Consider the following 134,128-nt stretch of genomic DNA (forward strand, 5'->3'; position numbering starts at 1 on the left):
ACATATTTAATAATTATGAAGCAATTTGATATTTTTTTTAAAATGTATAGTAGGTAGGTAATACTTTAAGACAATTTTTGAAACCTGAGATAAATAATTTGAATAAAATGGAGTCAGATTATATAAATATGATACAAATTCGATATCATTGAAAGGAAATTGTTATATGATTTTAACACAGTTATTCATGCCTTAGTAGATTGCCCTTCAATACACATACTCTGTCAATCTATCCAGTGTCCAAGCCTTGTGAGATTTTCGGTGTTCATTTAAATTAAGTTGAAGGCTCCACTTCCGGACTGTAGAGTACGAACACCCCTGAAGTCTGTAAAAAGGAGTTACCATTTCTATTAATAAAAAAATATTATGAAAAATTGGCAAATAGTCATGGAGTATTTTTAGAACCAGTGATATGCCGCTAGCTGAATTTTGCTGCATAAGTATATTCGAGTTTCTAAAAAAAACAAAAAAACGCGAGGAATTACGAGCTTTACTCGTTACTCCCTTGAATACTCGTTACTCGCTTGAATACCGTTATTCGTCTGAATACTCGTTACTCATCCTAACACTTTTGATCGCTAAAAAACTCATCAGACAAAAAAAAACATATTTTTTAAAGAATTATTGAAAATTGTACTTTAAAAATTGTTTTCGTAATTTATTTCCCAAAATTAACTTCAAAATTAGTTTAACTTATTTAAATTGTCGTCATAGGCGTAATTTAAGAGCTTATATAGTCTACACATAAATATTCTTCAATAGTCTGGATATAATTTATAAAGAAATATGTTCTTAGTAGTACTGCTGATGCTTATTAATATAAATGCAAATGATAATATGTAGAAAAATAAAAGTTTTTAGACGGCTAATATTTCTTATTTACATATTCCTCACGAAAAAGGGAAAATTGATTTTAAAAAAAATGATATGTACATGATTAGTACATTTTAATATTAATTTATTTAGCAATTTTATTTTTTTCGTGGCTATACAGGTATGCACGTCTAAAACTGAACACTCCTTTAAATTTTACGCCATGCACATGATTTTTTTTAGTTGAAACCGGTTTATACCTCGAGGCAAGGGTATTGACTAGTTATAAATGGTTGCTCTGAAAAGTCTGTCGAGGACAAGAGAGGCAAGGTCACCGTCAACGGCCTCTCCAGGGAGTTCAACGTCAGCAGAAGGACCATGGACCGGCTAGTTAAGAAAGATCTTGGCCTTAAGTTCTACAAGAGAACCCCTCACCAAGCCTTCGAGCTTGTAGACAAGTAAAAACCCCTAAAATTTAAAGGAGTGTTCAGTTTTAGACGCGCACACATGTATTAAATCATTTCTCTATAAAAATCTACTATTTCAAGGAAGATAAATTTTTCACGAATTAAAAATGATTTTAATAAATAAACCTAATAATCTCATTAATGTACAATTTAAAAGTGTATTTAACTTAAAAATAAAAAAATATATTAGTATATTTACTTATAATTTTTTTTAACAAAATCTAAGAGGGATTAATGCAGATTAGCATTAAGCTGAATTAATTGCTCGGTATGGGAGTCCGTTAGTCGATTTCTCCTCTCAGACAGAGTCTGTTCAGCTGTAGAAAAAAAGACGTTCTGATGGTACATATGTCCCCTGTACAATTAGATATTTCAATGCTACACTTGCAAGAGTAGGCATATGTCGTTTGCAGATGGTCACCACTCAATAATATCTTCATCTTCATTAACTTAAGGCTCGTTGATGTAGTTTTGCCACTCTTTATTTACTTTGATGGTTGTTTTATTTTGAGGAAGGTTTTTTTTTTTTTAAATCGTACCAAATGTTAATATAAAAACAGAAGGCATTACATCCTTATTATGAACCATGCTATCATTGATTTTCTGCTATGTGGTAACTGAGGGTATGACAGATTTAATCATTTTTTTGCATTCAGCAAAAATTACAATTTTGTTTGTTTCCACATGATTCATGTTACATGTTCAAAACCACGGAATCTCAGATCAAGCATCGTAGCTCTACAAAGAGTAACATTGCTTTCCGTGGTTAAAAACCTCTTTTCCATATTGATAAGCATATCACGGACAAGCTTTCCGACATGATCCCTCAGAAAAACGGTTATCGACACTGAGAGTTCTGTACCGAATTAATAGCAACCTTGAGAGTGGGACAATTTTAGATGCAGTGAACTTTTTTTCGGAGCTTAATTCTACTATAATAGAATAGATAGCTCCTTACACTTCAGAAGGCCCTCAATAACTTTCCAATAATCGAAATCGATCTTTATAATTTCTTTTTTAGATTTGTTTCACATAGTTACAAAGAGACAGATGGCGGATCTAATGGATATAATGATACATTTAACTTTGTACAAAATTTAAACATCCGACGTTCTGACACTTAATGCTTAGGTCTAGCAATTGGAGGTGGTATATCAGCATAAAAAAAACGAACTCCTGAGTAGATTTTTAATTAGTTAAAAATTAATTTAATTTAATAATTCCCTTTATATTTACAGATATAGTTTATTAAAATGAGCCAACCTGTGAATAAAAAATCTCTCCAGCATAAGATATAAAGAGACCCATCCTGAAGGAGCATGTACTTTGCCATGTTAGGTCGCCGACTGACCTTTTCTTGAGTTTCAAAGAACTGTTCTTTAGCATAAGGATACTTTATGATCTGGGTTACAAATTTTGCTATCTTTTTTCTAAAATACTTCAACTCTTTGTTACTCTAGATTGCATTGTACACAATCAAATTCAAACTATGTGCAAAACAACCGATCCATGTCTAATTCAAACCTGATTCGCGTACCCCGGAAGACATATTTGGGGCATGATCAGTAGTAAAAATCACAACTTTGTTGAATAGACCAAACTCCATACCCTTGTTATTCAAAAGCTCACTAATATTGGCATCACTATGAAATCCAATAAAGGACTTACAAGAAATACACGTTTGTACCAGATTACTGGAGTTGTCTGGAAAATAAACCATGATAGAGATGAATACCGTAGTATTAATGCTAGACCAAATATATATCGTCAATGCAACAAAAGAGGCATTATGCAATCGATCCTTAACCCCCTTTTTATCCTCTTCATATATCTTAGGGAAAATATATTCAGTCACCCTTTTACGAGACGGATGATCATAATTTGGGTGAAGTGCATAGCTGTATTCTCTAAATCCTTTTCCTTCTAGAAAGGATAATTTTTTTAGATCCGTTATCGGAATCATAGCTGCCTTTCGATCAAGTATTTCTTTTAGAGGGCCAGACAACTTATTTTTTTCTGGACATAATCATAAACTGATGGTTGTAAGGTATTATTTTTGATAAAATAATTCAAAGCGACTTAATGGATGTTTTCCAAATGGTGTTTCATTGGGGTTGTGCTGTTGCCACCAGTAACTTATATTTTTGGTGCATAGACTGTCCAATATTTTTATACTTCTTAGATCTGGTAAAAAAATTCTATACATTGCTATTTTTACCCTCTCTCATTTTCTTAATGGATAGAGTATGGGTTGATCGAGAGGAATGATTTCCAGAATTTGAGTTAAAACTTGGCATCACTGGTATAAGAGATGCAAGATTGACTATTCACAATCTTCAGGTTCAATGAGGAGATTCGTAACGATTAACATGTCTGTTAGACTCACATAGGTAACCAACTTGACCATTAAAATTCTTAATGACCAATTTTTAATTATTCACGGCCTCAACACAAGACATTAATTCTTCGTCTTCAGAAAAATAATTTATCGAATATGAATACATATTCAAATTTCAACGAATAAATTCACTTCAATATGTAATTACTATTTAAACAAAGATTATGATAATTACTAAGATCATATCTAGTACTGAAATGCTACAAGTGCTAGAGGAATGGGGATTATGTTGAAGCTTGAATCTCAAGGGATATGCAAAACAAATTTATAGCTAGTAGGTTGAAAATCAAATTTGAGCATTCAAATTTAAGTTTAATAGCGGTTTCTCCCTCATGCATTTAGAAATTATCATATATCTATATTGATGCAGCCAGTTTTGTGTTATGTCTACTGGTGTGAGGAGGACTTTTGAGGGTGTGCTTAATCAATTGCGTAATTTCAAGCAATGTCGATCACTCCGGCTAGTCTAAAAGAATAAAAAAAAAAAATATGTTTCCAATGAGCTGGGATTAAGAGTACTCATTTCACAAAAGTCAACATGTTTCTAGATACTGTTACCGGTGGGAAAAATAAATTATAAATTTAGGAAGTCCGTCTTGAAAGATTTACATGTTATATTGGGCTTGAAAAATAAAAACAGAGAATCCAAAGACTTGACGAGTAACGAGCTTTTGTGGAGTTCCGAGCAATACTCGGCTTTTTATGCCTACGAGCCAAGTTTCATGTGTTGTTTTTTATTTACTTCATAAAACTCGAATAGCAATTTAATCACTATTTAAAACGCTCTTGAATAGTCTGTAGGAGGGAGTGAGAGATGGAATAGGTGAAATATTTGATATCAAGGTTATGTCTGTACGCCTTCTCCCCCTCCTGTTTCTCTTTTTTTTCTCCCATTTTCTTCCTTTTACTTATATTAAATAAGAATGTATAAAATATGTATGTTCATTGTTATATGTACATTAAAAAAAAATATTTTTACGACTTTAAATTAATTACTGGGAATTATTTTCTTATTATAAAAATTATAAAATATTACAATTAGATCTATTTAATGTGAATGTATGTATATGAAATAAGTAAATTAATAAATATATATATAAAAAGAAAAAACAAGTGTTCAAGGTGTTCTTCGAGAAGACTGTGGAGTACAAACTGCCCTGAAGTCTGTAAACAGGTCAAACACAAAAAAGAGTGCGTTCCATATTTATTTTATTGTTCGATATACACTATACAATCGGCCAAGTTATAAAAACGGAGCCAAAAATCGAGATGGCAATTTGAATAGTGATTTGAAGGATAGTCGTCATGACGTTTAATTAGATCAACTACAATTAAATATTTTAGACGATGGGGAAGAGGAGAAGAAAATGAACGACCTAGGCAAGAATTACTCGGATGTCGATCCTCAATTTTACTCTGATTTCAACAAGAACTTACAATTATCAATCTGCAACAAGTCTCAAGAGTACTCTTCGTCCTTTATGAGCACACACAAATGTTCAATCTGGTTTTATATATAACCATTAAGTAGTGGAAGAGAAAGTTCACAGTTTACTCCTCGGGAATAAAATAATAATGACAATAGCTTAGGAAAATAAAATTCACTTTTTAGTTTGTCAACTTAAAAAAAAAAAAAAAATTGGTGAGCTAAAAAATGCACCCAATTTTCATCAATATCCAAGGCTAATACAAATACAAGGTAATACAATGACGGGTGTACCACTGATGTACGTCATAGAATATAATTAGTTGCGTATTTTATCAAAATCGGTTTGTCTTGACCAGCAGTCAGTACAATATAAAATACAGTATAAAAATTCTAGCAAGTCCGATTACATGATGGTTTAGCCTTGTTCAATATTAACCTTCATCAATATCCATACATCTAATTATAAATTTTTCTTTTAGTCACGCAAGGTTGGGGATTTTTCAGTCTTTTATATATTTGTTTAATTTCATGTTGAATCATATATGGACGTTTTTTTTTCAAGAGTCCTTTACCCTTTGACTTTAGAAATTTGAGGTTTTTAATCTACAAAAAAGCTTGACTGTTCTTTCAAGAAAAAAAGTATCAAAAATAATAAATAGAGGATAATAAAACAAAGATTATTTTACTGGAAGTAATCTTTAAATAATGCGTTTGTGTCCTATTCGATGGCATATATATTGAAAAACTTTATATCAACTTGTGTTAATATTATTTTGGGAAACGCAAAGTTTTATTTCTATTACTTTAAAAAAAAAAAAAGTTTTTCTGAAACTCCTATTAAACATAATGATATATGTTAAAAGGCCTATTTGTGAAAAATATATTTGTTTAAAAATAAATTAAAAATGAATAAAACTATTTGTTGTTCAAGAAAAGTGTGAGTAAGTATATTTATTTATTTATGTACAAAACAATACACTTTCTAAAATTTAGTGTCATAAAAAAATTGTTTTAATTTTAAAAATGCATTACTTTCACAAACTTTTAAATGAAGGGTAAAAGAAGGGAAAGACAAATTCTATTAACTATTAATTATTATTTTTTATCATTTGTAGACAACTATTTAAATTCTGCATTCGATATTTCTTAATTTTTTTTTTGCATACATCAAAAATGTTCATTCATGGCTTTTTTTTCTTCGAAAATTGTACCCTTTCCATTTTTTCGATGTATCCTATAACATTAATGGCATAAATATTTTTTTTCTATGATTTAATTGGTAATTACATTTTTTCATGCAAAAAATGCACAAAAACAGTAATCTCCGGTGATTATCTGATTGGGCCACAAATAAATGTTTCAGTAGGGTATTTATTGGCCGTTTAAATCGCAAGTCATCCATTGTTACTCCAATCAAGCTCCATGACACCTTTGTCCTTTAATAAACTTTTTTCTAGCTTCACTACGCATTTAATTACAGCACGAATGATGTGCTAAATATCTTTAAAGCGAAGGAAGCATGGAATAGAAAAAAACGATTAAATTTGATCTATAAATCTCTAGGAAATTCCGATCACAAGGAACAACACTTTGCTCCACCAAATCTCAACCCCAAAAAACTTCAGCCCCCTACATATAATACGCACTGACGAGGGATATTAGAGACAAAAATTACCCAAATGTGGCTGCACTAACTCGTGCCCTTCAAACAGCATAGAGTGATTTGTCAGCAAACTATGTTTAAAGACTCCTACTTTGAATAAACCATTAATTTGAATTGTAGTATAATTTTCAATAATTATGAAATGTGAAGCGATAATTCGTATCAAATTCTTTCTTTTTTACTGTTAATGAATGGAAACCCATAAATATTGGTATAATCCACCCCGGTGGCTAGTTTTTTCATCACATAAATATATTTGTGAGATGATTTATCTATGAGGAATATATAAAATATTACTCTTGTTATTTGAAAGATCTCTGATTAAATCTAAAAAAAATAGATGTTTGGCTTAATATAGAGCTTTACGGTATAGTTCAAAATTCAATCGTGATAAAAATCGAACTATTTGCACATATTTTTATTTATTTTTTAAGAAACCCTGTTTTATAGCAGTTACTTAGCAAGTGTTATACAACCTATAAATAGTATAATCTTATTTATATCCATTAATGCTATAATTGACAGAAAGATATTTAGCACAAATTTCTGCCATGAATGATTGTATACCACTTATTATATCAATAATGTCTAACCCTAGTTGAACATTAACAAAACTATCCCAATTACCCTCCCTCTCATCCCTTGGACAACCATTTCCGATATTATTAAAGCCCATGCATGCATTATTGTGATATTAGTATATTTATGTACCTTCATAGTGCATCCATGAATATTGGAAAATATCTTCCCATATATGTAAACTTGTACAGCTTAGAATTTCTTCATCCATGATTAGCTTTTCCATCTTTCTTTATACTACATACCTAGTCTATTTTTTTGATATCTTGAATAATTATTATAATTTGTACTTTTCTTTCTTGTAGTCCCTATGGAATGATAACAAACATCATGAAATAATTTCTGAAGTATTATCTGGAGTACTTATTATTTGGATAGATTACAAGATTGAGCATAAATAATAGTTATAGCTCAACAATTTGTTTTCATTCATTTAACTATATAGTATATATATATATATGTATCAGTAAATGTTGGGATAGTTTTGGCAAACATCTTGATCTGCAATAGTGAGAAATACGACTTTGAATTCATAGGTGAATTCCTTTCAAACCAAGACATAATTTATATTCATCATTTCAAGTCTAAGACCAAGAGTAGGGGGTAGGAATAATATTCCGATAATTGTTTATTTAATGGGAGTCTAAGTGTCACACACATAATAATTAATAAGGAATAAACAGCAAGGGGGATAAATGTCATAGAGCAGAGATATTCAACTGGTACGTAGCAAAAATGTAGATAAAATAAATTAATAAATAATAATTGTATCTTTAAATAATTAAATTGATTTATTTAGCTACCTAAAATTTAGGCACAAAAAATATTTTATAAATATTTTCTGCCGTTCTTTGCCACTACTTTCCTTATGGATTCCAATGTAAAAACGACAATTCAGGGTTACACATATTATAGTAAATTCAGTTATTTTATAAAACCAGTTTAACATATGCATGAGATACATAAATAGGTTCTAAAATGCCTCATGTTTCTAGAGTCCCTCAGCTTCGACGTTGTCGATATTTATAAATATCTGTATCCCAAATTAAAAAAAGATCGATTAATATTTTTTTAGATTTGTATGTATTGTCGTCCAGTTGTAATTATCTATAATTTATTTCTTACTAGCAGAGAGTGCCCGGGTTGCCGGGCTGAATAGAAGGGAATAGAAACAAAGATAGAAGAAAAGAGACAGATTTCAGATAGAAATAGAAAAAAAGCCAGAAATCATGTGGTCGTTAGCCAAATAAGTCAATCATACCAACTTCTATACATCTCTTATGTACTCCCAGACTATCACCATCATATTACTTCTTTACCATTTTCAAAATGAACTTCATAAATATTTCGGAATATTAAAATCTATATAGTATTTTATTCATTTCTGTATTATAATATTACTTAATAGTAATATTCTATTGAAAGTTTAGCTATAAATTTGTATTTGTATATGAAAATTTATTCTTATAAATAATAAAATGGCCAATATATATATAAACGACAAGAGATCAACTAGAAATTGTATTCCTGTTCTTTTGGAAACGGAGCATAAGTATAGAATAACTTATTACATTTTTTATATATCAAAAAGAATAAAGGATGATATAGCAATAGCTTATTAAGCGAGGTGAGGGAATCGACAGCTGACAACAAAACATTAATGTTATTTTTTTGTGTTAGCGTAGTACATCCTTCACGGGGTGTGAAGCATGTAAAAAAAAAAGATAGAGGGAGAAGAGAAGAGGGAAGAGACAGAGAGAAGAAGAGAGATGAGAAATGAGGCTCGTATCCTTTCACTTTCGGTCAAAACCAAATCTTTATTAACATAGAGGCCCAAAAGAATTTGAAACAATGTGGTTGGTTATTTTATTCGTCTACTTGCTAAATTTTAGACTGATTTGTCCGACCGTTTTAGATTCCATGAAGGAACCGAAAAAACAGGCTTATATGTAAATAGAAGAATACTAGAAATTCATAATTTATACCTAAAAATAAACTAAACATTCTGGAGGCTTTAGTTTGATTAAATAAAGGCATCACTCAAATTATTTAAAATTTTTGACACTTTTATGGACATAACAAAAAAAAAAAAAAATAATTGATAATATATCCAGAATCGACCGCAGGAGTTTTTTTATAGGTGGCAAATTTGTCGATTTTTTTATTTTTTAGAAGAGTTTAAAAACTTTTGGAAATATTTGAGACCAAAATTTTTTTGTAAGAGACTAAATTTGAATAAATAATCTTTTTTTAGAAAAGACAAATTCAATGTTTTTTTTTTTAATTTTGATTATTAGTTTTTTGAAACCCTTCCAGACGTCCCCACCCCTGCGGACGACCCTGGTTTCCCGTGATGAATAGTACACATGTTTCTTTTAAAACTCAAAACATGTACATGTCTTACCTTTAGAGCTGAAATAAATTATTATTATATTCTTTCTATGTAGGTACTTGGTCAAATATTTTATTTTAAATATGTTATTTTTTCATTCAATTATGTAGGTAAGCATTGTTGTAAAAAAAAAGCATGACATTCCTTGTTTCCCATTTTTTTTCTCCTTTTGTAGCCGTAAACTCCTTTGACAGGTTGAAAAGGATGAATAAATAATATTATTTTTTGCAACAAAGCATTACTAAGTTGCTGGAATATAAATATATTTAAAAAAAAAAAAGTAAATGTTGGTAACCTACAAAATATTTGTACTCTTATGAATGATACCTGCTTATTTTGAAAATCCAAACGCTATTAGCAGATATGGAGCACAATAATGATTTATGTCAGCAGATATGTCGTCTTTTGGATTTATCTCATTTGGTATGACAATATCTCGGTCATGTTCCTCAGAATTTAAGCAATTCTTTCATTTCTAATAAAGTGTAATTACATTTAGCTATACTTATATATCACAAATGAGTGAATAACAAGCCCATTAAGGGAGAAAGAGCTTATTTTTTAGACGGTGAGGATATAATTGTACAATATGTGTCTACATATAATACTAAAAACCTGTAAGCAAAGTTTCAAGCGTGTCCGTTACAAATAGAATAAAAGAACTGAGAAATTGCTACAATGGCATAACTTAAGTTCATAAGACTATTTGTCATATTTTTATGAAAAAAAATCCAATAGTCGAATGTATACTTATATATAAAGTGGCTTGTGTTAGCCTTGATATTGGAATTAAAAAAATTCATAAAACTGTGATTTATGATTTTACAAGTCTTATTTTTTTATACAGATATATATTATTAGACTATTTAAATCTTATAAATACTTTTATTCCATAAAGATATGACAAATGGTCGACTTATACCTTTTTGAACTTATGTTATGTCATTATAGTAATTTTTCAGTACTTCTATCCCATTTGTAGGAGGGACACTTGAGCCTTCGCTTACACGTTTCTAGTATTATTTGGCTTGCACAAGATAATAAGGAGTTAATTTTAGTATGACTAATATTAACTCATTGCCCCCATCTCTATTTGTTATAGATACATTATTCAAAGCATCACGTAAATTTGATGTACTCAACTTTTTTCCACATACATTGGCATTCCCCATATATATATGACGACATATTTTAATAATTAATTTTCTTTATACAGGGCGCGGATAATTTTTTCTCATTTTTATAATACGTGTCAATCGGCAATCAGGCTGTAGAACTAGTAGCGGAATGGGCGTGATTTCATTCTAGAGATGAGATTCTAAAATTTTCTGAATTATACTGATAGATGATATTATGTGTAGTATGTGGAGTAGTGAGGAACGCACTTGCCGTCGAAAAATAAATATTGCCAAAGAATGGGTTGAAACAAAACATTCATAATACTAAAATAATTAAAATTTAGCTCCTGAGTTTTATTGGTGCGATTGATGAACATCAGTTAATTACTTCGATTTCTAATACATAAAAGACAATTTTTTCAATTCATTTTCATAATTTGAAATTTGCAAAATTCTTTTAACTTATTTAACTCCCCAGAATATGATGAAAGATAACTTAAATTGATGACATGAGATCTGGTGTTATGCGAGAAATTTAAACTATGTTCGATTTGCAAGAATCGGATTTATTCGGGAAGCCCATTATATTTAAAAATATTTTCGGAATCCGTTGATAACTTACTATATAATCAACTAGCTATCCACATATAAAAACTGCTATATTCCCAATTAAATAATGCATCTTTTTGTATAAACTAGCTATCCCTTTAAAACCTTTAAATGAAAAGTTCTTTGAAAGAAAAAAAAATGAAGAAAATATCTAAGTTCGGTTTATTTTGTGTATTGACAATAGGGGACGTCATCTATCTTTCAACGTGCATGGAAAGTTCACCTCGCTCTTTTCAACCCAAGATAAGTTCATTCCGAAGCAAGTTTATCCCGAGGAAAATTCATCCCCAAAATATATTCATTCAATAATATACTCATTATCCTTGTAAAGAAGTTCCTAATTTATATAAGAACTTATCCTTAACAAAACACTGTAATTAATATTTAAACCACCGATTGCAATATATATAATATATTTTTATTTCCTAAAATTAAATATAGTTGTATAATATTACTTATTTAATTATCATTCCTTATGGCGATTGTCTCAAATTATTTAGACTTTTATTCTTTAAGAAAAAATTGAACTTGTTCAAGCAAATGATTTTTTCTCTAATACTTATATTATATTATATAAAAATATGTTTTTTTCCTGGGGATAAACTTGTTTAGGAATGAACTAGTTTTGAGCTAAACTTTCCAGCAGTGAGAAGAGTCCTGTAACCGATTTTCAAAAATTTAACTTGAATTTTTACTATAATTATGAAACAAAAATTTAACTTTTCGGATAGATAAAACTTGTTTTATAGACTTTTCAAAAAGGGAATTTATGTTGTTGCAGGACAGTATATATACACTTAGGCATTTGGAGTAAAGAAGTGTGGGGGGTGATTTTCGAAATAATTTTATTGTTAAAATTATTAACCTGCACTGAATTGGACAAAATGATTTTTTTTTTTAAATAAATCCTTTAAAAAATATGTTCTTTCCGTTTTAGCATTTGAATTTCTTTCCACAAAACAATAATTTTCCCTGAAAAATACAAAAATTAATGCAGCTTCGCCAGACCACCCTTGCGGATGCCCCTGGAGTAACACGTATTTCTACGTAGTAGACTGTTGCATTTCCAACTTTTTTTTGGAAATTATGAGCTTTCATAAGCTTCAAAAATGCAGTAGGGTAAAGAACGATGACAGTCAAATTTGGAACAATTTTACAAATGTTTTAAAGGTCTCCCAACGCCCTTAAAGTTTTAAAAATTGACATTTAAATTAGAAATTTCGTCTTTTTATTTTAATATCTTTTAACCACAGGCAGATATGATTAAATCTATTTATAATTTTTTAGTAAGTAAGTTATATGTAAAAATATTAATATTACTTTGTTCTTTAATTACTTTTTTTAAATTTTAAATGAAATAGGAGTGAGGAAACATTTTTTTAACCTATTACTCAAATTGGACATTAGCTATCTTTATTTTTTTAATCAAACAACAACATTTCCAAATCTTTATGTTAATAAATACTCAATACATCAGTGGGACTTTGATCTTTCATTAAATGTTTTTTTCATTAGCTCCTTTTGTTACTGTAAGTCATCTAATTTACAGTAAAAATTTAAAAATGTATTTAAGAAATTTTTATTTTTATGAAAAATTAAAAATTATTTAAACAAAAGGAGTGTTATTCATATTGAAAAAATTCTAATAGTCTTTTCTAATTAATGTACTCTTTTTAAAATCCGACCATATCTTTTGATGGTCCTGGGCTACATGTAATTAATACTATTTGTAATTAGGAGTTGAATTCTTTTATGAGAGCAACACCCCTTTCAGCCGAAACATTGACACATGTTAAGTTATTGATGTTTGATCCTCCTCCCTTATAGTCATTTCTTGAATTCCAAGTTTCAGTGTGAGGAAATTATTCGTTATCCTTAAAAGTTCATGGTTTTTTTGAAAAAAAAATTGCAAATGATAGTTTCCAATATTTTCTAAAATAACTTTTTTTCGTTTTGCAATATTTTATGGATTAATGGGCCCTTCCGAATTTATAATGTCTTTGGCCAATGTTAGTTTTTCTTAATAATACTTTTGGGTCAAAAACTTTTGAGGCTATGTTTTGTTCGTTTGAATACCAAATATGGCTGGAAAAAAGCTTATGAAATTGCTAGATGTGTATTTAAAAAAAAAATTACTTTAAAGACATTCATGATCTTGGCGAAGAGAAGATATAATATCAAAATTTGTGAAAAAAACTCTGATATATATTTTAACAATGAAAATAGAATATTAGGAATTCCTCTTATTTCATTAGCATGAGTTTGAATTGGCCTCGAAACATATTAATCTTGCAATCGTAAAATTCCTTACTCATCCAACGTGTGTGGTGGATAGCTCTTGTTCCATAAAGTGTATAAACTTTATATACTACTTTGTATACATACTTTGTGGAGGAATACCTATAGGAAAAATGATAACAAGTTCCAACAACTCTCTATAATCATTTCTGACTTGAACACAGGAAGTTTATCTTAACCAAGTAAATTATGGTATCTTTCATATCAGAAAGGACTTTTAAAACATTAGTCATGACCTACTTAAAGTCTTTTTTGTAGATCTTTCAGAACTCCTTCTGAAATATTTTAAAAACTTGAATATCAAGTCCATCACTTTTGAGGCACTATCACGAATAAATTTTTTCCAAGTTACATGGTAATAAAAAAACAACCGCCCTGCTTTCTTCTTGTTAAATTTGCACCAATTGTTTGGTATTCTTGCTATCCAAGCCATCGAAAATCTTTGGTTGGACTCATTGTTGATTTTGCCAATACTTCAGTGTTTTTGTTTATGTCAAAAAAAAAAAAAAAAAATAGTTGCATGATCAACAGAATAATATGCAAAAGTACTCTTACTATCAATGTCATAGTTTTTTAATCATCCAATACCAACCGTAAATAAAGAATTAATTTCCTTCTCTTAATATTGTGTAGTTTTACTCTAAAGATTTGGCTGTTTGAATATTTAAAAAAAGATAGATAATGTGTACTATGAGTAATCAGTTAAAAATGTTCTTCACTCATTTCGTTTAAAATCTAAGAAACTAATTTAAGAACAAAGTAATTTCAATATTTTTAAGAGATAATTTACTAATTCAAAAAAAGTTATAAAATACATTTAATCATATCTACTTGTAGTTCGAAGATCATAAAAAGAAAAACGTATTAGAGCTCAATATTTCCAAAAAAAAGTTAGAAAAAGACCAATCTACTATTTACAAATAAATGTCGATTAATACTTGCATCCATTTATTATCTGTTAAATTCAATGCATGTATCAAAGATAGATTAAAGATGATACGATTATATAAAATAGACTCAAAGAAAAACTCAATGTATCCAATAAAAACTTTTTAACAACCATCATTTACAAAGGATGATACTTAGTTATGAAAATCCAGTGTAGAATGGGCGGGCATTTAAAAAAAAAAAAACTGGAAATTAACATTGACAATTTGTAGAATGTTTTAGAGAGAAGGTATAATGCTTAGGACGTTTCATTAGACCAGCTACAATCAGCTATGATAAGGGACAAAGGAGAGAAGGAACAAATAATGACATTTGCTAGAATTACTCAGATGTCGATCCTCAATTCTACTCTGAGTCTAACAAGGACTTACAATTATAACTCCGCAATAAACCCTCAGGGTTACGCTTAGTCTTTTATGAGCACACATAAATTTCCAATCAGATTTTGAATATAATAGGACAAATTTAGGAAAGGATGTTAACTGCTCAGGAATTAAATAATTATGACAACTGCTTAGGAAAAGAAAATTCATTCTTCAGATTACCAATTCCAAAAAAACGGCCCAGCTAAAAAAGACACCGGATTTTCATCACTCATGATGCTCTTGAAGTATCGATAATTTTTTAGTATCTGGCATTGCTCAGAGTTTAAACTATAACTCTTCTTATAGGTATTAGCATCTTCCTTGATTGTTCATTGAAATCCTTCGAAGATCTGGCAATCAAAAAACGCTTTTGCAGATATCTTTCGAATGGACTTTCCATTAGACATTTAAGGATTTCTGATTGATATTTTGAATGTGAAGTTCCATTTTAACTTTAATTTTGAATAAATAATTTCTAAGATCTACTTTGCTCCTTTAATTAAAAACAGTAGGGATGTAACTTATACCATAAATTAGTATACATACAGGGTGTCCACTATAAATTGGAACTACTTTAAACTTCATCCAGATCCATTATGTGGATATTCGGGGTTAAATCATACTAGTATAAAAGGTTGCGTGAACAATACACTATAACTTCCACCACAATTGTTTTGACAACAAACAATAGTCATCATGGAACAAGCAAGGAGAGACGCCATCCTCAAATTGGCTCGCGTGGGACACAAGCCCTCTGCTATCTACAAGCTTCTTAATTACCTCAAGACCACGGTGTACCGGGGCTTCAATGACTGGGAGGTTGAAAAGAAGGTCTGCCGCAAGGCCCCCAACATGAAAAGTGACCGAATCCGCACTCCCCGTTTCCTTGAAGGGCTCCAGAAGTCCATCAAGGCTTCGCCGGGGACTTCCTTGTCCAGGTTGGCCAAGAACCGTGGAGTGAGCAAGCAGCTGGTCTACAAGGCTGTGAATGAGGACCTCGGGTACAGGTCATACCGAATGGCCAAACAACACATCCTCACGGTATCCATGAAGGCCACCAGGCTCACCAACGGTAAGCGTCTTCTCAATTACCTGAAGAGCCATAGAGGAAGAATCATCTTCTTCTCCGACGAGAAGAACTGACTGTCGACAGAAGCTACAAAGGTCAGAATGACAGGTGGCTTGCCAAGGAGAGAGAAAAGGTCCATGCAGTCTTCACCACAAAGTTCCCAGCCTCCGTGATGGCCCTGGGTGTCATCTGCAGCACCGGTGAGGTGATGCCTCCTTTCTTCTTCAATCCCAAGGAAAAGGTTAATGCAATAAGGTACTGCGAAGTCATGGAGGAGTTCGTCATCCCCTGGATGTAGGATACGGCCGCTGGGAGGGAGTTCATATTCCAACAAGACTCAGCGCCCGCACACATCACCATGAGGACCACTAACCTCTTCAACTCCCACAACATCACATTTTGGGATCGAAACACCTGGCCCTCCAACTCACCCGACCTCAATCCGTGTGAATACTAATGGTAGGGGAAGTTGGAGAGGGAGGTGTGCAAGGTCAGCCACAAGAACATCGCGGCCCTGAAGGGTTCTATTACGAGGGAGTGGAATGCTGTCGATTCCGCGGAAGTCATCAGGGCATGCAAATCCTATAGGGGCAGGATAGAGAAGATTGTGGCTGCCGAGGGAGGACATGTTGAACAAATTTATTGTTTAATATCATGTCTAACTTTTTCATATTAACAAATACAATCCAAATTCCATTTTTATCAAGCAGGTTGAATTTTAAGATAGTTCCAATTTATCGTGGACACCCTATATACCAATAAGCAATCTAATTACTTTTATCTTATCTTATCTAATATATAATTTAAAGCTAAAAATATTTATTAATATCTTAATAGATGATAAACACGTGGAAATTCATATTTTACCTCTCCACCAGTTGAAGCTCCCTTTGCAGTATATACTCACTTAGATTAAATAAAGTAAACTATTTCTCCTATTATTGACCAAAAAAAGAATGAGCTATATTATTCAAGTCATTTTTACATAAATGTTATCTATCAAAACTAATCAGTTTACAAAACTTAATGGAGTGTCGTCAGGGAACAAACAATACCTCATCTAAAGTCACATTCATAACAAAAAAAATGTACTGCCATTTCTTTTTTAATGTGATGAAGTAAGTTTAGGCTAAAAATGCTCGTTGCTACATTGTCATTTGTTAAGTACATTATTCAAGTACTTCTAAGATATTTAGCACATACTAAAAAATGAGTCCTCTGCAGAAAAAAAACAGACAGGTACAACTATATTTCCACTTATTATTTTATAGAAACATTAGTTTTGATTTTCAACATATTAAATACTTCAATATTACCCTAAAATCCTTAAGTAATGGTGTTCTTGTGTATCTAAATTTATATAAAACAACTTGTACTTTTATAGTTATGTAATTAATTTTCCCTTGATATGGTCCGATAAAAAATTAAGACAAATCCGTATGCAGAAAAGGAAACTTGAAATGGAAAAAAAACACTCAATAACTTGGTACATTATATTGACTATATGTGTACACTCGAATAAAAAATAATTGGATGTATCAAGTGATTGCTAACAGAAGAAACTCCAATTTTCTACCATATAAACTACCCAAGGGTAATAGACCAACTTTTCTTTATTAATATACATATAATAATTTAAGGAACGTAATGAAATACTGTTCTTGAATTAAAATATATTCTTATAGCTTAGCCGTTGATTTTCTTTTTTTTTAAAGATGGGAATGTAGACATGCTTGAATAATTTGGGGCATGTCCTTTAGACACACGTAAAATATATTATAAAAAAATAAAGGTTGGACGTGTTATATTTCCTCGAGCTGTATTTTCAAGTGAATTTTGTTTGGAACGAAAATGATAAATTTGTAATTTGTCGAATCATCTTCTTTTATTGGGGCAGCTCATAGACTTATGTGGATAAGCAATGTGGTTTGTGCCTCGAACTCGATAATTGAAATAACAAATCAGAACAGGGGAAGGAGGTATTTCTTTAAAAAACATGAAAATTCGATAAGGGAAGCATCGGTTAATAACATAATTTCGCAAACAAAATGTGAAAATGTTTTTAACAAAACTTCTTGGCATATGAAGATGGTTTCATTTATAAATATATCTACTGAAGCTAGCATCATTCGTTGAAATATCTACGTATACTAAGTTTTAAGGACGAATGGTTAAGCCATATAATGAATTCCACAAAAAGGATTGCCGATAGGAAGAAATTCAAAGCCCAATTTCAAGTGGCTACCGGTTCCATAATATTTAATGCAAAGACTATGGCAAGGTGTTCAATTCAGTTGTTTGTGCTTTTGCCAAATGTTCAGTTTTACTGTTACTGAGGAAATTTGTTGCATGGAACTTAGAATGACATATAAGCACCTCGCCATCCACATCTCAGCAATTATTACTTCTCGGCTGTCCAAAAATAACCTAATTCATTTGAAGAAGACTAAAGGAATTGGGTTTAGCATACTTAACTTTACTGTCCAGTATATTAAGATCTGCTTCAAATTTTGTAAGGCTTCTCACTGAGACAGTTTCCTCAGTCTCAATCAAATTTACTACATTTTGGCTGACGTTAAGGCTAACAAGGACATCTCAGACAAACGCTTGAAAGTTAAAAGAGCATCAAAATAGAAGAGGTCATGATCAAGTCTGTGAGAAACTTTGATGAAAGTGTGTAGGAGATAATGTTGGAGGTTTGAAATATCCTATCAGACAGCTAAAATGATTCTGAAAGATGATCTTGGCTTCGTAAAATAAGCTTCAATATGGGTGGCTATATATTTAAGGGTTAAAATAAAATATGCCAAAAGAGCCCTATTATGTTTAAGGTGCAGAAAAATCGAAAAAAAATTGACAATAGGACAAAATGAGGCTTAGCTACCAGCCATTTACCCCATTTGATACCAAGAAAAATAATTTTTAAGGTGACCACTTTTATGAAAAATGTCAAGCCAAACTGACATACCATAGCCAAGTAGGAGTAGTTCTTGAACATGGAAAATTGCAGAAATAACAATGCAAGAAATACAAAAAAGTTAATTGCTGCCAGGTCCATCAGATTGATTTATTCTCCAACCTAAAATTAACTGACTTCTTCCTCTTCTATTAGGCTCAGATTGAGATTAGAGGGTGTGTGCAATATATCAATTCATTTTCATTAACTTTATTTAAGAAATTATATGGAGTGATTAATTTAGTTATTTTTTATGTTGCTTAATGAAACATCTAATAAATGTATTATATCTAATTTGTTTTTCGGTTTTTTTTTTGTTTCATAGAATATATATTTGGAGAACTTTTACTCATGAAAAGTATATGTAGACACATTTCCCTTTCAGTTTTTTGTATATTATTATAATACTGAATACTATGTAGTAAATATTTGATAGAATCTCTTTTTTCTCTTCTTAATGCGCGAAAAAGGGAGCGTAGAAGGGAGACTTTGGCAGGGAAAGTTATACCCCTTACAAAGTTAGTTGTTAGCTCTGATCGGACCTATCACTATGTATAAAATAATTAAATATTTATTTCAATGTTCTTTTGATCTCTCTAAAGTGGTGTAGTTTTGAATCATCCAAAATTCCTTTTTTGGTTTTTCTTTTCGTTATATTCATTGTTGTTATAATTTGATTATTTTTTGGGGGAGAAAATCCTTTTTTAGAGCAACTCAGAATGATCCCTGAAATCCATATCCTCTCCCTATTCCTCTTTCTTCTCCTTCCCCCCTGCAGTTGGGCTAACTCGAACAAAAAGACTCAGAGTCCAGAAACCGTCTATTCAACTCATGAGGAATCACGGAAAAAGCCCGAAGTGCAGCATTGTACCATGGATAGACTCTTTTGTATCCCAGCAAATTACTCAAAGTAAGACTTTCTCTTTTATTTCTATAAAATATCCAAACTCAAAAATACTATGTATCTAAAAGAATAAGATAGGCGTTGATGTCTTTTGCCTAATAATTTTTAGTTATTGGGATAAGGATATTCGATATAAAGTAAGTACATAATATATTTCACTAAATGGAATATCAGTAAAATAAGGGAAATTATGAGATGTTTATGAAGTGTACAAATATAAGATTTTACTCCTCTAAGTAAGGAATATAACAAATAAAGAAACCTTTTTCTAGGAAAAGTTTTCTTCAAGTCAATCTTATAGTTTGTATAATATCTATGTATATAATTGTAGCTAGATATAAATTCGTATAGTCTATAATAGATTATTTAAATAATACTTTTGAAAAATAAATTTATTGAAAGCAAATCTTTTTGTTACAATGTTAAAATCTTATTGAATCCATATTCTTTTTGTAGATGAAAATTAGGAAATATTATTTAATAAAATATGGGATTTTTATGGAAAAAATCTACTTTAGCGTAACTCTAAATGACCGTCCATACCAAATGGTATAATACATTCCCTGGACTTAAGACGGATGGCCACATATATCGTGCATATAGGATACATATCCAGTATTTAAGAATGATATTTTCTTGTGAAATATGGAACAAGATTGACCTTTTTCTCTAGCATGTTATACAAGTCAAAGTTCCTGAGGTTGATAGCAGTAAAAAAAAGTAGGGTGAAAAAGCTCAAAATTGGATGCACACTACACTTAAATAACTTTGACAGTGTACACGCAGGCAGAGTTTGCGGTAGGTCTAGAGGCAGCTCAGCATGACCTCAATATTTATTATATGGATTTATATGTTTTAAACTTAGTATAGTTTATTTCCTTCTCCCTTGTCAAAACTGATTCCAGATAAGCTAATGAAACGCCATGAAACGCTGTTCTCTTCCAAAGCATTCTTCAAATTATTAGGGTTACCGTGTTGATTTTTGGTTTCTTTTTTTTAACGTGTCTAAAATACACACGATTTTCATCATTAGTAGTTGGATCTTGGATCCATTGTAGTATGTTAGCCTTCAGAAGTTCAAATAAAGGTTCTTGAGGATCTTAACTCCATTAGAAATATGGAAAAGGGGCTATTTTTGCAGATTTACACCGCTGTACCCAATATTTTAATGAAGTTTTTGAGCTAATTACCGAAATCTCAAAAATACATAGGAAATTATATAAAAGATCGGAAAATTGATGAGACGATAATTTAAAAAAATGCCTAAATGAATATCTAGAAACAATACATGGAAAATATGCCAATTTTTTCAACCAAATTTTAATTAACATTTGTATTTATAATATAATATTAATATGATGTATAATTTGGAAATATCTCAAAATTTGATACATGTAAATAATGTTTTTGTGAAAAACATGCTATTTTTACACCCTATTTATCACGAAATATTTGTCAGTGAAATTTATATCATAGATTTATTGCCTTATCATTAATTTATGTAAATTTTGTAAAACTTTATTGCTGTAATACTTTTTCTTCATTTTTGTTTCTAACAAATGAGGTTCATCAAATTTTATAAATTTTTTTTTTTCTTAAACGAATAGAGTGGCATTGCAATGGAGGGCAGAAAAATAGCACCATCGTGCAATTTGTAAGTATCGAATCCATCAAATTTATAGGCTTTTTAACTCATTGTTTTATATTTTTGATTTGAGATACAATCATTAGGGAAAAAATTCTGCTTTTAAAGATAACATGATTAATGATACAATTTTTCTAGAAATAGTATTTTGTTTCATAAGTTTGACAAAAAATATATATATATTCATACATAAATTGTGTGAAATAATGGCCCATGTAACATTTTTTCTAGCCCATCATCAATACAAACTCTTTGAAAAATAAAATGATTATTTTGGAAGAAAATCCACTTTGTTATAAATGATAAACGACTGAAGATGTATATGAATATGTTTCAATACATAAAGGATATCTTTTATACATTCATTGAGTCATTAATTACCATAGATTACTATTAAATGACTTTATTTTCCATAAATATTGAGTTTCAAATAGTAACCATAAAAGCATGTTCTTATCTTTAAACTAGACCTGTGTTTTGAAATAAAAACCAAAACAACAAATAAATTACAAACTTTTAGAAGGATTCACATTCTTTACTGCTTATTCTAAAAATGAGCTAATTTCACTAATCTATCAAAAAGAAAATATCTATGATTCTTTACCACAAATCCAAACCTTACACATTAAGATACAGTTCTAAATTTGATATCATTTTTTGTCAATTATTTTTATATTTATCAGAGATTCCTCTTATATATTCAAAAGTTATTAAATTGGTATTTAGGAATAAAATACAATTTGCTTTGTATTTCTCAAGTCTACATGTCCAAATGACAATACTAAAATAATCATTGAATATTTATATATAATGAATGTACTGGGGTATAACATCATGAAAAAGCAACGGTACAGATCTTTGTCTGATTCAGAAAAGTTTCTTCTCCGTGTTAGATTACTAATATTTAGTTGCTTACTAAAAATGTGTTACAAAAAGTAAATACAGTCCATTCTTGTTATTTATGATGTTACGCTCCGCTTGTCCATCATTGGCTGCAGGTGATTAGACCACCTTGCTATGGTTTGATATCTGTGCTACATAAGTGCACTCAGAAGTCAACTTTTGGATATAGTGATTTTATGTCATATGTTATTTTCTTTTAATCTTTCAATATCTTTTCTAACTATGTCGAGCAAAAAAAGAAAGTAGTCTGACAAATGTTTACAGTATGGATTCACGTTTATAAAGGAATTTGGTGGGGGTCAGCGTCTTCAATACATTATTTGCTCTGCCAGGTTCTGTAATTCTATTTTAGCAGAGGGAAATCTGAAGGAACCCTTCCTAAAGGTGCCTGAAGATGGGAAATACAAGAAATAGCTGAATTAAAAGTGAAAAGAGGTAGCCTCAACAGCATCTCTTCAGAACAACAACGTTATCAACATTTTGATGTCAACAAATCGTATCATATTCTCTTATTGCAAAGAAAGCCCTGGAGATTCTCCTACTTTTTGAAACAACATATCTTTGAGAAATCCTTTTCGAGGATGGTCGGTATGAAAACGAAGAAAAGGAAAATACTCTTTTGCTAAAACGATATGAGAGTGGCATTTTCCAAGGTGAACACATGCATTTCTGAACTTGTGTTCGAAAGGCAACAGAAAAAGACACATTGATGTGCAGTAAATATTCATTAAATTATGTTTTTGTGTGAAATTAATGTGTTTTTTTTTAACACAGTGGTTTTTTGATGCAACTGCTGCATGGTTCATTTTGTGGACTAATAAAATATATACCTCTGTTGTGAATAAATCATATTTATTTTTCCAATCATGAAGGGGTTCGGTAAATGTACTGATGAAGCTTGCAGGGTTCATTACCTCCAATAAGGTTAAGAACCACTGGTTTAGAGAATGGTATCCAGAAGTATTGGTCTTTTACAAACTTCAGCAGTTTTATTGAACCTAAATATTGTAAAAAATATAAAATAAAATGAAAAATTCTTAATTTTGTGTAAATGCAAAAAAAAAAAAAAAAGAAGAAATTGTCAAGAAGAAGAATAGGTTGATAAATTTGAAACAGTTTTCTGTTGAAAACATTGGTAAAATGATATTATGTTGAACAGTATAAGAGTTATTGAAGCTGAAACTATCCAAATTCTGTGTTGGTTCCGAAAAATAACCATAAATTCGTTTGACCAATTACAAAACCGATTGGATGAGATATCAAGGGAATTAAAAATATATATAAATAAAAGATAAAACATATAAGTCGTACCAAATTATCCATAGAAGTTGTGCAACAAAGAAGAAATAATTTATATTATGTTAGTAATTCTTCCAAACAATCTTGAAATTTGACGTCTCAAAAATAAGAAGGTGTCAACGATTCAGAAGACTACATTTAGTAGCATTTAGATTTAAAAAGAAATCCACCCTTCATTAATATGTTAATACATGTGTTTTATGTATTAATATATTAATTAAATTATTAGATTCAAACTTGAAAAATATATGACTTATCAAGATAGGTTTATTTGTGCTTACATGAACAACTTTCTAGAAAAATATTTAATAATTACTAGTATGTAAAATAAATTTGCAAATCACAGACTATAAAATGGTCGTATATAAAATAAGTAGTTTACGTAAATAAGGTGAGAGCGTAATTTTCTAAATCAGTTCGTATTTTTATTGCTAAATATTTCATTAAATTCTGGATTTAAGACAACAACGAAAGGTATAATTTCTAACACGTTAAATGTTACGTCATTATTTAGATTTTTTAAAATGTTCATTTAATTGGTCAGATGAAATTGGACTGATTAAGTATAAATAAACATTATAGTATTACATTTACTCCATCTAACCTAGTCCATATATATAAAATATATTTCCTTCTATAGGAACGACTGGGTCGATAACCTACGTACACTGAGTTCAAGAGAATAATAAAATCCAAAACTATATATAGATAAAAATAAATTATTCGTGGCAAATTCTATTAGTAATAACAATTATCACTATGATTGCTGCCGAAAAAAAAATTTAATGCTTTATAAACTACATCTACATTTATGAATGTAGGCATCATACTTTTTCATGTGCTACCATATTTCATGCCATAAAAAAGCCTTAAACATATGTGTAATTAAATATCTTGGTGTTAAGCATTAATAATTTTAATATTTTTTCCTTATTTTTAAAGAGGTTTTTATGTTGGTACACAACTCCTTTGTGATAGTTACATTCATGTATTTGATTAAACACAACAATTACCGATTAAAGAGATACAAAATACACACTTTAAATATGAAAAAACAAGAAGTTATTCAAAAGTATACGTAATATGTAGTTTGACTTAATATTGATGAAATGATTTTTTTATAAGATGAAATAACAAACTTCACTAATATTTATTCTCTTAAGTTTTTTTAAAAATAAATGAATAAATAACTGTTCCAAAAAGAAAAAGAAAATAACGCTTTTGGCATATGGTGATATATTTGACATATAAAATAGAAAAGACACACATACATCTTTTTGTATAATTTTCGATTAATTTTGTTCGAAGTCCATGTGTGAGACTATTTCTTTCATTTTTTTTAAAACTTATTATGTATAATATTATCTTTTATTTTTTACATATTTTGTACTATATATGTAGTTTAGAGGTTTTTGACTCTTTTTTCCACTGAAACTGAGTCATGATTAATGTGAATATATAATATACATTTGTATAGCCATTAATAAATTTATATTTATTTATAGCTGATTTGTCAGACTAATAACGTGTAAAAAATGAGATGATTATGACATACAATATTCTTAATTATTTAGTGTAATGTTAATACTAATCACATATAGATCCCAAAGGATTAAAAAATCTGTCCTTCATAACTTGAAATTTTTTTCCTCTTCATCATAAACTAATGATTATTATTTAACTAAATCTCAATCATTTTTACATTATTGTATCTGTATTTTTGTATTATAGTTAATTTAGGAATACCTAGTTTCGAAGAAATGGACCTAAGGCTCTGTAGAACTAATTAGGGAGTATAGAATTGCAATTGGTTTAAGGTAGTAGAGTCTTAAGCCTTGTGAGTTTTGCTCGTTAGTAAATTATACTTATCAAAAAGGTAAATGATTATTCATTAAATTTGGATCATATAAAGAAAAGTTTTAGTAGGGAATACTTTAAATCAGTTTTTGTGGTTGCATCCCTCCACATCACAGGAAACCTCACATTCAGCAGGGAAATTCCCTATATTTTGTAAGCCCGATTTTGAAATATTTATGAGTAGCTCCCTTTTTTTATTCTCATTGTAGCATCCCTCCATCTAGTTTTGAGGTGTCCTAAGCTTGTGTCTATCCCTCAAACTGGCCTTGAGTTCCAGTTCTTGGGATCAATTGTAAAAATGACGGATAGAAATAGTCTTTTATTTTTCTGAACTGAACATGATTTGATCAAAAACTATAGGGACTGTCACAAGCCAATTCTAAAATTGGTGGCTTATATGTATTGAGTACATTTAAGGATTTTTGTACATGGTAGGTTGATTGGTTTTTATCACAAAAACATTAAGTCTAAGTGAACTATTAGGTAATATTAATCAATTACGTTATTTCATTTTGACTTCTAAATTTACCTTGCTTATTAATGAATTATCTTCGAATGATTGATAACATATAATCCTGTCATAGATATTTCAATGAACACGTTTTATACTACAAATTTTATTTATTTATATTACATAGTTATTCTTATAATACAAATTTAGTCGAACTTCTATTAAACAGTCAGGCAGGGTCAACTGAAAAAGTTACGGCTTAGTACAGGCAACCTCTTAAACCAGGATTGATATTTTGGAACCATTCAAAAGTTGAAAACAATAGATAAAAGAATATAATAAATAATGAAATTTTAGACAGGGCAGTACAGGGATGAAATTTATTCTCAAATAGGGAGGGAGGGAAATACAGAAATGTGTGGGAAACATCCATGTATGCGGGTTGCTCTTGCAAACGTACCTTATTTATTAACTCGTCAATGGAAGACCTATAACTCTATTGCCTCCTTTCTTTTATACTCAAACAGTCAATGGTATTTTTTAAAAGTGCACACATATATCATGTACGTACGTACATGTAATAAGTTAAACATAGGTTCATCTATTAATCTATACAATAATTTGTATGACTACTGGCAGGGAATTGCGTGGAAACGCTTTATACAGTTTTTATGTCATTAAATTCTTGCGTAGGGACTGAATATGAGTACTTAGTGCGGTGGCACACTTAAATTAGGTTTACCGTTAGACCAAATTTGACTGTAAATACATATAATCAGAGCTACTTCTTTACAAATCCTGGTCTTGTAAAATGAATGTGTGAATACCCCAATTCTTCAAAAAGTTGTTAAAATATTTAATCCTATACTATGGAATAATCAAACATTTAAATATCTTCCTCCCAAGGATCATAACTCCCTATAAAGTTTTTTTTTTTTTTTTTTTTTTTTTGTAGTTATAGATGTTTTTATATACGGTGTATATATTTACAGTCAAGGGAGTTGATTCTAAATTGACGAACCTTTAGTTTCTACATATGTCACTTGGTATTGAGTTTGAAGGTTCAAGTAGTAAATTACATAGATATTTGTATCCATAAAGTAGCTTTATTCCTATTTGATTGTAATAATTCTATACATATCTCCTGAATCGATTAATTAAATTCTTCATCCATCACTTTAGAATAAATTTAATTCAAATATTCTTAAATGCAAGATTTTTAACTTTCTTTGTCATCAAATTGCATTAGTTTGCAATGGATTACGTCAAATTGACTAAAAGAAATGGGGATCTGTAGTATTTGTAACTAAATTTAATTTAAATTGTCTTTATGTGTTTCGATTTTTTGATTTTCTCGACAATAATAATACTCTTTTTCAGAGTGTTATAGTATACACTCAAAAATTTGTTGAAGGAGTCTATAAGTCACTTGTTATGGTACTCATAACTTGGCTTGAGATCCATTGGAGTTATGAATTCTCAGTTCTATACATATAACTCTGGTGATTGAAGTCCCTTGAGGGACTACGTAGTGCAGCCTGCGTCCTACTCTTCAAATAAAAAAGAAGATTAATGAAGAGACGAAGAACATCGTTATAAGCTATACATTCTTCCTCCCTTACATCTCACATTTCCTCGTGCTCTCCTACGATCCGACCTTTTGAGAGCCTCCTCAAATCCTCTCAGTGATTTGCCTCACCATATTCAACCACTTCTTTTACTGATATATCCTAGCTAAACAAAGAGGAAATCACTGCTCTTGTCTAATCTGATGTTATGTTCATTCGTCCATCTATGAGTCTCTTCCAATATGAATAATCCTTCATGTCTAAAGTCTAATGGTAATTGATAACAGATTATTAAGTGATCAGCACTTCTTCCATTCGAATTACTGTTGTGTTTGTTCATTTTTCTTTAATCGTAAATTTATTAATACTATTTTTGTCTCTGGTTGGAACACATTAGTCATTACATGAGTGAGATTATTATTTACATTAAATGAAAGAAGGTAAGTCTTCTCCCCGGGCGAGCTTAATCCTATACGAATTTTCCCAGTGCGAGTTCTCCTAGATCCTTTTTGTCATCTAGAGTCACATATGCTCAGTTTAGTAGTCTACCTTTTTTTCATACGTCTGTTTTAGGTATTTGTATTTTATTAAGTCATATTTAGATTAATATACCTATTAAACCTGCAAATTCTCAATGAATACCTAGCTTCGTTATGTATTTATTTTAGCCATACCTAAATATATATATGCACATGTTATTTACATGGAATGGCAAATTTTCCATCTTAATAACAAATGCATTTCTCCATTTCTTATAAAAACTTTACTTAAATTCAATTGTAAAATTTTTTTTCCGCTCAATGAATATTAAAAGTTGATTTCATTTTCAATACCTTTTACAGATGCAACAATATGTTAAATCAGATGGATGAAATTTAATATGATCAAGAATGTGTGAGATAAATAAATATCTAGGTTCATAGAATCTATTATAATCAGTAACTTAAAGAAATTATTTATAATTACAGTGATATAAGTAATGTTAAGACATTACTCTAATTTGATCATAATTCCCTTCAAACTACACTCAAAATTTATAAGTAGTACATAAATTAGTTTTATTCATTCTTAATGTAATTTTCCATGACTTGAGGAGAAATTACATTGTTGTTGAAAAAAAATAAAAAAATGACAAGATTCTGGATAAATTTTCAATTGGGTTCAATCTTGAAGACATAGCAGACCAATTCAGTACATTATTATTTTGGGGTTGCATTCACTCTTTGTTTTTTTAATTTTTTTTAAATATAAATAGTTACATTGTTCGCCTGAAAAAGAGTATTATTATTGTCAAGACAATCCAAAAATGGAAACAGATCAAGAACATTTAAATTAAATTTAGTTACAAATACTACAGATCCCCATTTCTTTTTAGTCAATTTGACGTAATCCATTGCAAACTTTTGTCGTATCATCTTATGAAGTGAAGTTCCTATGTGCAGGGATAGTCTTTCCTTTCAAGAGAAATATGTTGAGAATATGAAGAACTCTCCTACGAGTGACGGGTACATTAAGACATTTTTGCAGGTCACTTGATCATGATTACGTATAACTTCCCTAACTAAGGCAATTTGATGACAAAGAAAGTTAAAAATCTTGTACTTAAGAATATTTGAATGAAATTTATCCTAAAGTGATGGATGAAGAATTAATTAATCGATTCAAGAAATATGTATAGAAGTATTACAATCAAATAGGAATAAAGCTACTTTATGGATACAAATATCTATGTAATTTACTACTTGAACCTTCAAACTCAATACCAAGTGACATATGTAGAAACTAAAGGTTCGTCAATTTAGAATCAGCTCCCTTGACTGTAAATATATACAAGGTAAATAAAAACAAATATAACTACAAAATAAAAGTAAAATTCTTGGAGTTGTTGATTAAGAGAGATACTCCTGAACAAATATTTTTAAGATTAAACTCTCATCTAAAATATTTTTATAATTGTAGGAGCTATAACATTAGGTATTTTGTATATTTAAAAAAAAATACAACAACTTTATCCAAAAATCATTAAATAAGTAAGCTTTGACGTTGTAAACTTCTTAACATTTATTGATCATACTCAAATTTTATACTAAATTATGGGCTTTTTATTCAAATTTGTGCAATCAGTTTAGATATCCTCAGACTTTAGCTATGGTTTAGAACTTTCATATTGTCCTCGATATGACTTTTCAAATAAAATCTATCAAAATACAAAAGTTTTGAAACTTAATAATGAGCATATACTACAACAATTTTATTATTTCCTCTTAAATTTAGTACATTATTGGTTGTTATTATGCCGCAGCAAAAAAAAGGCGATGGTTGCAACCTTACTTACCGACGAAATTACCCCAAGAGCTGTTATGGCGGCCAAATATGGCTCAAAAATAATCGTTTACTTTATCAAAGAGCGCCTGGATAGGAGTGATGATCTTGGAGAAGCCCCTTAGAGTGGTCGTTCAAGAAAATTGGCTAATGAAGCGGTGGTCAAAGACTTTAAAGAGTGGCCGGATCTCTCCATGACGGAGATGGCCCTCGACGTCCATATTTCAAGGTTCAACTCATAAATTATCAATTCCAAAGAGAGAAAATATGTTAAATTAAATCAAAAGAAAAAAAACATTATAATCAATGCTCTTCAATAATTTATATATATTAATATTGTAAATTAAACAATAATCAAAGTTTCTAAACTTTTTAAAATGGTATTTTAAATTAGTTAATCTTTATTGTTCTCATATTTATGAAAGACAGAATTATAAAAATCATTTTACGAATGGATATTAAAATATAATAGTCATTTAATAAAAGTAATCACGAAAGGTTCCTCATAAACTACATGCTATTGGGAAAAAAAAATTATATATATTGTTAAATATATCAAACAAATTAGTATATAGATAATAAAATTGAAGCAGATAGGTGAAAATATTTTTAATCTAGTCTGTTAGTTTACTTACATTAATATAGTACAAAGTAATAGACATAGGGTGAAAATGTATCACGTGTATATTGATAAGAAGGATAATTTATATTAGAGCTCAAGATCTAAAACAGTTCTCAGTTTTTCTCTTGTGCGTCTAGCTTCAGATATATCTTGCCGCAAGGTCTACTTACTAATATCGTTCCAAGTTATTATTAACACCTAAGACAATCAGAAAATTAAATATATAATCAATACAATTTTTGTAAAGTGTTTAATGAATTCAAAATTTCTATAACTTGTTTTATTTCTTAAACCTACGTTATTTTTAAACAGAAATAAGTTTGAAAAAAAATATCCCGAAAAATGTTTGTATTCATGAAATTTTTATAGTTTCGGAGTTTGAGACTTAAAAAAAATGTCACTATTATTTATTTTAAATTATGTGTATTTTTTCATTAAATTCATTATTGTTTTTCTCCAAGATTCATGAGCAAGCGCCCTCGTGATTAATTTATACTTACTTTGTAGTTCTCTCCTCAGTAATTTAAGGATAACAGCTTTTGAAAAATAAAATCATTCTTCAGATTTTTCAAATTTTTATTCATATAGGTATATTGCCATTTGTATATTTCTTATCTTTTATCAAGTCTTCAAAATAAGATGGCTTTTTATAACACCTTTGGAAAATTTAAATAGCACTGTTCATATTGCAAAGTACAAGGTTAACTTGTTCGCCATAAAATGTTAAGAATTTAAAATTTTACTCCTTTTCAAAATGAGAGATTTTCTCACTGCTATTAATTTTAGATATTTTTAAAGCACTTCTGGCGTGTCACTAAAATAAGCATAAAATCTGACGTATTTTAAAGGATAATGAACAATAGTGTTTATCATAAGATAACGTTGTCTGTTTGCTATTACAGTCCATCAAAAATAAGAAAGTTCAGTCTCAAGTAAAAACCTTGATTTAATAAGTATTTTTAAAATAAGAGATGGGATATTTTTAAATAGTAAAATTATGCAATAGATCCAAAGTATTTTCAAATGTATACTACTTTTTTTAAATATTAGACAAAGCAGGGATTATAGGAAAAGCTCTATAATCTACTAATGTTATTTTGAAAAAATATTATTAAGTTGTTAGATGAAGCGTGGGTTGTCACATGGACGAATAGACAGACTTTTGAATACACGTATATACAATTAAATCTACATATCATCGATCAAAATATATTTTTTGCAAATATTTAAGGAACTTCAACCATATATTTAATTATAAATCTTCTTGAAATGTCATTTAGCAACTTTGCACAACAATATCACAAATAATTTTTCAGTATTTATACCTTTTAGGAGTTGAGAGTATTACTTCACATTTTGGTAAGAAATTTGCTGAACAAGATATATCTCCTAGTTTATATACAATTATTGTTGAGAGAAAAGTTCAAAATACGGGGTGGGGATTTGAAATCCAGTACATTTAAGGATAATGTATATTAATTCAGGAATTCACAAATCTTTTGCTCTCAACTGTAGAGGTTCATAGTGAAGTCAATCACTCAAACCAAATGCATCCAGCTTGACCTAGAACCTCAAACCTGGCCCTGAACCTAGCACAGGCCTTGAAGTATTGTGCCTGTTGGGCACTGCCTTAATAATGAAAGCACACAGGGAGTCAATAGTTGTATGTGGACTTTTATTGGACTCTCTATCCAAGGCGACCCACTCACAGTTGTCTAAAGTTGTCTAATTACTTGATCCAGTAATCTAGGAGGCCACATTTCCTTGGCCCAAAAATAATTGTCTTAAAAATGTTGGTTTGTGTCCTTGGAATTGTGCCCAATACAGAGGCTTACAATAATAGCCGCCTTGTATTCGTATTCGGAGGGTATCTCAAGGATTTGTATTTTTTCTGTTACACCTTTTTTCAGCTAAATTTGATTAGCACACTTTCATAAACTTAAATATCAGGGTTTGCCAAGATATGGAAGTATAAACTTGTTTTAAAATTCCTACCCTGGTTAGTCAAAGCTTGCCCGAAACCCAAAATGTTTCAGACAAGCCAGGTAAAATGCAATCTGATTATCTATCTTGTACATCTTTTTAATAAAATTTTTATTGATTACTGAGCTATTAACAAAATCTTAAGTTAATTATTGAGGTTTCAATTAATGTTTTTTATGGGTTGTTTTAATTATCTACTCGAATGATTCCCTATGTAAAAGGAAATAGAAGGGGAGTGAAAGATGTATCATTCTGTATAAGACATGTCTTATTTGATAATCATTTATAAATTATATATCATCTACAGTTTATAAATTTTTATAGTTGAATACTATTTTAAATTATAAATTAATCATATTATATATCTTACAACTCAAGTAATTAATGTTGATCTTTTTGATTTATTTGAATTTTTTTTTTCGATCTATGTTAAAAGTTGAAGGGAAATTGTTAATTTCTAACAACAACTAATTTTAATTTCAAGAATACTTGTCTGATTAATTTGTTTAATAAAATATTTAGTTTGAACAAAATCTTGTATTTCGTTAATAATTTTAATAATCAGTTAGCACTAAAAGGAAATATTAAAATACTACCGTTTTGCTACTTCAGAAGCCTTTGTAGTTAGCAAGTTTTAATTAGGGTTAAAAAAATATGAAATATTTTCTATTTATGTTTGTGTTCTAATGTAGTATGTACATACATATGATTATTTACATTGTTACATTACAACACATAGATAAACAAAATAAAACAATGATTATTAGATTAAAAAACTCCCTCACAAAAATTTAATATAATGAATTAATCATAGCACGGCGTTACCTCACTAACAGAAAATTCTACAGAGTATTTTGTTATCCGCTGTCGATATGTCTGCTTCTTTTCCCCAATGTTAATCTGATAATTGATTGTTTCCTATTAGAATTAGCTCTTATTAAGCAGTTAACAATTATTGAATAATAATTTTATAGTTTGCTAACTACCAATTGATTTTGGGCCTTTTTTATGCTTATTTCCGTATAAAGAGTTTCATATTGCAATACAAATAACAACTTGATTATCTTTCAAGATCATACCCTAATAAATAAATAGAAAGAGTATGCGGAGTACACATTTTAAAATCTTTAATTTTCTATAAAAATGAGAGTCCTTCATGATTTGACTTATGAATAGGTTCCTTTTATGTACATTAATGTTCTTTGATGTAACTCAATGCATTGTTAAATTTTCATCTTTTTAACACTTTTTTAAGTTATGGGTTAATAAGAAGAAAAAAAATCAAAAAGTTTTTTATACTTTGAAAGTTGCTGGAGGTAAAAATAAGTTTTGAACAACCGTCTATTTATCAGAGAATAAAAAAATTTTTATTTTCCCCACAATTATCATATTGCTTTGATTAAATTTGTCGTTCTAATGCTGAATTTGATTATATGTATGTATATTCCAAAAAGTTTTGCAGAAAAATTATATGTATGTATATCAAAAAGAATAATATTTTACCATACTTAATCGTATCATGAGACTAAATGATTATTGAGAGTACTAATAATAACGTTGAAGAAAACATATCTATCCAGAACGGATTCTAAAAAGATTATAGCTTTTAAATGTATGCAAGAACCAATAATTGGGAAAACCTATTCGAAGTTCAAGTAGAGTCACATGTTTTATTTTGAGCTCATTTCAAGTCTATAATTATTTTTGGTTGATTTCAGTCTTTAGTCTTTTCACAAATCCATTATAAATTAGTAATACTAAATCCAAAATAATAGAAACAACTAATTTTTAATTATTAGGTAGAATATTGTAAATATTTTCCTACTTATTCTGATTCAAATGAAATTTTCCCTTATAGGAGGTACAAAGAGTTAAAATCAAATCAAGGCATTTTTCAAAAATCTTTAAATTGTTACTAAGGATAACTTTTTTTGTGGATTTACTTGAAAGTTGGCTTGGATTGTACATATGAATGTTGAAAAAGAGCTCATTTGATGTTTCTGCCTCCAGCATCAAACATGGCCTAGATCCTGGCCAGAAAGAGGAGCCGGCGTTAACGATGTAGTTCCTTGGCATTTTTGTCATTGTCTTCTTGATGGAGCCAATCAGAGTGTCCTTGGTGGCGTGACATCTACGATTTGCTATAGATTCAAAGTAGACTAGTCCAAATTTTCCATTGAATTAAGATTTGGACAGCTGGGGGCCATATTTCATTCCCAATGAATGGATATCAGTACTCACTCAGGCACTTCAGCGGTCTGGGATCATCAGTCTCCAGAAGAGCTTTACAAATCTTTTGCACGGTATAGATTGGGACGTTAGTGACATTTGAGACCAACATAGAGTGAATAATTCTATGTCGTTGTTGACTAAAATCATCGTCACGGTGCAACACCGTTCCTCATCTGTAAATTCGATCTTCTTCATATCTGGAGCAGCTGTCGCCATGATGCCCAAAACTTCACCAAAACTTGTCGATACATCAACGTTTCTCTTGGCATAAAAAGATGCCATCAGACAGTTGTATCATAACAAAATCACCGGCGCACGAAGGCGTGGATTAACACCCAGTACTTTGAAAAGTCTGTTACATCGAGTAAAAATATAAATTTATTGTTTATTGAGTCCAAGTCAAGTATCGAGTCGTTGATTTGAAAGTTAAATCTTGTCTCAAGTGTTCAAAGTACCCCACCTATACCAAAAAAATATTTAACTATTTTGATTATCAGAAGCTGAACCCATTCTAAAATAGGTTATTGAATTCTTTCCAACCCAACAATCATAATTTTTTTAGCCATGGGAAAATATATCAAGGATTTTTATGAAGAAAAGTTGAGAATAGTTTCAAATAATTTCTAAATAGACTCTTAACTTTTAGTACAAATTCTTCAAATTGAGGGATCTTTGAATTATGGACAATCCTAAGAAAGATTTCTACTTGGGATACATTTTAGGCATGATTTATTTGATTTAATCATATGACGATAACAGTTTTTGCATTCCAAAATAATTTATTAATTATGGCACAACGAGTATTACTTTAGACATTCACATACAGATTAAGAAATAACTTCAAAATCCTAAAAATAATATTTTTTGGAGTGTACTTAATGCTTTTAATACGTTTTGATGATGAGACAAATTGTGATGACTCGTGTAATCTTTTTGTGAAATAAAATGTTAATACTTCACTCTTAGTAAAGGATAATTTTAAAATAAAATCCTCAAAATGTTCTTTAACCTCAATACAAAATGGACACATATAAAAATTACAATTATAGCTACCAAATATTACATAGTAAAAAAAAATAAAAAACAGATAAAAATAATGGACCTATTATCATTACTACTAATTCTGTATGATTTAAGGATTCTTTTACGTTAGAAAAGGAAACTAAAGATTTTATCCATCAATCAATAACTTCATAATTCAATAACTTTTAAAGTAATTTCAATTACGATTACATTGAATAAATAAAAACAGAATTAAAGAGAGAAAATGTGCAAGAAAAAAAGCGTTTAAGTTTCTTTTTTTTAAATTTATTCAAATATATACATTTACATTTTTTTACTTTAAGTGATTTTCCTTTCACAAATATTTATTATAACAGTTTTTACATTTAATTTGTAGGAATGTTAGAAAGTATTGATATCATAAGATTTTGCCATACATATATAGTATAAATAATATCAAATCAATGTTACAGCTGACCCTTAGTACTACTTTTTATCTAAGTGGATATGTTCTTGTTATTCATTGGTTTATCATTTTTCATCAGCTCAGTGCATGGTTACTTGGAATCTGTAAAATGAAAACTCGCATCCCAAAGAATAGTATAAGGGATTGGAATTAGAAGCATGATAAATCGGACTAAATAAAAATCTTAAAAATGACTCATACTTTGAAAGATTGTGCACCTTTCGTTGGCCATTCACCTTTTTTATTTGCTATTTTATTCTCAATGAAGATATTATTGAGTTTTTCATCACTTTCTATCAATTATTGTTTATATATCTTACTAAATAATACTATAGTTTAGTTCCTTCTATTCAAATTTATTAGCTTTAATAAATAATATAATTTACCATTATTATAGTTGTTTTTTATATTTTTAGAATCTAATGCATCCAGTATTCATGGGCTTTCAATTATACTTTGTGTGTACAAATGTAATATATATATAAAGTCTACTCTTAAGTAAATTAAACAGAATTGATCATAATAATGGATAAGTTTTTCATACACATCAGTTTTTCCTTAGCTTTGTACATCATTACTCAGAATTGGTAAAATGCAAACCCGTCTCGGACAGAATAATATAAGGATTGGACTTAGAGTAATGAGAAATCGGACTCAAGAAAAACTTTATATGTGTCTCACAACATTATTTATTTATTGTCTTTTTATAAATATGGTCGAAGAAATCAATAAGATGAAAAACAAAAATATAATGTTGAACTTATAAATATGGAATCTAATGTTATAATTTATTGATTATTTTTCTATTCATTACTGAAAAGAATGTATTATTATTTTGTTACATTTTTACTATTTTCTTAAATAAAACCACGTATATTAATAAACTTATTGACCCTACATTTATTAATTATCTATAATTAATTAATTTGTGTGGAGATACTAGAACTTCATTAGTCTAATATTATAATATGGTGACAAGCAATTTAGTTATTTAGAAGGTGATTCCCTACACAATAAGTTTTAGAATTGCAATGACATTTAGATATTCCTGTACAGGTGTACAGAAGTTAAGAAGTCACTTTTTTTATCACATAGTCACTTAACAGTTTCCAAGACTATTTATGCACATAATGGGAGAACAGAATATGATTTGTTAACAAATATATCGAGAAAGAGAATTTAAGATTTTCCATCTAAGAAAAACATACTAGTATGATGAAATCAGGAGTAAGACTTGGAGTTTTCAGAATGTATAATTGTTCATGTAGACACTACAGCTGGAATTCGATCATATATAAATGCAATTGAAATGAGTGTGATAGAGTCTAGTAATTCTTGCCGCATGTGTTTTATGAATCAAGGACACTGAAATACACTTATCAATGAAATATTTATCTTAGAGTTGGAGATGAATCAGAGTTGACTTAAGGAGGAATAGACTCGATAATTTCAATGAAGGAGCTGTGGATGGAGGATGAGAACTTTCTTCGATACTTATTGGGCCTTTGATCCGATTATTATGTCGCTTTATGAAACATAGAAGTGTGGTATAATTTCATAGAAGATATGGAGTAATAAATGTATTCTTGAGCTTAAAGGCGATGATTCGCGAGGTGAAAAGTAACTATGAGATCATTTAAAGCTAAGGAAGGCCTGCATAATGAACGATCCTTGCATTTAAAGAGATGAGATCCACTGAGTGAGGCACAAACAGGCGATATTCCTAGAATGAGTGTAACCTGAAGTTGAAGAGAAGATCTGAGATGAGAAGGCGTGTTTCAACTGGCACAGATATTTTATACATAATAAAAGGTACATAAAAAAGTTTCTTAGAGTGAAGTTCAATATAATATCTAAAATCATTTAAACATAGAAAAAAATAGCAAATTAAAACTTAATCGTCATACACTTGTCACATTCCAATATAAATTTGACAGTAGTATAAGATTTTTTTAAATTTAGGACAGTAAGAGATTAAATATTTATCCGCAGATTTCTTAAGTAAAATAAACTTTCAACTCAAAATACATTAGTAGTGAGTAAAGTTTTTTATAGAGTGCCACATAATACTCATGTTTCAGTATTTCTATTAAAATATTCAGAAATTACACTATTAATATATGGATTATCCATGTAATATTCAATAATGGGATAATCCTCATTCCATGTATTGTAAATCCTTCATTAAGAATTAGTCATCTCATTTTTTGATAACAAAGTGTAACGTTCTAGAATTTATAGGTTTTCGGAGTTTAAAGGTTTATAAGCTACGCAGGTCAGTCAATTACATGTGAAACTGAAAAATGTTATGAAATTGGTCAATGTTCAAAAAAATTGTATCAATAATGAAATGGAGAGATTAATTCATTTGAAGAAGTTTTATAGATTCAAATGGGAAAAGAAATACATTTGTCAAAGGGAAAATTCCAGAAAATGACAGAGTTAACACTTTTACTGTCTAAAAAGAGGATACAGTATGCAAAACTATAACTATGAACAATTCAAAACAACACATTGGAACACCTACAAATGAAGACATTACCTTCAAAATTACAGTTTCAACTTCAATGACCGCACCCTCTCTGTGGGCCATATCTCGAAATACCAATATTTTTTTGGACAAATTTATCATCACGTTGGGCCTAATGAAATTATTTTGATGGACCTTTAAGGTGTAAGAACTTGACTTTCATGTCCATTTTTCCTTTGTTTTTCCTTAAAATCAAGCAGAGCCAAAAGCAGCTGTCATACATAGCTGCAGCATACGAGCCAACAGTGATCTCCTCGTCCAAACAGAATTCAACTTTAAAATTATAAATACATGCAAACTCTTCATCATCACTACACTACGCCTTTTGCCCCAATTAGAACAACATTTATTCGAATGAATTGGCGGTAAGATCTTATTCCAGGAATAACATCATCAATTCCGTCGTAATGAACTGCACGCATAGTTAGCAATTCTTCTATTTCAATCTTAGGTCCATACCTAAACACAAAGCTGGGATTATATTTTGACAAAATTCAAACATTTCTTCTGCAGATAGAATTAAGTTGGTGTATGGCCTGTTTAAACTTTCGTTTTTATAGTACCGACGAACACATTGCATGGGATTCACCATAAGAAGTAGCAAAGACATTACAATGAGCTTCGATGCTAAACTCCCTTTCAAATTAGCAAAGGTTGTAAAGCATCTTAATAATTTTGTATTAGACATCAGTAGACAAATGCAAATAACTACAAATCAGGTTACCTCGCATTCAAATCTTTCATGATGACATAGATGACTTCATAAACACATTTATGAATTTTGATTTATAGTGATTCACTTTACTACTTATTTATTCAAACATATTCTTCCCTAAGTAGATGATTTTAATAAGAAACATTGCAGAAATTACTTGATTTTGTCTCAGAAAATAATCTTTTTAGTAGATTTCATTCTGATCTAAAATTGTTAATTCTATACCAAATAGACCACTAAACTTGCCATATATTTAAAAAATAAATTTGTCAAAAAATAAACATAAAATTCGTGGTGTTTTGAGATATGACCCGCCAGAGGAAGGTGCTTTCACTGAAACAGAAATAGTAATTTTTGAAGGTAAATGCCTTCATTTATGGATGCTCTAATGTGCTTTTTATAAAATTCTAAATCTTATTTTTTTTTTGCTTCCAATATCTCTCCAAATAATACCCAAATTAGTTTTCGAACCTTATGATAACCAGTCCAAAGTTGGCAAATGGGCTTTAATGAAAACATCAATAACTCAGGAAGTGATAAGTGTTAACTCCTGCGACTATACTATTGACATTGTCAAATACAAACTGTCAAATTCAACTAGATATATGAATAGTTTAAAAACAATTCTTCCGAGGTATGAACACTTTCATCCTGGGAGACCAATAGATTGATAATTATATTTTGAATTTTTAAGTGTGTCATCGTTGTAATGTTTGATTGTTTTTAGGTGTAGTTCGCGAATATGAACAATTTCAAACACTTTTCAAAAATTGTATTTAAATAAAGTCACATCATCTTTATAAAAAAGTCCTTTAAAAGAAACCTAGTCCAATGTTTAGAGACGAAACTGAGTGTAAATTATTATTGTATGCACATATATGTATATGACATAAACAATATTATTCTCATTTAAGTAGCATAATATTTTATACAAAAATGGTTGGTCATAAATTTATTTGAATGCCACCCAAAGCTTATATTCCTATACTCAATATATAGTAAATAACTGACCAATAAATAAAGATATGTAGACTCTACATAAAATGTATACGGGAGTGTTCCTTTTTTTTACTTTTTTAACCTACCTAACTTATATTGTGGACGATCAAAAAAACAATTGGGTGTAGTTTCAGGAGTTTACGACTATTTAAAAAGACTGTTTTTTTCCCCAAATAAATCATTTAAAAATTTTCTTTGATTAAAACTAGATTGGTGAAATATTTTAGTTGTAATCGTGTGAAGTTTATTGGCTGACATATTGTCAACTGAAAGGATATATTACCTTGAATATCCGTTATAAATGCGTATACATTTGTTAATTTTAGTCAAACTAATGAAGATAACGTTTTTTTACGTATGTATGGGGATACTAGGATAATTACCCGAAAAAAATGACTAAGGCGGAATATTGTCAGTAAAAAGCTTTGTATGTTTCATAAACACATGAGGAAATGTATCAAACAAATTATTGCAGACACCCCTATAAATGCATACAAATTACCTTTAATTTATATTATATGGGGTTCCAAAGTCAAGCGTTTATATATTTTGCCCATGGTTCAAATGTAATATTTATTTAAATATTTTTTATTCTTAAATATGTGAATAACTTGTGGTTGTCGACTTTTGTCTTGCTTGTAGTTATTTAGAGTAAATTAAAGGGCTGTAATATTCTGTGGTCAAACGGGGCTTGTTTAAATAGCCAAACCTTGTGTTCCCGTATGTGCCACGTTATAAGGATCACAAAAAATCTTCTATAACTTTTGTAATAAGGACTTATAACTTTACAACTTGATTTGAAACGATTACTTAAACTTAAAATTCTAATTAGTTCATTAGAAATAATCAATTTAGTCTTTTAATATATAAAAAAAATCAATTGACGATTTATATTATAATTGGTGGATTGATCCAAGAGAGATCGAAACGGATTGAAACGAGAGGTAGGGAAAAGTCCTTATATGGCATATATCTAGTCTGAAGTCTTTGTTTATAATCCAGTTGCTTGAATATTTTTTTTTTTTCTCAACAGCAAGGTCTTTATTCATAAATATTTATCATGTACAAAAATAAAAAATAAAAGGAAATTTGCGTTTGTTAAAAAATATAATTTAACATTTTAGTTAAAAATTAATTTCCGTCTAAAAGACCTACAAAATCAAAAACAATTAAATAATCAAACTAACAAAGAATACGTCTCACATAATCACATCCACATAATCAAATACTGTAACACAATGTACTTAATAAATAATACAACAACAAAAAAAACCAGCAAAACAACCCAAATAAATAAAACAGGGAAAGAAACACCCAACTTAATCCGTATTTTCATTCCTATACCTCTTATATCGCCGAATAATCATTCTAATAATCATTCATACTGAAGTGATATCGATGGAAAATATCTAATTAATTAGGCGGCATAATTCCACGATGAGTCTTGCGATTGAGGTATCCTCAGAGATAAAGCGGTGTATCTAGCTGCAGCCGATATTAAGATAGTCCTTATATTTCTTTGGTTAATTACCCTATCTTCGGTGAGCTGTTGAGCAATAAAAGCTTTGCAATTACTGACAGCCACACTAATTCCTTTTTCCTCTTCTGAACTCTGCTTCCTGTTAGAAGGAATACCAAATATCAGAAATGCTTCCCAATATCTTGCCTCAAAATTTAAAATATACTCGGAATTAAGAAATATAAAATCCTTTATAATTTTCAAAAGTGGACAGGAAACAAAAGTGTGTTTGACATCGTTATATATTCTTCCACAGTCTTTACAATATTGATAAAAACTAGTTAGCCTAGTCGATATCTGAAATTGTGAGGTGAATTTTCGACCGTCATTAATACCTTTCAGAGAACGGATAATCCTCCTCTTCCATGTTTGAGGAAGACCTAAGCTCCTTATATATTCCTTAGTTATAAGACACGCAACAGGAGATTTAAAAACTTCAAAATTAAATTTCAAATACCAAGGAGTAAGCGGAAGATACCACTTTGATGATCTTTGAAAGATGTCTTTTCCGCATTGATTTTCATCCCCGAAAATAGAGAAAATTTATCAAAATAGGAGAGTAAAATCTCGATTCTTTTCATTACTTGTCTGTCCGAATTTCCCTCTACCATCAGTGTAAGATCATCTGCATAAAGGGCAATTAAATGTTTTTTACTTCCTATGGAAACACCAAAACCTCCATATTTCCGCATAAGTGTACCACTTAATTGTTCCATTGCAGCCACAAACAGTAACAGAGATACGGGACATCCTTGTCTACAGCTTTTTCCCAAGACTATATGGTTACTCTGTAATCCATCAATCACTATAGTTGAAGTTCCATTGAATAGGAGAGCACGGATTGGATTAAAAAAACTTCTTGGAAGGTACTTCTTTACAGCACGTAGGATAAAATTATGATTTATCGAGTCAAAGGCTTTGCTGAAGTCAATCTCAATGATTGTTTCAAATTTTTTTCTCATTTTAACGGAATTAATAGTTGTCTGAATATTTCGTGAAATATCAGCAATATGTCGGGTTTTTTTTAAAAAACCTTTTTGTTCTGAACCCAACTTTTTGTTAAGTATAGGCTCGATTTGTTTTGCTAAAACACCTGCTAAAATTCTGTATGATTCATTAAGTATTGTCAAAGGCCTCCAATGACTAAGTGATGTCCCATTACTTTTTTTGGGGATGAGGGAAATCCTACCTCGAGTTAGAGCTGAGGGGAGCATACCCCTCTTTTCCATCTCCAATCCAAACCTAAGTAAATATGGAACAATATACTCAGTACATAGGGTATATATTTTTCCTTTTATATTGTCAGGTCCAGACGCCTCCGCACTCTTAAATACATACAATTTCCAATATTTTAATTAACTCCTTTGAAAAAAGGTACTTCAAAAAGAGTACTTTATATCCCCTGAAAAAATGATTAGACTATCAAAAAATTTCCCTCTGATAAATATATTGTAAGTATTAATAATTACAATGTATGAGGTAGTATGAAGAACATAATTCCATAGTAAAAATTGAAACAAAATACTGAAGGGTCAATACAGAAAAGTAGCAAAAATAGGCTAATTTTCGTTATGCTAAAATTAACTTAACGTTCAAATCCAAGCCAAGTCTCAAGTTTTAGCTTATGAGCCCAAATCGAGGTGCCAATCTTACTTTAGACGGGTTACAGTTTTCAAAATATAGATTTGAGTACAAGTCCCCATATCGACTTTAAATAAACGCATATATATTTTTCTTAAAAAGTAGTTTAGAGGTTTTTATATTATTGTTGGATTTAAAGTAAATAAAACGACGTTCCAGATAGCAAATGTTTCTAAACTTCACTAAAATATTACATAAAGACCTTTTTTTGTCTAAGACAATATATCCCTTATTTTAATTGGATTTTTTATGTTGGAGTAGTTTAGCTATTAGATTATATTATTTGTAAAACGATCTTAATGACTGTAAAACTGATATACGTTTATACCATAAAGTGTACACTATGCAGAATCTAATTGTTGCTACCACCATACTTAGAGACAAAGTATATCAGTTTTCATTTTTTAACCCCGTCAGGCAGATCTGACAAAAAGAAGATGAATAAGGTATTCGTAAGGTTGTGGAAATCGTGTTTTGCGAAAGCACACCCGCAAATATAACTTCAACTATCTGGTTCCTCTGTTTTCTTTCGGACATACACAAACCTTTATTCATAAATCATACTTGATGGCCGATGGGTAATTTCGAACATACTTATAAGATATCTCAATTATGATTTTTTTTTACCATTACAACTTATCTGATAATTTACTACATATAGAAGCTCTCCTTCACCAGAATATAGCTTTACTTGGAACTATTTAATCAAAATAATATTATCAAGAAAATGTCTTAATGTGAATTATAATTTATTGTATGATACAAATAGTATTAAATATTAATTGTCATAATGGTTTTGAAATTTTGTCATGAGGCTGTAGATGTTCCATCCATACATAGGGACGTAAAACCATTTAGATAAAGAAAAATCTGTCACGACAATCTAAGTCTAAGGGAGAAATAGTTTTAAATTTGGTCGAAATACTTATACTTCGCGAGGAAGAAGTTGAGTATTGTATTATGCAATGACGAAATGGTAATGTGTGAGCCCCTAGAATAGAAATCATTCTAAGGGACGTCTGGCATTTTATTAATATATAATTTCCGTATAAATAACTATATATATAAATGCATATTATATTCTGTAAAATTATACAAAATATATTGTACGAAAAACCATTCAAATTCGTTCTTTTTCAACGATTCCAACAACCCTAGGTATTGTACACTCAGCATAGTAAAAAAGCGATATATCCTTCTCTAATATTTGTAAGATTCATACACATCACGTAAAAAAATTGGGCGTGTTTTTGAATCTTTTTTTCATGAAAAAAGTATCTCTGTTAAAACTTTTAAGTATTTTGATTAGTGAACACCATGTTTCAGGAAACATGGCTAAAATAATATGCAGCTCCTCTCCAGAATCCGTTTTGGAGAGATCCCGGGGTATTTTTTCAGTCCTAAGCATAATATATATACATTGTTAATGGAATTCGAAGTGGTATTGAAGTACTGAACAATGTATATTTACTTCGGTATTGAGAGGATGACTTAAATCTGCAGATTAACCCGTTTCTCATTTATTATTGTTCTCTTTTTGTTTATTGTATTCCTTCTAAATCAGTAGTAACGTGTAGCTTGAAGAGTAAGAAAATAAAAAAATATAACCGACATTATTATTGGATCGAATACTACAATTGAGGAGAAAACCTCCACTGCCGGCAACGGAGCTACCTCAGAGAAAAATGTTCCACAAATTTCGATCAAACTTCCTCAATTTACTCCCTTCAGAACCTCTGGCTATTTTCTTAGAGCGGAAGCACAATTTGAACTGACCTAGATTTTAAACGAAAATGTTAAATTTAATCATCTATTTGGAGCTAGTCCTGACTAAATTCTGTATAAGATAACAGACTACCGTCTCAACTAGTGTCTCTCTTCTAGTACACCATATTGTGAGTTAAAAAAATTATTGATCTAAAGTTGTACAGGATCCAAACAAGTGCTTGTTCATGAACTAGCCCAACTCGTTTGTTGAAAAAAATCACTCAGCATTAAAAAACCCGAATCAATGTCTTGGGATAATTTGAATGAGCTTTCTCAGGATGGAACAGATCTCAAGATTCCCCTCAAAAAAATATACATATAGTTTTGAATTCCCTTCAGACTACATCAAGGCATCATCTCATCCAGTTCTTTGGACATTCTAAATTTGAAGACTACATGAGGATATTGTCGTGCGCGCCAGCGTATTGAATTACAACGTACAGTGTACACCTCAACAATAAAAAGGAAGAAGATCTATCTGGTCAGGAAAAATGATTTTTTTCCTACTTCATCCTTTTCCAAGAAGATTGTAAGAAAACTTCGTTATTTTCATAAAAAAATTGGTATGAACTCTATCTTCAATAATTAAACTGTTCATGGTTCAATCGTTCTATGGGCGAGAAACACTATTAACAAGAAAACAACTTAACTTATAAGGATTTTTTTATTGCCTTCATCCGTCTTTATTATTATTGTAAGACGAAATTATATATAAACCATCTCCACTAAAGGGGTAATTTCCTCTCTTTCTCTCTTTCCTTTTACTCAAGTAAGTCCCTCCAAATTACTTTTTAATATTTCTTTCTAAAATAGACATTTATTTTTACATCATTCTTCATAAAATTATATGTGCCTACTCGTATGTGCTATAATAGTATATCTACTTGTTTGTGAAATATGAAATTAATAAAAATAAACTTATTATGTTTTTACATTTCACCTAGATATACAATTGTCTCATTCAAAGCAGTTTAGTTCCCCAAAAATTAAAAAAAACATCTTTTGTTCTTACCTATTTAAATTCAAATTTTGATATATTATGAACATCTTTTCCAACAGTTGGATAATAAAAGTAAGTTATAAAAACATTTAAATGCACGAGAGTCTTTAGAACAGAACCAAGACTCCATGATTTCATTCAAAGAATAACAGTTACTCTGTCTGAAAACTACAATAGCACACCTCGTACTATGGGATTTTCCATAAGCTCTTTTAGTCAACTGCCTAGAATTTGAATGTCGGTTTCTTTGACAAAGTATTTTAAGGTTTGAAACAAATATTGCATAACACACTTTGAACTTGCTACCCTTACTTTCCGGCACAAGAACATGGTCCACTGGACCCAGCTCAGGCTCTTATTGTAAACCTTCCTCTTTGTTGTTGAATCATTTTCAAGACTCTAAAAAGGTATAATAATGACACCATTTTTGCCTGATTTAATGTTCAGTCCCATCTGTTTAATAAAACTGATGCGACAGAGAGTCGCTTAGGGTACCAAAGCTAGAGTAATTTAGATAGTTTTAAGTCTGTTGGTCCAGCGGATAGGTCTTGACGTTTTAAATATTGAACAAGTACCTAGACATTTCAAGAAGCTTTAACTCTAGGTAAAAGAGCCTCTCATTAAATATACCTCCCATGAAACGAGTGGTATATTTAATCGGTGAGAGGAAATGTACCTCTAAGATAGAGTCTTCTATTTTAATAAGAAGAATATATATTTAATAACAAATTCCACAATCGCTCTCAATGGGTCAAAATCTTAATTGGCCCAAATTTTTTCAGAAAATTAAAGGAAGATTGATATATCTTGTATATTGAGCGTCTTATGTCACCCCACAAGATTTCGATAGCGTCTGTCTTGATTCCTTGAGATTGTCATTGTAATTTTAGAGCCTCCAAGTAATCAGAGTCCTCACACTTTCTGTGTCTCCTACCGTGGCTAGACTTAGAGACATGATTGAATTTTAATTATTGAATTCTCGTACTCTTTTGTTAGAATCCAATAAAACAAGCAAAATGCCCCTTTCTTCTAACCGACACATTGGATAAGATCTCAAACATCTTCATTAAGTAAAAAATATTTGTTGTATTTTCGTTAAAAAATAATACACAAGAGTTTGTTTCAATAAATTATAAGCTCTGGTAAACTGCCTTTAGCTCCAATTGATTTATATTCTGACCCTACTTTTATAAATATACAATATGCAACACTGTAATACATTGTTGTTGGTTTTTACATGTAAAAAGATAAATAATAAAATAACTAAGTTGGGACAATTAATACCAAAAAAATAATAACTTTTTACTTGCCTCATTATTTTATACCTAGTTTATCAAAAGAGAAGTATAGATAACGATTATACGCAAATTGATTTATGTACGTCAAGAAGAAAGACTTATTTAACGTACTCAGAGTTAGGTTTTACTTTTTAAATTAATATTTTTCGTATTTTTTTATAAGATATATTCGGTGTTTTTTATTTCGTTGGGTAACATTCATTTTTTATTTAATTCGATTTTGAATTTATAGAAAAGTTCCCTTACGTCCCATACAAAATGTAGAAAAAGAGCATGTTGGGGGAAAAGCTCAACATCCTACATATTGCCATTTTCTCAAGTGATTTAAAATTATGATATACTCTTGCTCTAATCCTAAATATTAAAAAATATATTGAAGAGCTCAAACACCTCTATTTAATATTCTTGTAAGCTTTGATGGTATAATAGTTATGATCATATAATATACATATATTATGCCTTTTGTGATGGTACAAATATACAAAATATTAATATATGAGCAAAGTAAACAATATCAAAAATATTAATAGATATTATTGCATTGTATTGGAATTATGGGAGTTACTATATACCTAAATATAGGCATAATGCCGTGACAAAGTGTGATTACAAAAGAAAAAGGTTAATGAAAAGAAAATGGAGTTTAGAAAGAAAAAACACAATGTTGTACATCAATCAAGCAGAATATCTATTTTCTTAATAACTGACTCATTAGTTCTTAATGATCCTTTTAAGAACAAGCCAACATTTTACCGAAAACCTTATAACCGAAATACACTTCCCCAAATTCCATTTTACCAAACGGATACTTTGCCGAAAAGAATGATATATACAATAGATGATTATTTATGTTGCAATACTTAGTATGTTAATTACGATTCCAATCGGATTAATCCAATTTTACTAGACTAAATTCTTAATTATTTACCACGAATTCTTATGATTAATTATTAATTGATTGAGCAAGAAATTGTTATAAAAACGGTCTCAAACCGCTATTTAAACTGTTATTACATAAATCATTACAATCCCCCAAATATATAAATAAATTAGAAAGACAAAATATGTTTAAATAATAGAAGTAGTCAATCACTGAGATTCAATCGTTTCGATCGAATGTGCTGGGGATCCTATTCACTTGATCAACCCCAGATTGACACTTCTCTATTTTGAGGTCGTTTCTGAATCTATAATTAGAAGATGTGTTTGTGATTGGATTAATTTAGTAGATAATTACATAGTATTGAAGCATGAATCATCATCAAAGATTTTATTTTTGGACAAAGTGTCCCTGAACCTTCAAAATCTATGCAATCTTTACTTATACCAGTTTGTTTACAAAACGACCAAGTCTTGCAGAAAAATACGGATAATTTTATTTAATATATTTGTAAATTTAAAATTGTATTTGGGGAGCACAAAAAATAAATTAAAAAGGAATACCTTTTTTATGTAGCGCCGCAAACTTCATACGGTCACACAACCTTGCAGATAATGTATATTTTTAGAGTTTGCAATACCTATGAGATACATTTGTCTTGTACCATCCAAAGATCTGTTACATTTATTCAAATACTAATTCGAGTACTTCCTTAGGACTGCTTAGTCACCAATATAAAAATATATTTGCCCTTAGTAGTTGTTACTATTATCATCATCGAACAAATTGAATACATTTTCCCATTCTTTTTTATATCTCTGATTTCATAATGTAAAATAGTAGCTTGAAAAGTGATATTACATTTTGTAGATTATAGAGGATGGACAATCTCTAATTTTCATGCAAATTGTGAACATTTTGATGATACCATTGCGAATGTCTTTCCACAACTATCTTTTTTTTGCAATATTCTTATACATATAAGTCGTTAACTTTCATTTTCATTATTTTTTTCGAAAGAGCAAATATCTATTCAGTCTCTTGAATAGTTCCACAAAAAAGGTTACTTGGTAGAAGGTGATAATTTTTGAAGAAGACATCTTATATATTGCTCAAATATTAATTTAAATTGCAATAAAAAATTTAAATACAGAGCCGTAGGGAGACCCCGTATCCCCTGCTTCCTCCTCTTACTCTTCTGTTTATGAATATTAACGAAAGGTATCGCTTTTCTTTCAACATCCCTCCTTCATTATTCTTCCAGGAAATATCAATGACAACCAAAATAATGATTGTTTCCCTTTTAAGTGTAACTTTAATGTATTGAGAAAAAAATACATCAAGTATTGTTAGAGTATTTTGAAGGCTTCATCTATTCATTTAATGATTGAAATATATTTTCAAATGTGAATATAGTATATTTATGCTTTTCACGAAATGTAAAATAAATAAAAAAATACTTCATGTTCATTAATTGTCTTTTTTTATTTTTGCAGATATGTTCCACCAATATTTGGTAGTAAATCCACAAGGCCACTCGATGTCTTTGTCGGATTTGATAACTTTGAAATTCTTAAAATTAACGATAGGGATTTCACTGTTGAGATAAATGCGTATCTCATTGTCAAATGGAGTGACAAACGAATCCTTGTAGATTTTTCTAAAGTAAGTTGACTATGCATTTATTAAGTACATGTATAATTTATTTGCCACACCTTATATGAATTCATTATTATTTTAATTTTATAAATGTGGCTTGTCAAAACAAAAGCTTGCTAGAATGAATTTTCTCAAAATTGAATGTGGATTACATTTATATTCATCGACAAATTATCGTCGATTTCTATCAAAAAATTATTTTTATTTTCTCGTAAGGTGTACCCGCAAATTGTAGTTAAAGTAGCTTAAATTGATTGTCATAATAAAGTAATGATAAATTGATTGATTTTATTTTAAAAATGTACTTATCTTATTTTTAAGTGAGACTTTAGCAACACAAGTTCGTCAAAATGTGTCCTCCACAGACAGAGAGATAGACAAACTTTGCTTGATTTGAATATAGATAGTATTAAAATTAAGCATTGAGCTCTTATTATAGGTTTTCCCAATATATATATATGCGCCCTGGAGCCTCTAAAGGTGAGAGTCCTGTTCATATTGAGAGAGACTTGATAATTTAAATGTATATATGTTTGTTGAAATTATATTAATCCCTGAGAATTTCTGTACATGCCAATTATAAAAATAACCAATGAAGGAACTTTGCTTTAACTTAAACCTTATAACTGATTCCAGCTCCCTTGTTTTAAAAAAGGTTTTATAAGCTATCACTGATGTTATTGATGTACTGATCCATTATCAATTTAAAAAAAATGAATAAAATTCATTTTATAAATTTTGTTTTTTTATCTATTTTTATTATTAGGAGAAGCATAAATTAAATCAGGCAATCCAAGTATAAAGGTTCTCTTGAGACTAAGGTTTTTTTTCGGAAATATCACTATATTACATTTAAATTATAAATAATATAAACAGGAAACTGTACCAAATAATTTTTTGGGTCTTTCATTTTGCTATTGGTTAGTGGAATCAAAGTTGAGGAGGGGGAAAAATAAATAGATTAAATCCAGGAAATATAAAAATAAGATCACTGATCATTGATTAAGATATTGTCCAGCATGATGATTTTACAGACCATCTGGGATAGAGATATTCTAGAATAATTTGCCCAGATAAGATTCTTTGGTGATAAGAGAAGGAAGAGGGAAGTCGAGCTGATGTCTACAAAGAATGAAAGAATCAGCGATAATTCAAGTATAATATTAACTACTACTTACTTAAGTTATTACATAATGAGATAGGACAAAGGCCAAGTGAGATTAATCCAAGAAAAGAGATGTATCTTCGTTATGTATTTAATCCTGTTGATAGTGAAAGTAGATACAGTAAAGAAATAAGAGGTATTTACCATAAATATTCCGCCCAAAACTGTGATTCATAAAGAAATATTGCTTTAATATTATCGATGGAGTTGCTTCCATTTTTTCAAGCATCATTTAAGACCACGACTATGATTCATTAACATGCCACAAGTAATTGAGTACCTTCAAGATATATTTAACCTTTCCTGATCCGTAATTTCTTACTCTTTCGTCCTTTTATTTATTAATTATTTCATCCCTATTTTCCTTTTTTTTCCTGTCTCCTAGCTATAGGTATAATTAATCAGATCGAGACTAAGCTAACACTTAAGTACGAACCGATCAAGGTTAATAGAAATACAAGGTTATACCATAACGCGCGTACAACTGATGTTTGAATTCCATCATGCTTTCAATATTGACGTTATTGTAGATGAGTATTCCATGTTTTGTAAAAATCGGGGTTTCTTGCCCAGCGGTTGGTACGATACATTAAATTTAAAATTATAGCAATAGTGACGTCATGGGTAAGTATGCGTGGTTGCGTGTTTTTTATAAATCTGCCTGTTTTGCCCTGCAGTCAGTACGATACATCAAATTGAAAATTCTAGTAAGCCCGATTACATGATTGTCTAACCTTTTATTTCTATTAACCTTCCGAACTGATAATAAAATAAAAAGGCCGCGAATTTGTCGCGTGGCAAATTTTGTTGTTGCAAAATTAAACCATTCAACAAAAAAATATAGTTTTCATTTCAAGAAAATAACATTAATAAATTTATCATCACAACTCATAATTAAAGGAAAAAAATTAAATTATTTCAACAAACAGCCGCTAGAATAATATTTTATTTAGATACAGGTGTGCGCGTCTAAAACTGAGCTCTCTTTTAAATTTTAAGGTTTGAGGGCTAGACGAGGGGTTCTTTTCTAGACTTTAAGGCCAAGATCTTTCTTAACTAGCCGGTCCATGGTTCTTCTGCTGACGTTGAATTCCCTGGAGAGGCCGCTGGCGGTGACCTTGCCTCTCTTGTCCTCGACAGACTTTTTCACGACAGCAATCATTGTCTCCGACCTTCGAGGCCTTGACTTAGATCTTGTAGTCGCCTCAGGAGTCCCTTTGGCTACAGTTCAGAACCTTGGCAATTTCAGTGGGAGTTTTTCTCCGCGCGGAAAGTTCTAAAATTGCGACTCGGCGTCTCTCCATATTATCAGCTGTTGTTTCACTGTTGCTGTTTAGATTTTGCTGGAGTTCTGTTTATAACTAGTCAAGACCCTTGCCTCGAAGTATCAACCGGTGTCAACTCAATAAAATCACGAATATGTGCATGGCGTAAAATTTAAAGGAGTGTTCAGTTTTAGACGCGCACACCTGTAGTTTAAATATTCCCCTATTATAAGATCATTGTAAATCATTTTTACTCATACATATTGTAAGTATTTTGTTAACTGGTTTATTACTATGATATTTTACATTCATAATAATTCATATAACTTAATATATTCTTTTCCATATGAACAAAAAACAAGAAAAACTAAGGACTTATTCATTTTCCAATGAAATGTCTTATAGAAAGAGAGTTTTTACTTAATCTTTACATTTATCACGGTAGATTGAAATAAAATAAAATATTTGTCCATATTTGATTTGATTTAATTTTGAACTAAATATGAATTTGTTAAATGGACTTTCGGAATTTTTCATTCTCAAACTTAGTATCAGATCTACTGAGACTATAAAAATAATTACTTAATACTTAATTATTGAAAATTTACTTGAAATTAAGAGTAATTACGTTAGGTGATCAGATAATGAATCTTGCTACTTATTCAAAAAAAAAAATACAGATGTATTGAATTATTAAAAACTAGTTTGTACGCAATTACCGTCTCTTCATAATTTAAAATTTTGTTTGAGGTGTAGAAATAGATAAAATATATGCTTTTGATGAACTGCATCTAAAGTAAATGTCCTTTTCAATCTATCAAATTAATATTAATACTTCATCGAAATATTCATTTAAAAAAATCTGGATTACCAATATCAGGAGTAAATGAATTAAAACTCCTTCTTAAATCTTCTCCAGCATTAATCTTTTGAAAATCTTGTAGATTTTTGCATATAAATGTTGTGAGGAAGACATTTCAATCTACTTCTGAATAGTCTCTCACACGTTATGGGTATAATTTGCATTATAACAGCCCATGAATCAATCATTTGATCTCAACTTAATTGAAGAGTTGTCTTTTTTGCAAATTATTAATCTCAAATTATTTTTATTTTATAGGTAGAAGTTCAGTAAAAAAAAAAGGGAGTATTTTCGTCATTTTGACTCAATTAACCAAAACTGCTTTGAATTAGAGGTCCCAAATTTTAAGACAACAGACCAACATATGTCTGCTATTGTTTGAGCCTATTTAAAGAGAATACTAGTAAATAGTTTTTCCACATTGGTTGTTTGCTGGGAAAATATATAAAATAATGAAGAAGTATAAATAATTTTAGGAAAATGAAATTGTTGGTCCCTTTGTACTGAACATTCTAATATCTCATTTTTTATTTCATGAAATTTATAGCAAAAGAAGCAATCATTTAAATGATATAGTTTACAGGAAAAACAATCTAAAACTGACTCTATTAAAATAACAGTACTTTTCTTTTGAAAATTTACTTCTACCCTTCACAACCACTTTGTATCCAATATGACAAAAATAATTGAACTTTTTTGTATTATATAATTGTGAAGTAAATTTTGCATCCTGTGTTGGAACTGTTTCAGCTCTCATCTACAAAGTTTTTTTTTCTCAGAAATTAAAAATTATAAAAGTAGCAATAATATTAAAATTATATAAAAACTATGGAGAGTATCACGCATTGCTCGAAGTTAATAGGCGTCGATGAACAAACAAATAGACTGACATACATTGTTTCAATAAGATAGATATGTACGCCCCTTTCCTTTTTTTGTATGACGCACTGAGTTTTAGTCTCGCCCGTTTCTACATTTTTATTTCTTAGATCAAATAGCAATGATGTTTGATTGTTTACAGAGACATACAAAAAGACAAACTTTGGTTTATAGATGAGAAAAATTTCAATTATTTTTCTTATAAAATCTTTTGCGAAAATTTGGAAAATACTTATTTTGTTGTGGTGATAGTAAAATAAAATGTTAATGAGAATATATGGAAAAGGTAAAATAACGTTTTTAACATTCAAATTGTAATGAAAATAATTTCCCTCGCTGTATGTTTCACCATCAATAAGACTTTTGAGGATATTGTTCCCATCCTTTTCACATACTGATTATTGTCATTTGATAAATTAAAAACAGAATTGTCGCTTTTGAGGATTTATATTTGGGCATTTGGATTTTTTATAGAATAAAAAGCAGTTACCCAATTCAATCTACACTTATTGATTGTATCTTTATTTGAAAGGATAAAATGAAGAGATAGAGGAGGACGGGGGGGGGGTGACTCTTATCCCCTTTCAATTAAGAAGAAAATACTGAGGGTGGAGATTATATACATAGTTTAGCTATAGGTTGAAATAATTTACTTATTTTTACCCTATTGAGAGAGAAACACTTCTGAAATGTGGAATTCAATTTATTTTGAGCCATGACAACAAGGTCATTATACGCAATCCTATAAACAAGACAATGGCCACCAGATACGCAAATATGAACAATGGAGAATCGCTAACAAAGATTTAGAAATGAAAGCATGATCATGAACCATTGTTGGATGCTGGTATGATCGTATATGTAAATGAATAAAGACCGAAGTATTGAATTGTAAACTAATAAATTATATATTAAAACTGTCTTGTACAACAAATAGAAAAAGACTAAAAAAGAGGAACTGATGGAATTTCTACTCCTACACTTGCATATTAACCTAATCCTTCCATCCCCCTTCGGAGATTAATCTTATTGATACGAATTCATGGATGTTTTGAGTATCTATCAGGTTGGATCTATTGAACTTGGTAGAATTTACTTTTCTTTTTGGTTTGAGAACTGCAGCATTGAGTTATGCTGAATTTGTTCGACAATTCTTTTTGTAAACCATCATCATCATCGTGCAATGGTACCATTTCTTTCGGAATAGTTATCCGATTTTTTTTTTCTACAGAGGCATCTTCCAGAAGGAAATCGTACATGATATCTTTGGCAATTTGGAGTTCCGACTAGTTGAGTGAATGTATCCAACTTCTTTGTTAATGGGGCTTGTACTATGACGTGAGAACCAGTAGGAATTGTACTTCAAGTCTGTGTATATATATAGTAAAATTTTCGCCGGGATTTATCTTTTAGACACCTTTCGTCTGCTTCCTTTGATTGAAGTTGCCATCGTTTGTTAAAAGATTTCCAATGACCAGGTACTTGAGATCTTACAGGTTGACCGAATAACCGTTGAGCAGGATATATACCATCAGTCCTCGGGGATTTCTTCATTCTAACATTGCTGAGTTGTATTTGTTGCTATTAAATCCATTAGGGCATTTGTAGAGTAGATGTTTAACAATTTTTACTGTTGCATAATCATCAATTACTTTGATGACTGTACGGTGATGAAGGTTTCCATTATAACGCTTTAAAAACTCTTGCATTATTTTTGACCTGTATTGTGGCCATTGTCACTTTGAAGAATATTGGGTATGGCCACCAATGAAAAAAATCTTTTAAATGATTTCAACAGATCAGTCGAAGACGGTACATTATCGTATTTTACTATTAGAGGATAATTAGTGAATTGATAAACATTAACTAAATAATATTTCCCTCCACAGAGGAAAAGGTCACTAGTTGATATTTCAAAGGGGTTTGAAGGTATGCCTTCCTGAGTTAAGAGTTCAAATTGCAGAGATGGCTTGAGTTTTTGATACTGAGTACATGATTCGACTATTTTCTTAATATCAAAATTATATCCTCCCCTTACAAAAAAAAAAAATGTCTTGCTCTTTTTGTCTTTTCTACTCCTTGGTGGCTTGAGTGTAGTCTCTTAATGACATCGACAACCAGTTTAGGACGTATAACGATCTCAGATCCACGCAGGGCTAAATTGTCATCCACAGAGTGTGCATGCTTGATTGTCAAAAAAATTTTGACGTAAGGATTTTTGATATATTTTGGAGGTAAAACCAGAAATTATAGCTTTGACACGTGTACAGTAATTTATATATATGCATGTTTTTTTGCAATGCATATATATATCATTGTCACATTTTTAATTAGAAAGTTGTAGAATTTCATTACGATTCAAATTATAATTAATGAATTTAGTTGTCTTTGAAATGTTTGCTACACAATTAAATATGTCGTCCAGATGTCTTCATCATCTGGATCATTAATAAGAGGTTGAGATAGTGCATGAGGAATACAGTTTTCTATTCTTTTTTTTTTTTTTTTTTTTCAAACTACTATAAACGAATAATTAAAAAGTCTAGTTCTGGAATTAAGAACTCTTGGGTTATCAATAGTATCCAAGGTGAACTTGTTAAATAATGATAGAAGGGGTTATAACTGAGAAATGTGGTAGTCCTACAAGGTTTACATAACATTTCTTAAAAGCCCAATAAATTGCTTAAGATTCAAGTTCGACCATGGCATATCGCGTTTCAGCTTCTTGAAAGTATTTACTACCACATTGAATTAGTTTCCGTTCTTTTGAGTCGGACTTGTTTTTGTAGAAGCGCAAATCCTAATCCCTTTTTTCTTCCAGCACCAGTTTTTGGTGAGTTTCAGCATTTTTGATTAAACATATGGTCAGATAACCATTGGAATTCGTTATTGACCTTTAGGAAATCACAAAGCGTATATTTTGAGAGTTCATGGCAAAATCCACCAAGTTGATTTGTTAATCCATAAATGACCTAAGATCGGTACGAGTTGTAGGAATAAGGAATTTGGATATCGCTAAAGTCTTCCTAAAATCTGCTCTGATTGAGCTCTTGGAGATTTCATATCCCACAAAGTTAATATTCTTAGCATATAAAACTGATTTAGACTTATTTAATGTTAATCCAAGGTTAATAGAAATACAATGTTGACCATCATGTAATCGGGCCTGCTAGATTTTCAATTTGATATATCATACCGACGCTGGGCAAGATAGGAAGATTTTGACAAAACACGCAACCACACATAGACTATGACGTCACTATCAACTGCTGGGCAAGAAAAACAGATATTGAGAAAACCACTTATACACTATGACGTCAATATTAAAAAGCGTGATGGAAGTCACACTTCAGTCGTACACGCGTTGTAGTATAACCTTGTATTTCTATTAACCTTTATGTTATTCAATGTTTCGAACATATTTCCAACGTTTCAAAAACTAGGGCGACGAGTTGATTGAACTTGACTTTTTCCATTCCTATATCCCCCACAACCTTGCTAATGGGTAATCTATCATGGGAGATATCTTTTCTGTAGGAGAAAGAATCTCCTGTTGACCTTATGAATTTGTATCTCCCGAAAGGAGTAATGCATGTTGTCAATTCTTGGGGGGAAAAATATAATATAAAAAAAAAGAAGTAATTGTCTTGAGTCTTCAAAAGGAAGAAAAATCCAGTTAAGACTTAAGTGTATTAAATGGTCTATAGTGATGAGTCCTTTATATATTGAAATGAATAATCATCCTATCAGGCTGAATTCATGAGAATATTTAAGGATATCCGTTTAAATGTCACAGATAAAGTTCGTAGCAGACCAACTGCCCCATGGTATGTGTAAATGAATAAGGACCGATGTATTAAATTGTAAACTACTATATTATAACTGCCTTGTACAATCCCAACAAAATATACAAAAGGAAGACACAATCACAACACTTTTAATATATAACTTTTATGCATATGTATATTATTGTTTTGTGTTCCCAAAATAAACTATTTGCATAAAGTTTGATCTATGTATGTCATTTAACAATCTCACAAAAATGGATAAAATTTCAAGCCACTTTATTTCGAGAACTCTACGTGTTACAAAAAACAACACAAATAAATCAGATTTGAAATAAGTACAAAAAGTATTCTAGAAAAATACTATGAAATTTGTGACGAAATAAAAAAAAGTTCAATTCTGTTGACTTGTGACTTTGAAGATATTCAATTTTCCTTATTATGCTTGTTTTTTACTTAAAGGGGGCCTAGTTTAATTTTGTTTACTTTATTTTTTTTTCATTTATTCATATAAAAGATATAAATGTATATTTAAAGGGACAGTATGCATATAATTGGAGATATATCGATATATTTCAAATTTATTTTTGTAATCCTCCTAAAAGAAAGATATTTTTATTTATTTGAAGATTATTATATTTGAATTGACAAATCTTCAAAATACGTATACTATGTATATATATATATATATGTATATGAGAGAGGTCTTTTATGGATGTTATTTGCCTTCAACTAGAAAAAAATGTTTTTTTAAGTGTTTTTTATGTCTTTGAGGTGTACACCTGTCTTAAAGAAATTGATTTTCTTATTCCAAATCTTTTTTTACTCCTTCTTTGCCGGAAGTTCCTAATTTTTCAACATGATTCTACAAGTGATTTTTCTGTATTAATCTTGAATTTATCTAAGAATTAATTTAAATTATAATTAATTATTTTTGCTCTTTTAATAGAGGTTGTGTGAAAGTGACGTTTGGCTACTCATAAATTTTTTTAAGAACGCTTCCGAATTCAACGCAAAACCCATACCATACAACAATCTTTGATAAACAACACATCATAAACAAATATTCTTTAACTTTACTAACCCTAACTTAGGCTTAAATAGGCCGGAATTAAGAAAAATTGCAAAATGTTCTCGTGTTTGAAATGCACTTTAAGTTTTACTAAACTAATTGAAAAGTTAAACTGAAATTATTCAATTATATTAATAGTGAAAATGATATTTTGTGGAGAGCGCTTTAGATTTCGGTAGGATGAATTTCCTTTTCAGAACATTATAAAGGCTGCAAGGAAATGTATAATTCAATATAAACCCATTTGTTCAGTGCCCGCCGCCAACTACTCAAACAAGTTGTATTTCGAAGTATAAACTGTCTTAAAAGCACATTATTTTTTATTATTATCTCTGAGAAGGAATTTTCCTCAAAAAAAAAAAATATTTTATTTCCTTTTTTTTAAATATTTCTGTCAATGTTTTTCATGAATGTTATGGACTATTTTCAATTTTTAATACTGTTGTGTAAATACTTCATACTTTTTTAGAATTTTCTAAAATTGAGAAAAAACATTAGGGAGAGATAACTTATTTATTTAGTTACAAATTGATAAATTATTAATTATAATTCTACATATTAATAAATTTAAAAAAAAATCTTTTGTTTTTTTATAAAATTAGCTGCTCCCTTCCGGTGTTAACTTCGTCAGCTATTTTAAGTTGCGTCTAGTCTTTGTTTGTCATTAGACTTCGTCATCATTTGTTAGGTTTTGTCTTCGTCAGAGTTTTGTCTGCATAATGATATTGTCTTCGTTAGACATAATTTGTTTTGTGATATTTATCTTTTATTTTGTCTTCGTCAAAGTTTCGTCTTGGTCAAAATTTTGTCTTTGTCGTGATTTTTGTCAGATTTTTGTCTTCGTCAAAATTTTGTCTTTGTCAGAGTTTTTCTCCATTGGAAACTATTTTTCTAGTTTGATTTATACTTTCTTACTAATAAATAACGTTTGAAAAATAGGGGTTGAAGTAAAAAAATATGTCAATATGGCCTGGAGTAGGTTTATAACCCACAACCAAATCATTGTAATTGGAAAAGGAAACCCTTATTCGAGACTATTTCTTCCCACAGTTCGTGCAATATACCACTTAATGGGCTCATTCACTGTTTTTCAATATGGCATGCCAAGTATAAGCAAATTTTTTACTTATATTATCCATTTGTTTAAATTGTTAAATTTAAGGATTTTTTATTATAAATTTGTTATCGTCATTCTGGCAAATTATGCAGCAAAGCAAAAAATTTAAAACCAAATTTTTTGCAAAAAAAATTAATTCTCTGTGTGTAGCTATGGATTTTTGAAATTTTTTCAAAAATTTTAATATTTGAAATTTAATTTAATGTAAATGGATTTTTGAAATTTTTTCCAAAAAATTTACTTTTTGGATTTTTTCAATAAATTCCAACAAACAAACCTCCCTCAAAATATAATCATGTTGACCCCCGGATCAGCATCAAGAATATAGAAGGTTCAGGCTTTGAAAAGTTTAAGAACCAAATATAATTTTTTGAAGTTAAAAAGTAAAATATTCAAAATCCGTTAAATTTTAGTCCAGGTTGTGTGAATCATTCATGAATCTGTGAGAGAGAAAAAAATTACTTTTCAGACATTCTCATTTCTTTGTATTTGCTGTCGTAATAGGCAAATATTTACGTATTTAATTTGTTTGGTGTTCTATAAGTTTTTAAATATTTAAAATTGAGTGCACTTTCTTTTAAGACGTAATGATTTTACAAAAAAGTGTACAAACAATAGAAATATCAGTGCCAGTGATTTGAAAAACTTTAGAAGAAATATTCATTGCATTTGTTAACCTGCTTATTATGAATTAACATGCAGTTTATACAACAACCCTTTACATACAAATTAATTGACTTTCCTAGTTCACCATCTTCAAGTGTCTAATTTAAAAAAAAAAAATACGAATATCAAAATTTCATTCGAATTCATTATTGTTATATTCGTGACTTTTTCTTCAGATTCCCCCCCTAAAAAAATTTAATAAAAAAAAGTAGAAAAGGTATTAAGAGTCTATTTACTTAAAATAAGGATACCTAATGTTTACTCATTACCAAATATTCTCTAGTTAGTAGATCAAAATTTTATGTGGGCTTAATAACAATATTGCAAAACACCTGGGACTTCAATGAATTAAATACGTAAATACAACATGCTGCAAAATTAGTTTATTTAGTGAATGTGTTACTGTATAGGGTATATTAAGTAAAAAATATTTTTGTAATATTAGATATGTTCAAAAAGATGATTTATTGAAATTATTACATTTGATGTTGAAAAGTATATATAAATAAGTTTTTTGTTTACGTCTACTTTGAACAAACTAATTATATTTATATGAAATATATAACCGTGTTATATGTGTTGTATATATGTTATGTGTTGCAGAGTCCATGAGCTGGGGTGTATTATAGGATATTTAAAGGGTTTCTGGATGATCAGAGAAGCCGTGGAAGTGGGTAATGATCCACCTTTTGGACCAGTGGTTCACTTGTACAATCTTAGTTGTATTATAATATCTTAGAAGGCGTCCTTGAAGCTCAGGGAAGTGGTGGGTAATGATCCACTTTTTAGACCAGTGGTTCACTTTTACAACCGGGATGTAATATAATATATTAGATGGGGATATCTTGATACTAAGGATAGTGATGGAGATAGGTTTTGATCCTTCTGAGGGACCAGCTGCCCACCTGCACAACCTGTTGGCTGAAGTACATTTGAATTGAGTCTCTCAATTAAAATATAGCTGAGTATCTAATTGTATCATAATCAAATTATTGATAAACGATCAAATTGTTTAGCATTTAATTGTTTAATAATCAAAATATCCACAATCATTTCATTTGACAATGTAAATGAAGTTAAAATGACAATTGACCATTATATTAGAATTTTTTTAGGGTGCCCGGGCATTTTTCACTATGCCCCCTCTGATAAAAAATTTACGCATTGCCGGTGACACATACATACATACCCAATACACAGACACTTAATTATTAATTTAATTTAATACGTTTTAAGAAAAGTCTTGTGTTATGACTTTGTTTTAAAGATGATGGGGGCATGTTGCACAATCCTCAGCATTACATTGATATTTTTTGGGTTCGTAATCTTAAGTCGTTAGTTTTTGTCGGAGTTTCGTCAGTGGCATTATATAATATTCGCCAGACATCGTCATTGTTTCATCGTAGTTATCTTTTATTTCGTCTTCGTCCGAGTTTTGTCTTCGTCATGATTTTTGTTAGATGTTTGTCTTCGTCTCGTCTTCGTCATGAAAAAAAAAATCCTTAACAAAATGATTTCATCTCGTCAGGCTTGAAAAAGTTAACACTGCTCTCTTCATACTAAAAAAGACGTTCAGAGGCTCATCAGTGATAAGAGATCGAGAATCACTCATCTGGAATCACATTTAAGATTTTTTTTTTAATTTCATAATATTACTTTTTGTGTTGTTTGTTAAAAACCTTAGATTAAGATTTGAAAGAAAAATAACTGACTGCTAAAAAAAACATTTTTGTTTTTTAACACATGTCGGCCTTAATTACCCAACATAACTCATTATTGGAAAAGAAAAAAAAACATATATTCTAATTATTTAATATGATGTATGTATTTTAAAATAATAGCTTATTTATTTATAATGTGTTTTTTTTAATATGTGGTTATATTTTATCCACATCATTTATTATCTTTCACCTCCCTTCTTGACGTTTTTCTTTTAAAAGGAATTCATCATTAAGTCCTAAAACTAAATTTGTAATAAATTTGAACTATAAATGAATTGTACATTTTATTTATTGAACAGTTTAATGCAGACCCAGAAGAAGAGGGGGCTCCAGACACCTACATCTTTACCAATAATTCTATTGAGTTCAATGAGGAGCTTCTAGACCTATGGCAACCCGTGGAGCTGGAGTTGGTTGGAAAACTATGGCTTCCTGACTCGGAGATCCTGCGATTAAAGAGTTTTCATAGCCTTTCAGTCTTGGATCGACTACAGGTAAATTAGTTTAGATTTTATTTTGTTTAAAAGTTCATTTAAATTCCTTTTTGTCAGATTGAATATTTTATTAAATTTATTTAGAAGTTACTTTTACAAAAACTATTTTATTTTATTATGAAAAAAAAAAAAAAAACATTTATGCTGATTGTTAATTGAAAAACTTTCATAAATTGAAAGTCTAAAAATCTACGATACTTTTACGTAAAAAGACAAGCTAGTTATACGATTTATAAGAGTGTTACTCTTTAAATAGTCTTATATTTGAGTGTTACTCTATTTCTTCTGAAATATTTATTTTCTAGTAAATTTCGACTTTACTTGAAATCGAAACGTTCCAGTATCTAATTTCCATTATCACTCAAAGGGACAGTAAAGACTGTGATATACTTTTTTTTTTGTTAAAAGAAAAGTTGATGCATTAAAACGGATAAATCTCATTACATTCATATGTGGGAATTCTCAAAAACTCGAACTCGAAAATTTTAAATCGAATCGAGCTCTATATTTATCTATTATCACTATAAACAGTTAGGTAGTTAGCCCTATTTGTTATTAAAAAAATATTTTTTCCTGTATGTAGATTTTTTTTTCTGTATTTTCTTCCATAAGCATCTGACAGATAATATCTTTAAATATTTTAGACATTTTATATATATAAAAGATATTGACGAGATAATACCATTAATTAAGTTTTTTATATAAATCTCTAAATTAATCTATTTTATGTATCAGTAAAAAATCGTGAGGGAAAAGTGGCAAGGAAAAATGGTAAAAAAAAAGATTTTTGACAAGAAGAAAATGCAAAATTATTTTAAGAATCTTCCTAGTTGTTTGACTTGTCACAGCTAACCGGTTCTTTTTCTGAGACATCCTAGATCATAACAAAGTAGAAATTTTGCCGGATATTATGCTAGTGCTTGTTCGTCAATCCTTGACTCATGCCCAATACGAATATATCATGTTTAATGATAATTGATGACGAAGAGTTAAGTTATTAGTACTTCTTCCATTTGAATCACTGTCATGTTTGTTTTCATTTATCTCCTTATAGATTATATTGGTGTTTGGTATTATTTTAGTTCAAAAGAATTTTGCCATTTTTTCCACATTGTCGATTTTTCTTCTTTTTTTTTCCTGCCATTTTTTTTTTCTAAAATCATGGGGCCAATAACTTATTTCATCTGTCAATAACCTTTCTTAACATGGTTTTGAGAGATTACATTTATTAATATACTTTAGTATACCGGGTCGTGCAAAATTATTTACCGATGATATAAATATACTTTGTAGGAGGTTTTGTGGCAACCAATCTGATTGTTTCGTATTTTTACTGTTAAAATAAACCAAAATCCTACCTGTGAGAGTGTAACAATTTCCACACGTGAGACCATGTCCAATCAGGAAACAAAGAGGATCGAAATTGCAGCCCTCCTCCGAGCGGAAGGGCCTCATAACAACATTAAGGAACAGGTTGGGGCCTCGTTGAAGACAATTTACAACGTTTCCAATTGCTCGGAGGCTGGGGGTGATCTCAAGCATTCCCCTGGGGCTGGCAGGAAGCCCATTGTCTCAACAAGGTAAGTAAAGGCAGTGTTCAAGAGGACTCCCAACAGGTCCATTGCCGACATGGCCAGAAAGATGGGAACGTCGACATCAACTGTTTCAAGGGCATTGAAAAGTGCTGGAGGAAAGTCCCTGAGGCGTACTGAACGTCAGCGAGAAGTCAGACTTGAGCGTGCCAAGAAAATCTTGAATGATATCAAGAGCTCATTTGGACGCATCATCATTTTTTCAGATGAGAAAACTTTTTCAGTCGATCCTGTTTTCAACAGGCAAAATGACCGTGTTGTGAGCTTTGGAGATCCAACAGGAAGGCCATGAAGCCGGTATGGTTCCCCACTGGCTCAGATTAACATCGGAGGATTATGTGAAGATTCTGGCGTCCAAGGTCCTTCCGTGGATCAATTCCATAGTCGGCAACTCTCCTTGGATTTTTCAACAAGATGGAGTCAAATGGTGGCTACATTGATTAAATTTGATCACAAACTATTTTATTATTCTAAAAATGTATGAATAAATTGTTTCTCAAGTCATTCAAATGTCATTATTGTCCGCAATATGTTCTGAACAAAAATCGGTAAATAATTCTGCACGGCCCGGTAGCATGATTTTAATGATATGATATGGATGATTTTAAACATTTGTAACTTGTCAACACAAAAACCAACTAGAAGGATTTTTCTCGAAATTTAGTTTGGGTTACATTTGTATACTTCTATAAATTATCATTTATTTATATCAACAAATTTTTCTGATTAATTCTTTTTTTTAATACCTTTATTCATATAGAAAGTAATTTATAAGAATTATTTGATATTTTCTGGTGAAGTTGTATTTGAAGAAATATAGTTAAATATTTTAGTTCAATATTCTTTCACCAGATTAATGCTTACAAACGAAAATATTTTTAAATCTGATTTAAAAATATTAGTATATTTTAAACAAAATATGTATAAAACATTAACTTAATAAAATTCAACAGTGTAGAACAAAAAACCATACTTCAATCTCAGCATATAAATAAATAACAAACAACCCACTATAATATCAAAATGTATTAATAATAACAAAATCTTATTTTGACTAAGATCTAGCTTGTTTCTTGAAGCTCATTCTAAAAAGTTTCAGTATCCTCTACAACGTCAAAAAATGTATACTTGAGTTTGATGGATGATCTCTAATAGTATCAGAGGACAGGTCTCAAGCACCATCAATCGTCTTAGGAATCTTCATTTCAAAATTTACGTACCTTCCAACCATTGATATTATAATTGCAAAAGTTTCTTTCGTAACTACGGGTTATCTTATAGTTAGATTCATTGTAAGGTTTTTACAGGCACCAAAAATTAAATTTAAAGTAGCAAATATTCGATGCCACAACAAATTAAACTTGTTATTTTCTAGGCTGTAACAGGGGAAAATGATGTCTTTTAAATCAAATAAACATTTTAAAATTTAGTTAATATTATCAGGTATAAAACTCATCCCAGAAATTTGATTACAATGCCCACAATTGACTGGAGGATGTCTATGGAATATTTAGCTTTATGTATTTACCCAATAAGTTGTAAAAGATTATATTGTGTATTTTTATATTTTTGTTCGATATTCTTATTATGTTAATACAGTTCATTTCTAAAATGTATGTATAAAAGCCTTATATTTCGCACCATATACTAAATGAAATTAACCTTATTATCATGTTAATTTTTACTTTAAAAAAATATATAATTTATTTTGTTAAAACATGGTTAAAAAACTTAAAGTTTCTTTCTTTAGTTGACTTTTTTTCAATCTAATAAATAACGATTTTTAGTTATATAATTATTGATATTTTTCTTAATATAGGGACTTTGGATGACACTACGCCATGGTATTCTCTTTGTTCTAGCTACAAGGATACGATTTATGTGCCCAATGAACTATGCAAAGTTTCCAATGGATACACAAACCTGTAAATTTCAGGTAAATATCCTTATTTTTCCACTGTTGAAAAAATCTTGTGAGGTCTTGTTTTTTTTTTTTGGAGGTTTTTTTTTCTTCAATAGATATTAACTTTTAAAATTACACGTTGTTATTTGTTGTTTATACTAGTATTGAATTTGTAAAAACAAACATTAATTTTTTAACTTATCTTTTCAATTTTGTTTAAAAATAAAATATTTACCTTAAGCAATAAGTCCAGGAAATTTTGGAAAAAGTGGCAAACCCTATAAAATTAACATTTTTTTAAATGTGTCTAATAATTATTTTACTAGATATCTATTGAAGATAACAATTTTAAATCTGCGACTAAAATAGTGGATATATAGAGTTAAAAAAAAGAGGAATATATAAATACTTAGTTATCTTAATTAAAATATATATTCATCGAAAAAATGTTAGACACGTTCCAAAAAATAATATAATTATTTTTATATGTATTTTATAACATATATTTATTTCATTTTTTAACAAATTTAATCAGCTTTGAGGGATAGGTAAATATTAATATGTTGCAATGAAATTTCACTACTATTTAAGAATAATTTAAACACTAGTCTGCCCCTAATATATGCTACCTATAAAATGCGTTAAATCTACAAATACCTATACATTATCGAAGAAAAAATAGCTAAAATATAATTTTCCTTATTGTTAAATAATATTAAGATGATTTTCAAAATAGACCAACTGTTACTTGTATTTAATGGATAATTATACTATGTATTACATGTTATAAAACGTTTTAAGTCTCTTATTTACCATATAAATCGACAAACTAAAAAGGGACAAAAAAAAAGAAAAAAAAAAAGGAGGACTTTGTGTGCTAAAAATAGAGCAACACTTTTAAATGAGTATTAATTTTATTAATTTCGCTAAACAGATGTATTTAACTAAAAATATAAATTAAATAACATTATATAATTTAAAAGAATTTTCAAGAATAGAGCCTTAAGCCATATTATATTTTCCAGTCTGGATCTTAAAGCCTTGACAAAAAATATTAGCAAGGGAAGACCAGATTTTATGATTACTGATTAAGATAAGCCTTTGAAGCTGCAATGTTGAAATGGAGGGATAAAGTATTTAGCAAGAAGCTTTTTTACTGTGAGCGGAGCCTATGGGAAATATAAATATATGAGGAGGCTCTTTTTTAATTTGAATTTAATTTAAAAATGTATAATTTCTCAGGGACCCCTATTTTTATTTTTAAGTGAATGGAATGCCTCTTTCTAAAATCAGAACAGAAATAGTTTCCGCTTGGCTCTACAGATGTAAGTCCATTTTGATTAGGTTCAGAGACATATTATTTTGAAAAAAAATAGCTGTAAAAAAAAAGGTTTGATTGTATGACTTTAATTCACGACCTGATTTAAGAAAGGACAAAATGTGTAAGAATATTCTCTTGGGCACTCACCATTCTAAGATGATGCCTAAATATTTCATGAACACACTTTGCAATTAAGCTTCATGTACCTATCCGATCCCGATTTGTTCTTCTTCAAAAAGAGCCAACATCACAAATATTTTCTGTTTGATTATTTTTATTTACCTGATTGTCTGTGATAAATAATATATATAATTATATAGCTAAATATTTCCTTAGTTTTTTTCTTCTTTCTCATACAATACATTTGTCTACACCTGACCCTTACCAGTGTTCTGATTGCTTATCTACAGGATCCAAATTTAATAAAATTGATTAGTTGGGAAGAATAAGTAACTCCTTCCTAACTGATAATTTGTTTTTAATTCCCCTTTTCAAGGGAAAGGTTGGAATAAATAATGAAAGTTTTTAATATCTCCGGTAGAGGTGTCAACGATCAGACCGTTTGAAATGAAAGTTCATCTGTCAAACCATTTCACCATTAACGATCAAGGACCTTGACCGTCTTCAAACTGTTATTTTGTAAAAGCCATATTTAATCAAGATTAATTTCGTTTTGGTCATCAAATACAATTAAAACATCTTGTTTGATATAATATATATATATAACATAAAGCAAAAGCTTATTTGTCAGATCTCGATAAAAAAAGAAGTATCTGCTGTTGTAGTTGTAGGAGGGATACATAATTCGAAATTTGTACTAGGAGCGGCACATTTAAAAAAAAATACAAGTTTTATGCATACATTTCTAGATTCTTTAAATCTTGTGATCCTAAATCTCCCCATTCCTTACTAAGTTCGTGTGTAAAAGATTTTATCTCTTTAAAGAATGATTTATGCTCTAATGTAATGTTATTAATGACAGTTGAGGGCTGTTGGCCTACTGTGGGAGATTTATTGTATATAACCACTCTTCAGACCATCAGTTAAATTTAAAAATCATCATTGACAACTCTAATCTCCGTCTATGCTACGAGTAACTTCTTGATCGTTGCACATATATATATGTAACTTGGATGTTCTGTACAAAGATCTCTCTCCTGAATAAAGGATACATCTACAACAATGAAAGAGAATGACTTTAAATGCTAATTTATTTTGAAACTTACTTACTTTCTCTTTTTTAAGGGAGAGGTTGAATGATGCTCTTTCTTTTTCGTTACTATTGATTTTCATTAATGAAAAACGCATTTATTTAAGAGCTGAAAGATTCTACATAAATAAATAAAAAAAGATAAAAACTGATCATATATATTTCTACATTTTTATTTTAACGTTACCAATAAGATATACTTCATCAAAGAAATGTACGTGCTTTTAAGAAATAATGTAAACAATTTACTCATTGATGAAAGAAAAACAAAAGAAGTTCGTAAAAAAACCAAAACATATTTTATATGAAACATGAGATATAAATGTACTTTAATTAGTAAAGTCTCGTTTTGACGTTGATACTGACATAATAATAGTTCACAATCTACATATTTTATCTTTTTTTCATTTCAAGAAGGTTGAGTGAGGACATGGGAAGTTTATCTCGAATGGAATACAAAAACTATATTTTTATTTTTGTACTTTTTACTTGCCATCTCCTGCTCCTTACTACATGATACTATTTTTACAAAGAAGAATTTTCATGTAACGTCAGCATTCTTGATTTGGGCCATCTAACAATCAAATTTTATAAGGGTAAAAATATTTTTTATCAAGATAAAGAAAAATAATGAACTAACCCCGTGTTTTTAGGCTGTTAAACTGGAACTTAAATATTGACTGTCTATCACATATCATGTATCTTTCTACATGTTCTACAATTGCTTAAGATATCAAAATGACATCCCTTATTTCTTTAATACCAAATAGATAAAAAAAAACTATTTTTTGGATTAAGCTGTATTGGTATGAATTTCTACCATTTTCATTTATTTCACCAAATAATATGTAGGGCTTTAAATAAAGGCATAACACACATTACCATATAAATCAACTAGAAAGTCAATTTACATCACTTATGTTATTGATTTTTTGAAGGGATATGTCAACATGACATATTGCGCACCGAGGTGGTACGCAACTGCCGTAGTCCTAGTGTCAAAAATAAGTTATTACAGTATTAAGGATTTCTCTTTACATAGGGTAGAGAATAAACTAACTTTTCATTTCGTTTCTTGACCCTAATTGATTTAATTCAATATTGAATCTAGAAGTAACTTTACTTTATTGGAATTTTTACCCTCATTAAATTTTGTTCCATTTAAATACCCTTTTTTTCTTGGTTATCAATTTGTAATCAATATAGGTGTTTACTCTTTTTTATATTTTGAAAACTATTTGATGAAGTTCCATCAAGATTTCTTAGAAATTTATCAACTTTGTCGTGTTAAAATATCAAATTATAAGTCACAAAGGAGCAATTTGTGAAATGTTCTTTATCAACAACTCTTATAAGTACATATACAATTTTCAGCTGTTCATTAATCTTATTGAATAAAATTATAGGACATTCTAAAAGTCGATTTGTTAACCTGAAATTGTATCTTCTTAAGGAGCAAATTTTTATCTATTTTCCTTTTAACAGAAAAAATGTATTAGTTTCTTACTTTTTAGACCAAACATTCAACTAAAACTCATTCCTTTCTTCGTGACAAGTTTGCAAAAAAATATGCATAACGAAGGACAATTTTTGGCTTCATGGTAGGAAATTAGAATTTGCATGGCAATATTTAATTAAGATACATCAATATCATACATTTAGCATTGAAAAATTCAAGCAGTATATTATTTTAAAAATAAGTTTTGAATTTTTAACTCAGAAGTATTAAGAGTAGCTTATAAATATCATGGCCCAGTTAAAATCCCCGGGGATGTATTTCCCCTCTATCTAAGCTCCTGGAAGATTATATGCGATGAAAATCTCTTATATTCTTTAAACTGTACATATTAAAATCCGCAGTTTGCGGTCAGCAAATTGTTCTCTTTTGTTTCTATCTCCAAGAGTAAATGCAATCTCCAACCTTTGGAGTATTAAAAAAACTGTATGCCTTTATAATCTAATTTCTATATTCATGCTTCATCAATAGATTAATCATTTGTTTTACTTTTTAATAATTTAATAAAAACTATTGCAGATTTATATTAGCTTTTTTTTCTATTTCTAATTGTCATATTTATTTGCCCATCATAGCTTGTATTTGAGTATAAACTGAGAAATTCCATATTATGATCAGTGTACCAAATCCAACCTATGAATAAAAGATATTTTGTTCCGCCTCTTAAATCACAATTGACATTATAGTCGCTAAGTCGAATAGTTACGTGAATAGAAAGTATTCTAAGTAAATTAAATGCAAGAGCGGTGATAGACAAGGCAACCTTTATTTATACTTTTTTGGGATGAAATGTTTAATTTAAAGAGGATGAGACTTGCAACGATCAGAATCCCTTTGACTTATCCCTGCTAAGAAATATAAAATATTCAATATCTAATATTTTGAAGATAAATCTGTTTTAAGCTTTTTTAGGCATCCTATCTCCAGACGGATTAAGATCACGGTCGATCCTGATCTTAATCCGTCTGAGAATAACGTAACAGAGATTACGTTTTTGAGATTTTATATATTAATATATTGGCATGCTCGGGAAAAACTCCATAAACCTGTCAAGGAGAGGAAGGAAAATGATTTTTACAATATGAACCAGAATTATTCATTGTGTTCTCAACTAAGACTAAGATTTTGTACTAGGACGAATAATATCTCGTTAGAGTATAATATAGATATAAAATCGCATATTTTATGTTTTTTTTTTGCATAATCTTTGAAAATGAACTATCAGTACCGGATCGAAAGAGGGGGGTCATGGAAACCCTCTTTCAGTATACGGATCTACCTCAGGAAAGTTATTTATATTACAGAAATGTTTTGATTGAATTACTGTTGTTACAGGGACGACTTTAATTTTACATGTTCTTTAGTCCTTTATTGCAATTACCAAGATTGGGCATAATATTGTTGGGGTGAACACAAATAAAAGAATAACTAATATACATAATATATATATTCTATAAAATCGCCATATCTCTTTACTATGATGGGAGTTTCATTTTCTATAATAATATGAACTCGACCTCTACAACCATCTCGCTCGCATTTCCAATAAGTCTTGTGAGATGTTTTATATGCTACTCTGTAGATGTGGTTGCTGTCATCCAAAAGCTTTAGACCGCCTCTTCTCGTTTGTATAAGGTATAACATATCTCTTACTCGACTTGTAAATATTAACTAACCCGATTTTTCGGTTATCATTAATAATGTATTTGAAATATACTCCATTTTAGGGTGGTTCCTATAGCAAATATTGAATTTGTGAGCTCTGAAGCAAATAATGGACTACCTTAAATTGAAGTACTTTACACAGTTATAATTTTACTATACCAATTAAATAATTGGTTAGATAGTGGAAGTAGAATAGCTGAATCCCTTACTACTGAAAATAAAAAAGTAAAGAAAAACCATGTTTTGATTGTAGATTTCCATAATATCCCATCAGAGGTAAACGTCAGTTATACAATAAGCAAGTCAAAATGCTCCAAAAATTCATCTGACGATGATAAGGAAAATGAAGAAACTTTAATAATAGTTGATGAATGAAAAGATAATAACTACACCTGCATAAGTATTACTTTTGCAATTGTAGAGCAATGAAAATGAAACCAAGGTTTATTACAAAAGTATCCATCTTATTCATGAAGACTCTTACAGCAACAATTTTTAGCTCCGTGTCTCCGACTATTGATAATTTAATTACTCCGACTAGTAGAGTTAAACACCTTTGATCAGAAATATTCGAATCCAACTCCACACCTCTGACTAAGTCTTCGAACATTTTTTTTTTTTTCATAACGCTAATTGTATTTGAACGATTTTATAACTGGATTGTAGAATTTAATAAAAACAAACATTTAAAAATAAATCATTTTATTAATCAAAAAAACTTTATTCGAGTAGAAAAAAGTAAATAAAAATCTATACATTTTCTTAGTAGGAGTCCAATGTAAACAATGCAATTACATTTCAAGACCTAACGATGCAATGAAAAGATGAGTTTGTATTTAAATCCTACATGACACATTTTATGAAAGTTGTTAGTTCTAAACCAATTTTAAAACTATATTGATTGTCCGAAATAGGCGAAGAAAGAGGAGAGAAAAATTAATTGCGTTGTCTCAGGGAGCCCACGTTGGGGTGAGCACTCTTGTTGGGACTTTTTATTCAAGCCACCGATGTAGGAGTTGAGAGGCTCTACAATTAATCTGTGGCTTGACACGCCCTTCTCCCCTGCTGGATGAAGACGAACAGGTCGTACGCAGAAGCCAGTTACTTAGTTTTGTCTATGAGAAGCACGTCCTTGGGGTCCTACGCAAGCCACCTGTCGTCCATGTGATACCTTGGCTTCCATGGAGATGTTCTCGTCCTAAAAGATACACAGCCTGTTTGAGCGTCAAGAAGAGGTACAAGGACTTACTGGACTAATGCTTCTTATAGCCTCCATAAGCCCTGCTCCAGCTTTAACACCTAGAAATTGTTCAACTGGATCGTTGTAGAGGCACTGTGGACCAGTCCTATTCATTGATCTGATCACTCATAGAGATCTATTTGTTCACTAAGAAGGTCATGATGCAATTTCTAATACCAGATCTGTTGTGCTCCTTATTGGTGGAAGTCCTTCCCGAAAAGCCTACCATCAGCAAGCTTCTGCGCGATATGATAAATTAAGACTTCATCTCATGATTATTTGTTTGTTTATTATCTTCTTTTCTCTCATCAGAAGTATAACGGTTTTTAAAGAAATCGGTTCGAACTCTTTATAAAAAGGTGCAATATTGATGTTTGATATGTTCTATTTTAAAATATATTAAAATTGAATTAAATTTTAGAGTAATGAATGCAAAGATGCATTACAATTGACTTCAATTGGGGGAGACTAATTTTAAATCTTAAATTATATGTGCTAGATGCATTTATGCTATAATATATGTATGAGGGCGAAACTTCCCCGTGCAGAACTTCCCAGGTCAAAACTGCCTGGGGCGTAACATCCTAGACCCATAATTTTTGACTTTTTCCTGCCTCTAAAATATTCATTTATGCTTACAATTAGTAAAATAATGCACATAACTGTATCTCATTACAAAATAATTCCATACAACCATGCATTGCATATTTATTAAATATTTTATGAGAAAATTAAAATCTAAACTAAAAAGAGTCAATCAAAATCTATTTTTACTTATTTATTTTGACAGAAAATATTTTGAAGTTGAAATATAATTGTGCTTCAGTTTTAGTTCAAATACGAGTAAAATGCAAACTAAAAAAATATTTGTTTCCAAATAAGATTTTACTTGATTTATGTAAGATTAGACCAATATTTAGGAATTGTATTCAAGGTAACTTAATAAATATTGTATTTTCGAACCCTGGAATGCAGTTTATCAATTGTTTTTACTTTCAGTTTTTATCAACATACTTATTTAATATCGAAATTGTACTCTAAAAACGAATTCACAAAACAAAATCCTAAAAATGAATAAACAGATTGACATCATCACCTATGTGTCCTATATTATTGATTTTTATGTATGTATAGAACATGAATTGGAGCAAGAATCCTTAGTAATCACGTTTTGATTTAATGTCTTGATAATATAATATATAAATAAATTTTGAAAATAGAAAAACATCGATTCATCTTCACTATTTTTTTTTCAATATTACTTATGATCCAATATGCTTATGTATATTAGGGTGATACTGATGCTTCGATCTTATTTAAAAAAAAAACCTTTTTACCTCAAGTCTAACATCCATTAGGTAAGAGTTGACATTTGGAATACGAGTAGATATGAGAAAAAACTATAGAAACTATTTTTAAATTAAAAATCTGACCTTAAAATAATGCCTTAATAAACCTCGTTACATTAATTGTATCATGCAAAAACAGGCCCAAAATTATTTTCCAGTTAGCCACGTATGTCAATCACACAAAATATCCTTTATTTATAAAGTCCTCCCAGACTATCATTGTCATACTATTTCTTTACAATTTTTAAAATGAATTAAATATATCTATTTCATAACATTAAAGTATACAGAGTTTTTTATTCGATACTAGTAATATTTTATCAAAAGCGTAGCTATGCATTTCTATTGGTGTATAATAGCAAATAGAAATGTATAGCTACGCTTTTGATAAAATATTACTAGTATCGAATAAAATACTCTGTATACTTGATTGTTATGTAATAGATATATTTAATTCATTTTAAAAATGGTAAATAATAAAATGGGCAATATGTATATATAGGATATACAACGAGGGATCAAGAAGATACTGTATTCCCGTCCTTTTGGAAACGGAGCATAAGTGTAGTATTTATAACTATCAAAAATTAAAGGACTATAGGGGAAGAGCAGTCAAGAGAAAAATAAACAATTCAATCTAAAACACAGGGAAAAATATGTTTCTAACGTAGTCTCCTTCACTCCCACTCCCCCACTGCCTGCGCGCCTAGCTGGTGGAACATGTAATAGCTTCTAATTTTATACCAATCAGAATTGAGAACTACTAAACTATACCTTCCTTGTCTTGAGTGTCCACTATTTGCCTAGAGTCCTTTATCAAAAATAATAAATTATGCAATAGGCATGATGTATCAAGGGAGACAACTGACAACAAAATACAGATAGGGTGTATTTGGGTTAGTGAGGTGACATTGTGAGCATTAAATAAAGAGGAGGAACATATCATGTATAAATTGCACACAGTCAAAGAAATAAATATTAACATTTTTGAAACTCTAATCCATTTTTGTAATAATAAATAGTAGCCCTTCTACAAAATGGTACAAATATTTTCAAGCATTGTATTTTAGTCCAAAATAAAAATAAGGTTTTAAAAAAAGATTTTTCGTATTCCTTGCTCTTTTTTTAACTAAGCATATCTTGCTTATTATTAATCACATCAGATTATACTATAAGGATTTGCAAAGGTGTGAGTGTATACTATAAAAGCTTTTTATACAGTATTGTGGAGGTTGTTTTTTTTTTTTTTTTTGCTTTTTTCTGCTCATTTCTACCTTCTACTTTGAACAACTTGAGCGTTTGAATTTTACGAAACAGAAGCGGAAGCATTGGTGAATAGGAGACAACAAAACTCCATCGAGACAACGCCAAGCCACACAGATCCTTGATGACGCACCAGAAGCTCTAGGAGCTCAGATGGGAAGTTTATATGTATCCACTCTATAGTCCAGACCTGATACCAAGTTCCTGTCTATGACCAACGTGCTTGGGTGTAAAAATTTGACCTCAATGGAGGCTGGTGAAAATTGGTTGTCCAAGTTTTTTACCAATAGGGACAAGGACTTCTACGATAGGGGGATTATGAAGTTGGATTCTCGTTGGGAACACGTTATTGAACAGAACAGGGCATACTTGGTTTAAATCAAATTATTGTAACACTTCTTATAAGGCATTGAAATAAAGCGAATAATAAGAAATCACCCTTTCCCCAATCTATTATTTAGCTAAAACATATAATTAACTACATCCTTAACACACTAATGCGATTTATATATGTAGTTTTTCGTCACTTTTACCAAATTGGCATTGGTTAAAGTTAAATATTAATACATACCAAAAAATATTAAGAATTACCCTTCAAAATGTAGGAATTTTGTAGACATCAGTCTCATCCTAATTTAAATACGAGATATTCCTACGTGATGAACGATCAAAAAGTATTAAAAGCATTTTTTATGTTTTACCAGTTGTTTTTTTTTCTTTTTACAAGTATATTCTTATTATGTGATGTTACAATTATAATCAAAAAAGAAGGGGAAGCAATATTGTCTTTATGTACTCCGAGTACGCCCCTCATAAATGCAATATTAAACAACAACATAATGAAACGTTCCATGCTCATTTTTATCTTGACATTCTCAATGTACGACTAACTTTCAAATCCTTTTTTTTTTTTTCTTCTTTTAAAACTTTTAAAAAATGAAGAAGATATAAAAACGTCAAGAAAGCTGTTTTTATTGGAAGTGCCTGTCAAAGTCTTTATTTATATTTTTCATCCAGCTTATTTAAATGCACAATACTCGAGTTTAAATTCATCATATGTATGTGATATATGTTGTACTTATATTAGTTTTATTTTAATATCAACACGATTCATGATGAAAAATTTATGATGAATGATTTTTGACAAAAATACGCAGTAACTTCTTCAAATGATATTGGAAAATAACTTATCCTCTAGGTAAATACTTCAAAAATATCCCATTTTATGAGGAAATGACAACTTCACTGAAGTATGTAAAGCTCCTTATATTTTGAAATGAATGTGTCAAAACTAGGGGTTCTCTCCTGGAATTTATCGGGGCTTTGCACATACGAAAAATTCTTGTGGAGTCTTGTGTTTACTTATATTATAATATAACGTTCGTTAATGTTAATTGTTCAATCGAAAGTATAATATCTATTAAAAATTCATTTGAGATACATTTTTGAATGATTTACAATACAGTGCTATTGGTGTGCATTTGCATAAAATTATCCTCAACAAAGCATCTACAACTAACTATTGTTTTAACCGTATTAATATTTTCATACATTTGGATATCTTTTTGCTTAAAAATAAATAACAAATATGTTGATATGTGCACTTAAGAAAGAAACCGTGAGATCGTGGAGGCTAGCTAAGAAATTTGATGACCTTTTCTTTGTAGGAATAATTTTTTATCTTAGTTTATTTAAAATGTTTGGTAAAGGGATATGTCGTCATTGACAAAACGGTTTTTTAGTAACAGCAAGTACAGATTTCAATACTAATTTTATACAATTTTGCTTTAAATGCGTCAGTATCATAGCCATTTTTTAGCCAAATATTTTAGATCTAATCAATTTTAGTTATTTTAATTTAACTATATTAGGGCTTTTTTTTTCTTACGAAAAGGCTCCCGTCTCATTGAATCTGTCATAAAGCAAAGAAATTAGATCTTGTCGGACTTCAAGGTCTAAATATTAACATAAGTACAAATTGCATTTTATCATTATTCAAAGATATTTTTTATGACAGCCAAAGTATATTAGACTTATATACATTAATACATAAGCCCTAATGGAATGCATACTTAATGCATTGATGTCGCAAAATAGTATATTAAGCCAAAGACAATCAATTCAAATTTACTTTCTATTATGAATTTCATAGTGAATGTTTGTAGCTTTTAATAATTAAATGTAGATAAGATTTTCGTCAATTAATCATTTATTGAAGAAAAAACCCCATCAAGCTTCTAATAATGAGAGTATTATTCTTTAAGTAATTATGTCACTAACATTTAAATTTTGCAGTTTACTTAATTTATGGCTGTTGATTTTTATTACTCTGGTTCCATATTCACTATTTAGTGTCGTAATCCCTAGGAGTCCGGGTGGATGGTTTTCAATATCTTTTCACCAGAAATAATAATCTGCCAATTAATAGTGAGCCACTCCAGTCATTTTCTCCCCCCTCCCTTTGATTGGTTTGATCAAGTATGACCTACAACCTCAACAGTGTGTTTTATTTTCTGAAGCTGTTATCATAATTCTGTCATTCTTGAGGAGATAACATGTAAGTGTAACCACGAGTGTGTATGTTCATGAATGACAGGGAGGAACGTTGATGATATGATGGGAGATATAAGTTTAAGTCCCTGTTGGACACGGGTTAAAGGATAAACAACTGAGAAATTCCTGTATATGTCCTTACTTGATACAGAGTTGAACTTGTGTTTATTTCCATTATCTCATATTTACTTACAGCTAATCTACACTTCTCTTCTCCCAATTATTTTTTATATTGTCAGGGTTACCATCTTTTTTTTTTGGTTTCTTTACATTACATTTTACATTGTATAAAATTTACAACACTATCCGTCTATATATATATAATTTTTTTTTTTTTCGTACAATGTTTATGGCGTTGATTTTTTTAAATGATGCATACATAACATTTATTAAAGTATGTTCATGAATAAAAGACACTTAAAAAAGAGTCCTGAATTGGGGATAACCCTTTTTGGCTATTAAGGTTTTGTTTTTTATAAGCCAAAAAGCTTATCTTTTATCTTAATGATGAAAGAACAAAAAAACTTCTTAAATAGTAAAAAAATAACTTTATAAAATACTGTTGTTAAACACTTTTGACATGAGTTAATAAAAATTAAAAGACAAACAAGTCAAAACGACACTAAAAATCATTTTTCGTGTCTTTTTTTTATATTACCTTTCTTTCAATTTTCTATAATTGAATATTTTTTATCATAATTAATTGAAAAGATAAACAAAAATCAAACAAGGATGATTTTTCTATAGTCTTCTGTTTCGAAACGCCTGTTATGTAACTATAATTTAAATGTCTGAAAGAGATTAAAAATTCCAATTAACTACCATTTTCGAAAACAGAGAGTTCTTTTAAAAGAATGCATTTTTAATTTATTGGAATAAATTATATAAATGTATTTTTTATCAAGACAAATTGAATTTTGTTTGAGAGTGAATATTCCTACTATTAAAGGAACAATAAAATTAGGAAGAGAGACGAAGTTGGCTAACTGCTACATATTTTTTTTTCTTTTTTTGAAAATAAATTAAAAGGGTGATTAATCGTTAGTATTTTTTAGTAGGCAATTTTGTTGATGTTGGTAACCTAAGCAGTGTTTTTTATTTACAAAGCTGTTGTCATTATTCTTTAATTCTGGAAAAGAATAGATTTGGTTGGAGCTATAAGTCTAAATCCTTGATTGACCCAGAGTATAATTTATGATCAACAAGGGAGTAATAATTTTCCATGTCCTAGCTTGATATGCAGTTGGACTTGTTTTTTATTTACGTCCTATTGTAGTTGTTTGAAGCTAATATAATAAAACAGCAACACAGCTAAACTGTTTTCTTCAATTATTTCTAAAAGTGGAACGACTCTTCATATCATAGTAGGATTACGTTCACAGTTTAACCAGATGAATGCAAGTTGTCAACAAAAAAACAAGCCAGTGTTGTTGTTTTTTTCAATTTTAGACTATATCATTAGTATTCTTAAATAAATTATCGTCCACTTATATCAAAAAATTAATTGCAATTAATGGCAAAAATGGATAGATTTTATTTGAAAGACCACATCAGGATCAAGTTAATTCTCATAAATCAAATAAAGGCTCTGGTTTAATTTTTTGGTTATCTCAACTTATTCCAGACATTTGAGTACAAGGGCTATAGTTGCTATATAAGTATTTTATATAAAAAAATCTATTCGACAATGATTCTTTTCTTGATTTTTGCTCAAAATAGTTTTTGTGCTAACCCACTACATATGTTTTTCGATTTTAAAAACAATGCCATTTTTACTGTATAAAAAAGCAAAAAAGATCAAGTAATTCGTCATTGACTAATTAATCAATTAGTTTTTTCCAAATTATTTTTTTCTAGAATGATTATATATATATATGCACAACCAATTATAATTTAAACCCTACCAGTCGACAAACATAACTCTAATTTTAGAAAATGAGATAAATAAATTTGAAAGGTATAAAAAAATACTTTGGAAATATAAATGTTACGTAGATACAATTGTACATAAAAAGTTTGAATAAACTTTAAAATATATACAAGGTGTTAATATAAAATTGGCATATTTTTCAAAACTCTTTAAATTGTCATTTAAGCTACATTTTAGGCAAATATACTTAAAAATGGTCTTAAATTGTACATATGAATGTTGTAAAATAACTTTTTTTGATGTATCTGCCTCCAGCATCAATAATGGCCTATGTCTGGGATCGGAAGGAGGAGCAGGCGTTGACGAGGTAGTTCCTTGGGATATTGGTCATTGTTTCCTTGATGGAGGCAAATCCATAGCATGATGTGTTCGATTTATTTTACATTCAACGAGCCCCAGACAAAGTAATCCATGCTTGAGGCCGTAGTTCCTTCCAAATAAAGTCATATCAGTATTCACTCAGCCACTTTTGTGATTTGTATGACATATGAGAAAGGTACGAAGTCTTGTTGATAGACCCAAGGCCTATCTTTTGAGACTTGAAATCTTCAATTTGTTGTAACAAAAGTAATTTTCATGGCGTAAATTCTTTATATGTGGAGCAGCTGTCGGCTGTGGCTATGATGCCCAAAACCTCACTAAAGTCAATTGATACAACAACGTTTCTGCCATTAAAAAAAGAAGAGACGCCGTCAGACAGATGTATCATAACAAAATATCCGGCCCTGCAAGCATCGATTTGATCTTACCATTGTAGTTATTTATTGGTAAAAGTAGGTTTCCGTTTTAATATATGTATTCATCATAGTAAGCATATTAAAATGATACATTGATTTTGTTTTCAAGTTCATGCATTAAATGTTTAAGCAAATAGAGGGTTAGATAATATTGTTTAAAACATGAAGGTAAATTATTTACTACTGAAAACATTCAATTATAAATATTTTGTAAAGAAATAATAATTTGTGAACTTTAAAAAAAATATTTTATTACATCATCATTTTGGGGTTTGCATATGTTTTCTCAGTTATTATGTGTACATATTAAAACATATACATACATTATAGGTGAAGTTTTATTCACGCATGGTTTAAGCCAACACTTTCTTTTCAATCGAACTTTCTGCTTCATTTACCATTTTATATTTGTGTTAAAGTTTTTTTCTTTGTTGTTTGATGTAATATTTATTCTTGCATTTTGAAATCAGGGCTTTCCAATTTGATTTGATTATTGATCCATCTCACATCGGAATGTTATTAGAAGTTCAATCATCATAAAGATAAGATTTGAATATACTGTACAAATTATTATAAATGCAAAAAAAAAAAAAAAAATTTTTTTTTTGAATTAAAACACTTACTACAATGCTATCCTTTTGTTATCTCCCAACTTTTCTTTCCAAAAAGAGAAAGGAGAGATCAATCACTTCTTAGTCAATTTCCCTCAATCAATAGACTACTAATTAAAACCAATTGGGAATTGTTCACATTTAAATGCAAGTTTAACCAATCGGCGTTTAGTACACTATTAAGGGGTAAGAAAATTAGTACCCTTAAAACATAAACATTGTACATTGTCATGTTGGTTCGATAATAACGTTATGAATTACTAGTGTTAGATTCGAGTCAATATTTTCGAATTCGATTGATTTCCAGTTATTGAGTTCTGTGTTGAGTCAAATTCTTGATAGGAATAAGGGCAATATACCAATTTTCGAGTTCGGTTGAGTTCGTATTTTGATAATTTCCATTTACATATCCTTCTTCATGTTTCATCAATTATTCTTTTAATAATAAAGAAGTGTATTTATTTTTTTCTGTCCTTTTGAGCGATACTTGAAATATGAGTAATCATTGCTAGTTCAAGTTATGATTATTCGACTTCAAGTAAAATTGAATTTTACAAAAAATACAATAAGTCCTATTGTTATTACTCATGTTGTGTTCCTACCTAAAGATACTATCAATATATTAATATTCAGTCTCCTGGACAACCCAACGGGCAAAAGGAATATAAAAGAGGTGACTCCAAGAGGTATAGTTTAAATAGAGTATATCATATAGATGCACTTCAAATACACGGACTAAAATACATTAGAGCTAAAATAAAGAGAAATTACCCGACCCACTGGTAAAAAGAGAGTGACCATGTCAAAATGTATAAACTTGAATATTTAAAATATTAAAAGGTACACAAGGATAACTAATATATAAAATGATTGACAAGACACTACAACTCATATAAATATTATTATCAGGAATATCCTCTTCCACAGCTTTAATGTATATTTGTTATTATAAACAAAAGCTAAAAAAATTGAGTAATGAAAGATGGAAATCGAGCTGTAAATCGTCTTGAAAGATGAACAAGTTCTCCAAAGACGATGTGTGATCTTTGTAAAATAAAAACGTCAAAAAATTCATAATCTTATTTTAGTCAAAAATAAAAGTTTGAGTATCTGGTGCGGCCTTCAAAATGGCGCCCCTGCCAAGCAGCAAACCTGATTTTGTTTTAATTTTCGTAGAACATGTATCAATATATCCAAAATTCAGTGTGGGATCTTAATCGGATCACTACCAACAAGGGCATTATTTAGAGTATATAGAGCTGCTTTTATAGCATATTGGTATTATTGTTCTATATTTAAACTCGTATTATATATAAATTACAAATAAATTTTTGTTGATTAATAAAATAAAACAGGATTCTTATTTAAGTATAATATAATTGAAAATTTATGTATTTTATAAAATAACAATATGATTGAGTCAATCATTTTCATTTTAAACTTAAATTATAAAACAAATTCAACTTTTGACTCCTCTGATTCACTATACTCTTAGTGATCGGTCTAATTCGGAAATAAATGAATCAAGTTTTTGTGTACCATAAATGGTTTTTGCAAAACCAAACCTTTCTTTTACAATAGTCTTTTCATAATCTTTGTCTGTCCAAAAATATACCTTCATATTTTTCATATTATCCCGTGCATATTCGAATAAATCATTCGGCTTTGTAATTTGATTTTTATAAGGACGTCGGAGGCTCTCTTTCTTAGCTTCTCTTTTAATAGTGCGACCTACACCCTTACCATGACTTGTGGCAAAGAAATGCCACTCAGCAGACAATTGAAAGTCCTCTTGGTGGAACATGAGGTTCAAGAAGGCTTTGTACATTTGTAGGAATCCCAAGTACAAAAGTAGCACGAAGGTAATGCAGGATTGCATACAATAGATGCAACAACATGACGCTATGTTTGATAAGTTGTTATTTCGCCCATTCTCGATCCTATGATCAAAAGTTTACTGTTTTGATGAAAAGTGCAAACAAATACAGAGTGTGTACCACTAGTACCAGCAAGAACGCATTCTGCTGGTCGAAGGGAAGCGAATTTTGAAAATCCAATGCTCAAATTTGGGCTTGTATCTTTAAATCTCTGATGAAGTTCTCTTAAATTGTTCAGAATTAATCGCTTTCCTATGTATTTATTGCCAGTAGGCTCTCGTATTACAGCATAATCTTTTTTACCAGGTAACACTCTACTTGAATCATCAGAACTATAAAATTCGACCACTTTGTTTATTAAATCAGATGCCAGTGGCTTGCCCTCCTTTAGATTAGAATATCACAACATGCCTCTTTCATCGAGTAATTTCTTTGCCTGAACTGCTATTCGTTGTAAGCAATTGAAATTCTGCATCATTAATCTGATGCTCATAATCTTGGCGAAAATTGTTAAAATCTGAATTTTCTATTTATTACTTGAAAGTTCATAGTTTTCTTTTATGCCTTTAATCACTTCAGGCATGCCGTATTCCTCACATAATGGAACATTCTATCTATTTTCTTTAGGAGAACCAATGACTAAGTCCAGTTTTCTTTTTACAGATTCCTGTCCTTTTTTTTGCTTTGTTGATGAATAGTTTTTTGATTTATCAGCTTTTTGTTGGTCAAATGGACTTTTCCCTAAAAGAGTCAGCGACTGATTTAAAGTATCCATTTCAATATTTTTCTCCGATATTTCATCCTCAGTAAATATGTTATCACTTTCTGCTGCTATTGGAGAAACACTGATTTCTGTTTCTGTTGGTGAAATAGGAGAATCTGTTTTATTGAGTGTTTTCCTGCATCCACTGCAAGGTCTATCACCTGCATTTAATAACGAAGAAAACTGCACTAAAAGGGGCTTCGAAACATCCCGAAGATCTGTTCCGTAATACTTCTTTTTGTGTGCTTTTATAAGATCTGGACAATAATTACGAGTATCCTTTTTATTTGTAGATACCATTTTATCAACTGGTTCTATCAATTTTAAGCCTAACTTAATAGTTTTCTTCAAAATGCACGCATAATACATTTCGATGTTCCAATTATTTAATACGCAATAAAACTATGTGGAGATTTAAAGTACTTTGAGTACGTAATTTCTGTGTTATGAATACTAACTTATTGACTTTATCAATATCATTGTGTTATTTTTATTGTTATTTTATAAAATATATAAAATTTCAATCATATTATACTTAAATAAAATCCTATTTTATTTTATTAATTAACAGAAAAAATGTATATTATATATAATACGAGTTTTAGAACAATCATACTAATATGCTATAAAAGCGGCTTTATATACTCTAAATAATGCTCTTGTTGGAAGTGATCCCATTAATATCCCACTCTGAATTTTGGATATGTTTGAAAACATATATTGATACATGTTCTACAAAAATTAAAACAAAATCGGGGTTGCTACTTGACAGGGCGCTATTTGAAGGCTGCACCAGAGTCCCAAAATTTTATTTTTGATTAAAACAAGATTATGATTGAATATAAGTTAAAGTTTGTATTCTTGTGCATCTTTTGGCGTAATTTATGTTGGAATCGAGCCACTATGAGCAGAATTATGTCCTTCTAAACTACACAGGTCAATCGCATCAGGCCCAACTTTGAGCGGGCCTAGAACGGCCAAGATGAGTCACAGAACCCTAATATTTCACACACTCTCTTATTTCATAGAGAAAAGCCAGCTCACCAAAAATTATCAAAATCGGCGATGTTCATGCCGTGAGGGTGTGTACACTTGACGTGGAATGACCCTACTACATTTATCATAAAGATTAAATTCTCAGTTCCTTCTTAGTATGACTAGTTTAACTTGTCATAAAACCAGTAAACTATTTCTGATGGAAGATGAAGACCCCTTAAGTATCTTTAAAATCATTTATAAGATACTATAAATATTTAATACATTGCAGTATGATACAAAATAAGTCAGTCAACTATTACTAATGGATATATTTTTGTTGAAGTATAATTGAATTTCACATTTCAATTGGTTGAAAAATGCTATATAAAAGTAATATAAAAACCCTTATTCTTCGGATTCAATCAATTTTTTCTCCTCTTCCTTTATAAAAAATTATATATATAATGACTATGAATGAAAAGAATCTAAGTCCTAATAATTTTTACCTTTGATAATTCAATGTGCAAAAAGAAATAAAAATCATTTAGGTGGGTAGAGACATAAAAAGATCACTGTAAAATTGTTCATTACAAGAAAGAAGCTTTACTCACTACTTATGTATTTTGAGAAGAAAGTTTATTTTACTAAAGAAATCTTCGAATAAATATTTAATCTCTTACTTTCCTTAATAAAAAAATAAGAAAAATACTGTCAAAATTATATTAGAATGTGACAATTTTTTGAGGATTAAGTTATAATATGCTAATTTTTTAAAGAATATATATGTATAAAAGATTTTATATATATTATATTGAACTTCACTATAACAAACTTTTAAAAAACCTTTTATACTTTTTAATTTCATTTTTTTAAATTTTAGATTGGCTCTTTCAACTACGATAATAAAAAAATGCGCTATCACACGGATTATTTGCCCTCTATGCCGAATTCAACAGATTCAATTCTGGACTATGATGTAAGTTTATCATTTAAAATATAAAATATATAAGTTGTGTACAAGTTATAATGTATGTACGAGTTGCAGCTAGTAATTGTACAAGATTCAATTTATTCGTCTTAAAATGCATTATTTAATTATGACATTTGTATTCTAATTAACAACTATTAGTAATTGATAATTTTTATTTCATCTACAAAAATTACATGGTTATGATCTATTTATGAGTAGTATATCTGTGGGTATTTGAACTTTATTATGTGCCACATAATACTTATATTTTAGTCATTTCTATTAAATAAAGTAGTCTAAAATTATATTATTTATATATCGATTATCCATGGAAGAATATCATCATCCCATCATGTACTGTAAATCCTTTACTTAAAATTGTCCATTTCATTTTTTGGTTGCAACTTGTACAATTTTCTTATACAAGTTACAACTTGTACACAACATGCACACATTTTATTTTTACATCGTTATAAGGATATAGGAATTAGAGAATGAAAAATATATGTATCTCTTAATTGTGTTTATACAGTTTTTCAGAGAATTTTAATATGATATTCTTTTTTAGTCTTGACTATAAGAAATAAAATTTATTTGAAAATTAGCTAATTTTATACTTATTTTACATGAAAAAATGACATATTTAACAAGAGTAGAAGGATGATGAAAAAAATAAAAAATAAGCCATAAATAATTCATATTAATCGAAAAAATTAAAATTCGTAAATACAAGTCGCTTTAGTTTATTGTAGAAGGAGAAATGACAATTGTATTAATTAATTCTCGTTTTCACGTCTATCCGCGTTGATTTTTTTAAATTATTTTTTTGGTAATTTTCCTATAAAAGACTATGAAGGTCTTTTAAATTCTTTCAATTTTAGAATAGGAGGTATTGTAGAAATAACTTTTACTTATTTATGAAGTAATGTTTTTTTTTCAGCAATTATCTTATTTAAAGAGTAAATTATTTGAGTTTTTAAAGTTATATATCTTGTGCTGCAGCTCTTAAAATTCCTTTTCCAAGGGTCAATAAATGATATTATTAAAACATTACACAACATTTTTGGGTGCACAAATGTACTTGGTGCACACTTTGATAAACAATGTACTTGAGTAAATAGTAATGCATTCATTATTTTGATTGATTTGATCAAGAATCAATATTTACATTAAAATTAATATGATTTAGATCTATACTATTGATTTATTAAAATGATTTGTATGTATTAAAAGTCTTCCTGATTTCAAATCCTTTTTCATATAAATATAGGTTGTATATGTACAAGTCGTTACTTGTATAAGCAGAATGTATAAGTTACAATTTTTACGTTTTATTAAAATAACATCATCTGTCATTTTAGCTATCAACTATTAATTGAGGTTATTATTTGATTTTGATCAATGAAAATTATGGATTTGTTACATATAAGGAGTAATATAACAAATGTGGGGATTCGGGCTTTATAATGTGGCACAACATACTTTTCCATTATTAATTTTGAATAAACAGGTTTACAATTAAGAATTTGTTTAAACCGGTTTTTCTTAAGACCCCTTAGTTTTACAGCTTTAAAAATCAGTTAGTCAGATTCTGCAGGCAATTTTGTATAAGTTCTGTTTACAAAACGTTGAAAATGTCCTCCAAGTATGACTGTCGTGCAGCGATCATTGTCGCCCTCCGTACAGGCCGTGAGCCCAAAGAGATCGTTGACTTTCTCAAATTGTCCTCTCTCATCGTATACAATGGTGCAAAGGAGTTTTGTAGGTTACAGCTGAAAGGCCATATCTCTACCAGCAAGACGGTACACCCGCTCATACCAGCTATCAGGTACAAAATCGGCTTTCGGACAATTTGACTTCTCTGAGAGCCTCCATTATTGAGGCTGTGAACAATAGGAATAAAAATCACTTGATTAAGGCGTACAACAGGTTCCATATCAGGTTGGAGGACGTCGTTGAGGCTGAGGGTGGTTGGATTGAATGATTAGGTTCATGGAGGGTCCCTACGTTTATATATAAATGGATTTGTAAATATCTCTTCGAACTTAAGAAATAAAAAGGTTTATGTTCTGGTCTCGAAAATCCTGAATTGTAAAACCGCACACTGTATAAGTCAGAAATCAAATTATTAATCTTAAAAGATCAATAATCTTTGAGGTAATATTCGATTATTGCATTGTCTTCATCACAAGTACTCTAAATCAGGATTCTCCAAACCTCGGATAGTAAAGAAAAATTGAATTTTGAAATATTTCATTTGATTACATTAGCCAAAATAATATCAACTTTTTTTAACCCTATTATTATTATTTATAGGGTACACTTTTGATTGCTTTTATCCCGAGAAACATGAGAATGATCTTTATATTTAAAAAAATTATGATTTTGTAGCCTACACGACGTCTTAATATATATATTTTATACAGCATCTATATATAAAAAATTATAAACTATAGTGTGTAGGTAAGTATTTCCCGATTCAACAGATACCTTAATTATTTCTATATATTTTTCTAAATAAGAGAAAATACCTTGTACATATAAAAAAATGGACTATTTCTATAGAAGTCAAATAAATTCCTCTTTTTTGATAACAATGGGAAAAATCAAATTATGTAGTAAAGTGAAGAAATACAACTTCAAATAATAATAAAAAGAGCACCTTTAAAAAAATTATATTTTAAGTCATTTAAGATTTCCTTTTAAAAATTTTTTTTGTATATTTATTAAGCTATCAAGGCTTATTGATAGTGTATACAATATTGCCCCTTATAAGAAACAAAACCAGAATTTTGGTATTAAAAATGGCATTTTCATATTTTTGAGCTAAAAACAATCAAGAATTCACAATTTCAATTCAAGGGCAAACATTTGTTGATTAGTTTAATCAGTCAAAATATATTAGATTTTTTAAATGGCATTTGTGCAGAATAACTAAAAGACATATGAATGCGTCTGTGCCTTTTTCATAAAATGCCGTCAACAAGATGGCTGATATATATGAAGGGAAGAAAAAAAAATTGGGTAGTATTTCACTTGTTAAGCAATTACATATATCTTAGTAAATTTTCTGGAAAAAAATAACCTATGTGGAAGAACAAACATAGAGGCCATAACCCTTGCAAAGGCATCTATAATGAAGTAAAATAAGTCGGTATCAATATAACGTACTTTTATCCTATTAACCGGATAATATTCAACATATTCATTGCTGCTACCTCGTTATCACATTTTTTTTAATTTTGTTGATCAATTTGTTTTTATACCTAAAAATAAATAATGCATTTTTGGTCTACTCCCTCCAATGACCCTTTTTTGCATTAACGCCCCCCCCTAACTATCCCCACTCAGTGTCTCCAATTTCGAGATAAAAAGATAAAGTATGACGTGCAGGCAAAACTTATACTTTTTGTATTTTCATTAAAGAAATCATTTTGTTAGATATAAATCAAAGGAAAAAGTCCTAAATTCTTTATCTTTAGATAAGTTTATATCAAAAGTTTAATTATATTAATGTGAAGTATTTATTTTTCCAAATTTGAAAGAAAAATAATTCTTTTTTATGAGATAACTAAATGACATACTTAATGTTAGTAAAACAACACTTCAGTATATCTATTTGCTCATTCCAATTTGTTTATTTATTTGTGGCAATACAATGGAACTAGCATCAGATATAATAAATAATAAAAACATCATAAATTGAAGTTTTCTTTCTTAATTTGTCTTTATTTTTGACAAAACTATGTTATTTTTAATTATTATAATATTTTTAATTTTTGTACCTCCCCATAAAATATCATTTATTTTTAAAAAGACTGTTTTTAGAAATTAGAAATAACTTTAAGATTTTTCATTTTGTGTAACAATGTTTTTTACTTTTAATCAGGTAAGCATAGTGCCTCTACTTCCCCATCAAACCTACTATTTACCTGCAGAAACGGGTAATTACTCAGTTGCCGGATTTCGAATGGTTCTAACAAGAAAAATCTCTCACTATATGATAACTTACTATTTACCAAGCGGCCTTTTCGTTGTCGTAAGCTGGGCTTCATTCCTCATTCCGTCAGATGACATTCAGGTAAGCTAAAATAAACATATATTCCATCAAATGACTCTGGAACGCTCATCTGGGACTGTGATTAAGATATTTTTTGTGTAGGAGTTGGGTTATTTTTTGAAACTTGAAATATTTTGATAATATATGATAACATTTTGAATAATTTTTTTTAAATGACTACATTCTAGACATTAAATAATTTCTTATAATAGCAAAAATATTATAAAAATTACAACATAATTTTACTTTTGACAACAATTGTTGTTTTTTACACAAAATTTTAGACAGAGGGACATGGTTAATTTCCCCCCCCCCTTGTCACGGTCCTAAAGTAGCCTTTATACTATTAGTGCCTCAATTTGTTTTAAAAATACAGTAATTTCAAAAATCTTTTCTTAGCAGCTTCTAACTAATAGACACATGACTTTTATTTTGATCATTCTATAAAACTGCCCATAATTTTTCTCTTTACATACAACTTTACACTCCAAAATAAGTCTTCAAAATTATATTTTCTTTAAAATAAATTTATTCTTCATTTTTTTACATGACATAATCAAAAGATTTCATATTTTATCCCTTTTGTTAGAAGTTTTTCTGTTTGGGAAAGATACATTTTTTGCTTAAGCCATGAAATGTTTCTTCAACTTTTTTTCTTCACTCGTATGCCAAAACTTTTTAGAGTACCTACTAAATTATTTCTTCCAAATTGGCTTTTTTTAACTTCCGGTATTTTTATACTAAGCCAATATTTATTTTCTGAGACAACAAATATAAAATTCATTACAATTATATATATAAAACATAGAATACCTTTTCAAGGCTTTCCGAATGCGGAAGACGTCCAAAGAGAAGCAAGACTGAATTTTGTATTCAGGGATGATAATCAGTTCACAAAATTTACCATCCTTTATCAATCTCTTATATTTTATCTATATAATATTGATCTTATTTTTTTATAGAAAATGAAATCTTGTCTTTTTTTATACAACATATATACATTTTTTTATTTGTCCCCTTTTAAATATGTCAGCCCTAAAAAATATTAAGTATAAAGACCTTAATCCCTATGCCAAGTTGACCGTTTGTATTTAAGTACAATTTAATATTGTGCATACATCACTACAAAAAGGCCCAAACTCATACGGTAGTTAGCCAAATAAATCAATCACGTCAACTGCTCTTTATTTCTGAAGTATTATACTGAATAAGTTAGTGTTAAGAGGCCACCCACTTTTATTAAATATTTTAATCAATTCAGATATTTCTTAGTATTTGAACAATAAATCTAATAGGCCTAACTTTGTTATGCTCATTATCTATATCTCCCTTCTTGAAATTAGATAGGAACTTCAATGAACATATTATATTCTCTGTTTTTTCATAACTCTGATAAACTATTTTAAATTTAAGAGAAAATCTCTCTTAAGGATTTTTTATGTAAAAATCCAATCATAATGTACGTTGTACATTCAAACGTGTAAGTATTTAAGTTAAGGAAAATAATAAGGGAACGTTATGACGACTAATTGATGAAGCACACGGATGTTCTCTTGTTTCTATCCTTTTCTTCTGTTTTTTATGATAATAACTTATAATTTCATCATGTCTTACCTTTATCTTCATTATATCTCTGAACCTTTCCACTGAAAACAAACCGAAAAAAGACACAAAATTATTCACAGATGAACATGAGCTTATTATAATTTCACAAATTAATGTGTGTAATGGTAAAAGTACGTAGTAGTTATTAACACCATGACTTGAGCGTAGAAAATATATGATCAAAAATACCACAATATATTTTGGATACCCCTAGCCCTGTAGAAAATTACCATGGTGGAAAATTACAAGTTAGTAAAATTGCCCATATATTGTTCAAACTTCAAGCTGATTAATAACACATTATAAATTCACTTAATATTATTTATGACAAATATATAAACCTATTTGTTTGTTCCATCGCCTAAAGGAGTATCTTCAAGTATGAGTAATATTATTACGATATAGGAGGAATAGGGTGGGGGATAAATAGCATAGGGCCTCTTAAAATTTTGTTGGTTATTCTCCAACCTCGGATTAGCCAGTGTCCCGCGGGTAGTATGAGATTGTTAAAAACCACCGCCAAAGCATCACATACATCCAAGAAACCCAAGTAATATATATTATTTATTAAGTTATCTTGAATACAGCTCTAAAAAAAAATGGGTCTAATTATACAACAATCAAGTAAAATAAAGTATCTTATTGGAATCTAATATTTTTTTGCATATTTTATTCAATTGTTTTATATTATAGGGAAAACTAAAAAATGAATTGGATTACAACTTGTAAAGATTGAGCAGTACAAAGTTTTTTGATTTTGAGTGACTTTTTCAGTTTCACTTTTAATTTTCTTAAAGAGTATTTAATAAATAAGGAATGTAAGGTTATATAATTAAGTCGTTTATATGACTAATTGTAAGAAGTAATTAATATTTTAGAGGTCGTAAGATTCACCCCATTTTAAATATTTTTCATATTCAATATATTTTATTAGTATTTATTGATTAAATCTAATGGATTCATTTACATTTCCAAACTTTTTATGCAATCTTTTGTATTAAATAATCCGTAAGATTACAAAATCTCTTACATACAAAGTACCATAAAAACTTATCATTCACTATTTTTGAAAAGAATGAATATAAAACCCACTAATATATCCGAGTTGATGGGAAAAATTATATATAATAACTACGTGCCTACTTCATTTAAGAAATAACTATGAACCAATGAGTGTTTGTAGCTAAAGCTCAGCGTGGCTTATTGTAAAAAGGAAAGGGAAGTAAATATCTATAGTATAAATGCCAGTTTTGTCTGTCTTTTTGCCTTTGCATCGACATTTTAGTGTGCAATTTAAATTCAAAGCCATATTTTGATGTGAAATATGTGTAGAAGCAGCATAAAAATATCCTGGAAACACTTTATGTGAGAACTTATTCTGTAAAATTAACTTTTTTACAAGATACTGTATTTTTACTTGTACTTTTCGAATAACTAATTGGGAACCCTGATTGTTATTATTATATTTGAACACTAATAATAAATTATTAAGCTATTTTTCTTCAGTTCCACCTGATTTTTAATGCGAGAAGTTGAGATAGAAAAAGAAAAGAAAAATAGATCAAATTTAAAGTGATAGTCCACCATATGTCATAAATTAATTCAATTTTTTATCAAGTATTTAATGATTTAAACATTGAATTCATAAAAAAGATACGATATCAAAAACTTTACACTTACTTATTATTCTTCGAGAATACAAATATATTTTAGGCTTAAATGTAATTTTTTATCGATGAAAATTATCATAGTAATGTTATTAAGTAAAAATATAAAAATAGCAAGAAAAGAAAAAGTGAAGTTTTGTCATATTTTTTCCCCTATAAAATTCCAACATATTTTTATGCTGCCTCTACACAATACACATATATAGATGAAAAAATATTACTAAAACTATTGCAGCATATAAAAAATTAATAATTTATCATGTTAACTTGATTGCAATTCCTAAAAAATGTAAGTAATCATGCAAAAATAAAATGATTACATACATTTTTTGGAAATATGGCTCTGAATCGAAATTATTCTCTAAAAACGTGATTTTTTAAAAAAGCTCTAAAAGTCAAACAATGTATGTTTGTATTGCCATTTTTGTGTTCTACGGCTTAAGTAACAAATAAATAAATGTGAGTTTCAGACAACAGACAGGAATTATGTTGGATAGTGTAATAAATGTCTCAAATGAAAAAAAAAAATCTAGTAAAATTAAGGCTTTGATTTGGATGCAAATATTTTATATCACGCCTAATATTAAAGAATAGATCTTATAATACAAATTTTACATATTTGCTTTTAGTAAAGGTCCGTTTCGATTTATTTAATTTTCCTATTGAATATTTAATAAATTAGCAATATTAAATTGCTTAAAAAAAGTTTCGAAATTAAATGTAATTAAGTCGATTGAATATTAATAATTGTAATAAAAAAAGTAATATTTTAGAAGATTACCCCAAATTTGAATATGGATCATATCCAAATGTTATTGATTAGTATTAATTAATGATTTAAAAGTGAATTGTTCTTTGAACTATGGTTTTACTGACCTTTATTCATCGCTAGAGGTTGTTTCTTTATGATTGAATCCTAAACAGCATTTTAAAAACATGTAACATGTTTCATTTTTCAGAGAACTCCTTCCATTAAATATAATAGATACACTATACATAAAGTAGAAATAGCTCTCAAAAGCACTTTAAAATAAATTAACATTCAACACCAATGAGGCAAATTACCTTTTCACCGTTTTATTTATCCAAATTTGTAAATCTACTCCTCAGACCCTGTAGATAAATATACTTTGTTTTAATTCTTGTATGACCTACGTGACAAAACTTATCAAAATATTTTATTAGATACCTGATGAATTGATAATTGAGCTTAAAAAACAACAAATACAAAGAAAAAAACAGCCTTCCTTTATTTTGAATGTTTCTTTTAACGGATAAAAGTCAAATTAAAAATATAATATAAACCAAAAGCCTATGCTTTTGGTTTTTTCTCCTTCATTTTCTAGGAAAGACATGTAAATTATAGTCTGATCTATTTCATACTATTTGTTACTTCAAAAAAGTAACTTTGAGGGATGGATAAATACATACATGTGTGCGCGTCTAAAACTGAACACTATGAAATTTTTAAAAATAGTTAAATAATTCTGTAATTTTTAAAATGGTCGACGAATTAATTTATTTAACATGAAAGATGAGAGTCTTAGACACATCTCTATGGCCGCCCACGTTCTCCACTTCCAACTCCACCCTGGACTGGAACTTGATGCATGACTTGACAATGAAGCTCTAGTCGAGGTTGGCTCAGGCATTCTTGAGGGCAGACTTCAGTTGGTCCTTGGACTTCTATTGGACTCCCGACAGCATTCCCTTTAAACACCCAAATACTGCGAAGTCAAGCGGCAAACAATCAGGCGAGTGAAGCGGCCAAGAATTCTGATCGAAGAAGGCTGGAGTCTCGACCTGAAGGAACTCTTGGGTAAAGTTGCTAGTGTGGCAGCTGGAATCGTCCTGCTACCACCACCACCTGTCCCCGTAAATAGCCCTGGTCCATGGAAACACTTTGTCCTTCAAGTATTAGCAGAACGTCTCGGAGTTAAGCCTCTCGTGGTCCTCCAAGAAGATGAGATCACATTTCTGACCGTCAGACGCAACAACAGCCAGGAGCTGGAGGTTGGCGAAGTTACGTTCCTTACCCACATGCACCACATCATCATCCCTTGGACCGAAAGACTCAGCCAGATAAAATCCGTTGTCGTTGGTCAATATTTTCGTGCTAGGGACAAATAAAAACGGACGTTAGCAAAGTTTGAGGCCTATCAGGTCATTTTTAGGGCCTTGAGCAGTCCGAAATATGAGTAAAAACTGTTCTTTATACATTTTATAATATTCGGTGTATCAATTACAACCATTGTGCACCTTGGTTTTAATCATTTCAGCACAATAAATGATAAAAATAATACAAATTTAACCCTAGTTCAAGTGATAGTTGTTAAACAAAAGAAAGGACATTATCTTGTATTATAAAACAAGAAAACTGATAATTATTGAGCAGCACATCTCAGACTTCGTAACTTATATATTTTTTTAAACGTGCACAATATTTTAACTGATAACCCGAATATTAAAAAATATAAAAACTACAATTTTTTTATTGATAGCATTATATTTAAGACGGTACAAGATCTCTAAATATGGCCAATTTAGACCCAAAAATACCATTTCTTTAATACTAAAATTACCAATTCTACCCCAAAAAACGGCGTCCGAGGCCTGAAACGTTGTTAAAGTCAGTTTTATTTGTTCCCAGTATAAAATATTTTTGTGCAGAGGTAGAAAAATACTAACCCGAGAATGGGATAATCTAGTATATAACACATTCATATATTTTTATATGCATTATAAAGAAACTTGAGAGGATATATTGAATCTATTTTTTGTTATTATTTTGAACTCTTTGTTTCTTTTGTTTTGTGCTACTTTTATATTTATTTCTTGGAATTTTTGTTCTTGTCTTTTTCTTAGTAAGCAATATATGAATTATGTCATTTTGTATTACAGCTCTATTATATGTACAAGTAAAGCTTCTTACTTTCATATTTTCATTTCACCAAACATACAAATAAAACTTGCTAGATAATATAATATATTGTATTTATAAATATTTGAAAATGGTTAACAATAACTCCTTACGTAAAGGGAAGAAAACATAAGACTAGAAAAGTAGACAATGGGATTACAAAGTTATGTCTAATAGACAATTCTTCATGTTAAAGTACTTATTTAAGACCTTTGTTGGGTCACATGTGAAAAAAATAGGTTTATACTCTACTTGGTAAAATATCAGGTATGATATAATAATATATTTATGAGTTATGTGAAGGCTTGTAAAATGTAAGCATTTTTGGTCGTTAAAAACTAACAACTGAAAATAAACAGGGGGTAACCTAGACAATTTAAAGTATGTTAGAGAGGAGATAAGCTTAGCTTTCATAACGTTTCATTAAAATAGCTGTGAGCATCCATGAGATGAAGGTAATATACATAAGTCCCACTCCAAATATAGCAAGAACATAGGCTGTCATTAATCTTTTTTCGATCCTCAATTATTTCCTAGAAGGACTCCTAACTTCCCAACAAACCCATGGCATTACTCTTCGTCATTCATGCTTACTCGTGGTTTCATTGTATACTTTCATCTTCTCTCGTCAACAACTAAAGAAAAATAATAACAGCTTTGGAAAATTAAAAAATATGTTCAGGTAGGCAAAAACAAAACTCCTATACTAAAAAATGCTGAGGATTTACAACTTTCATTCATCATTGGTTTCGCTTGAGTTCCCCAGTGTATTCAGTAGCATGGTCAAATAATTGGGTTCTCATCTATTATGGGTTATCCAAAGTGCCTATCTTACGCTGATATCCTAACACTTAATCATTGTGGGAAACCTTTAGAAACTGTAAGATCTATCAAAAAGAATATGGCGATATTTTAAGAGTTTTCCTATATCTCAGGATTAAAGATCAAATTTGATCAAACAGAGATAATGAGTCCTTACAGCAGCCTTATTGCAAAGGTTTGGCTAAGTTTCCGAACATAAAGTAATGTTAAAATTCTTTGATCCTGGATTTGAAGTTGTAGTACTCGTCTCAAAAAACTGAAATAATCACCAAAATCAAACATGGGAGTTCTTATTTCCCTAGACTCAACATGAATATGTGTAACATAATCAAAGCCTGGAATGTATATGTAATCCGAACAATAATGCATCTATTAAAAGTCACACTGTATCAAAATAAAATAAGGGATTCAGTACATCAAATACAACAATAGTAGGGTAGTCTCTCTGTTAGGTGCTTCTCAGATATGTGGAGGATAAATAATTTCTACTGGGTGAGAAAAATATAGAATAGTGATGAGTTTTGGAGTGAAACGCAAATGGATTTTTTTCATAATAGTAACACTCTTTCATAGACAATTCTCATGAAAGTTACCAAAAAGTTCTTGAAAAACTAATAATATACTCGGAGTGTATGCAGAGTTTTTATAAAGGTGTTAGAGGATCCATTGAAAATCTTGAGTAGAGGAGTTGGAAGTTCCTCGTTGGGATGATTCTATAGTTCTTTGAACCAAAATTATTGGTTTTTTAAGAAGCTTTGTAAAATTGGGTTGTCAAGTAGTTACCATATTCCTTCATTAAAATATCCAACTGATATGAGTTAAGAAGTCTGGCGACATTTCATTCAGCGGCTCCAAAAAGACCTCGTGCGTCCCTCTATTTTATTAATCATTTTTGAATTTTCAATTAAAACTAATAAATTTCTTGCTATGACCACCTCCCTACTTCCTTCCATAGGTCCGAAAATGGAAAGTACATGCCCTTTCTCTTAATTTTTCCAGGATTTTAGATGTAAGATGCCTTAAGTATTCGTCATTTCACACGACGTATAAATATGAAGTTGCGTGTCGATTTCACCACATTTAAAAGAACAAAGTCTTTCCTCCTTGGTTTTTCGAATAAAATTATTTCATAAAAGTGTCTTGCAGTTTATATGAGCTTGTAGATTTCTACCTACTATGTCTTTAACACTAATTCAATTATTTTTTGACGATTTAGTTTAGAAAACCTTCTAAAAAATATCTACTTTGATTTTGAGCTGTGAACGTGAAGTTGTTTTTTTTGCCTCAAAAACAATTTTTGGAGATTTAAAATGTTAGCCAGAAATTGAAGAGTTAATTAAAACACCACGTGATGTTGCTAAAAAAACTACAACTACGACAAACAATTACTCATTTATAATTGGGCAAAGATCAAATGAGTTTACCAACAGGAATTTGTCATAAAAATTGATGTTTTCACCACGACAGGTTGCGTGATTGGAGCTTGTGCTTCCCAGGATAGTATAAGAACTCATTAGTAATGCTTAACAAGAATTGTTCCAAACATTTTAGGATATAAATATCTCGCTCAACCTATAGTTCTATAATCTCACAACCAAATACACCCACCCCGTAAATTATTGTAAATATTTTGTTAAAATGAATTAATTCACTTCTTTTAATAAAATTAACTTTTATTTTATCTTATCCATGATTTGCATAATATATTTATATTATGTTAATGTATCTATGTATATCCTTAATATTATTTTATGAATATTACGATTTAATTAAAGTAAATAGTTTGATCTTTACACAAAAGTTGAAATAACCATGGCTCTATGTTAATATTTATAGTGGTAATATGTTATTGAATAATTTTATAGATGCAATTTTGTACAAAATGGCGTATCTTTAGTATAATAGAACAATTATTCATAGTAACTTTTTATTTATGTACCTAAAAGATCAAAAATATTATGATTTCACTAACATAAAAATTTACGTTGTATTTTGTTGTCATCTGTCTATTTTTCTACTTCTTTTCGTTGTATCAGTATTCTAAACGTTGAGCTGTGAACAATTTCCAAAAATTATTATTCACTGCTCATTTTGCCCTTTTACATTTATACATCAATAACAAGATTTTTGGTGTTATATCTCCAATCCATCTAAAAATATAAAAAACTAAAGACGAAATGAGATATCTTATAGCGATTAAATAATAATGATAATTATTATTATATAACAAGAGATCCCAGTTTTGGTCATAAGTTTAGTCGGACGCCCCTTTCTCTATTTGAAAGAACTTAGTGAGATGCAAATTGAGGATTTTATTCTTCTTTATCGCCTTAGGAAAGGAACTTTGATGAACAATGATATTGACCTACACAAGTTTATACATTCTTGCTCAACAGATTTATCTTCAACTTTAGCATCAGGGAGAGTAAATTTCTTTGATGTCTTAAAAAGATCAGGGTACAAATTGCACGATTTTCTTAAGTTCCTTAGAATTTTATAATATATTTTTTATATTTTAAATATAATATTCACAAATGAGGACCCCATCTTGATCTTGATCTATGACTCAAGTACAATCCTTGATGTAAGTCGATATTTCAATATCTCTTCATTTCATTTAGATGAAGAGATGGACTGCATATGAATGCCAATGACGGACCGTAGTAGTAACATTCCTTGAATCCTTCCCAGAGCATTGAAACCTACGTATTCGTTTGAAGAATTGTGATTGTCTACCTTTTTGTTTCTAATTTTTCTAAGCTGGAATACAATGGTAAAAATTTACCTAAAAATATAAAAATAATAAGAAGAAGTACATGGCTAAAACATCTCAAGGGGAAAGCGTCACAAGGCAAAACAGTCACAAGCAGATAACGTCAGAAGGTTAAAAACGTTCCAAGCCGAATACGTATAAGGTGAACACGTTCCAAACAAAAATGTTCAAGCCGGATCCTCCTAGAACCTATGATTACATGATTGGATATGTCAGGGAGCCTGATTCCGGTAACAAACAATTCGAGGAAGAATAAATTTTGGGGACAAATTGACTGTTAAATAATCCCCATTTAATTTTGCAACAAATGAGAAATACTTTTGCACTAAACTGTCCATTTCTGATCTTCCAAAAGGTTGGACGTAATATCACTAACAAGACTCTTGAAGATCTAGCCAACTTCAAATTTCCTCCAACTACTATTGTGAACATCAATTCTATGTTTAAAACTACCAATACTGATCGAAGATAAAAATGAATGCAAGAATATCTTTACAAAATCTTGATTCGTCTATATAAAATAGCAAAATTTATGAAGAAATTATGATAAATATAAAACAACAATAATCAATTTCATTTATTCATACAAAGCTGTATTTTTCTTTAAATAGAAATTGCTCAATTTTGATATTTCGGGTACTCCTTTTTCAAAAATATAATGTTTTTTATTTTAGCCTAAAAAATGCTCAAAATTCCTAAGTCTATTGATTAAGTAGTCATTGACTTCGAGCTTCTTTCGCATATCTCTTTGGAATAAAGGTTGGGAGGTACAATAATGGTAACATACGACGTGAAGTTTTTTGCTTTTCTGAAATTTTGGAAGGGAATTTTAGTCTCAGAGCTAAAAAAAATCAATTTTTATTAGTGGTTATACAATATAAATATGCACTATGCATTTTATTTGAAAAGTGCAATTGAGTGGAAATAATTGTCTTATGTAGAAAAAAAATGTATTTGGTTTCAAATGAGATCCAAATCATATTGTTTGTTTTTTTACAAAAAATGTCAATTTCTTTGATTTAATTGCATCTCTCCTAAAATTTGGTCATATTTATAAAAAAAATATAAATATTATCAAAGCAAAAAGTAAGTACGAAAAAGAACATACAATTATTCAAACATATAATGCATCTTAAAAAAGATTCTATGAGACTCAATTTGTTATTGTACAACATATATATTGAAATATATTAATCAGTTGTAACTAGCATTTAGTTAAACTAACTACAATGAGTTATTCACTTGATGACAAATGTCGTTTTTGCCTAAATATCTATTTACCACTTGGTATTTCATTTATAGGGAAAACCCCTTTAAACAAATGGAAGCATGAAATAAAAAAAATGCAAAAATGATATCAACAAGAAACGTAATAATGTTTCATCTATTCATGGTTTTATGTAGATAGATTGATTTTGTGTTGCATATATGTAATGCATCAATTTGGATGTATAATTAAAATAGAATTGATTAATTTATAAATTTTGTATCGTGTGCATTATAACCCCTTTTCTTTTTAATGCTTTAAAACAACTTAACTTATATATTAATTATTCCAGGGTCGTATGGCCTTACTCGTCACACTATTCCTGGTCCTTGTCAATATATTCAACGCTATCACAACCAATTCACCCAAGGCAGACGGTCTCAATGCTCTCCAAGCCTGGGTTATTACCTGCATTTTCTTCGTATTTGGAGCACTTAGTGAATATGCAATCATTCTCCTACAGGTCAAAATAAGAAACATTCAAGGTCACTCCGGGGACTATCCGTCCTGCATTCCTGCAGCTCTTCCCATTCCTAATGGAAACCCTGCTATTCAGACTCATGTCCAAAACCGACTTCGAATAGCAGCTATTAATAAGCTAACGAAGAAAGAGCAACTCATGGCAAGACTTGACATTACTTGTCTCATTGTATTTCCAATTCTGTTTCTTGTCTTTGTGCTCATCTACGGTCTCTGTGTGCAGTTTCTGTAAACTGGGTTCTACCAAAGTACATCACACAGTATTAATTATTTATGAAGATAACTCTTGGCGAGTGTGTGAAGGGCAAGGTCTCAGGGAAGAAAGACTATATTATACATATACATTTTTGGATGTATAACCAAACTTATCAACATTTTTGTGAAATTATTATGGTATACAAACATATTAAATTATATAATTATAATTTATGCTAAACTTATTTATCTTTTTTAAATTATTTTCCAATATTGGATATATACAATACATCTACTACAAATTATAATTATATTTACTAATTTCGTGATTGCTTCAGACTTAATGAAAAAACAAACATATATTCAATATGTAATCTAGACTTTTCATACTTTTATCAAGGTACATTACAATATCCACTCATTACTAACAAACTCTCTATATAGTTTATATAAATTTATTTAGATTATTTTAAATTATTATATAGAATATATGTATATATGCACAAGCTAAGTCATTTAACCAATTTTCTATTAGAAAACTAATACTAAGAGTTAATAAAACCATGAATGTTGTAATGTTTAATGAATGAAATATATTTTGCATTACTTGAAATAAATAAGTTTGTTTATATAATATAGATAATGTAACTACAAGGAACTCCTCATATTAAGGATCTCTTTTAATGGGAAATAATAGGGTCTCATATATATTTACGTAAATCGTGTGCATTTTTTAGCTAGCCCACGTTTTTGGAATTGGTAATCTGAAGAATGAATTTCCTTCTCCTCACCTGTTCTCATTATTATTTATTTCCTATGGACTAAGTCCACTGGTCGATCCTTAAGGAAGGTAAAATAGATTCTTTGTGACGTCAATGAAGGTATTTTTCCTTTTTTTCTAATTATTCCGTTATATAATAGTATAAATTAAAAAAAACTAAAATATGTTCGTATTATAATGAAAAAATATTTTTTTTGAAAATATGTGCAATAATTTTGATTGATATATCTTATATGGTTTGCTCGTATCTCGTCTTGGGTCTTTTTAGAGAAGGGCTCTTCAAAGATGACCATGCAAGGAATGCCATAAAAAAAGTCAATATCACATAATTTCAGGGATTACAGCTCCCAGTAGTATATAATACAAGAAATCAGCTAGTGTATGGAGTTCAAATTGGGTAGGAAGCCATCGAACCACTAAATCTTGTATGTTTTTGGGGGAGCTAGCAATCTCGAGCGAGTGGCCTCGAAATTTGTAATTAAATTGCATTGTTTACTCTCTGTAGCACATTACCATAAAATTTATTAGTACTGTGTCGTTCACGAATGATTCGTACTGAACCAACTCAGTTACATGAGTGATTTGTTGATTTATAGCGTTAGTTTCCCATATATAGAATATATCACTCATCCTCAATCAAATATGTATTTATATCCACTTTAACTTTTTTGTTAAGTTATTATAAAATATGTATATATTCAAGTATCCCACTGTAGTTTGATACTTCGAGTGCACTCCAATTTGCACAAACGAACGACAGTAAAGTCACCAACTCACATACTGAACTGTTTGACAAAAAGAAGAACTGATTCATTAAATTAACGAATCATTTAGAGAAAGGAATATATTCTTTTCTTTATGGAACATCAAAAGAACTGAATCTTTAAAATAACTAATTTTTTAAGGAACGAATCATCAAACAACTGATTCTTTTAAAAGAACTGAACCATCAGAAGAACTCAACTACTAAAATGACATCTTGTACTATACAAAAATACACCACGGCCCACAGGTTGTACAATTAAAGTGCTGAGCCCCAAGTTAGCTTAAACTCCACTTATGTTTGTGAGCAAACATTTTCAAAAATGAGTTATGTTAAGTCAGCACATAGAACACGATTGACAAATGAACATTGTAAAGCAATTCTTTTGATTGGATGCAGCAATTCCAAACCAAAAATTGATGATATCTTGAAAGCCAAACGTCAGCTTCACAAATCTCGCTAACCTTTTTTGCTATTACCTTTCAAAGACTATATGTTTACTGGCATTGCTTGATTGATAACTTTTTCGTAAATAAACATGTTGTTTTTGTTTTGTATAATTAACATGGAATACTAAACTTAGTTTTTTGTCTTGTTTTTACAGAGCTTTCGTACAGGCTTGCAAGTATTGAACAGAATAATTATACGGCCTGCGTTCGTTATTCTTTCAGTTATCAGACCCGGAGTAAAAAAAAGTTTGAAGACATCTGATCTAGACAAAGTTGGTGAGGAGGAGAGAAGATTGATAGAGAGAGTCAAGAGAAAAAGGAAGAAACCTTGATCTTCTTTGTATTTTGTTTTTTCGTCTCTTCTTAATATATATTTCGTAACAAGTTGTGAATGAGTACTGTTGAAAAAGATATTTTAATGACCATGATTAAGGGAGGGGGAAAGAGGGGGGAAAAATAATATCTGACTAATCTTATATTATTTATGTTACACACACGCGCTAGCTTTACCTGTTGTTTCTTTCTTATTTATTTTCTTTTAATACTTTCACATATGAGTCTTCGAAGTTTTGAAGTGATGACTTAAATTATTCTCGTGTTTTCCTCTTTTAACTTAATTGGAGATGTTCTATAGTCATTTTATAATTGTTAATTTATAGTAATTGTTCTTTATCAAATTAAAGTTGTTATTAAATAAAAAATAAACGTCATAATAGTTAAGTTATTTTAATCACCACTCATATAAATAAGCAATACCACTAGTATTCAACAGGAAAAATGTCTTGAGATCGAATTAGGCCCAACTAGTGCCGTAATCAGGCATATATGTAAGGACAGATACTCCAAATTCTAGGAGGGGACAGAACGAACACTACAATTTTTCTTTGCCGGTTGACTTTCCTGAGATGACATTTTCATTTATTTATTCTTGAAAATATCTACTCAAATATTTTATAAAAGCCTTGAAGTTGAAAAACAATTTATTTTATAGATATGATGTTGATTTTACATCTCAGTACTCACAGGTCTGGAGGACGCATTAAAGAATAAATGATTGTTATTCATTAGAATGTTGTCAAAATTCTGCCGTCTCATTATATTAAAGTTTAAATTACCTTTATTCATATATATCAAGTGGAAATTTGATCTCAATTTTAAAGTATCAAACAATATAATCAAATATTAAAATATGTAGATCTTATGTCTGATTGTCATTTTGTGACGTAGATTGGAGTATTGTGTTGATTTATTGATAGAAAAAAGAATATAAAAAGAATTACAAGGATTTGTGGGTTGATTGACATTTGGTCTTAGTAGATTGATATTATTGATAAAATTTAATGATTAAAAGCGTCATTCATCGTTGGTGGTAATAATATATCCTTTTATATAAATATTACTTTTAATCTGTCAAAGGTATGTATATAAATAGTAAGTACATAACTTTTAATCAATCATTATCTTGTTGACGAGCACTGTGAGCTAAAATAGATATTAATTTCATATTTAAACATTAAAATTTTCTTGGTCCGTTAAACTCATATTTACGTTTCCTCATCTTTTTATATCTTCATTGAGAAATAGGGGTATTTTTACGTAGTGTCTTCCTTAGCAAAACATAATTCATATTAATAAAGGAAAAGTTTAACATCTTGTTGGTATTTAATGGCATCTAAAATTATAAAACTACAATCAAAAACTGATGTGAATGTAGATATTTATCCAGGCAAGGTTCAGGTGTACTTTTATTCTGGACTTTAAGATCCCTAGGTGCCCAGACGGATTGATTACTTCCTAACTCATGGATAATTTATTTAATACAATTAAAGTTGTAAGGGGTTACTGTATCTATAATTGAGCTATTAGCTCATTGGGAGACGCAATGGGGCAGGAGCAAACTAAAATATATATAACAACCGCAAGGTGGTGTGACATTCTATAGATGGTTTAAAAAACAATGGTGCATTCTGAAAATAGTTTTAAGATTAGTATTAAAGGTAATTAATCTTGAATATGAACACCGTGGCAGCAAAAATGACTCGTACGTGGTGGTAGAATTTGCTGCAGTTGCTTTTGATGTAGACCTCAGACAAGAGAACATAAATATTTAAGTTTTCAATATTTGCTTTTCCGATTCAGTAGGCATGGAACCTATTGGCACCATTTTTCACAATACAGGGATTCAGATTTCACCAAAAAAAAAATTGTAATTAAACTACTGATTCACTTTTTCACCATCTCTGCTGTCAGAAGTAGTACTTTAAGGGTCTCGTAAAGAGACACCACTAACCGCTTTTATACACCTTGAGGCGGTATACCTTGATTGATGTACATTACCAATTCCATTATGGAGAGATCCAGGTTCTACTAAAAGAGTTTGAACACAGCTTCAGTAGTCCATTTTCTTGTACTACACCTCATGTAGGCTTCTCCGAGATACTCATTCCTAACCAGATTATACTTCATATGGTAGACGGTTGCCTTTGGCCATATATGGCCGCAATAGCTGCTTTTGTGGATATTCTGGTGGCAAGCAAGGTTGCAATCTTTCGCCTTTGTTGTTCTAGAGACATGATAATAAACTCTAATGTTTTGAATTTAAAATAAACAAAAAGGGGAAAAAGAAAAAAAATCGTTGTAGTGCACGCTGAGCTATTAAGTTTTAAAAATGGTCTCTAGAATGTTTACTTAGACTTAATCAGTGCAACTCCATCTCACCAATTAATGGAATATTAAAAAAAAACATTTATATATTCTTCTCTTCCTTATTTATAACATTTTAATAACTAAAGATACAAACATAGTCACAAAATTAGGGTAAAATTATGAGAAATAAGACAAACAATCAAATTTAAAAAATCGTTCCAATATACCCTGTGGTATTTTAAGATTTACTGAAATGTTTTCTTTGTATAACGTAATTACTTTAAAACCACTTTTAAGTATGTTTTTATTTTTTTAAACTGAGTTAAAACAAAGTTTTTACATGCAATTGAGTAAAAACTATTTAACCATTCACCTTTCTGTTATTACTTAAGCATTAAATTTCATGTGAATGGTTCAGTTACTAATAATTTTTTTTCACAGTTATTACAAACTTTTTCGAACAAAAAAATTATGTAATATTTTTTTGCTTGAACAATGAAAAGTGTACATTGCTATGACATTAATTTAATCAGTAATAAGTTAAAAAATTATTATTTTCTCCAACATATTTAGTGCATGGTAACCTTAGGGTGTTATAAATTTATTATATCATGTATTTGCTAATTGATTAGGTCAGAATAGTTCTTCAAATATAACTAAATTGAAATAAATTAATTATCCTCTTCTTTTACAAAATATAAGTAAGAATATATCTTTTGCAAATTTACATATAAATCAAAATCAATATTGTTTTTATTCAATTTTTCCTCCAAATAGATAGAAAGATAAATAAATTTTCCCAAAATCAACTGGTAGGTAATCAATGGCAAAGATTAATGATAAAATCGTGTGTATAATGGGAATGTTTAAAAAAAAAAAAAAAAAAATCAACATGGTAACACCGTCAATTTGAAGAATGTTTTGAAGGAGATCAGCTACAATCAGCTTTTACAAGGGAGGAAGAGATAAGAGGAAATAAACAAGGACATTAGCAAAAATTACTCCTATTTCGATCCACAATTTTACTCTGAGTCCAACAAGGGCATACAATAAAACTTCACAACAAATCATCAATGTTACTTTCCGACTTTTATGAGCACAAACAAATAGTCCATCAGGTTTTGAATATAATTGAATCTATTTAGGAATGGAAGTTCACTACTCAGGAATCAAACAATAATGACAGTTGCTAAGGGAAAAAAATAATACATTTTTCAGTAAAAAAAAAAAAAAGAATAAACACCTTTTAAACTGTTTTTATAAATATTTACAATGGTTGGATATCTTAGCTTAGTAAATATCACTTTAGAGAAGTTTAGTAAAATTTTTACCCTTTAATTTTATATCATTACATAGTTTTCATAGAAGTCGTGACTACACGAAGTAAATTCATTGTCGATATTGCATGTCTCCAGGAACTACGTTTACTTGTAAACTAATGCCATATACTCACTTTATGAATTGTAAAGGTAGGAAAAGAACAATATGGACTATAGAAAAAGCTAAGGTTAGTCTCCAAAAATTGTAAATATACATATATATATATAATGTATACAGCCCAAAAAAGGATCCCTTAGTGTTCTATGAAAAAATCCTTGAAACCTTAAAAGAAAGCAGATAGGAAGATAATTATATTAGGTGGTTTGAACCTGTTATGGATGATTAAAGGCTTAAGGACCTCTTGGGATACTTCTTTGGAAAGATGTATGTATAGGCATGGCCCACTGCCACAAAAAAATGTTATTGGGTATATGATTATTTATAAAGAATTAACTAACTTTGTAGGGGACAAAATGGTAAATATGTCATCATAGAGCTCAACAAATTTATTCTCAAAGAATAGATCGTATTGGTGAGGATAAAGAAAACCTGAGCAATATAAACCAACGATCAAATGGGATATATGAAAAATTAAATATTTGTCGGTAGCATTCTCAACACCAGTAATGTTATTCGTAAGGCACATTAATGACTTATTTGATATATGTAGACCTTCTGAAGAATAAGAGAGCACAGAAACATACATTTAGTACAAAACAAAGGCCCTTCCCTCTAACATGCATAGTAAGCAATCATCCGAGAACAAGAAAAAAAAGGCTAGTAGAAACAAGTTGGCCGAACTCAAAACTCTGGCAATTAGAAATGAGTTAGTGGAGGGAAACAATATACGAAGAGGTTGACGGTGAAATAGCAAATATATTTTACAAAGGTGCTTAAATCATATCAAAAGTTAGGCTAGGTTTGTACCTAAAAAATATATAAATTTTAATTTAGAACGCTAGCCTCTCATTGAGGGAGCGTTTCAGACTCAAAAATCGGAAAATCCATACGAAATACCTTCAGACATGCCCTATAATCTGAACTATAAAAGCCCTATCAACACTGAATATAGTAATTGAATAATTCCAAAGATCAGCCACAGGTAAGATTTTTTTAGAGAGGTAATATACAATGCCATATAAATTGAAAACCCCCTTGTTTCGACATCAAGAATTCCCTTTGGGATACAGACAAATTGATAAACGTCAACATATTTTTACGATTGTAAAAAATTGATAGAATGAAGAAAACTAGCAAAAAGTAAACAACAACTTTAGAATAATTTCATGGAAATTAAATTAATGCATTGAATCATCAATTAGGTTTCAATCAATTTTGTAATATCCTGTAATTACACTATTAGGTGGGTGTGAATTAATCAATATTAATTAGTCCTGCTTTGATATAATGGTGTCATTCCTAAGGAATCGTTGTATTATGTATTGTATTTCTAGATTTTTGGCACAGATTCAACATTAATTAAATAATTTATTTCTGCCTTTGAAATAATGCAATCATATAGTTGGTGTGGTAAAACAAAAAAATCTTCCACTAAAACCAAGAGTAGGACAAATGACAAATTATTTGTGTTACATCATATAAGTATACATATAGCTCGATATTTAATAGACTAATTTGGATTAATTGTGATCATACTCTTGGGATTATTGAGATATCTAAGAGTACAAAGTGTAGTTGAAAATCTTGATTTTATTTTTGCCACTCAATTTGATTTCGATATGGCCTTTCAAATAGAGCCTATCCATTTTTAACTATTTCATTGTGAGGGAGTATTTATGCTATTTTAAGTGACATTTGAAGTCTCTCCAAAGGATTAATGATACTAATTTGGTTGAATAAATTTGCGATAATTAGTCGATGATTACAAATGTAATTCATACGTAATTTCGAGAAAATATTATATCTCGTTTTTGTGTTGACGGGATGATACATATGTGAATTAAATGCCAATTTATTTATCAATTGACATTTTTATACACTTGAGAAAACTAATTTTCATTCTATTCACATCAGATGTAGCAAAATCTTACTTTTTCTTATTCCAATTTAATGGTTTAATACAGTTACATATATACGCTATTCTAAATGGATTTATAGTTCTAACTATACATATTAAGTTATACGAGTATACATATATGTACCGTTACTGTCCGGATTAATTCAAATGTATGTCTAAGTATAGCATTTTCATCATTTTAATCAAGTATTTGCAACTAACTTTTAAGCTCTTCGATTTATTTTCAGCCTCTACTTAAATCATTCTATTCTGATTATTATCAATATATCTTTTTAAAAAAATCTCTATCGAAAGGAAATTTTAAGTAAGGGACAATCATTTAAAAAAAAACTAAATAATAAATATTAAATAAGCGAGTCATGTTTGTTCGTATTTTTGGTTTTTTACTACAACGACACATTTTTTAGCTTGAACTAAGTCATCAAAAAACCAAATTGGCAATGTTTCAAACCTATCAAACAATTTTTGGCAATGCCATAGATGAGTTTAAAACAGAGGTGGGAGAAAGTTATTAAACTTCCAATCCAAGTCGAGGCTCAAGTATTTGCTATAAACTGCAAGCCAAGCCCAAGTTCTCGAATATTTTCATCGAGTACAGTTTGAGTCCTTTCATATCAAGTCATTCATTGTCTGCAAGATTTAATTCATTATCAGATGTCCAAAAGAGAATACTTCTGTTAGTAGATGAAGTTATTACTGCTCAAAGAGTTGATTTTTTTCGAGGAAAAATTGACAGGACAAGAAAGATGTCAAATAACAAAAACTATGCTTGTATTCAAAAAAACTGTAATAAACTATCTTCTAATCAATAAAATTTAGACTATAAACTCCTTATTTATTTATTTAGATTGTTTTATTTACAGAGGCAACGAAACAAATCCTCTTCAATTTAAATTACATAGAAGTTTGGTTGTTCACATAAATAAATTATTTTTAACTTCTGAAAAAAGGAAAGAAAACATTCCCCCCCGCCCATCCTGCAACATGAAAAAAGTGTGAGTCTTCCATGAGTCTAGAATTCCGTGATTTGTTGCCATGTCATGGGAACATTAATTCTCACAAAACTTTATTCTTTGTTCATTTATTGTTTTATATAAACAAATGAACGAGGAAAAAGTGAACGAGGAACAGAAAATTTTGGGGTAAATAAACGAAAGAACGGAAATAGGGCGAATGGGTCAAAGCCTGCCAATATCCGAATCACTGTTATATATCTACTCAGATTATAACTCTACCAAAGTATCTTATGGAATCCTTCCGAGTCCGAGACGTTTCACTTCAGCACATGGAATCATAGTAAACTATGCACTTTTCAAATATGTGCTATAATTCTTGGCTCTTGTTTGCTCCTACCACCAACTCCTGAATATTAAATCCTCATTTCCAATACGATCCTATACTTTATTAAGACTCTTTTATGTCAAAAATTATATTATCCTGATTATATGTTGGAATCAATTAAGAAAAATAATTGTATCCAGCTTTAAATCCTTCATTTTATTCAACAACCAGGGGTTATCATTTGTATTCAGTTGTATTACATTCTTTGGTTTCATGTATCAATAATAATGATTAATTATCTAATACACAATTGTCTCCCTTAGATATCTTTGCACTTTGTTCCACAAAATCTAAGCTATCATCTTTGTTGAGAAAGTCTTCATTCACTAACTTGGAAGATTCATATTTAATTTGGTTCGAACTATTAATGAGTAAGGAAGTCAATGGACTTCCTTGGAATCAGTGACTCACACCTCGATAGCTCATAATGTTTTATTAATACAAAATGCTTGGCTCCTCCAGGATTGATTAAGGAACTAGCAACTTACAATTTACCATTCTGTTATTGCTAAATTCAATTTCTCATTGATTGCATAATTCAAAATTTAACTTCTAATTCTCTAATTTATACTTTTATTAATAAATTAATCTAATATTATAGTATACAATTCATTTATGAATTAGTTTGAGTTCTTAATTCATTAATTATTTCGAATATATCGAATTGATTGGGTAATAAACGATTGGGAGAGCTGGAGCATAATATTGAATAAAGAATCTTCTACTGTCTTCTAATATATTTCCCTCAATAAAAGGTATTCATCCATATGACTTCAAGATTCAACTCCACAAATTGTCATTGCTTCAAGTGGAATCGTCGACAATTTGTTCAGTTCGATTTAATCTTATTGATATAAGCATCCAAAGTAATTATTTACGTTTGATCTTGAAGTGTTAATAATTTCCTAAGGTGATATACGTAAAAAGTATACAATTTTATTTTTCAAAGATGGTACATGCATCTTTACCGAATAATTTGAGCAAAATTTATGTCTTCAGCCATATTAATGAACACTACAAACAGAACACTAAAATGTAATTTTTAGCGTTTAAAAAAAAATCCGTTCATTGAACGCAAATTCCATCATGGATTGCGTTTCGTTCACTAGTATGGTTTATATGAATCAAAATGGATATGAATGAATATATTTTATCTTCAAAAAATTGTCTGAGAATCATGTATTGAGTAATAACGTAAACCTGATCCGAATAATCGATCCCTTTAGATAAACATTGATTACAATGATCTCCGTGGGTGTAAAATTGGTTTAAGGTATTATTGAAAAGTACAGCTTTGGTACTTTTCTAAACACGATATATATTATTTTATTGAATAATTTTGGTTGAAATCAAAATATTTAAATTTAAAAATTCAAATGATCACATGACACGGTGTTACCTCGGTCACACAAAAATACCCTATGATTTTGTTGTCAAATGTGGATTCTCTCTTCTAGCTTCATACGTCATGGCTATTTCATAATTGATTCTTTTTGAGAAATGCATATAATAATAAGTTATTCAATACTTATGCTCCGTTTCAAAAAAGAACAGGAATACAATTTCTAGCTGATCCCTTGTCGCTTATATAATATATATATTGGCCATTATATTATTTATATGAAGAAGTTTTGGCTATCATACAGAAATAAAAATGTATAACTACAATTTTAATACAATAGTACAAAGCAATATCATAATACGGTATCGAATAAAATACGATGTAGATTTTAATAATACGTAATTCTGTAGTGTCTACGCACTCAACCCGCTTGACCCCTTAATATAAATCTACTCTTTTATTTACCTAATTATGTGTACCTTATCTTACTTTTATCTTATTTTACATATGCAATTTCAGTTTATGAATCTCCACGAGGATGTTGCCAGTCCTCGTGTCTATTGTGTCTTTATATAGAATATATTACCCCTTTTGTTAAATCTCAATCCAGCCTCAAACTTTCTTCCCGACGTTCTTATCTTCCTGGCTCCTGGCCCGGCGACGAGTTTAGTAGAGAAAACCACAAATTCATTTTAAAAATGGGGAAGAAATAATATGACAGTGATAGTTTGCGAGTATATTGGATATAAGTAGCGGTTGGTATGATTGACTTATTTGACTAACTAAAAGATGATTTTGGGCCTTTTTTTTTTTTTGGTTTCTTTTTGGAGTAAAGGTTGCGTGATATAATAAAGATAACGACGTGATGAGTAAAGATTACAATGTTTCCGAATTTTTTCGGAAGTTTTAATATAATATTCTGCAACCTCTCTAATATTTATTAATGAATTACTATAAATGAACTTGATAATGCAATTAGACATGATTATTATTTTGTATATAAGCTATTGAATTTTAAAATCAATTTATAAATATTAAAGTGCCAAATGATATTATGAAAGTTTCGGGAAAATAAACTTTATAATCTATGGTAATATATATCAAGTGATGGAATTAGTGGGTGGTTAAAATATCATTAACAAAAAACCACTGAAATAAAGACCAAACAAAAATGAAATATTAACATCCATCAATTTTTAGGACTTAAAAAAACCGTAGTTTAACTTTTTTTGTTAATAAAAAGCACAACAATATTTTATGAACATTTTTAAATAATGGCACATTAAATTCAGAAACAATACCTGGAACAAGAGTGTAAAAGCAGTTCGTAGCAATAAACAAGCATGAAATTAGCAACATCTAATGAAAATGAAAATTATGATTTTATTTTTAATATGATACATCATTATTTTTTTTATATAGTTTTATTATCAAAAATTATACAATTTATAAACCCTGTAGACAATTTCAAAATTAAATAACTCTGAAAATGAGGGGATAAATCTTTACTTTAAAAAAAATCATAGACTAATTTAACAACTAAAAGGATTGCAAATATTAGTTTGTTTGATAAATACAAATAAACAATCAAAATTTGATATGAAAAGTAAATATATTTCCTTAATTAACATTTATAAGAAACTTGTTAGAAGGATGTGTGAGTTGCATTTTCAAATATTTTATATAATTAAAATATTAATATGCTTGTGTAAACAAATAATAATAAATATCATGTATGAAATTAAATAAACTTTATTTTCTAATGAAAACAGTTTTTACACTTTATTTTTATCTTAATTTCATCCGAATCTGTGATATTGTGTGTTCACGGTATTTAAATTTTTTTATGGAATACAATTTATTATTTATCTATAAGATTTAAAATAAATAAATATACTAATTTTGCTTGAAGTACAATTTATATTATGTACTCCTATAATATGTAAATATATGTCGAGACCTTCCTCTTTTTTTTAATGACTAGTCCCAATCTATAAGAAGTCCTTGGTTAAAATAATATATTTGCACAAAATCACTACTTTTTTAGTTTATTCTTCCTTGAAGTTGAGTATCCCAGAAATCATTTATAAATATTGTTATGTAAACATATGTATCTATGTGCAATGTACATAGACCTATTTTTTTTACATTGCCATGCATGAAAAGTAGAGAGAACCTACATATATACTTTCATTTTGAGCTGAATAATTTAATTTTTTTTATTTAAACCACCATTAAATATTTACCCAATAAACATGCATGGGTATATTATGGATGTATATATTTTTTAAAGTAATATAATTTATCATAATTAAATCTGCAGTTTCTACTTCATCAAACTATTTCAAAAGAGTGAAAATATGAGTAAACATTTCAAACTATATACATAAAGTATAAACTATGTATATAAAATATACTGTATAGTCCATTCCAATCAAAAAATTATAAATTAATTTTATTAATTTACGTGTTTTCTTTAAATACCTCAAAAGCTATTGCTCCATTCGAAATCGTCTTTGAACTATTTTTCTATTATCTAATTCAGGAGTCTTTAACCATTGGGTCACAAACCACCAGGCACCAGGTCGTGACGAATGTATTTTAGACCATAGACTCGGTGTATAGCTGAAGGTATTTAACGTTTTTAATAATTATATATTATGTAAACTTCAAAAAATATTTCATTCAACCCCCACCACCCCATGTAAACGACCCTACATTCTAAATATGAAAACTGTCATATATGCCCCCTATTTTTGCCTTAAACTCTTTTTCCTCATGACAGTTTGCCTTAAACAATTTCGCCTTAGAATATTTTACCTCGTATATATTTCGTCTTAGAAGTTTATACATCATTATTGTTTATTTTTGGTCGAAAATTAAATGTTTGTTTTCTTTTAGAATAATGATGAAATTATGCTCTTACGTCATATTATAATAATTCGTCATTCCATGAGACTTTTCTTTTATGAATAATCCAACATGTCGAATGATAACACTGTCTAACAGCAAAATTTGTACATAAACAGTATAGGCTCACTTTAATTGAGCTTAATCCCCTCATTCCAAATATGGCCTTATTTTTTATCTGCTAGCCTCGTGGCCTTCCGAAAAGGGCCATACTTTTTTTTCTATTATCGGCTATTTTTAAGGTTCAAAGCTTTTGTAAGCGCTTGGTGTTGAAGATAAAGATAAATTATGTCAATATATTTTAAAGTCTAATGTTGAAAAATTCTAAAGCTATTTTTAAAATATCCGTATCATGCATATAACTTGAGTTATGATTGTTTGAAAATAAGTGCTTTTTATTCTGAGGCTCATTGCTCTAAGACAAAATATACAAAAAAAAAAAAAAATTAAAAAGTATAATTTCATAACTGAAAGTCTGAAAATTAATATAAATAAAAGATATTCCCCAAAAAACGCTCTATATTGTTGTCTATTTGAGATAAGGACACGAAAATATTTTGAGGATAAAACTCATTTTTGAATGGATCTCATAACAAAAGTCCATAAATTTAGGCTGACTTAGCTGGAAGAGAAAGAAAAAAAGAGAAAGAAACCAAGTGCTAAAGCTTTGAAATGAACTTTCTCTTGAGATTGAAATCTAAAATTCTGGTTCGGTTTTTGTCAATGTTGAAGACTGGATTTGTGGGGAGGAATCCCTGGCAACAAAATCCCCACTGACTGAACGACGGATGGATATTTTTCAATAGTTTTTTTTTTTTGAAAGCCTCAACATTCCGGTTAATGATGGAACACCATTTCATTCATATGGCCGCCGTGGGTGGCCTTACAGTAGCCATTTCTGTCGACCCAATTTTTGAATACATTATCGATTGTGTGAGCTTCAATAGCTGCAATGGCGACTCGAATTTCGTGTTTCAAATCGTCAATCGTCTCTAGATGGTTGGCGTAACATTTATCCTTGACGGTTCCCCATAAAAAATAGTCCAACGGAGTCCAATCGCAGCTACGAGGTGGCCAGTTGACGTTGCTGTTTCAGCTTATGATGCAATTGTCGAAGACAGTGCGCAAAAGATCCACTGTAACGTTGGTTGTATGGCAAGTAGCGCCATCTTGTTGGCACCAAATGTCGTCGATGTCTTCCTTTTCCATTTGGGGAAACAAAAAATCTTCAAACAAGGTCCAATAGCTCTCACCATTGACGGCAGCTCCTTGCTCGTTTTTTCGCTTTCGGCAACAGCAGCAATGTTTTCGATTGAGTGCACTGGACGAAAACGGGAACACGTTGTTTTATCCATTAACGAACCAGTTTCGCGCACACGCTTCACAAATTTATCCACAAACTGCCTGGAAGGCGCTTTATTTCGACCAACGTAATTTTCTCGCAGTTTCGTTTGAAGACTCTACATTTTGGAAGTAAGTCTTCGGTATTTTCCAATTTTTTTCGAGCGTAAACTTAACCATTTCGTAAACTGGAGACATTTTACAAAATATTAGAGAATGTTACTACAGCTGTCAGATGTCAAAAAAGTGGTAGTTTAAAATGCAACCGCGGGATGGGCCACCCGTTATTAGTTATTAATAAAGATACACTGTTGTCGCGTATAATTAAATATATTACTTTTTCCCATATTGTTGGGCGGTGCTTTATGTGGAAGCATTATATGGTCCTTCGAGCCGGATACAAATATTCCGACTCCATCTAAAAGATACTGACACCGACTCCACGACTTCAACTCCGTACCCCTAATTCAAATAACTCCGCTTCAAAAGAATTCAGGTGCAACGTAATTCGACTAAAAAAATGGAAAGACATTTTTACTTCTGAAATCTTCAGTATGATCGATAAATTTGAGGTTTATAAAATATCATTAAAATTTTTCATATCAAAAAATATCACTTAGAATCGAAAGAACTATCTACAGTTAATATCAACTCGAAATTGAGCCTAAGTATACAGTTGGAGTTCAAGTTTCATTATATCATTTGGATTGCACGATTTTCTTTGTACTCGAGTTTATATATTAGTCTATCCTTATGGCAAACAGATTGAAGAATCTACCCACAGTATATTGTTAACATACTTGTGTCTACATATGTACAAATTAAAATATTACCTTCCTATTTCTTTAGTTATGGGTAGATTGATATCATATATGGTCGTATAATTTAAACAGATATTTATTCATAGATACTTGCCAAATGAGTATCTTTTATGTATGAAAGGAGTATATATTTATTTCGAATTTTATTAGTGACGTGATAATTGAGCCTATCTTTGTTTCTACTCTAACATCATACTCATTAAATGTTTTATTAAAGAAATAAAGTTTAAAATTGCTGTTTGAAAATGTTTATATACCTTTTTGGTCTAGGTATTCTTAGCCTTTTTGCATTCATCATCTATTCTTATAATCTTAATCGACCTATTCATCCCCCCCCTTCAATTTATTTTTCAAAGACTAAAGGATATTTTATTATAACGTTTTCATTCTATTAATGTATTGAAATTACTTAATTACTTTAATTAAGATTTTCCACAAAATTAAATAACCTTTTTTAGAGTTAGGTTTATTTTTAATTAAATGACGCTTTTTAAAACATAATATGCTTTTGTTTTATGACCTTTCCTAGAAAATGGTTAAGCTTCTTCTTTTATTTATTTTTTTGAGTCAATTTTCCTAGACTTTTTCGATATTTATTCTAACTACTTATTTTTAGACAGCATTATTTTTTAATTTATATCTCAAAAGTCCTAAATATATTTTTGAAATAATTGATTGCTCCAGATTTGTTCCGAATTTGTGATATCGACAGAAATGTGTTTGTTTGTTTTTTTGACCACCCCAAAACCTACTTGTCAGTATGTTGTTTAAAGAGTAGAACCACAATGGGAAGTTAGCATACAAAGAATAATTTAAGCTGAGAACTGAAAATAGTAAAAAAAGCAGAATATCGAAACCACCAAGGTAAACTTTTCTGTCAGAGATTACACCGAGATTATTGTCTGGCACGAATATTAAGTTACAGTACAACTGTTTCTCTGGATTATATTTAACATGATACATACTTTATAGATCAATATGTCAGTTAATATCACTTGTCATAAGGAATAGAATTAGTACTTTTATATTTTGAGTGTATATTTCAAGTACTCAAAAATGATTTCCAATAGCGGTATATCGTAACCCACGTGGCCCTTTTTTCACATAGTTCTTGTGCATCCCCCCTCTCCCATGTCGACTTACTTTTCTTCATGCCCTCTCTCAAGAATAATGTATTTCTTTTTAGTTATACTCCTAAAAATATCAATTTCCTCCATATCTCATTTACTGACTTATTTTATAGAAAATAATATTGTATTCTATTTTTAAACTGGCCTTTTTTTGAATAAGACCAAGCCTCTTTATGGTCTTTCTACAAAGTTGTTCCCATAATTCCTATAATGATTCTTTTCAGAAAAAATTATATTAATATGTTTGTCACATGCTACCCTATGACGTCAGTCATGTCATCTTGGCACGTTAATAAGTCTATGTGGTTTGAAAATAACACATTCCCTCCCCAACAGAATAAACGTTGTCTATGAGGATTTTTAAAAGCCCCCATCTACTTATTTGATTGAATAATTAGATTAAATGTCGCTAGGGCTACCCATCCCAAAGAAAAATATTTTTATATGTGGTTATCGGTTATTCATTCAGCATTTGAATGAATACAAATAACTAGAAGCGAATATTTATATCTTCCAGGTCGCCCCACTTTTTTCTTCAAAGATATTTTCCAGCTCATCAAGTAGTCCTTTAACATGAACAAAAGGCTAACTTTGACCTTAAGATATTTGAAATCTGGAAGTTCTCAAGTTTAATAAAACTTTAATTTTAGCGTACTTATATCAGTAGGTAATGCATCTAGTATAAAAATATATTATTGTAGTTTTTAAAATGTTACATAATTAATTAAAATATTTTGTTGTCTTACAGTCAGGTTTTAGGAAAGGATTTGGCCCAATTGCTGTGTTTATCTCTCAATTTAAATATATAATTTCTGCAACTAGAATAGAAAAGTAGTATTGTCTTTATAAAAAACAGTCCCAATCTTTTTCCCCATTTATGTAACTACCTTGCAGTACGTTTTCAGTTCTTAAAGGTAATTAAAGGCCTTACAGTAATTTTAAATAAAACTGAGTTTAATAGATATACTTGGAATTATTATCTGCGGATATAAATTTCAACTCCTCACACTGCAATACTTATTCTTGAATCTTATAGGATTAAGTAGAAGATAATTCTAGACTCCTAAAGATAATGTACCTCTCTTTTCTCGTTAGTTTTGTCTGCATATTATAGTCCACTAATAAGTATAGTTATTTCTGTATGAAAATGTCTCATTTTATTTTGTGTATGTTTAATGCCACTAATAATTTGTTGAGTCTATTTATTTTATTTAATATTAATAGCTTTTATATGTATAATTCGACCTTTTGAATTTGTTTGATTCTCTACTTATGACTTCTAGTTATAATTAATATAATTGTATTTTTTTTTTTTTTTTTTCTGTATTTTTTTTAAAAATTGATCCACACTATTTTAATTTACTATTATAAACAAACATTACAATATTTTTATAAATTATCTTAATAATGTTTACTATTTCAATTTAACGATAAAGACGTCTTACTTCGTAATAATTAATATTTATATATAATACCGTGCTTCTTACAAATTCAAATAAAGTAAATAATAATTATATTTGAAATATTAAAATATCCCTACTCATCATGAATGGATCTCTTCAATATTGCAATGTCGAATCTGCTCTCTTGAGATGGATGATCAAGTTAGAAGTATCTGTCTTCCATTTCATATATCTGGCTTTGGTCCTATCTCTTGGCGAACACATATGAAGAATTTTCGCATTTTCGTCTCATTTAAAATACAATGCCTGATTTTTGAAGTTGTAAGTTATATGGATTTACGAACAACAAAGAACAACTCCCTGGTTGGTCTCAAAGAAGGTCTAAGCTTCAAAAGGTGTGCAAAATGTTTATCTGACATCTGCTCCTTCGGGTAAACACTTGGATATACTCCATGGATTCGAATATGTAGATGTAGAATTTATTTAATTAAATTTTAAGTATTTTTAGTGTATTTGAAGTATGATAGGATAAAGACAGATTTCAATTCTATTAATATTAGTATATTTATTTCTTAGTAAAAATACCTCATTATATTTTGTATGTTTATAATTTACATTTTTTGGTATTAATTTGTTGAATCCATTAGTAATATGGTATTTAATATTAATTAATATTTTTTGTAATAGTAAATCGTTATTTCAGTTGTTTGCCCATACTTTTTTAACTTAATATCTCAAATATACGTAATAATTGTTTAACTTATCAATTTACTAGTAATCTACTGCTATGGATGAGGTGTTAGCCATTACTTCTTGATTACTCATTGTATAATATACCATATTAGCGACTGTAAGGGAAGAAAATATTAATAAATCTATAATATAGAAATATGAAAGCTGTTTTTATGAGTTTCACGAAGTAAATCAAGTATTCCCGAACTTGAAAAGTTAGACTACTTTATATTAATTGATCTATTGTAATTTTAAAGAAGATTCTCACTTCTATAGTAGAATCACGAGATATTCTATATCCAAAACCGTAACTTTAATCAAACTTTATTTCTATTAGCCTTGGAATATTCTCAAAAGACAATTAATAAATTTATCTAAAGGGAATAATTTTTTTATTATTCCTATGGATATTTCAGACAGAAAAGCTTTGGCGCTCCAGACATACATGAAAGCGCTCTTGTTTATCTACGTTTAATCTAATTTAGCAATCTCATTTGGTGTATCCGAATTTTTATGACTCAAAAACTTTACAGCTCTTTATAGCTCTAAAACTTTAAGGAGCGCGCTAGTGTATGTATACAACACAATCTAGTACTACATTATGATTGGTACGCAGAACGAGAAAAACAAATGAGCAGAATGCTGAACGGAAAGCTTACAAGCCTGGAAATTCCTCACTTCTTGTACGCACTTTTCAATCATTTGTACTGAGGAGAAGGACGAAGTACCGTCGCGTCTCTGCAAGATTGGTGACAAACCACTTCTGATCACTTTTGGGGCAAGGATTTGTAGCCCCCTTCTTCCTCGGATCTCAGTATACAATATACAATGGACTTCTCCATATAGTCCATAGGTTATTATCACTTCCTACACCAGCGTCAACGGATTGAAGACTGCTATAGTATCCGCATATGAAAACTTCTTGGAGAAGACCAACCATACAAACATTTAAAGTAGTTCTGAAGTATAATCAATAAAAGTGTAATGAAACTGATTATGAATCTTACAAATTTTACACTACTTTAATTCTTCATTCTAGGTACTTTTATGTTTGAAAAATAATTAATTTTTGAAGACATCATTTATTATAAATATTTGTATTTCATTAAACAAATCTTTAATTTCTGGTTCGAAAATCAAGTTCTTCTTCATATACTGCGTCAAATAATACATTATTTTTTTGATAATTAATACGAAATTTCTGACTTGCAGAGAGACGTTTGAGTGTTGTGGTCATATATTGGCCGAAGATTTCATCAGAATCATAGTTAATTTTCGTTTCTCTTCTTCTTCATCGCTATGTTTCCCTTTCAACCGGGACATATAGGTATGTATTCTAATATTTAGGTGTCATCCGACACCTTTTTCAGCAGTTCTTAGGATTTTGCATAGAAAGAAAGTCGAGTAAAGGACGTGGATCTTCTTTGCCTTAACGAAAGAAGACTTAGCATTTCAATTATGAATCTTCACATTGGCAAAAAAAGTTCTTCAAACTCATCTAAATATTGAGTTTCTTAATAATAGGATTCGTTCCTCGATACTGAAGTTTATTCTTCAAGCAAATTACTAAAAGTTTTAAATGTAATTTTTTGTTAGATAGTTGATATTAAAGGAAAAGAGTACTGAATTACTGTCTAAGGTTTATAGAATCTCCCAAGAACTTCATAAGTGGAGAAAGGGCCATGCAGATCTATGCAATGGAACAGCAAATATGCTTTTCACCCTCGCTTGACAATCATCAAGTGGTACACCAACCTCTTAGGTAAAATGTTAGATAATTATTTATTGCTCTCTGAATATGCATGTAATGTTTATAAATATCAAAGGTGCAATTATAATTTTTAAATTGGTGGAAAAAGGATTAATTCAAGGTTAACCAATGAAAAATCAACATAAATCCGTCATTTTTCATCAATTTATTCAAACACGGCACGACAGGGAGGCGGAGCTCTCCCATTCTTTTAGTAAGTAAAGTTACTAAAATAATAATAGTAATACAAGAAATTTCTTTGTCACTCGAACTATCTTAGACCCTCTAGTCTTCTTCCGATTCCATTTAGTAGCCTTGTCATTGTTATTTCAAACTTGAAACATAAACAGTTCAATTCTATATAATTTGTTACTGTGTTACTCCTCACATAGTGTACATAGGCTTCCATCAAGAAGGAGTGGACCAAGCTCGAGTCTGACTGCATAATCAAGGTCTGTAAGGGATTTAAGCCTCGTATTGAGTCAACAATTAGTGATGAGGAATTTTATTGAATACAAGTTGTCCCGAGCACTATTTCAGATGATTTTGTAAAATAAATGCCCTAAAAAAACCTCACGTTTAAATTTTACTCTTGAAAAATTAAAAATAATAAAATGTGTACTGCTAGATAAGATTAACCCTATATATTTACTTGTGCAATCTATGATCAAGTATCTTTAAATACATTAATTACACATCTCTATTAAAAATTCAAACGAAAGCAGTATTTTAATCCAATTTAAAATATTTGAAGAGGAATTGAGAACAAAATTATTCATGATATATACATTAAGTATAAATACCTGATATTTTCTTCTATTAATTAAAAATAATAATCGTGATTTTATAACACCCTAAAAAGTTTTTTTTGGGTAATATAATTATGTGTTCATATATTTACACAAATTTATATGAAAACATATCTGCCTAAAATAGTTATACAGCATAATCATATACATTGATAATGATATCCCAATCTATAAAACTCATTAAATTAATTTATATTTCAAAATATAATATAAAATCTATTTATTGTGTTTAATAAAAAGAAGTAAAAACTCTAACTTGATACTTTATAACTTAAGCCCAAAGAGTACAATGAAAAATATAATTAACTTTTTTTATTTGTTAAATGTTTATCATTCTATTAATTATTTCAACTAATTTAATATGATGGCTTTTATTAAACACAATATAGTGGATTTTCAAAGATATGTAGATATACAATATACATGAACAGGGTTCCTACCTCCGAACGAACTACTCCTCGTCCTTTAACCCCAACCATCTACCCCCTGAACCCTTAACCCCCCTTCATTATTATTGAGAAGTACAGTTAGTAAATGATAGAGGGCCAAAGTAACAAAACAAATGAATGTTATGGTTATTTAGAGCGGTTGTTGAGCAATAAACTTTCAAGTTCTAATTGGAAAGTAATTATGAGTTCTATAGATAATCAAAATTTTAATACTAAATATTTAGGGATCGATTATATTGAACGAGTATGTACATGATGCCATTATCAATGACTGAGAAGGGATTTTCGGATAACTCATTAAATACGGTGAAATAGAGTCATCCATATCCAAAAAAAATGGTTTAATTATATCTAATTTTTAATATATATGTTTCAGAACATGACAAAAGTCAAATAGAACCATCCCAAATTTTCTCAAGAATATCGTTCATATTCTGCAAATCTTTGTAATGGAAAGTTTTAGATATAGATGCATATCATTTTTGATGATAAATTCTAATTGATAAACTCATATGAATTTTTTTACAAGTATGAAGTTATAATATTTGTCGTAATTGTAATTTTTTTTCAACATCACAAGGTATTTTAAGCAACTATTCCATTTGTTATATCTAATTCCCATGAAGTAATAATTAGGGTTAATAAGTTTTTACTCAGGAGTCGGTTTCGGAACACAGAAAATATGCATATTTATCTATGATTTGGAGTCGCAAATTTTAAAATACCTGCAGATTTAGAGCCGGGATATTTAAATATTATAAATCCTACATCAAGAAACTATTTGAATCATACACTAGAAATTAAATTTAAATTTTCAGGCTCAAAAATAATAAATTAACATAAACAATTTTATTAAAAATACACACATCTAATAATCATTTATTCGTAATTCATAGTTTTTTATAACATTTTTTAATCTCAGCTTTAAATTTCTAGATTGTAACTATGCGACTCCAAATCCATATGACTAATTGTGAAAATATACAAACTTTATGAATTAATCACATTAATTATGAAAGATAAATTGAAGAATAATGTTTGATATTACTTAGTTATTTGAAGGAAACTTAATACATCTTGTACAAACACAAACTGAAGTTGATACTTTATTTTTGAAGTACAAATTCATCAGTTTAAACAATCAATTCAATAATTTAGTGCAGTATAAATAATATTTTACCCTGAATACAGAAATGAAATGCACATTTACTTTTTACAATATTAGAGATACAATTATAATATCAAATACAATAATTTTCCAATTAATTCAAGATAAATTTGGCAGTTTATTCATTCTTCTATTTGTTCAAAGATCACTATGTCTTTTGCGTTTTCTATTTTCTTTCACATTAACAGAGGTACTTTTTAACAATGATATTAGCCGTTTTCTAAGCTATTAATTCAATCAAACTATTAATAAAAACAAGATCCATTGTATACATTAGTCTTCCTCCATCCTTATTGAGGATCAAGAGTAAAAATAGCAAATTTTAACTTTTTTTATACCAGGAATGAGAAGAAATCAATTCCTCAATTTTCGTAATTATTTCTTTTGATTCCCCAATATAGTCTTTGTACCTTTCAAATAAGCTATGGCGTTATGAATTGCATCAACATTCTTAAATTTATTTCAAACTGGAAGCTTCTTATGATTTAAATAAGAATAAAAAGTCAGCTGTTGTCCTAAAAACAATTCAATAAAAAAGTCCAATGATTTCCCGTGTCTTGCTTCTGAAGATACCCAATTCATATTTCATCTTTAACCAGATTATGGCGTGTTTTTAAAACAATCAATCTAGTCAAATCCTGGAATACTATACTAAAAATGCAATTTGAGCCATTCAACTATCCCCAAAGTTAATAATTGGATATCAAATAATGCCCTGAATACTTCACATGATTACAACAAGTGAATACAGGACAATTGCAATGCAAGTACTTAAGATACCGGAGTCTGTTTTCCATTTGAATGATAATGAGGTGATAGGTATGGCATTCATCCCAAAACTTGAAATCCATCCCACTTCATAAGACAGTGATGCAGGAATAATTTAGCTTCTTGTAACTACTTTTCCATTATTATATCCCACAGAGTAAAATATTTCATATACTGTCAACAAATTTCCACATTTATAAAAAAAGTAGGGGTGAAGTAAAAAATCGTATATAACTTTTTAAATATTAATTTCTTTAAGGGTATTCGTTAAAAAAAAGTCTCCATTTTAAACGAACAATTATTTTCATCAACTGTGATCAAAATCATAAATTTGTTCTCCGATTCCGCAAAAAAAAATTAAATATCTTTTAGATATGGAAACACGTATAATGTATATACCATCTATATCACATGCCTTTGTCTTTTATTAAGATGTTATAAGCCGAAAAATAACATTTATTTGTATAAATGTTGTAAGAACTAATTTGGGAAAGAAAACAATATTTAAGCCACAAAAAAGAAATTTTGGATTATAAATATTGTTTTGTTTTGTCTCGAAGTAAAAGCTATCACAATTACACCATCAAAATATAGATACAAAGGAAAGTAAAATCTTGCATAGTATACAGTCCTAACATAATAGTAAATATTATTAGTTAAATTTAAATTTATTTATATATTGATGAACAAGATGTAAAATAATAATTACACTTATAGAGAAAAAGAGTATTATTCTTTCTTATTCTATTAAAGATTCAAGTTAAAAAAAATTTTATCATAAATTCCTCATGATTGGAAAATAAATTATAATCCATAATTTATTATGAATTTATCATTTAATGAATTAATAATAATTAATTTTTATTAAAAGTATACAAATATGGTATACATGCTATGTACTAGATACATCTATATTACAAATTTTATTATTAAGTGATGTTATTTGGTAGTTTAATTTAAAATTATATTGGACCTATTATCTAAGTACAATGTGCGTACTCCTACATGAATAAAAATATTCTTAAAGAATAAATACCTCAAAATGTGTATATAATTTAATAATATAGAATAGGAAGGTTACAAAAATCAAAAATAGCTTAATCAAGCCCTTTAAATAGGTTCCTACGATGTATATTGAGCGTAGAATTTTATTGAGACCAAAATTACGTTTATTTAGTGAATTTTCTTCTCATACCTCCTCAAAAATGACGTCACTTGTTCTTTTGAATTTTACGTTTATATATATAGGCAGATGCCAACGTTTATTTTACTATTTATATTCGAACACAACCTTTCATCAAATTAAAACGTTATAATTCAAATTATAAATTAATAAATATATTTTTTTATTTAATATTAATTTATACATTAATACGAATTTTAAATTATAATTAAAAAATACAACATACGAACACACTTCCTAATAGTATGACATCAAACTTTCGATTAAATGTTTTTTATATATATAAATGACGTCATGACGTCTCTTTGATATTTCATATTTTGTTTATCAGTCATTCTGCTTAGGAAACAAAATTTTACGAGTCCAAGAAAGGTTACATCAGTTGATATCATTATATGAAATTATACAAACTTGATAGATAAAAGTCTAAAATTAACCAAAATCTGCTCGTAGTTTACCCAAGATGTCCAAAAGTTGACAAAAATTAATCTTTTTTAAAACTCAAATATTAAAAAGGGAATTTTTAATGTATTAGAGCAATTAAAAATGAAATTTTGATATAAAGAGTTTTAAATGACAAAACAATTTATTCGTAGTCATACAAATGTATTATTCTTTATGTCTAGTAGACAACAAACTGAATATTTATTATTATTATTTTTATAAATTCTATAATTTCGATGCCAGATAAAGAATTTTATAAAATTTTGACGGTTTATGGATAAGACCCTAAAGTTATCCTGATTATACCTGTGATTTACCAGAGACTTCTCAAAGTTGACAAAAATTAACCTTTTTTAAAACACGAATTTAAAAAAAGGCAATTTTGAATGTATTATAACTGTTACCGGCAATATGTATAATTAGGCATTATATAGAATGCCTAGGTAATGTATTTAATGCTTGATAGTGTCAGGCAAACTTTATAAAAAATGATGTTTTTAATACTTTTTCTATGTATTCTATGTAATATCTAGGTATTATGTATAATTTTTAGGCAAAGTATTAAATTTAAAGATGGGATCAGAAAACTTTATTATAAATTAGGTATTTGAAATAATAAACCTTAAAAATAGATATTATTTTCTGAAAAAAATGGTAGCAAAACTTAGACTGAAAATAGAAAAGCTGGAATGTCATTAGTTATTATATTATTCTGACACTCCAATGTTAAACACACATACATCTTTCGATTAAAAAATCTTGTTACATGCGGAGAAACTGACTTATACATATTACTTATATAAGCAGGAAAGGTTAGAATGTCAATCTAAATTGCACTTAACTTTCTTTTTTATGAAAAAGCACTTACTATTTTGGCATTTTTTATTGAACATACATTTGAAAAATCATTGCCCACTTCTTGTAAATTGAGAAGTAGCTGCCGATGGAAAAGGGATTTCACGATCAGGGACATCTTCAATTCTTTGAATTGTGATGGGGCAGGGCATACTGTTGTTTTAAGATTTCTTTTGTATTTCCATCTTGTAAAATCCATCTTCCGTCACGTTGATAACAACAGCTATGAGGTTACTCAATTCTACATCGGGTATCGTAACTCGTACAGTTGCATTCAAAGGCGCAGGAGGATTTTTTTGCCGGCATCTCGATTTTTTTAAATTCCATTTTATTTTTGATAGCCTTCCCAATATTGCAGCAAATATTTCATAAAATATTAACCCCAACAACTTTGACTTGTTCATAAGTCTTGCTTCGAGGATATTGTAGGACATGGTGTGAACATTTTGGTTGCACTTTTGACAAGTTCTAACATCTTTGTTTTTTTATAACATACGCATCAAATGTCAGCAGAAATTAGTTATTTTATACTAAAAGAATAAAAAATGATCAGGTTTCCTCCATCATATGTTGAATTATCATATATGAATTCTATTGGGGACTGTAGCTCTTGAATTGGCTTATATGTTATTTCGTTTTTCTCCCCTGTTATTTGAATACTGGTTATTATATTTTCGAGTTTTTCCTCAGTCTCTACATCTTGAAAAATGTAATCTGGTAGAAATGAGGTCAAAAAGACAATTCTTTCCTTGCAGCCAAATAGAGCATCGTATGACCTTTTAATCACAGAATGAAAGGCTTTATTCTGAACGAATATTAATCCCTCGCTCCAACAGCTGCCTTTTTGATCTAGCATCCAAGTGCACAACATATTTTCAATATTTTGATCGGCTCTTTCTTCGTCCCCTGACTTTGTGAGTGGTGTGGCTTCCTGTAGACGATTTTTAAGACCGGTCAGTACTCATTTACCACTCTTAATCCCCCTTTGTCCAATTCCACTGTTTTAGTTCATGCCAGCTCGATGAGTATGTAATCGAAATTTATAGTACATTACAAGAAATAAGTTAACTCGCACAAATCACAAGTACCTAGCACCAATGCACTATGCTTGACTTTGTATTGTATTTACAGTCTGTAACTTATATATATACTTTACTAACATGTGACGCCGGCATTAAATATAATACCTAGGTAATGTACAAAATGTCGTTTATTCTATACTTTGCCTGAAACCATCTGAAAACATCATATACATGACCAAGTTATTTTATGTAATACCTGATTTTCATACTTTGCTGGTAACATAGCTATTTAAACTCATTTCTTTTTATACCAAGTTGTAGCTCACATAAAAATCTATTCATTGTTTTATATAAACATCTGTTTTCTATGTCTTGTAGCCTATTAAATCTGTGATTACGAAACAAAACTTTGGAGGTGCAATAATGTCTATGTCAGTAGAAATAATTTTATAAATTTAACTAGTTGATAGAGAAACCCCTGAAGTGTACTGGATCATACCCGTATTCTACCGGAGATATCCGGAAATTGACAAAAATTAGTTTCAAAAAAACAAACTTTAAAAAGTCGATTTTGAATGAGTTAGAGTAATTGAAACAAAAAATAGTTTACACAGAGTTATAGCTTGGTTCATGAAGAATAGTTAGCTGAAAAAAAAAAAAAAAAACTTTAATTATGCAGAGTAATTTGTGATTGAAGAAATATATATATCTAATTTTTTTTTTTTAAATAGAAAAACTATCAAGAATAAGTATTTCAATTTTATTGTGATGCCCTCTAGGCTTGTATAAGAGAACACTCCTACATATCCTTCCTGTTATTAGCTCTCAAGAATAAAAAAATAAACTATATATAGGAATAATTTGTGTGTGTCCTTTATGGGTTCCCAAACCGTTGAACCTAGGAGGTGAAAATTTTGCATTGGTTTCTCTTTTGACCCTCGTCAGCTAAGACAGGGATGTTGATATATATATATTTTTCTTTTTAGGGGGCTGAAAATATGTATTTGCATCCGAAAATTAGTGCTAAATTTTAATTTCATTTTATATCCCCAGCCTATTAATGGTATATTAATATGTACATTGTACATCATGTGTGTGTGGGAAATTGTACGGATCAAACTAAATAAATGTTTTTCAGTGTTGACGCAACGAATTTCGGAGTGGAGGGGGAAGATTCTTTATTAATGCAATCTCTACATTCACACGCTGCTCCACAACTAATTGGGAAGGGCGAATGCTCATTATTCTAAAGTAGGTAATTTTGTGATATGCTCCCAAATTATTAATTCTATTAATTTTTGACTTATAACTCGACGTTTGCAGGCAATGTCATCCTTAGTTATTGCGGGGTCCTATGGGAAAAGGATTGTGAGAGGACTATTATTTTTTTAAATGACCTTTTTCTTTTGTGGAAATATAAAATATTTTTCAGTGGCCTTTTTAACAAACATATTTTTCTTGCACTTATGGTATGATGGTTTTTTTTTTTTTTTTTTTTTTTTGAAAAACATAGGACATGGACAAACTACAAAAATATATTATCTGCAAAGTAATTTAACTGTTGTAGTTTGAAGACGTAACATACTTTTTTTCAATTGCCCTATATGTTAGTAACATAAATATATTTTATATTCAATAATATTATTATTCAGAGAGTTATTTATTGTTTCATTTCATTTTTAGAATGGCATTCTCCAATAAATTGTGTCAATATTTCATTAAAATTTCTTTTTTTATAACTTAATATTCCTTAAAAAAAAGAATACTTACTCTAATTTGACTCAATTTACCCTTTTTTATAAAATATTTATATTCTTTTTTCAATCCAGACGAGATATATTGGAAGTGCAGGGCTAATGGCTGGTCCTGTGACCAGGAGTCTATACCTTGAATGCTTTCAAATAAAATCACTTCTTTGGCCTTAATAGATGAACAAGGACCATTGACTAAATACTCAAATTAATCAAATGAAGGAGAAAATATATATTAATTTTGACTGAGACTGTGTTGCATGGTATGCATAAGCGGTGGAGTGAAGGGTCTAAGGGATCCATAACCTCTCCAGCAAGGAGAGATCAAATTAAAGATGAAATAAAGGCCTTACATCAATTCAAATTTATAAGAGGAAAGAATTAAAATATTATGATCCAACCGAAAGAAGATCTAAAATTTATATCTTTTTAAAAAATAATGAAAGACTTGGAACTAAAATAGACATTTGTAGCTTATAGCATAGGAGCACTAAAATTGTGCACTCTTCCACTGATATGTACATATTTGTAAGCTGTTTTAAAATTAATTTAATGGCTATTTAAATAAATATTCAGAAATGTTGTCTTTGTTAATTTAAAATATTATTTAATTAATTTTTTAACGTAGACCATTTGTCATTTCTCTATTTAAAAAATTAAAAAAGCACACACAGAACACATTGTAAAAAACAGGGGATGCCCCTAATTATGTTACAAAAAAAGTGATTTTATGGAATCAAGAAAAGAAAACTCAAAACCAATTAGGGATATGTTTAAATATTATATTTAGATATATTTTTCACTCAATATGTCCTTTTCACAATCACTAAGAGTCTTAACACGCTGGCGAACAGATTTGGCAGCTCTTGAGGATGAAACGCGTGTCCATCTTGTACCATGCGGTCATAATTACAACTTGGAGCGAATCCAAATTTGAATGGAATGTGCAGCAGACATTTTTATTTTCTGCGACACCTACAATAGAAAAAGTCCAAGGGGTTGATATCAGGGCTAGAGGAGATCCCACATAGAGACAGGCCATAAGTCAGTCTTATTGTCGATACATAAGTTTTTGTTCTTCTTGGATGTATGAGGCTTTAATGACATCTCTATATTGAGGCAGTCCTTCTTGGCACTGAGCCAGTATTTTTGTTTCAGCTGTCGTTTGATTGCGAAATGAAAACTCGTAATTCACAATAGCGTGATCAAAATCGTAATTATATGCTATTGCAACTCTGTACATATTATTACATTATTTTTATTACTTCAAATGCATCAAATCCACGTTGAGTAAATATAAGAAAAAACAGCGGAAAAATTAGTAATTCAATTATATCGATATATCTATGAAATAATGACTGATCCATGAAATTCTTCAATAAAAATCAGAACTTTTAATATCTAACAATGTATTCAAGATATAATTATTTTCAAGTCTAAATTATATTTAATGTTTGAAACAAGGGCAAACAGCTTCCACTCATTCTGTTACTTAGGATCCCTTCTGAAGATGAATAAATATTATTCAAACAAAGAAACAGAGTAACACAAAGAAAAATACCGAGGTTGAATAAACTTATGATTTCAAATATATGATATTTATTTATGTTTTAAGTGGTAAGTAAATACAGAAAAATGTAGGTGTGACTCGCTCTTTAAAATATTTGTACATAACTGGCAAGAAAAATAACTTCTTATTTAAACAAAATCTGAAATTGACAGCTACACAGAAGGAAATACCGGATTTAATCGTTCATTGTAATGGATATAAATAAAATCATATGTAGGTAACTAGATAAAAAAAGTAGAACAATACAATATAGAATTTATACTGCTATAAAGTAATATAAAAATACAAATATTTATCGTTATTATTTGCTACTTGAGTAAATATATTAATTTTTTTCCGTGTTTGTTCATACTTTATAACATTAAGTATATTTATTGTGTGTATATACATACTCGTTATAGGTATGTATTATTCGAAAAGATAAAAAATACTCATAAGCATAAGATCTATCAAGTCATTTACACGACCTGTCTTTAAAAATGAAATTCCTCCATTTTCACCGTTTTACAATAAGGTTATTAACTAATAAGGTTAAATATATCTATATATAATCCTACAAAGGCCTCTAATAACTGTTTACGTTGATTATTTTATATGAAATGTCTCGCAATCTGCCATTTGCAAGATGGAATTGTCGTACAAAAATTAGGTATTCTAGGTTAGCTAAGCGTGCAATTTTCTAC

General features: G+C 29.5%; 1 protein-coding gene and 1 long non-coding RNA gene across 2 annotated transcripts; one reads left to right on the forward strand and one right to left on the reverse strand.

Annotated features, from left to right (window-relative positions):
- Nucleotides 1-19,625: 19,625 nt before the first annotated feature.
- Nucleotides 19,626-103,015, forward strand: LOC121120403 (gamma-aminobutyric acid receptor subunit pi). The gene is made up of 7 exons (XM_040715269.2): nt 19,626-20,014; nt 50,204-50,372; nt 63,198-63,392; nt 66,804-66,920; nt 86,781-86,876; nt 90,760-90,951; nt 102,277-103,015. Exons 1-7 carry the CDS (start codon nt 19,824-19,826, stop codon nt 102,694-102,696), a joined length of 1,380 nt encoding a protein of 459 aa, XP_040571203.1. The 5' UTR covers nt 19,626-19,823; the 3' UTR covers nt 102,697-103,015.
- LOC121120404 (uncharacterized) lies at nt 78,733-84,493 on the reverse strand. Its single transcript, XR_005865046.2, has 4 exons — nt 82,544-84,493; nt 82,295-82,458; nt 81,995-82,229; nt 78,733-81,659 (listed from the first exon to the last, which is right to left on the reverse strand). It is a non-coding gene; the product is annotated as an uncharacterized lncRNA (long non-coding RNA).
- Nucleotides 103,016-134,128: the final 31,113 nt, after the last annotated feature.

The sequence above is a fragment of the Lepeophtheirus salmonis genome, chromosome 6 (assembly GCF_016086655.4).
Source record: "Lepeophtheirus salmonis chromosome 6, UVic_Lsal_1.4, whole genome shotgun sequence".
Taxonomy (NCBI): domain Eukaryota; kingdom Metazoa; phylum Arthropoda; class Copepoda; order Siphonostomatoida; family Caligidae; genus Lepeophtheirus; species Lepeophtheirus salmonis.

What these genes read in the sequence shown, in the direction of transcription:
- LOC121120403 (XM_040715269.2), top strand. Translation starts at nt 19,824, where the DNA reads ATGATCCCTGAAATCCATATCCTCTCCCTATTCCTCTTTCTTCTCCTT. An exon ending in ATCCCAGCAAATTACTCAAA is followed by an intron (nt 20,015 to 50,203) that starts GTAAGACTTTCT and finishes TTATTTTTGCAG; the next exon opens with ATATGTTCCACCAATATTTG. An exon ending in CACAAACCTGTAAATTTCAG is followed by an intron (nt 66,921 to 86,780) that starts GTAAATATCCTT and finishes TTTAAATTTTAG; the next exon opens with ATTGGCTCTTTCAACTACGA.